Below are 144,179 nucleotides of genomic sequence, written 5' to 3'. Positions count from 1 at the left end.
TTTCCTAGTGGCATCAAAAGCCACTACATCTGCTATATCCCACTCAAGTAGAATCAAGACCCTAACCTGATTTATGATGATCTTGCCTTCCTCTGCAATGATTCTTTTGAATTCTTCCATCATCTCATTCTTGACTTCTTGATTTTCTTGGTCAGACCTTTCTGGCCTTTGGGCCTTTCTCTCAACACTCCTCCTTTGGTATTCCTCTATTTTCATTTTCCATATAAATTGCAATAAGGTCGGGCTTCTCACAAAAGCCTCATCCTCAAGAAATTTATCACATGCCTCATTTCTTGCATCTTTGAAGGCTCTACCTTGAATATCTAAAGGAGTGAGGTCCAATTCTAATGTTGGTGGCACAAGAGGAATACCAATCTACATATCTGTATTTGTTACTACAATGGTATCCTCCTTTGGTTGTTCTTCCATGTGTTGTTCCACTCTTTGTTCTTCAACCTGCCTTGGAGGTTAAAGAGGAACGTGTGATGGTGAGGTACGTTTGCTTGATTCTTCAAGATCAATGATGTTGACACCTTTAAAACGTTTTACTTGTACTTTTGGGGGGGGCTTTGTCTTCATTATTTTCTTTCCTTTTCTCCTCGCTAACTCTTCAGTGTCGCTTCTACTCTGCTCTTCACTACTTGTTTCTTCTCTTACCCTCTTTGGAGAAGGCTCATAACTAGGCCTACCTTTTTCTCGTCCATCTATTCTTTGAGGTGGAGGAGGTCATGGGCCTGGTGGTTTCATTCTCATTTGTTGAATCAAGGTTGCCTCTTCTAGTGTTATGGGTGTAGGCTATTGTACATTTCTTCTCTCAACCTGCTGACTGTGGACTTCCTCAAGTCTGGTTCTCTTTTCCTTTAATGAAAAAATTAATTGATCAAAATTATTCATCACACAATCAACTTTGGCATAAAATGGAGTGAAGTCTCTCAATGGATCATAGCTTGGATCCATTTTCTACACTATAACCCATAGCTTCCTAAAAGCTATCCATTTCTCCTTCCTCCAATTTTGAGTCATGAAATCAAACTCATTCCTTATTATATCTTCAGGGAAGTTATGCTCATGGGGCACTAGACCTCCTTTTATTCTTTCCTTGAACATATTATAAAACCCTTCAGGGTCACTATGTCTGGCTAAGTTGACCCCTAAATGATATGGTGCAAAAAGCTTGTCAAAATGCACATATCCCCCTTTAATAATTATAAAATATGGAATAACAGTATAATCAGGGAAAATAGTCCCTTTGCCTCTCCCTTTCAACTCCTTAACATGTATGCATCCTATTTGCCACATCACTTCACCAAAATCCAATCTTAAAGGAACATTAAAAGGTAATATATGTGGCTCACTAGGGAAGCCATAAACTCTAATTATTGTACTGACAGGATAAGGGATAATGTCCCCCAATTGTGCCCAATCCTCAAAAGTGGCAGCATGTCTTTAGGTCTTATAAATTCATGCAGTTGTGTGGGAATCCTTGGTGGATTCGCAGTTAATTTGTGCCTCAACCTAGAAGCAAAATTATTGTCAAACCTTACAAAACTGGCCTTCGGCCTTTCCTAAGGCATATCCATGCTCCAAAGCTTCACTGCCACCTCATTGTTGTCAATTGTTCTTCTGAGATTCATGGTGCCCTCAAATTAATCTGCATTTCTATATAAGAACATGTACATTAGCAATGAATACCAATAGAAATGAGTGCTAAATACACCATTCTTAATATCTTGCAACCCCTCGTGAATCTTCTCTTCAAGGTATGGGGCAAAGTCAAAAATCACTGTAAAATCTGGATGTTGAATTTGTATAACTATATACATAAAATCAGGTGGCATGATTGTAATAGGGTTGAATCCTAAAATATGACACAAAGAAAAGAAAGTGGCCTGAAAATATTTGGCAAAAGCACCAATAGGAAAAGGCTCCTCTGAACTAGGGCCAATATGGTAATTTGTATCTCTTGCTTTTGCCAAATGAGCTGGAAGGAGGCTAGCTCTAATGAAACCCTTCATCCTATAATATTTTGCCTTTAACTCATTCAAATCTATATGTACCCGGATAGAAAAAGGTTCATATAAATCAAAAATCTCTTGGAATTCCTCCCTCCTGATTGTCAATAAAATATCTCCCTCGTTTCTCCTTATAACCCTCGAAACAGGGTCATACCTATCTGTAACTAATTTAAGAAGGTCGACATCCATGAATACATTTGGCACTACCAACTTTCCCAAGTCATATTGCTAAGCACTTGAAACTGGGGATTGCAAATTTCTTTGTGCATAACACAATCTGAACATTTCTACCCCAGTCATTGGTACCCTAGCATCTGCGATGTGGTATGCTTTATCAGTTAACCCTTCTCCTAGGATTTTGCCCTAAATAAATCTTTGTCCTTGATATCTATCATTGGTTGAGGGCTTTAATTGATCGAGAAAATCATCAAAAAGGTTTTTCTTCAGATATTCTTTTTGTCCTGAGTGATTTCACAGGGGAGCCATCTTACTAGACTAGGGTTTTTTTATCAATTACTTATGGAGAGAAGAAGAAAACTAGGGCTTAACATGAGAATATCAATTAAAACATATAAATGTGCACATTCTTACTTCTTTATGCCAAATTCTAAACCCTAGAGCAATTTACAATCTTTTCCCTACAATATTCACACAATTCGAACTTCAACTGCTCTGAAAACATAGAAGAAAGATTTAGCAACTTACAGCTTTGTATGCACCAAACAAACCCTGATTTCGCGTTGCAAGAACTCATTACAATCTTCTCCAACTCAAGAATCGCCTTTTGATCACCTCTGAAATGCTTTGAGTCGAAAATGGCTCTAAAAATGTTTTTATTATCGTTCTAGAATGAAGAGTCACCGTATCGTCCGCCATTACTGCTCGTACGAGCAAAGAAATGACCCGAATTTGCATTTGAATTAAGTTTAAAACATGATCGTTGATCTTCTCCATGTTGGTGCATCGCACGATCTGCATTGGTCAATCCGATATTGGCTGTCATATGTGGCAAGTGGGCCTATCCAAGGTATGATGCAGCATCTCTAACTCACCATCCACTTCATCTCAATCAGCGTCCCCACCATCAGCTCACCTTGGCTCGCCTTGGACATGTGGCATCATCTCATGATGTCGTGGTCCTTATCCTTTGTGCATCTTCGACCATGGGGTTGCGAGGGCCATTGGATCTGCTCGAGCTTTATCTCCCTACCATGGTGACCGCCAATCTAACAAGTTAAATACTAAGCACCTTTTTTATTGTGATTAAAAGATCTTCGTCCATTACTCGCACGTGTAGATGAGAAAGCCTTTAGTAATTCGGACTTTACCACAAAGACACTGGCAGCAATAATAAAGTTTAGACTTAGGAAAATTTAATGCACCCATTGAAATATTAAAAAGGGACCCGCCTACGAGAAAAATTAAAACGCAGACTTAGGAAAAATTAATAGGGGCTCGACATAGAAACAACTTAATGCCTAGGAAAAGACATGGCCCCACCAACGGTATAAGACCCACAGACTTAAGTGGAAAAAGGTAACGCCAAATTAGAATAGGTTTAGGGGTTTTAATAAAGACTTAATTAAAAAATGAATAAAACCCTAACCCTGAGCATGAAACACAAGACAGAGAACAAAATTAATCCAAAATGACCAATATCTTGACCAAGACATGAAATTTTTTTGCACAGTCATTTTCAAGACTATCACATCACACACATAAATAAGTTGTAAAAGGGAGGGACACGTGTTGATGTGTGTTTTGACACGTCATAGGGCATCTAGATAGGAGATAAGGTCGACTCCACTTTATTGGGTGGTTTTACCCCATGGTTTTGTAATATTGTTTGATGGTTTCTTGTATTGTATCTCCTATATATGAGGTGTTTGAGATAGAGGTTGTGTGTAAGAGTCTTGTGGCTATTAAGTTACCCCTGAATCTCTGATTAGTGGTACTCCTATTAAGATATTTCTATACATGTATATTATATTTTTTTGTTGATTGATGAATAATATATTGGGCGGCTTTTGGAGTGTGGGGTTTTTCTCCCGAAAGGGTTTTCCCCATGTAAATCATTGTGTTGTCGTATGCATGTTGTTGTGTCTATTTCCTGTTAAGTTTATATAACTGTTGTAACTATTTGTAAAAACAATTCATTACCCTCCTCTCAAGGTTAGTGTAGGAAGTTGTTCCGCTACTTAAAATCCTTATAGAACTCACCAAGAAGGACCGTGAAAAGAGAGTGAAAAATGTCATTCAAGAATCCCTAGACAAGGCCAACCTAATTGAGGAAGAAAACTCTAAGGTTAGGTGATCCGAAAGATGATGTTTCCAAAACCACAAAGGCTTCTCAGGCAAAGCTTCCCTCCTTAAGCTCCCCAAAGAAAAAATTGAAATCAAAAGGAAAACTATTTTCCTGGAGTCCGAGGAAGAAGTTGAAGAAGATGAGAAATACCGGATACGTGTTCAAAAGTCCAAAGGAAAGAAGGTCAAGAAATCACTCAATACAGAAAGTATCTATAAATCCCTTTCTCAAGGTAGGAGTCCAAGGGAGGTGGGTAATTTGTTTCCTAATGCCAGTGTTGAAGATTAGAATGCCATAATTAAAGGTTTTATTATGTATTGTGTAAAATTTGAAGCTACAATTGAGGAATATAGAAACATAGTTCCAAACGAACTATATGAAGAGTTAATGAGGATAAGGAAAATTTCTAGAGAAGAGGAACAAGTTATTAAAGATCATATATTTGAATTAGTTGGCTCCACCCTCTCTCCGGAAAATAAGGCCACCTTATTGGAAGTATGTAAAACAGAGTTAAGAACAGAAAAGAACTTAGATTATCTCATTCTTGGTGTACCCAACACCAAAGAGAAGATTCAAAAAGAGATCATGGATACATTTGTGTCTATTGCCAAGAACCGTGGTCTTCTCTCTATTGATTTCAGTACCAGCACTGGTCTATCTGAGGATGTACAAATTATTGTCTCTGAAGACAACAATGATCCCTTAAGCAGTTCAATTAATAATCCTATGGATTTGAATGATGTGCTTGCCATGGAAATTCCCATAGACAATGTTATGGACAACAATGATACTCCTTGAACCTCTGAAGTCCCTCTGATCAATCCTAGATCTGACAAGAGCAAAGAAATTGAAGATTCTACTATCAAACAAGTCTCTGATAAGGAAGAGGAAAATGTTGAATGTAACATTCCATCAGAAGTAAAGGCAGATATTATGGCTAAGGAATATAATGTGCAGATATCCATAATTGGAACCAATCCCAGCTCCTCAAAAGATATATGGAAGAAGATATTCTATGTTCCATTGATACTCCCGCCAATCACATCTTCTATGCAATCTGTTGATTTCTCCAATATGGATCCAGAACAGAAGCTTGAGATTGGAAAAGTGTTCATTTCCTCTTCAAAGCAAGATTTTTGTAAAATCAATAAAATTGTTGAATATATCCTAACAACACTCCATGCTACTATTCCTGAATGACAGTTAGATCCAAAAATTCTGAGTGTTGAAAAGTGCAAAATACTGATCAAATCCTTGGATAGTCAAGTTGATACAATCATAAAGAAGTATGAGAAGGACTTAGCTAATGATAGAGAAAGGCTCTTGCAGGAAATCAAGTCCAAATGTGAATCAACTCATCGACATCTTTCACAGCTTATCACTAAATATCAGTCCTATTTGGAGAATGGAGATATATTATTTGCTTTTAGTTTGAAATGTTTGGATGCTACTCAAAGCATCAAAGATGAGATGAACATTATTGAAGACAAGATTCGATAGGATAAAGTAAACTTCAATCTTTCCAAAGACTTATCTAGCTCCGGAAGATCAAAGATTGAGGAACTGCATGATAGATACTATGAGTTGCAGCAGCAAAGAGACAACATCATCATTCCGCTAGGCAAGTTGAGAGATTTGAGCAATGAAAGTATCTCTTTTATGAACAGGGCTCTTTCTCGTGCTTCAGAGTTATCTTACTCTGATCTCAATTTCATTCCTAAAGCAAAGAAAATTCATGCGTCCCATCTAGCTCGAATAGAGTTTCTAACATAAGCACTCTCTCATTAGGACTCATAGAAGGACTCTTGGACCGCTCATACCTAGAACCTCAAACAGTCCTCTGAAAATCAGTAGTTGTTCCTATTAGTGGGAGTTCACTTGTTTTGATACTCTTCTTACCCTTTTTCATTGTTGTCAAAGGGGGAGTAGTAGGAGTAGTAGTGGTAGGATTAATTCTAGGAGTTAATTACTCTCCTTTCATTTCATGCAAAGACTATTGATACTTTATTTCCTGTTAGTATTTCAGCAAACTTACTCTGTATAACTTATATTGCTATCAATGACAAAGGAGGAGATTTTTGGCCTATTTGTCATTGTTGTCATTAATGTCATGGTTATTATTTTTATCTGGCATGTGTGTATGTGATCTGATCCGGAAAAGTTTGCTTTATCATGTTTTGCACAATTTTGAGGTCCAGTATTTCATGTTACCGAAAGTTGTTTTTTGAGTCCGATCCTATTCGGATATGTTTATTGCACACGTTTTGAGATTTGGTCCCATCTAGATATGCAATGATGCGCACTTCTCAAGTTTGTAGCTAAGAGCCGACACTGCATGAAGCCACCTGGATTTTTGTAGCGTGTGGTTAAGTTTGGTCTCCTCCACTCTGGCTAAGCCGACTTGAAAATCAAATGGTGTGGATATATCATCGATGATATCATTCGCTAAAGGCATGGTTGTTGAAAGACAACTATTTTAATGTACTATATGTGAAAGAATTGTTGTTATATTTTGCATGCAAGATCAGTACAACGAATAATTGTGACAGCTTATATACTTCAAGGGAGTTGTATTCCTTGCATATGTTAGATGCACTTGTAACAATTCAAATTTTGTATACTTTGTAAATTTGGCTATAAGCCCTCTTTTGTATTTTGGACAATAAGTCCTAACCGGCAGTGAGCCAAACCAGCAGTGAGTCACCCCTTTGTACTATGTAACCAACTACATACTACAATATTCTTGAGAGTATCATCTCTCTATGGTGTTTCCCATATTGGGTTTTCCACATACAAATCTGGTGTTATGTCTTAATTTCTGTTTACTCCACTTTGAATTATGTTATGTGATTGGTTAATAAGAATTTTAAATAAGATCAATGGTATACTGATTCACCCCTCCCCTCTTAGTATTCTGATTATTCAACAAGCTTCGCATATGTTCCCTGCACATAGAAAGAAAGGAAAAGATGTTGGGAATAGGGTTTTGCCTTAGATCAAAACTTGGTTTTGGAATTAATCATGAATGTAATAATGCAAATACTGAAATAAATGTTAAAGAGATATACCTCATATCTGCAATTGTTGATGATGATGCAATTCTCTTTGAACATAGTCATAAATGTTGAATGTAATGGCATGAAAAACACATAAACATGAACCCTAATCACACACACATACTTGCATGAACATTGATGTAACTTTGCTCCACAATGCTTGAATGATGAATATGTAGCCTTGAATTTATGAAGATGATTTATAATGAATTCTTTGTGGATGCATGAATACTATGGATGGAGTCTTAGATCTAAAATGAACTGATAGGATGTCTTTATATAGGGTTCCCTAGGTAAATTACCAACTAGGCCAACCTCCAATGGTCATGTGTATCCCCAGGGATCAAATTCTATCGAGGAGATATAGCACCTGCCCCATTTTAAATTAGGGCCCCTTTGAGAGGGACTAAGGCATTTTGGGGCACCTTGGTCCTTCTACAAAGAGGACTAAAACAAGCAGCCAAGGGGGAGGGCATCCCACGGGTGGACCCACCAAAGGGTGCACATGTCATCAAAGTTGGATAATTGGACTTGAATGGACCTAAAGAGGGGATGAGGATATGCCACACTAAAGTGGGAGCACAAACATGAGGTGTAAATTGGACTAGTGATAATTTATGATGCTACATCTAGCCCCAGGAGTATGAGCGTACACAAATACTCACGGTAAAGTAGAAAGATGAGAGAGAGGAGCAATTAGGAGTGAAATCACAAGAGGTAAGACATCACTAATTTTGAGGAACCCAACCCCAAATCTTAGGATCTTAACTCACATAATCTTATGCAAGGACACACAAGACAAGACAAGGACAAAAAGTCAAACAAAGATAAAATACACACAATACAAAAGCTAAAAAGAAAAACAAGACCTCAAGTCAATTAGCTGAAGAGACCTCAATAATCAAAATGTCTCAACCACTAATATCATTCTTGAAATGCCATCAAAAAGACACAAGTGATCACATGAAAATAGAAAGAGTATGCATCAAACTATGAACCACAAATAACAAAGCTATGAGCTCATGGGGAGAAGAAAGGGGGAAACATGGTTGTCATAGGATAATAAGTTGTGTTATGCTAGGTGATCCATTAAAGGAAGAGAAACGGAGGACATGGATACCACAAGCTAGTTTCCATGTTGGGGAGGAGAGTTGAAATAGTCTAGTTGTGTTTTGTTAGTTCCAGTCAACCTGTTGCATATGCAACTGTCTAGTTTCAGGAGTTAAGCATCTTGTATAAGACTTTGTTTTGCCTATTTTCGAGCATACAACAACCTATATAAGACATGAAATGAAAATACAAATGTGCTTGGTTTCGAGCATGAAGCATCTTATGTAAGACTTTTTTTTATCTGGTTTTGAGAATGAACACCCCATAAAAGATAAATATATGACTGGTTTTGAGAACATCTCATGTAAAATTTTGTTTTGTCTAGTTTCGAGAATGTGTAACCACATATAAGACATATATAAATGTTGCATTTGGTTTCAGGCATAAAGCATCTCATTCAAGACTTTGTTTTGTTTGGTTTCAAGAATGAACACCCTGTATAAGACATGCAAAAATATAGTACAATATAATACAAAGAGGGTGATATGATATGCCCCTCCCCCTTAAGATGTCAACATAGCCCTATGTTGATGTCTTAAGGAAGCTAGAAACAAGGATACACACCTTCAATACCAAGGAGATATCCTTTTAGGCAACAATGTTCTTAAATTAAAGCTAAAGAGGCATCACTCTTACAAGCAAGGATAAGATAGTTGAAAAAGAGATATCTTACAACAAGTGAAAAGGGAATCCTTGGAGTGTAAGAGATATTTTCTCATAAGACATCTACCTCCAAGAGGGGTTCTTGAACAAAAATAACATCGTCAGCCAAAAGTGAGGGAGGAGAACAAAAATGTATTCCTTCCCCTATTGCTAGATGAAAGGGATTCTTGATAAAGGATGACACACAATTGACCCAAAGTGAAAGATTTTTTTATAATAGATATACATTGCCAAGTGTAGAAGAGGTTGTAGTAAAGGATACAAACCTCTTGCATAAGAGAGAATCGTTGAGAAAAAAAACAACTTCACACAAGAAATAACATCGTACCTTAAGCAAACACCACTGGAAAAAGGAAAAGTGGATCCTTTAAAAGGGTAGGAAATATCAATGCCCCTTAAGCATAGGGATAATGATAAGGATTACACAACCTCTAAGGAGAGATTACACATAATAAAATGCACTACTTCAAGCAAAGAAAGGTCCTCAACAAGGAACACACATGGCATGAAGGAATATTCAATGCAAGAAAACAAATCTTGAGATATGCAAAATGAAACTCTAAAGAAGAGGTTATCTTCAAAGAGAAAGAGACAATTGAATATATATGTTGTCCTTGCCTCCCAAGTGAGGAAATAAGGAAGAAATATGTTGCTACCCCACAATGTTTGTTATTTAAATAGCATCACCACTCATGACAAAGAGCTCCAAATGAAGTTAACCACTAGTGTCATAGGGTGAGGAGCAACATGGGAGGGTGAATGGAGTGCTAAGGCACTAAGAAAAACAACAAGATCGGTCATAAGAGCTATGTGAGCTCGATTATATTGGTCTTGAACAAATATTTTAAATGATTTACAATTTCCAAGAGAATGAGAATAACTGTGATGAAAAATGCAATGTTCATCACCTTCCTTATGCTTATAATTGTGACTAAGTCTAATGAAAGGAAAAACAACAATATTATCATACTTCAATCTCCAAAAGATTCTAGTAACTAATTTCTATTGATCATCAATAGGAGTAGGTCTTGTCTCTTGAGATGTAGGACAAGGGTCACTAGAGGGAGGATGATTGTCTTCTATGATTTTGATGGTTCCATTATCAATGAGTCCTTGTATTCCCTTTTGAAAATTAGGACAATCATTGGGATTCATGGTTTTGATGATAGGAAGAAGAAGCACCTTTAGATGGATGATAACTTCTGTCTTACAAGATACTCCTTAAATATTTGAATTTTAAGAAGATCATCCATAGGTGAATGATGAGGATGTCCTAGACCTTCGATACTAGCTTTGGAAGGAGGGTTTATAGGGACTTTGATTCCTTGTTCATATTTTCCAAGTCATCGTCCACTATGATGTTATTTTGAGATTATGTTATAACCACTCATATAAGAGCTTTTTAAATATGCAAAATAAGGACCATTATCATTAATCTCTTTGAAATTTGTAGTTTAAGGGCACATGGAAGGATAAAAGGGATAATTAGATGAATAAGGAATATCCTTTGTAGGAAATTTCTCCTTTCTATCATCATTATTCATATCCTCTTTGATAGGTTGGGAGGGAAGATCCTTATCATCTAAGGCTTCATCTTTGCCTAATGTTATATGAAGAAATAGGTCATGAATAAAATGCATAATATAATCTTCCCTACAAATGTTTTTTATGACTAAGATAAGCTCTAAGAGAATAAGGAGTATCTAAAGGGATTGGTAAGCCAACATGTTCATCTTGGCCCCCTTAGACTAGAGTATGCCTATAAGAAGGATGGTGTCATGTTTCTCTTCAATGCTTTCTCTCCATTAGAGAGATCATTTATAGGAGTATTGACTTATTCCTCATTCACATTAGATACCCTGGGAGAGGTACAAGTGTTAACTTTATCAATGACATTTCTAGTATTATCATTGTCTACAAAAGCCTTTATGTGATCTACACATGTAATGCATGTACTTAAAAAGGTCATCATAAAACAACATATAGCATGGATAAAAGCTTTGAGATATCATTTGCAAGTAGGAAACATTTTATAAACCCTAAAAATGCAATATGTAAAAGTACTATGAATGAAAAGAAGTAATGTAAAATTATGATTTTGATAAAGGTAACTAAAAAGTAATGTAATCATCTGTGAAAAAGTGAACAAATTAGATTTAGTAATTTTTATTATGAGTGCCTAAAATCAGATCTAGAAATATAAGTGAAAAATTATGCAACCCACCAGCCAAAATTAGCAAAATAAATTAGGGTTGTTATGAGATTAACCAGTAAATTTATATAATTATGATCTATGAGAGAAAATTTTATTTTTCAAATGTCTACAAATCACATCTAATACCATAAATTATAAATGGGTTGGGTTCACCAAAATGTAATATGGTTAAAATGATGCAGGAGCATCTCTAGTTCTTGGCAATCTTGCATCAACCAAAAACATTTCTTTTTCAGTTTGTTTTCTATTTTGCAGTTTCAACATTTCTTTATGTATTTTCTTGCATTTGCTCACCGGATCTTGTGGAGCTGGATTTTATTTGTAAACACAGTTATCTTCCTTATTCCTAAACTGCGGGACGTTTGAATCATTTTTCAGCAAGTTATCGCTTCTGGATTCTAAGACATTTTTCTGGCTTAGAACACCAAAATTGTTTGGACCTATTTGCTTTTGTGAACCTCATGGATCCTTTCTATAGCTTACAGAGCTTCAGTTCATTGATCCCAATATTCCTTAGTGTGTGGTCGACCTTCCCTCTGATTCACACTTCTTCCTTTGGATTTTCTAGAGGATTTTCATTGGTGGAGGCTAACCTAGTGGTTTTACACGTTTGATCTTGTTCTTCGGCATTTGTCCCTCTTCGACCAATGCGGATCTCTCTTGAGCATATAAATCAATGTAATTAAGCATCATAATTCATTCCAAAGAATATAGAAGATATATATTAAGATTTAAAGGTTCGGAGTTAACCGATTCTATAATTGAGCATGTATGTAGCAGGCCAATGAGTTTAATCTTGAATTCTAAATGTTACCGGCCATTTGTAATCAGTTTTCATGATCTAATTCCTTCAGTTCAACATTGCTTCCATCAACTTGTCTTGCTTTCATTGTGTTTACTCTTGTTGCAGGGTCCGGATAGATCTCATTGAGGTCCCTCCTAGCCGTGACTGCACCAAGTGGTATCAGAGCGCGATTTTGTTTTGGATATTGCGTTGTCCTGAAGATTTTGTTATAGGGTGGTGGGTTGTGGATCTGACCTATAGTTGTAGAGGACTGGCATGAAGATGGCGCGAAGAGGAAATAGGAATGGTGGAGTGCGTGGGAATGCAAACCCCGTTGTGATGGAAATGTTGAGAGGAATTGCAGCCCGGTTGGAAGCTGTTGAGACAACCCAGAGAAGAGGTCGACAGATTGAAGATGTTAGTGAAGATGAAGAAGAAGAAGCATTGGCAAAAAACATAGAAAACCCACCGGCGATCGACCCAGATGAAGAGAGGTTCTTTAGGGTTTTGAGTAGAGAAAACACCAAACCGCATTTTACCCCACTGAAGTATGACGGTAAGTTGTATTCAGATGAATTAATGGATTGGATCTCAGAGATGGAGAAGTATTTTGATTTTAAGAACATCGCGGAGGAAAGAAAGGTGAAATATTCTTGTACCCGGTTGAAAGGTCATGCATCTCTTTGGTGGGAACATTTGCAGATTAATTGACAAAGAAGAGGCAAAGAGAAGATCAAATCATGGGAGCGGATGGTTGTCAAGTTGAAATCTGATTACCAAGTAAATATGTTCCGAAAGTTATAGAACTTGAAGCAGAAAGAATCAAGTGTGAAGGAGTATACCGAAGCATTCTAAAAGTTGAATATCATATCCAGACATGTAGACGATGAGGTTGAACAAGTTGCAAGACATTTGAACAGATTGTGGATGTCTATACAAGATGAACTCAGTTTGATTAAGTTGCAGAGTGTTGAAGAAGCTTACCAATATGCCTTGAAAGCAGAAGAGAAGTTGAACAAAAGACATGAGCAAAGACAAAGAGGTAGAGGTGGAAGGTTTTCTAGAGGAAGATTTCAAGGAGGCAAAGGATATTCTGGAGGAAGAGGATCCTGTACAGATCAGAACAAGGATAAAGAAGTAAGAAAAGACGGTAGTTCGTATTGAAAGGATGATAGAAATTTATACCGGAGAAGAGAACTTGATGGTTATTGGAATGAAGGTTTTGGAAAAGATGACAGGAGACAAGATAAGAGAGTGTTTAGAGGAACTTTCTTTAAGTATGGAGGAGAAGGACATCGTTCTTTTGAATATAAGAAGACAGAGAACACTGGAAGAACAACATTGGTAGAAGAAATCCCCACAGGATCAGCTAACAAACTGGAAGATGGAGAACTGTTGATGATGAGGAGAACCTTGTGTCATACTGAAGATGATGAAGAGCCTTTGCAAAGGAGAAATTTGTTCAAGACCAGGTGTAAGGTATCTGGTAAGTGTTGCAAAGTAATTATTGATAGAGGTAGTTCAAATAATCTTGTTTCAAAAGAAATGGTGAATAAATTGAAGTTAGAAAGATTGAAACACCTTGAGCCTTATCAGATAGCATGGATTTGGGATGATGATAATTTGTTAGTGAGTGAGGAATGCTTGGTGAAATTTAAAAACTGGAAATTATCATGATGAAGTTTTGTGTGACATTATGCCTATGGATATTTGTCACCTTTTGTTGGGTAGACCTTGGTAGTTTGATAGACAAGCAATACATGATGGAAGAAAGAACATATATACTATTGTAGCAAATGGGATGAAACAAACCTTGCTACCCTTGGAGGAACCCCTGAAGAGTGAAGTTTGTATGAATGCTAGAATCTATTTGTTGGATGGAATGAAACATGAGAACGTGTTTTTTTCCTTAGTTCCTAAGGAGACTGGGAACCCAGAGCATGAAGAAGAAGAACTAGAGGAGATAAAGAAGTTGTTGACAGAGTATGAAGAAATCATTTCAGATAATGTGCTTGATGGATTAACACTGGTGAGGAGCATCAATCATTGCATGGACCTAATTCCCAGAGCTAGTTTACCTAACAAAGTTGCACACTAGATGACACCAACAGAGAATGAAGAGATGAATAGACAAGTGCATGAATTGTTGAAGAAAGGTTTGATCAGAGAATGTTTGAGTCCCTATGCAGTACCAGTCGTGTTAGCACCTAAGAAGAACGGAGAATGGAGGATGTGTACCAATTCTAGAGCAATAAACAAGATCACAGTGAAGTATCAGTTTTCTTTACTTAGGATGGATGACATAATGGATTGTTTGAGTGGAGCTAAATACAACACAAAGATAGAATTGAACAGTGGATATCATTAGATAAGAATCAGAGAAGGAGATGAGTGGAAGACAACATTTAAGACAAATGAAGGATTGTATGAATGGTTGGTGATGCCTTTTGGATTGACTAATGCACCAAGTACTTTCATGAGATTGATGAATGAGGTATTGAAAAAAATATTGGGGAAGTTTGTTATTGTATATTTGGATGACATTTTGATTTTTCAGTAAGACAATTGAGGAGAATTTGTTGCATTTAAGACAAGTTCTGCAGAGGTTCAAAGAACAGAAGTTGTTGATAAATCTAAAGAAGTGTAGTTTCATGAAGGAAGAGTTAGTCTATTTGGGATTTGTGATATTTGCAGATGGATTGAAGATGGACCCTGAGAAGGTAAGAGCAATTATTGAATGGCCTACACCAGAAAGCATTTGAGAGGTTAGATCATTTCATGGATTGGCTAGTTTCTACCGGAAATTTATCAAGAATTTCAATTCAATTTGTAGCCCCATGACTGAGACAATGAGAGGAGATAGGAAAGAATTCAAGTGGACAACCAGAGCAAATAAGAGTTTTGAATTATTGAAGCAGAAGGTGATTGAACAACCTATGTTAGCTTTATCGGATTTCAACAAAGTATTTCAAGTAGACTGTGATGCAAGTGGGAACATAATTGGAGTAGTGTTAAGTCAGGAAGGAAGAGCAGTATCTTATTTCAGCAAAATTTTGAATGATGCCAGGAGGAGATATTCAGTGTATGATCAGGAATTTTATGCTATAGTTCAAGCCTTGAAGAAGTGGAGACATTACCTATTGCCTAAGGAATTTGTGTTGTAGAATGATCATCAAGCCTTGCAGTATTTGAACAGGTAGAGTAAGTTGAATTAGAGACATATGAGATGGGTCAAGTTTTTGAAGAGTTACACCTTTGTGTTGAAGCATAGGAGTGGAAAGTCAAACAAGGTTGCCGATGCATTAAGTAGAAGAAGGAATTTGTTGATAGAGATGAGAGTGACAGTATTAGGATTTGAAGAGTTGAAGACCTTGTATGATGAAGAACTGGATTTTGTAGAACCTTGGAAAACATTTAGAACACCGGTTATGGTAGATAGAAGTAAGTGGTTGGATTATTTCATCCAAGATGGGATATTATTCAAAGGAGTTTAGTTGTGTATACCTAAGAGTTCTATGAGGGAGAATCTGATAAAGGAAAAGCATAGTGTAGGATTAGCTGGACACTTTGGTGTTGACAAAATAGTAGCATTGGTGAGTGAACATTACTTTGGGCCTCAAATTCATAAGGATGTCAAGACATTTGTGCAGAGTTGTAGAGTTTGTCAGGTTGCAAAAGGTAGTAATCAAAATGTGGGATTGTATAAACCTTTGACAGTACCAAAGAGACCTTGGGAGGACATAACCATGGATTTCATACTTGGATTACCTAAGACACAGAGAGGGAATGATTCTATATTTGTGGTGGTGGATAGATTCTCAAAGATGACTCATTTCATACCTTGTAAGAAGACATCGGATGCAGTGCATGTAGCTGACTTATTTTTAAAGGAGGTAGTGAGATTGCATGGGTTACCTAAGAGCATAGTTTTAGACAAAGATACTAGGTTTGTTGGTTATTTTTGCAGAGCACTTTGAAAGAAGATGAAAACAGATTTGAAATTCAGTTCTACTTTTCACCCACAGACTGATGGACAGACAGAGGTAGTAAACAGGAGTTTGGGAAACTTGTTGAGATGCTTAGTTGGAGAGAAGACCGGAAGTTAGGATTTGATTCTTGCACAAGAAGAGTTTGCCTATAACACTTTAGTGAACAGGAGCACCAGAATAACACCTTTTGAAATTGTTACCGGAGCACACCCTAGAGGTATATCAGAATTGAGGGATATCAGTAATGAAGACAAGTGGAGTGCAGAAGCAGAAGAATTTGCAAATCACATGAAGGCCTTACATATTCAAGTTAAGCAACATTTGGAGGATATGAACATCAAATATAAGGACAAAGCAGATGAGAAGAGAAGACATAAGGAATTTGTAGTTGAAGATGAAGTGATGGTGTATCTAAGAAAAGAAAGATTTCCAGTTGGAACCTATAACAAGTTGCAGATCGAGAAGTTTGGACCTTGCAAGATCTTGAGGAAATTTAGTTCCGGAAATGCATATGAAGTGGAGCTACCATATAGTTTGAGTATTTCACCCATATTCAACATTGCAGATCTACATCAATATCATGAATCAGAATTTAGTGAAGACAGTATTGAAAACTTGGAGAAGCAGTTGCCCTAGAAGGAACTAGATCGGATTGAAGACATTTTGGACAGTAGGATTGGGTGTAGCACCCAGAGCAATCAGTACAAGGAGTATCTTGTGAAATAGAAGGACAAACCAGTTGAAGATTCATCCTGAATTTCTCAAGCAGAGGTGGATTGCCTTGGTTTTCCTCTGACCCCAGCTGGCAATCTTGCGTCAATTGAAAACATTTATTTTCAGTTTGTTTTCTGTTTTGCAGTTTAACCATTTCTTTTTGCATTTGCTCACTGGATCTTGCGGAGCTAGATTTTGTTTGTAAACATGATTATCTTCCTTATTCTTGAATAACGGGACATTTGGATCATTTTCCAACAAGTTATCACTTCTGAATTCCGAGATAGTTTTCTGGCTTAGAACACCAGAACTGCTTGGACCTATTTGTTATTGGTGAATCTTACGGATCCTTTTCATAGCTTGTAGAGCTTCAGTTCATTGATCCCAATGTTCCTTAGCGTGTGGCCGACCTCCCTTGATCCGCACTTCTGTCTTTGGATTTTTCGAAGGATTTTCATTGGCGGAGGCCGACCTGGTGGTTTTACACATTTGATCTTTTTCTTCGAGATTTGATCCCTCTTGGGCCGACGCAAATCTCTCTTGAGCATATAAATAAATGTAATTAAGCATCATAATTCATTCCATAGAATATAGAAGATATATCTAAAAATTTAGAGGTCCAAAGTTGATCGATTATGTAATTGAGCATGTATGTAGCAAGCTAGTGAGTCGAATCTTGAAGTCCGTATGTTACCGGCCATTTGTAATCAGTTTTCATGATCTAATTCCTTCAGTTCTGCATTGCCTCCATCAACTTGTTTTGCTTTCATTATGTTTTTATTCTTACTGCACAATCCAAATAGATCTCATTGAGGTCCCTCCTAGTCGTGACTGCACCATAAAATTAGGAATTAAGTTTCAACAAGTAAAACCACTAACTAGCTCAATTAACCAAATTAAATTGAAAGAAGGGGGTAAATCCAATAGATCTAGCCACAAATTGATTAGAAAGGGTTGAGAATGTTGATTGGATTTACCCAACTGTGTTTGGGGAGTCTCCTTCTTTCTAAGTTGAATTGTAATGTAATTTATGAAATTAAGGTAAACTGAGGGATTATTGACGTAATATAACATAAACAATAAGCTACAAATGTCCCACATAGCCACAAACTTGGATTTTAGGCAAAATGAGATGTAAAAAACTTGTCCTTTGAAGTTCGGCCTGATTTTTCAGGACTAGGTAGCATAGATTCGCCCTGGTCCTCCAAATTTTTCATCATCGAAAGCTTACTTGTTCCTCATTGTTGACTCTATCGGATTTCCCAAGTATAGCTCCACACCTATTTCCTACACACATAAAGAAAGGGAAACATGTTGGGAATAGGGGCTTTCCTTAGGTCAATCCCCACTTTTGGAATTAACTATGAATGAAATAATACAAATACTGAAATAAAACCTCATATCTGCAATTTTTGATGATGATGCAATGCTTTGAATGTAATAACAAATATTGAATGCAATGGAATTACAAATACATGAACATGAAAAACCCTAATCACACACATGCTTACATGAACATTGATGTAACTTTTCTCCATAATTATTGAATGATGAATATGCAACCTTGAATCTCTGAAGATGCTTGATAATGAATATTTCACGAATGCACAGATACTACATATGGAGTCTTAGATATAAAATGAATTGATAGGATGTCTTTATAGGGTTCCCTAGGTAAATTATTAATTAGGTCGACATCCAATGATCATGTTGTTGGCAATATGGATGAATTGATTATGTGTTGCATTGATGTTTTGTCATTGATGTCAACACTAGCTATTTTGATTGGTTACCGACAAACACGTTTTAGTTACCAATAGAAGATCTAGTGTTACCGGTAAGGGTTTAAGGTTTTACCGATAGAGCTTTCACTAAGAATCTTTGACAAGATGTGCAAGTGGTGTTGGTGCGGCTTCTAGATGGAATTCATGATGCAAAAGGTCATCCTTGATTGTGCCTCAATTGATTGGAGGCATCGCTTTGGCGTGGTGGACCCAAAATAGGTCTGGTACCTATCTAGGTTATGGACTGGTATCATGTTAACATGTTCTCTACACGTTACTGGGATGTTCTATGGATTGATTATTATTGTTTTGGTCTAAAGCCGACATGGCATATCATTGTAATATGGATGTATGTAATGATCTTATTATAATATCTTTTAGGTGGCTGACCTAATTGGTTTAGGCCTTATGGCTTGTATAAATTGATGTAAGATCTCATTGTAGATCATGTGACATGGTCGTGGAATGAAATATCATATGCGAAGGAGATTTGGTCGATCATAGGTGATCGAATTGGGTTTAAGTAAGAGGTCAAAGGCCTCTAGTATTGAGCTTAACCGAGACTATAATCAGGCATGGTAGATGCTATCTCTGGCAGTTCATTCTTCTAGATAGTTGTCAGTGAGACTCTTTGTAATGAGCAATACGCTCTAGGCAGTGTGCCTTCCTGCATGTGCAGGCCTCCTGATTGTATCACATACTTTCTACAGAAGTATCATCTAACTGTGGGTAGGCTTCCCACCATGGTTTTTCCCTTTACCAGGTTTTCCACGTACAAATCATGGTGTTATGTGGTATGGTTGCATTGTGTTAATTCTCTAAGTTTTATTACTTACCGGTATTTATTTCTGCTATTTTAGTATTCAATGTTTATGTGCTCTGGTTAAAGGTTATAAAGTGGTTTGATTAATATAATATGATGACAAATGATTCACCCCCCCTCCTCTCAGTTGTCCACCGGTTATCCTAACACATGTGTAGCCCTAGGGATCAAATTCTATCAAGGAGATATAGAACCTGCCCCATTTCAAGTTGGGGCCTCTTTGAGAGGGACCAAGAAATTCCACACCTTGATCCTTCTATAAAGAGGGCCAAAACAAGTTGTCGGGGAGAGGGAATACCATAGTGGGACCCACCAAAGGGTGTACATGGCATCAAAGTTTGATAATCGGACTTGAATTAACCTAAAGAGGGAATGAGGACTTGACACCCTAAAGTGGGAGCACAAACATGAGGTGCAAATTGGGCTGATGACAATTTACGATGATACAAAAGGTTACCAAAACATTACCTATTTCACTTCTTGAGTTTATATTTCACATACTACAATATCTTAACAAATGAATACATAGCCTTTCCATGAGCGGGTCTCCCATCATGCCACCATTTACTCATTAAGTCGTAGAGAGAAATATCTTGCAACTAGATCAGTTGAAACTTAAAAGAAAGATTTTTTGAAAATTTGAAAGAAACAACTAAGAATTTGATTGGCTAATGATTAGAACCTCTCCAATCCAAAATCTTTGAGTTGGTAGTCCACATGTCACTAATCTAGTAGCAAGAGACCATAAATCTATCAAACCTCACTAAAATAAAAAAAATTCCACTTCTTTTGTTGTTCCTAGTGAATATATCTTTTCTTGACTTCACATCAATTAAATTGAGGAAAACAATATTATCTCTAAGGAGGTCAATGGAAGGGTCAAGCATAACTATGCCCCCTCTTTTTTCCCTTGGGCTAGAAACAACATTAAAGTCACCAACCACAATCCAAGGAAGAAAGGGAGCTAGAGAACATACAAGTCTAATGTGAGCCTAAAGCTGTTATTTTCCCAAGAGGTCCATAGGAGCATAAACAGTAGTGAAAAGATAAATTTGACCAAAATCCAAACAATAGACAACCATTAAAATAGAAGAGCAACTCGATATCCACCAAAGAGGGACAACCTTCATTGGGTATCAAAACAAGTCACACCACTCGAACTACCAAGGGCCCCAAAAAATTGACACAATCTACAAGACTATATTCTAGGAGCTCTGCTTAACAAAGCATCCACTGATAATTTAGTTTTTTGAATAAAGATGATATCAAGAGCATGGGTATCAATCATTTCATGAATAGCATTTTGTTTAGGGATGTTTTTCACACCCCTCACATTCCATGATAAAACAACCATTTATAAGATTAGGTGAAATGGGAGTCAATGGTCTCCATTGACGCATATTTCACCAATGTGTCCCAAATTAACTTCACCTTCACCTAGTCTTTCTTTCGCCCCACCTTTAAAGGTTTCTTCGAGGCCACTTTTTAAGAGGATTTTGTTGCAAGCCCAAGGCATGAGAAGCTACTTTTTCCCATGCTTTGAGACAACCCTATTTATCTTAGCTATTGATCCTCAACTTTCAATACTATCCCCTCATTCAAATGCATCCCCAACCTATATATCCATCACTTAGTCATTTTTCACACATCTCACCTATTTATCACTTGAGCATTGCTATGTTCTTAGATTTCTATTGTGAGCATAAATTCAATTAAGCATCATGGGTAAAACCACACAACAAGAAGCCTATGATTATTTAATTTCATTAAATTATATGATTGTTTAACATTCTTGGTGCAGTCATGAGTGTTTATTTGGTTTGTGTTAGAATATTTAATCTTTACTTGGCTTAAGTTTATTTGCATTTAGTTTAGGATATTCCTTTGGAATCCCTATATGTAATTTGTCTTCTAGTACATGTGTGAGGACACGTCATTTCTTTTATTTTCCTTTATTAAAGAATATTAGATTTCCTCCTTAAGAGGATGTAGACACATGACACACACATTTTATGAATGGTGGCATTCATAGATTTGGGAGTTACTTTGTAACCCATCTCCTCATCTCTATTTAAGAGATGTCTCCTCTCTCATTTCTTCTTATTAACACAAGGGGTTTTTCATTGCTTTTTCCCTTTCAAAAGTTCTTGTGCCTCCTTCTTCATATTTGGGTGATTGCTCCAAGGTTTCTGTATTTCTCTTGGTAATATTTACTTCATCAATAAACTTACTTGGATTTTGTTTTTCTTTCCTTGCTCTTGTATGTCCTTTCATGGTATCAGAGCGGGTTTCTAATCTTTGTTTCAAGTTGAGATTGATGAAGGTTACCATTCTGTGGAGTTCACTTTCTTGGAGGCATTCTTGAGAGGAGAAGAAGTTCTTTCTCTAACATTTTCTATTGTGCAGGTTTTGGTTTCATTTTTAATTTTTTTTTCATGCATGCAGGTTTAATCTTCTTAGATTCTAGTTTTAAAAAAAAAAGCTTTGGAAGGCTTGCCGCCAAAGTTTCTTCTTTCTGGTTTAAAGTTGTGGCTTTGGAAGACTTGCCACCAAAGTCTTCTTTCTGGTTTGAGTTTTGTTTTGGGAGGCTTGCCACCAAAACATTCTCTATTTATTTGCAAGTTTGTTTTAAAAAAACATCTCAATTAGTTTTCTGATATTGTTGTTTTGCAAAAATCTCATAGTTTGTTCTGCAAGATAGATTTAATATTAAATAATTATTCTTATTTGAACAAATATAATTAATATTGACATCTATGTATTCTAATTTTCTCTGTTAATTTTGTTTTTGCTAATCTGATTTATTTATCACAGTTCTTCTATTTTCAGAACCAAAAAATAATAATTTTTCTTTACGTCTTTGCGTTCTGTTTCATTTTTGTTCATAACGCCTCTATTCTTATGTATTATTTATAACATACAAAACTCTGACTAAGATTACTAAGTTTGTTGAATTTCTGTCAGATTATAACGTATTTTATTTGTAGTTTATATCTATCATAATGCCTCTACAATAAATGTCTTTGTTGCTTTATTTCGTCTATCTCCAACTCTTAAAACGTCTCTCCTGCCATTCTTCTGTGTTTTTAATACCTCTGCCCTTTCATCTATGTCATAATGTTTCTTTTCTTACGTTTAATTTCATTTCTCTTAGGTATCGTTTATTGCAATTTTATAAAACTTTAATCTTCCTTTTCTTAATCTCATGTATAAAGTTAAGTTTTAAAAAAAACATATAAAGTTTTAAGTATATTTAAAAAGTTAATAAAGTTATACACTTTTTGATAGATAAAAAGCTTTAAATAGTTTATATTAAAAGTTTAAAAAGTTTATAACTTTTTTATTTAAAATAACAAATTTTATTAATATATATAAAGTTTTTTATAAAATTTTTTAATATTAATTATTTTATTAATAAAGATTTAAAGTTTTTTTTAATATAAAGTTTATTTAAATAAAATTAAAGTTAAAAAAAAATTCTATAAATTTGTTATTAAAGATTTAAAAGTTTGAAATTTTTAAATCAAAAAGGTTAATTTTTTGTTTTTTAATCAAAGGGGTAATTTTTGTTTTTGAATGTTGCTACTAATAAAACCTTCGAGCCTGCTTCAACTGCTTTTCAAGCCAACCAAGATAGATGGAAGGCTCAAAATGAGGAAGCACTTGGTTTAATTGGTAGTTCGATGGTTCCTGAATTGTATGTTCTTATTGGAAATTGTACAAAAACATATGAAGCATGGAAATTTTTTAAAACAACTTATGATAGCTCAAATGAATCCCGAAAAATTCAGCTTCAAGATCAACTCGAAGATCTTAGGTATACGGATTTTAAAACGATGGATGAATTCTTATTAAAGTTTGATTCTATTAATAGTCAATTAACTAGTTTAGGGGTTACTCTAGCTGATTTACGTTTAATTCATCTGATTCTTAAAAAATGTTTTCCTCATCAATTTCAGTAATTTATTACGAATATTCATGCTCAACTTGCTATTCTTAGTCTAGCTACTCAATTGACTTATGATATTTTTTATAATTTATTACATCAAGAGGAAGCTAAATTAATTCAATTTGGTACTCTTAAAAGTAGTGAACATGCTTTTATGTCTAAAAATCAAAATCATAATAATAATTTTAGATCTAATAATAATAATCATAATCATAATAATAATCACAAATCTTCTAATTACCAATCTCATTCTAAATCCTATCATAACAATTCTCATAATAATACATATAATAATCAAAGGAATAATTCTCAAACAAGACCCCATTGCACATATTGCGGGAAAGATGGACATATTACTAATAATTGTTTTAAGAAGCAAAATGGTAAAAAGCCCATGAACCAAAATAATCAAAATAATCAACAACATAAATCTCATTATAAGAAAGGTAATAATAATGGTAATTCATCTCGTCATGCATTTACATGTACTTATAATGTTTCTCAACCACTTGAGTGGATTATTGATTCTGGTGCATCTCAACATGTTACTTTTCATAAAGAATGTTTTGAATCTTTGCATCCTGATACTTCCAATATTCATGTTCAATTAGCTAATAATCGTAGTTGCAAAGTTGAAGCTGATGCCCTCCTAAATGGCACAAGGTTAGTGAATGATCAACAACACAAAAGGACACAAAACCGTTAGATTGTTAGCGTTAGTCAATCAAAAACTAATCTAAAAAGGCATACCAAGAGAGATACCAAAAACATGCTAATATATCTAACTAAAGAAGCAAAGATAATGAGGCATCTCCAAATGCCTCTTAGCATGGTTTTGGTTCCTTTCTCCCTTGTTCCTCTCCTCTCCAAGTTCCAAAATAGTGTAGCTCTCAGTAGCATTTTGCACTATGGATGCTTATGGAGGATTGAGATTGTAATATTGAACTTTGAATTTGAAATGAGAAGCTAATGCTATGCTATTTATGCTAAAATGATATATTTTAACCAAAATAACAAGGTATTAGATGATTATGCTAAAAATGCTCTCTAAAATGTCTATAGCTTAGATGCATACAAGTTTTTAGGATCTGGATTATGAAGAAATGGGCTCTATTTATAGGAAAAATGGAGCAATGGATGGTTGAGATTGAGTAATCTCAACAAGAGTCAGGATTGAATGATTTCAAATCCATGTGAGGGCTTTTAACCCAATCCCAAGATGATAAGTGTCAATGTGAGATAGGTTGAGAGGAGAGGGAATAAGCATTAAATGCCTGATATGACCTTGGGATTTTAGAGTCAAGGTTGGTTGAATGAATAAAATCTTTATTCAAAGAATAAAGCTTTTATCCAATGGATAAACTCTTGTGCAAATGTGAAATGGATGAATATGGTCAAAACAATAAATGTTTGGGGGGAAAAGTTTGAAATAACCATAAATGGTCATGTAAGAGCCATTAGTGGTTTTGGAAGACTTTGGGGGTTAATTTGTTGAACACACAAAGCATTAAATGCTTTTCAAAGACTTTGGAGTCTTTGAGAAGTGACTCCATTTTGCTTAGGAATGTGACAATAATTAGGGGATGGATTAGGCTAATTAGGAGGGGGTTAGAAGAATCTAGAAGGGGATTAGATTTTGCAAGTGGATTTGGTGGGTGAGGGAAAATAGGATTTTATTAAAATAAAAATTCATTTATTTCAATAAATGTGTGCAAGTTGCATTTGTAGGAAAATGCAAGTGGGGGGGGATAATGATTTAAATAAATGTTTTATTTAATTTATTTAAAAGAGGAAAAGAGGATTTTAATTAAATAAATAGATTTTATTTATTTAATTGATTTGAATTTGATTTAATGAATTAATTAAAATAAATTGAATAATTTATTTAATTAATAGAAGAATGTTTGGGGATGAATTAATTAAATATTAATTTAATTAATTGATGGCTAGTGGATTTTTAATCAAATAAATAGCGAATATTTATTTAATTAAGCTGGACAGATTTGTGTGACTACAGAAGCTATTGGCAATGTGAATGTCCCTAATGAGAAATTACATTATGTTCTTTATGTTCCTGAATTAAAATCAAATTTGCTTTCAATTCCTAAATTTTGTCAAGATTATAAGATTAACTTTTATAAGGGGATGTGTTATATCATTGATCCAAAAACTAATCATGTTATTGCTACTGCTAAAATGGACACTGATAACTTATTCTAGTTCTATGAATTTGCTCCTACAAAGTATTCCTTTCTTACTATTGTTGATTTTACTATATGGCATGAAAGACTTGGCCATCTCAATTCTGATTATATTTCATTTATGCAAAAAGAAAATATGGTGGATGGATTGCCTACTATTATTCCTTCTCAAATTGTTTGCAATGGTTGCATGAGTGGTAAGATCCATAGGGAACCTTTTCCTCATGGTCAATCTTGGAGGGTATATACTATATTGCATCTTGTTCATAGTGATCTCTTGGGTCCCATGGAGAATCCCTCCATCCAATGTTCAAGGTATGCTCTTACCTTTGTTGATGATTTTTCAAGGAGAACATGGATATATTTCCTTCATAGTAAGGATCAAGTGCTTGATGTGTTTATTGAATGTCATATGTTTGTAGAAAGACAATCTGGTTCTAAAATTAAGATTCTCCATACTGACAATGGGAGAGAATATGTCAATAATGCATTTAATGCTTATTTGAAATCTTTTGGAATTAAACACAAGCTTACCATTCCTTATACACCATAACAAAATGGTGTGGCAGAACGGAAGCATAGGACCATTGTTGAAATGGCTAGATGTTTATTGCATGCAAAAAATATGGATTACAAGTTTTGGGCTGAAGCTATGGCTTGTGCAGCTTATTTAATTAATAGAACACCTACCAAAGCCTTAAAAGATAAAACTCTTGAAGAAGCTTGGTTTGGTAGAAAGCCCAATTTGCAGAATTTAATAATTTTTGGTTCCACGGCTTATGTTCACAAACCTAAGGAGAAAAGACAAAAATTAGATGTTAAATCTTCTCTTTTTATTTTTGTTGGTTATGATGAAAATACTAAAGGTTATAGAGTTTACAATCCTATTACTAACAAGGTAAAAGTTGCAAGAGATGTTTATTGCAGAAAAAGGCATTCATGATTGTTCTAAAGTGGAGGATGATGAACTTGTTCAAAGCAAAGTTGTGCTTGTGGAGGACCAACCTCCTTCTCTTAACCCTACTCCTAATGCATCTCTTTCTATTCCTTCTAGTGATAGTGATGATGATAATAATAACTCTACTCCTCATGACTCTTCTTCGAGTGATGAATCCATTACTTCTAAAAGAAGACCTAAAAGGTTTAAATCTTTGATTCAAGATAGTGATGAATACTTAGCTAGAATGGATAGACTTCAATCTAGAAGAGTTAATTATTGTAATTATGTTTTAATGTCTACTATTATGAATTCTAATGATCCTAAAACATTTGATCAAGCTAAAAATCAACCACATTGGCAAAAAGCAATGAACGAAGAATATAATACTTTAATTTCTAACCAAACTTGGGATTTAGTTCCCTTGTCTCATGGTAAAAATCTTGTTTCTTGCAAGTGGCTTTATAAAACTAAATTGAATGCTAATAATCAAGTTGGTAAATTTAAAGCTAGATTAGTTGCTAGAGGTTTTTCTCAAATTGAAGGCTTAGATTATACTGAAACTTTTGCTCCTATTGCTAAAATGCCTACAGTTAAACTTATGCTTGCTTTAGCTTCTAGAATGAATTGGCCTATTCACCAAATGGATGTCAAAAGTGTTTTTCTTAATGGTGATTTACATGAGGAAATTTATATGTCTCAACCTCCTAGTTTTATTAAAGAAGGTAATGAACACTTAGTTTGTAAGTTAAGGAAATCAATTTATGGTTTGAAGCAATCTCCTAGGGAATGGTATTCTAAGATTAATGCATTCTTTCTTTCTCAAGGTTTCATTAGAAGTGAAAATGATCCAAATTTGTATATTAAACATAGTGAAGATGACATTGTGATTATTATTTTATATGTAGATGATTTGAATATTACCTCAAGTTCCAATACTTTGATTTCTGATATTAAGTAAATCAACTTATTAAAAAAATTCAAATAACTGATTTAGGTCTTTTACATTATTTCTTAGGAATTCAAATTTGGCAAACCTCTAAAGGAATTTTCTTATCTCAAAGTAAATATGCTCAATATCTCATAGATAAGTTTAAAATGAATGATGCTAGCCATGTTTCAATTCCTATTGAATTAGGCACTAAGTTAATGATTGATATGCAAACTCCACTTGTTGATCCTACTTTGTATAGACAATTAGTTGGAAGTTTGAATTATTTAACTCTTACTAGGCCAAATATTGCTTATAGTGTTGGTTTGGTTTCAAGATTCATGTCTAAACCTCAACAAACACACTTTAAAGTTGCTAACAGAATTTTAAGATATATTAAAGGAACTATTAATGGAGGTTTGTTTTATGATGCAAATTCTGATTTTACTTTAAAATGTTTTATTGATTTTGATCTGGGTGGAGATCCCAATGATGGGAAATCTACTTGTGGTTATTATTTTTTTGTTGGTTCAAGAGCAATTTCTTGGAATAGTAAAAAGCAACAATCTACCTCTCTTGGATCCACTGAAGCTGAGTACAAAGGATGCACTGATGCTTCCAAAGAAGCCTTGTGGCTTAGAAGACTACTTGAAGATTTGGGTCTACCTCAACACAAAACAACTCCATTGTATTGTGACAACCAAAGTGCCATTGTCTTGGCTAAAAATCCAGTTTTCCATGCACAGACAAAACACATTGCTCTCCAACACCACTTTATTAGAGAACTAATTGAAGACAAGCAAGTTTCACTCCTTTATTGCAAGAGGGAAGACCAAGTTGCAAATATTTTGACCAGGCCACTTTGTAAAGAAAAGTTCCAATTTCATTGTAAAAATCTTGGATTGCAACCCATTGAAGGGTTTGATGTAAACTCCCCAAGTAAAGCTTATGGGGGGTGTTAGAATATTTAATCTTTATTGGACTTAGGTTTATTTGTATTTAGTTTAGGATATTCCTTTGGAATCCCTGCATGTAATTTGTCCTCTAGTGCATGTGTGAGGACAAGTCATTTCTTTTATTTTCCTTTATTAAAGAATATTATATTTCCTCCTTAAGAGGATGTAGACACATCACACACACATTCTATGAATGGTGGTATTCATATATTTGGGAGTTACTTTGTAACTCCTCTCCTCATCTCTAATTAAGAGATGTCTCCTCTCTCATTTCTTCTTAATGACAATATTGTAAAGAGCTTCTTGTTCCCTCTCTCTCTCTCTCTCTCTCTCTCACACACACACACACACACACACACACACACACACACACACACACATTTTAGGCATTGCCTCATTCATAATAACACAAGGGGGTTTTGTTTGCTTTTCCCCTTTCAAAAGTTCTTTTGCCTCCTCCTTCTCATTTGGGTGATTGCTCCAAGGTTTCTACATTTCTCTTGGTAACATTTATTTCATCAATAAACTTACATGGATTTTGTTTTTCTTTCCTTGCTCTTGTATTTTCTTTCAGTTTGTGTATTGCTTGATTTTATGGAAATTTCATACATATTAAGAAATATACCTTATACACATTTCTAGAACATTGGCTAGTATTGACATTATGGGTTAAATTGATCAAATTTGCTTGTTTTAGCTTACAAATTGCAAGTACCTATGGTAAATATGATGTTTTATCAAGTGAATGAGTGACAATTAAAGCAAACCTATCATGTTCTCAAGTGAATGCATGAGTTATAAAACTTCTTTCAATTTTAGTCCATTTAGTCAAACTTCTTAGCATTTTAGTACTAATCCACTAAATTGGCTTACTTGTGACCACACTAACAATCTTCATGCAATTGAAGTTACTAGAATATTGATGGATTAGAAACTTCTAATAGTATCTCTTGTAGGTTTGTTTCCAAATGCATTTATTTTCTCACTAATTAGGCACGTTTCATTTTTTTAAAAGTGTCAATCAATATTTTTCCATGTTTGGGGTCCTTTGTTGATGAGCTTGGGTAATAGAAATTGTGGATTGAACTAAGTATTTTTTTGTTAGCCTATAACTAGTTATGCAGATGCTCTCTCCCTATACTTCTTGCAAGCCTAGACATAAAAACAATGCCTAGTGTTTCCTTCCCTTTAAGAGGCATGCTTGGGAACTGAATTAGAGTGAAAAGGGGAATACAATTTTGAACTCCAATAGGTGCCTTGTGTAATAAATGAAACTCCACCATATTTTAGGTCCTCATCTACCTCTCATCCATAACTATAATCCATCCACTCATTCATATCATTATCATCAACCCCTCCATCCATAACATTTCATCCCTTATTTTACATTTGGGGTAGGTGATTACCTCCCATTTTCAAATAAGTCTTGAAATGTGACACTTGGCTCACTTAGCAATTTCCATAATTATAAACGATTTTCATGCATTTCTTCACTATCCCATGAACACACTTTCATTCTCATCCCATTAATAATATTTTATGTCCCATAAACTTTATTCTATTTTTCAATATATAAAGCTCACATAGCAACATTTATTGTGCATTACACACTATACACTTGAATTTGAATTTTTTTGGTTTATTGTCGAAACAAGACCTAAACATCAACCTTTATAATACATAGTTGTGACATCATTTTCTAATTGTCCAACTTTCATATTCCACCTATCATTTACCTTTATGGGATGCAACCTTCCCCACATTAGCAATAATAATCATTTATTTATCTGCTTAGCACCTTGGTAAGAGGTTATATTTTTGTATGTTAGTTGACTTTGCATTATTTACTTCTTTGTTTTATCTTTGATTTATCATTAATATTTGATATTTTATTTACCTTTGACCTTTGATTTATCTTGTTCATCCTTTGATTCATCTTTTTGATCTTCTGATACATCTTTTTGACCCATACCGTGCCTACTTGCAATCGTCGTGATCATTATATATCATGTAGTCTTCTAAGCCCCACTCATGCTTTAAATAGTATAAATTGGGGCAATGGTTTATTTTTTTTATGCATCATGTATCTTTGATGTTTTCTCATAAGACACACCAAGGATAATCATCTTAATATGTGATCAAAACTCCTCTACATGTTTGATGATTATCTCCACACATACCAAACAAGGACATTGCATGTCTTGAGAGTTTTGAGGCATCCTATTGTTTACTATTGGCATGAGTGTCAACCCACACACTGAATAAATTGTCACCATGGTCTTCTATAGCTTGGTAGATAACATGCATTGCTATATCCAAATAAGGCTACTCTCCATATGCTACCCTAATATAGCATTTCAAATAAATATTTATCCTTTTTCTAATCATCCATTGTCTTTATTTCTTCTAATCATTCTCTTCTTTGATTTTATTGCATATGTCTTTTCATCATTCATCATTATATAACTCACTCATGCCACTTTTTGCATGATTTATCTCCAAAGGGGCATCATCATCTCATAATTTTCTCCACATGATTGGGGCATTTCATTGTTTTTTTAATATCTAATCCATTTCTTCTTTAATTTTTTCTTCCAACATGACTAGGGAATATCATCTTCTTTATTCATCACTTTCTTCATATCTCATTCATTTATTTATAATCATTTTTCATTTCCTTGAAACAATTATACTCTGAACACTGTCTCAAAGAAAGAAAAATGTAAAAATCTAAATAATGTTGTCTTCACCTTCATCATTCTATCCTAGCCAATCAAGTATTCATTATCATTTAATCAATCACCTCATCACCTAAATCATCACCTTATTACCTATGACCTCTTATCGTCTATTTATCACCTATGACTTTACTGCCCATTTATCACCCAGGACTCCTAATGCCTAACCATTTAATTAAATAAGTTTTAATCATTTAATAATATCAGACTAACATTATCCATTATTTGTTTATATAATTATTTGATAATTATCTATTTATTTTATCCATACTTTATTCATTAACAACATAATTTAATATTAATTTCCACCTCACGTGCACCAATAATCCAATTAATTAATTATTAAATTATCAAATTCCACCTCACCTAGTTGACTACCCTGTCTAACTAGTTTATAGAGAATTACTCCCAATTCCACTCAACAATTAAATCCACTTCACTCATTCATGCAATCAAATAAGTATTCCATGTAAATAGTCAACTCCCCTTGATTATTTCATGCACTTAGTTATCTCCTCCCTATATGAAGTTAAATCATCAATCAAGTTAGTTATCTCCCCAATCAAATTGAGTTAATATATAATAATCATTTTAACTAAAATTTGAAATAATTCTCAACTCTCCCATGCTTGACACATCTCATTATTAGTTACCTTAATCATGGATCATATGTGAAATTCACATTGAATCCTATCCATTTATTTGATACTCTTGAAAATATATAAATCAAACATATTTCTCATTATTTCATAAGCATCCAAATGTACAAAAAACAATGTTAGTTTAGTATCGAGAGAATGTTAAGATTATGTTGATGACTTGAGTGCCCATATTTCAAAATGAGCAAAGCTTCACATTGTGTTTAATCAAAGGTTTTCAAGATAGATCTTTGAGTGTTAATTGATTTGATATTTTCATTTATTTATTTTGCATGCATTTATATACACTTGGATATCCATACACTTGATAATTTGCTATACTTGAACTATTAAATCAACATAAGAATTTGACTAAGGTAGATCTTAGAAACAATGATAGGGCACCCCTTTTCCCATAATACTTATTATAATTTTTAGAGAAATGTCAGGCAAATTAGACACCATCATTTGCATTAAGTCACCAATGTCAAGTTAGGAGGTCACAATGTCCTAGAGTTCACCATTTCCCCTAGAAGGTCATCGTTGCATTTTGGAGGTCACTAGCATGAGAAGCAAGAAATGACCATGCATTTATTTCCCAAAAAGGATCTACACACTTCTTAGACCTCCTTTAACCAATTTCCCAGTCTTAGCAACCTCCTAAACAAAGTTATGTTGACATTTGGACACTATCCTCTACATCATATCAATAGTGAGGTCATCAACACCCCAGATGTTAACATTGCCCCCCTAAGGTCACCATCACATTCTAGAGGCCACTAATGTAAGAAACATGACACAACCATTTGCTAATTTTCTTACAAAGGCTCAACACACTTTCAAGACCTCCTCTGACTATATTTTAGTCTCTAACATCTTTAAGATCCATATTAGAACTAGAATAAACATCTGGAATCATTTTAGCAATTGTTTGGTATAGTTTAGTAACATATTGATATTGAGAACATGAAAATTTGATCTCTTTTAGCTTAGTGCCAAAGACTAAAGGGTATCTATTTTGCCAAAGTCATTAGGATCATGATCCCATCTTCATCCCTTTAAAACATCACATGCCTTTACATTTAACTAGACTCGATCCTTTTGTGAGCCATTTTGTGAACTAGGGAAAAAAACCTACTAGTCGACCACCCTAACTTTGCACACCCTAAGATCCTAAATGACATGTTGGATTTTAATGATATTTTATAGGTTTCTTCATATGTGACTAAAGAGTTGAAAGCTATTATTTTAGCTTCTGGGTAATTATGACAAACGCACGAGGATTCATTATGTACACAAAGGTAAAAAAATAGTCATTTAAAAGTGACTCTCAATACCTATTCATAGATGCCCCAATAACTATGTGCTAAAACCACCAATTTTGTTTGCACTACTCTAATATATATTCCTCTTATAAATGTTTCAACAAATACTTATGCACAAATGCCTCAATAATCATGAGGTGTTTTCACCAAAAAAGTTACACGAGTCCCCTAATTAAATATTCAATTTTAAACCACACATGCACAAGTGAACAATTATTAGTACATATAAAATATTTTAATGAGATTTTTAATTATCATGTATTGGTTATTTACTAAGATAGTAATAGTGTATTATATGTGTAAGAAATAAACCATTATCGATTCATGAGCAACTGATCCTTTCCCCTATTCAACTTCACTAATAACCTCCTCACAGTTTATCAATTAAAACAACACACTAAATCAAACTCTACTCTGTAACAATGAAAGTAAATCTAATCTCTAAATTAAAATTTGTCACCTTGAAACTTTTGTGAGCTAAAATACATGAACAAGAACAATGACGACTACTATGAAAGATTTTTGCCCTTTCCCTTTAAAGTACCATTTTTTAATAAAGGAATGGATAAATTTGTTATGAAGCACCTTATTAGAAGATTTGTAAATCAATTTGGAATGACATATATATCACATATACTAGATCAACTCAAGATTTTAGGTTTCCATATCGATGCAATTATAATTGTCTATACTCCTCATAAGACAATTTTTTATATTTAATAATTAAATTAAAAATTAAAATATAATAAATATAATGATGTATTTTGTTAATGATATCAATTTTCCATAATCCATAGTAAATTAATATAATGCTTTTGAATTTGATTGTTCTAGAAAGTTTTTATCATCAACGTTTTGGATCACACTCTCACTAATCATTACAATGCAAGAATTCAAAAAGATAAAATGATTATTATATTCTAATTTAAGCATAGAATATAACAAGTGCCACATAATGGCGAGTACTTGCCTTGTTAATTTGTAGTTGAAATAGTAATTTATTAATTGTCACTAATATATTGTTTAATTTAATTTAATTTATTTTATATTGTTTATCTTTATGACAATTGTGTTGTCTTAAATGTATAATTATAAAATATTTCATGAATAACATATTAATAACTATTAACTATATTTTAATTATGAGATATGAAGGTTTTATTGAGTTATAACTCTCATTAATATTTTTTTTATAGTTTAACATCTTTTATTATTTATTTTAAAGAAAAATATATATGAAGACATTTTTTATAATAATTTTAAACTAAAAAAAATCTTTTTAATTTTAATAATTTAATTATTATTTTTCTTTATTTTTTAATGTGATGAAGAGATGAATATAAATAATGTTATATATTAACAATAAGATGATAGGGAAAAATCTAGAATGATAAAGAAAGCCTTACAACATTTGATTACTAATCATTCATTCATTGGATAAATATTTAAAAAAAAATAATACTCTTCACAACCCAATATATTTTTTTTTAAAGTTAATTGACTTAAAATTATTTTTATTAAATATATATTTTAAATAAAAAGTATATTATTTATTAAAACATATGAAACTTAAGTGCAAATGTAAAAATACTAAAAATATCATTAGTTAAAGAGTTTGTCTTCCTATTATTTTGTGTATAACAATTCAATTGCATTTGGCCAATTAGTGTGGAGAAAAATATATTTTAGAATTTATAAAGTTAAAAAATATACATCTATATTTTATGAGAACAAAATATATTTTAAAAATAGAATAATAGTTGATTATAATTGATTAAAATCAGTTTTTTTAATAACTATTTAAGTCTTAGAAAAATAAAATCATTACAATAATATTACCTAACGACAAGTACTAATAATCATTTTCATTATACATTATCCAAATAAATTTAAGAGTGTCCCTATGAAATCTTGTTCGAGTCTAAACAAATATTTCATAGGTAATTCTTTTCCTATTTTATCCAGACTTTCCTTCTGGGTTTGAATGTTTTTATTCACCTTTTCTGTTTTCTTCATCATATTGTATGAATTAAATAGTTGAAGAGTGTTACAAAACCTAACTAAGCATTATATGCTTCTGTTGCTTCTACGGTCTAGAAAACAAAAACGGTCCGTAAACATCTATATGTTTGTTTTTCATTTTATGTGGTTATATATGTTCTTTAACAGCATACTGTACTTAAATCCTATACAATGGTGTTTTGAAATGTTCTTTTTGATCTCTATCAATAGGTTGATATCAACTGGGAAAAAATATTTGAAGAGAAGGATTTCGAGTTTTAGGGCAGTTTATTTACCTTATTTTGTTATTCACAGTATGATCATGCAATTCAAAGTGGGTGGAGGCATAAAGTCTGATTCAATGGCAGTTGTTCTTATGGTCTTATGAAATAATTTTGCAAAGAAGCGTACTAAGTTTTAGGGCACTGCATGTATTTATTTCATTTTTCTTGGCAGGGCAAAAATGTAATATAGAGTGGGGCAGAGGCATAGACCTGATTCAATGCTGTCTTGAAGTGTCCTTGGGTTCCGAGTGGCAGGAAACTTGAATAATTTGCAGCAACAGGGTTTTAAGATTTAGGGCACCATGGACGAACCCTCTACATCAGCAGGATTGGATCCTTCTACACCCGCAATCAGCCCAATGGACATAACTATACCTCCAGCAGCACCATTAATTTCCACAGAAGCAAATTCCCTAACTTCAGCACCAGTTGCTACTGTTTCTTCAGGTATTCCTCCTGCTGCAATTGTTCCTCCATTTATCCCTCCCAATGCTATAGCATCCACATCGATTATACCTCCTCCTCCTCCTCCTCCTGTTATGCCCCTTGCCCCTCTTCCTGCAGTGCCTGCTGTGGTTGCACCAAATTTTCCTTCATCTCCACTTGATAATAATTCATTTAGCTCATCTATATCTGTTTCCCCACAGGTTGGAGTTCCACCCGTTGCCCCTGCTCCAGTTATAATTCCCAGGCCCCCGTTTGTACCACCTGTTCCTCCGAGTTCCTCTCGGCCTGGAGCTCCTCCCTCCTTTGTGCTCCCTGCCCGCCCTTTAGACAGTAATGATGAGCAAGGACCAGATTCAGACAGCAAAGATGAAAGCCCTTCTTCAAGCCCCGAACATCCAGATGATTCATCTGCAGCAGACTATGAGATTACTGAGGAGATCAGAAAGGTTAGGGAGAGGCAGGATCAGTTGGTTCAGGAACTTTTGATGCGTAGGCGGGCTTATGCATTGGCTGTGCCTACAAATGACTCAGCTGTCCGTGCTCGTCTTCGGCGGTTGAATGAGCCTGTAACCCTGTTTGGTGAGAGGGAGATGGAAAGACGTGATCGGCTCAGAACGCTTATGGCAAAGCTTGATTCAGAAGGTCAACTTGAGAAGCTTATGAAGGTTCAAGAAGAAGAAGAGGCAGCTGCAAATGCTGCTGCTGAAGATGTTCAGGACATGGAAGGGCCTCAGTCTTATCCTTTCTATACGATAGGCTCCCAGGAGCTATTAAAAGCGCGAACTGAAATTATGAAATTTTCACTCCCTCGGGCAGCCTCGAGGATACAAAGAGCTAAAAGGAGGAGAGAGGACCCTGATGAAGATGAAGATGCGGAATTGAATTGTGTCTTAGAACAGGCATCCAGGATTATTATGGATTGTAGTGAAATTGGAGACGATCGACCTCTTTCAGGATGCGCATTTTCTTCGGATGCAACTATGCTTGCAACGAGGTACTATTTTTTATCTATAATTTTATTTTCTGCAATAATGTATGTGATGCCAAGAGAAACTCTATTCATTTCTCGGTTAGCTATATATTTCACAGACAGGGTGCATCTCCTAGATAGTGTGAGATATACAGGAGTTGTTTTGACAATGCAGGAGATGCCTCAAGCACACTGGGGATGTCTTTGGATATCTCCCAACAGTTCAATGGATATTTCTTAGTCTTGACATATCTCAACAGTTGAATGAATATTTTCTAGTCCAAAAGCATACAAAAATAGGAACACATCCCACTGCAACAATACCCCAAATTAAAGAAGAAAAAAAGCAAATGAAATGCCCTAAGCGCTAAAAGGTCAAGGTATCACTTCCAAGCCACTTCTCACTTAATCAAACAGAGAATCTAAGCATGTTGTTGAAGAAAAGAACGATGAGGTTAGGAGAGAATTGTAGGATTACACGACATAGACTTGCAAGCAAGATTATTTCACAATAGAAAATACTTGAGAGGAACAACTTCATTTGTATTTACTATTTATGATTCATGTGTAGAACTTTATGTTCTCCTTGTATAAGAAACAACATTACCGAGCCAAATGTGCAGCCCAACCTCTTCGTCTTGAGAGCATCTTCAAATTCATTTGATATTCACTCAAATGACTTAGATCTATGGGTGATTCTGCTTTGATCTGTGGGAGGTATCCATTTTTGGCATTTTGTTCCTCATAAGGGATAACCTTGTTGGGTTGTACTGGGTGTTGGGGTTGCTGGTTTGCCAAGGTCAGCTTGCTCTTCTAGTCTATTTGCATTTATTTGGACAGGTTAATATTTTTTATTACTCCTTAGGTGCCGTTTGTTGCATTCTTCTTGGGAAAGAGGTGCTCAATTGATCCATTATAGAGGACATTTGCCATTAGCATATCCAGGTCTCATGGACTTCGCCTCTGCATCCTCTTTGAACAAAGTTGTCTTTTTGAACGGTTCTTATGTGTTGTAGAAGGGGTCCATTTTTTGGCTCAACTATCTTCTAATCTATGTGCATTTATTTGAACAGGTTACCAACTTTTAGTTACTCCTTAGGCGCTCCTTGTCACATCTTATTGCGAAAGAGGTGCTCAATTGATCCATCATGGAGGACATTTGTGGTTAGCATATCCAAGTCATATGGACCTCTCCTCTGCACCATCTTAGACATAAGTCTGAAATGGTAATTGCATGAATTAATTATGAAGGCGAAAGGATACATATAAGCAATTACAAGGCGATGTTTCTAAACAAAACAATCGTGAATGAAAGACTGAAATAGAAACCAACTAAGACAACTAAATATTACATAATGACCATTAAATAAACATTAATTACTTTAATACCGTCCCTTAAGGGTCATCCTCCTCCAAATCACCATTGAGGAAGGCAGTCTTCACGTCCATTTGGTGGACTTTCAGGCCAGACCAGTTGGATGGTGCTCATCTTTGCCATAGGAGCACAGGTTTCCTCATAATCAACGTGTTCTTTCTGTGAGAAGCCTTTAGCCACCAACCAAGCTTTGTATTTATCAAGTGTTCCATCAGCTTTGTACTTCACTTTGTAGACCCCTTTGCAGCCAATGGGTTTCTTCTTTAGTGGAAGTTCCGATAGAATCTAAGTGTTATTCTTCAGAAGACTATGATGTTCAGCTTCCATATCCTTTTGTAATGTCCCCTTTTGGGATTGCCCTGAATCTCGCCTTTGTAAATATCAAAGTCTGCTAATTTTCACCCTTATTAAATATCAAAGTCTGTCTTCTTTGATCTTATGGATTGTTCCTCCAATTCCCCCTTCTCAATTGAATTAATCTCTTCTTTACATCTTCAATTGTGGGAAGTCACACCTCTTCATAAGAAATGAGTCATCACTCTTCATTGCTGCCCTTTGACAATAATAAATTATTCTTCAAATTGATCTCCCTTGGATGTCCTCCTCAAATGAGACTTTCTCCTTTTTATATCCTCCAATGTGAGGGAGAGGCCACACCTCTTCATCATGTAAGCTCCTTTGGCAAGAGACACACCCTTTCCACCATTCACACCCTTTGAAAGAGTGCAACTCTTCATTATTTCTGCCTTTTGAAAGGAACACAACCTTTCACATTCAGATCTGCACTTCTTATTGTTAAATTTAAGTGCTAAGATGTTAAACAAATTAATTAACCATAATCAGATTGTGAATAAACAGTAACAGTAATGAAACACAAGACACAAGACACCAATACCCTGGGAAAACCTCCCTCTTGGAGGTAAAAAACCCAGCCTTAAACTATAAGATGTTTTATATCAATGGTAGGCAGTTACAATATAACAAACTTATCTCTGATTGCTGTCCTAACAGCAAGTTGCCAAGATGATAGATGATGCAGCCCTAACCAGCAGTAGATGACCAAGGGAGCGGATCAGCAGAAGATGGCTTCAACAGGCTGAAGCAGAAACTTGACAACTTCGCTTAATAAGTCCTTGAGGTTCGCCAAAGTGCAGACCAGCAGATTCGCTAAGGATAGAAAAGTAGATTGCTAACATAGAAGAGCAGAGATAGGAAGAGCAGATCCCATTTTGCAAGTAATTGAATGTGTTTGACTTCATCTTGAAGTTGTTATATATATATCCTTCTTTTGGCGGTAGATCTCCTTAGGTCGGCTTGCAACATTATTAATTTATTGTTATATTGTCATTGATATTTACCACGTTGGGCATTTGGGTCTAGCCCAATGCCTTAGCACGTTACATTTTGGGCCCAGCCCTATCACACATTGAATTGCCTTTCCCACATCACATTTGGGTCTAGCCCAATAATAGGTACATTGAAATGATACATACATATATGATTGTCATATTCCGAACTTAGCTAATATTTTTCAATACTTATTTATATCAGATCTGCAGTTTTGATTCCCCAAATTATCCCCTCAAATGAGGTTCTCTTCTCCCTTTTATATCTCATGTTTGAGGGAGTCACAACTTTTCATTTCATGTCTTTGACCATTCATTAACTTGATTAAAATTTAATTATATTTAATTGTATTTTTTTATATTTTAATTTTAATTTTATTATTATCATTTATCATCGAATTGTATTTCAAAGTGGGGACGACATGATGTGTTTTTTATGCACATAACAATACAGAATAAATTACCAAAGTAATTTACCCTCTCTTGAACAAAATCACCTCAGATGCTAAGAATGAGATCAACTAAAATGATTCCAAGGTTTCTACATGTCAGGTCTTGACGAGTGGGTAAGTTCAGTGGTTGATGTGAATTGCTATGTTTCACTTGGGGACTTATGCAAATGTTTGGATTATCATGAATGATGCGGAATAGTTGTGCTAACAACTTAAGATTTATCAATATGGCTCTGGATTTACTTCTTAAAAAAGGGGGAAAAAGAATAGGGTTTAGTAAATCTATTCTAAAACTACGAATGTAGGAAATGATGATTGGATTTAGTGGAATCAAACCAGGCAAGGTCTCACAATCAGGTATTGACACAAGCTTACTGCAATCGTCTAAGGTATACTTGAAGATTTTCAGGCTATCACCATCAAATGTAGACACCATCCAAGTTGATGCTTGTCAACGAACGCGTAATAGTTGAAGTTATGCTTACTTAAATTCCAGTTGACCACACAAGGCGCACTCACCAGCGGCAAGAGGCTAGTGGTATGGACTAAGGATTCCACACAAATGAATTCAACAAATCTTCCACTCAATCTAACATACATGAAAATAAATTCTAATCTAAATTCTAATCTAACTTGGAGGAATTGAGAACCATGAATGCAAATACAACACTTGAAGAGCAAAATCACCAACAATTGAACAATGATTAGGATTCAAATAGCTCCAGCATATACCAACAATTCTACAAAAACTCTCCCTTACAAATGAGAGACAAAGGGGCATATATAGAGTCTCTTACAAAATGGATGGCCCAGATTGATCTAAGATCAGCGGTCGAGATCATGCCAACAAAACCCTAGAATTGCCCTAATTAGGGTTACATCAAAAATGGCGCCACCAACATATGGCCTAATGAAAAGATACCTAGTCATCATATAGGGAATCTTCTAGAAGATTCCTCCTTGCATCTCTCTCCTAGCATACTCCAAGAATTTAGCCAATACTGAATCTAACTCCTCCATGGAAATGCTAGGCAAGGTATCTTGCTGTAAATCAATCACGTCCAATGAATCCGAGCAAGCATTCAAAGTGTTCTCCCATTCTGGCACAAGCTTCTGCGAATTATGAACATGAATCAACAAAGAGACCAAGTCATCTATCTGACTCTTCTTCAAAGAGTCCAACTGACAAAAATACATAAATTTCATCTTGTCTCTTAATTCGGCTAAGTGTTAACCACTAGCATCACTAACATCAACACCCAATAATTCCTCAATCGAGGCAAGGATCTTCATCTGAATGTCCTGAATTAATCCTTCCATCTCCATACAACTCGATTGGGCGTTCTCATAAGCTGATTTCTTCAAGGCTAATGCACAATACCAGCCATGGAAATCATATATGTCTCCACTGTGCACAATGTTCTCGCTGACCAAGGTGGAATTAGGAACCTTCTTCAATGCCAGGAGGCGTGGAATAGTCTTGTCTTGAATAGGTCGGAATTCTTCCCAAACTCCTTCCAAATACTGGATTCTGAATACGAGCGTTGTTGTCTTATCATATGCATGGACAAACTGAGTAAGGAAATCATCTGCCTGCTTTCTTGTGCTTTCAATCCACTTTTCCACCTCTGAGTGTGTACCTCTCGCTACCTCGCAGTGTGAATGTATTCCATGGTCAACTGCAATAGGGGAAACAAGGGTGGGATCTCCACGCCTTGTCCCTGCAATATACTCTCTGAGTCTAATATTTTCTTCTCTGTACCTTCCATTCTGCGCAACCGCTCTGTCTAACCTTGCATTGATTGCCTAGAGGTTGTCACCAATCTCCTGGAATTCCTGCTTTGTGGATGTACGACCAAGGGTGATTGAAGTGATATGGAAATCCATAGGAGTAGCAATGTCCACTGTCACGCCTGCAATAGGAACAACAATCTGTGCAATCCGCATTCTTGTCTCATCTCTAGCTATGTGCGACAAAATCTCTGCTCTCTTGGGCTCCTCCTTCTTAGCATTCCTAGCTAGGTAGTCATCAATATCATCAATAGGCTGTACCTCTATCATTTGTTTACTTTTCTCCATACTTCTCCTCAGCCATTCAGGAATAGCGGCCATTTCCATACCATCATCAAGACATATTTCTCAATCAAGTCCTTTCAATGCCGAGATAACATCATCATTATCATCAGGATTACTCTTGGTCCAATCATATGCTTCATTTCCCAAGCTAACTTCTAATAGGATAGTAGGGGATTCCGACTGATCATTATTCTCATCAGGAGGTGCAGATGTCGCTGTGGCATGGAATTCCTGAATATTCTCTGTTAGTATTACTGTGTTGGAACACTGCTGAGTCTCCTTATTCTGTTCTGTTACTTCAATCACTTCGATTGATGAGACACTGGGAGGGGGTGAAGGAATGATAAGTGGAGTGATAGTCTTCTGTTTCTTCTTTTCCTCCTCAATCTTCTTCCCTCTGGCCTTGACTTCTCCAGGCATGTTCTTCTTTCTCTTGGGAGCTTGACTCTCTTCGTCTGCATGAATCTTGACATCACTGACAGTCCTTTGATCATCCTTGAAAGTAGACTCTTCCGGCTTCATCTTTTCATAAGTGAAGGGAACACCCATGTCAACTAATTTATTCATTTGTACATCCACTCATAGGCGGGAGAAATTCAAGACCTCTCTCATTAGTATATTCAGGTCAATCTCTTCTGTCTTTGACCAATTAGGCAATAGGATTGCCTTCTTCATTTCACTCTCATACTGTGGGTGTGTATGATCTCTATCATCTAATACCTGATTAGGAATGAGGAAAAGTCCACACTTCCTCATGAAATCCACTGACATTCTGGACCACATTCTTCTCTTTACTGCCTGCTCGTCCATCAGGTTAGCTCAATAATCTTCTATGTCAACCTTATGAGTGAACTTCTCTCCTTCGATCCTTTCGACCTTCTTGTCTGGATCGAATCTCTCTCTCTTCTTATATGTAGCAAATCGATAGAATGCAAGCTCCTCACTCGCAGTGCTGGCGGCTATGGCGGATTGGCAAACCTCTGACGTCTTCCCAACTGAAATAGGGAATGTCATTCCTGTCCTGTGCTTCTCTCTTTGGATAACATCGAACTCTAGAAGCTGTCTCACCACTTCCAACAATATCATTCTGTCGGTTGGATACCTAGGAAGTCTGTAGGGTTCAGATTGAAACCCATGAATTTTGAGGTATATGAAAGTGGGGCACTGTGTATACCACGATCCATATTTCTCTATTAACTCTGTTGCCTCCTTGGACAATCTTCTGTGGATTCCGCCTTGGAGCATCCGTGTGATGTACATAGTGAATGCATCATTCACTCTTTTATAGTCTTCAATTCTATGCATGCTCAGTTGGGGGTAGCATTCATAAGTCTTAAATTGTCCTTGCCCATTCTCGACTTCACCTTTGCATATTAATCCTCTATATGAAACAAATTGTGCAAGCAGGTACACTAGGTAGGAAGTCATGGCGAATGACTTGGATCGCTCTACATTCCTCAGCTGAAAATCCAGATTGTCACTAATAATCTTGGACCAATTCACTAGTGTTCCTCTAAGACAATCCTGGATGAAGTAGAACATCCATCCATGAAATATTGCTCCTTGCGGCATCCCCATCACTCTGTTGAGTAGGAATATCAAATCACTATATTCCTCCTTAAAATCTATGCACATAAGTGTCTTGGGAGCCTTGGAATGATGAGACCTAGGCTCAATCATCCACTCTTTGTTCATTAAATTCTTGCATACACCCATCTTCTTTGCGTATCTGTCTGCATAATCCTCCTTGGTCACATCCTTCATGTCTGTTCTGGGAGGAACTCCGAACACCTCAGCAAGGTAGGCGATGACAACGCCCTTAGGACTCTTGATCATTCTCGTTTGCGGATCGTAACATCGTGCATATTCTAGGATCAACTCACTGCACTGTATGGACTGTGGAAATCCAGCGGCATGGAAAATGCCACTCTTCATAATATTTGCATATGCTGGGGAAGGAACCTGATCTTTGACTCCGAACATCCGACGCTGCATCTGGTTGAAGTCCAGGAAATGCATGTTTGTATCAACGATCTCCTTCCATCTGGATGAAATCTTAAACTCTGGATAAAATCCAGTCTCTAGTGTCTTCAACAGTTCTTTTCTTTTCTTGTATCCTGACTTTGACATCGCACCTGTACGAAGCTCGAAGTTAGACTTAGGAAATATTTTTAATAAAATTCCTGACTTTCTAAAGATTTAGTTAATTCAGAGCATAGAGTCAGGAAAATAATCCATACACTTGGTAAATTTTAGCAATTAAGTTCAAAGTGTGACAACACTAAGGCAAGGAAGCCTTCCATAAAATTCATTTATACCTCCTTACGCTTAGAAAATATGCAAGCTAAAGTGCAAAGGAGTATACCGGATTGATGATGACTAAGGAAAGGTGTGAAAGGTTGTGTTTTCACACAATGAATGTCTGAAGACACCTTCCATAGTCAATAATGGAAGTCAAAATTCTGAAGACAACCTGAAAATCAGATTTTTAAAACATGTTGTAATCTTCAGAAATGTGCATAAAATTGATAAAAATCAGTTCTAATGATTAGAACAATCATTTTCTGGAATGTAAGTATGGCTGGTAAAATTTAGTTTTCTGAGGACAAGTCTGAAAATCGGATACTTCAGACTTACCAGCACCTTGCAAAGTGGTTTAAATCCTTGAAAATGATGAAAAATGGCTAAGGAAACAGCCCCAAGCAAATTCGCCAAAACTGGTTAGGTGGCTGGAAATGAAAATTTCTGAGGACAACTGCCAAACAATGGAGTTTCAGACCTGCAACAGTGATAAAATGGTCTAAAAAATGCACAGAAAACTCCATAAAACACCTCCAAATGCTAAATGTTTAAGTTGGAATTGGCTGGGCAATAAAAACTTAAGTCTGAAAATTAATGGCAGCCATAAATGGAGGTCAAAATTTGAAGCAAACCTCAGATCTGAAGCGAATCAGCAGGCTGGAAATGATGGCAGCCAAAAAGCATGCACAAAAATCACCAAAATATGGCACCAAATCACCTCCTTAGCAAAATCGAATTTTCCCAACTATGGCGCCAAACTGAAATCTGAAGATTGATGTCAATGGCAGCCTTGATTTGCAGTAGCAAGGATGGTAGCAATCTGAAAAATTGCCCAAGTTGGGGTTGGATACCTCAAACACAAAAAATTGCCTTCCTTAACAAAAATCAAAATTTTCAGAATTCTGAAAAATGTTGTTAATGGCAGCAATCTGCAGCAATGAAAGTCTGAACAACAAGCAAAAATGGTGGAGGAAAAATCGCCCAAGTCTCCAAACATGAAATTGCCAACTTTCACCAAAAAATGCTAAATTTGAAAAAATTCGCCAAACTTAGCAAAATCGAAAATCTAAAACTGGTCTTTAATGGCATTCAAGAGGAATAAATCAGCAAGTTGGAAAAAATGGAGGAAAATAAATCCTCAATCCCACACTTCACAAAAACGCCTTGCTAAAAATTCGCCCAACTTGGAGAAAAATTGCTTTCATGGAGACACCTGGCAGAAATAATAAAAAAATAATACTAAGTCTCCTCTCATATACTTGCTTTCACCTCTCCCTTTCAACACACAAGCAATGTGGGATAAAACACTTGTATAAATACTTGCTTGGTGAAAACCTAACTTGCTTCTAGAAGGTTCAAACATTTAATGATTATTGCAAGTTATTAAATTTTGCTTTTAAATTTTAAATAATCATTAATAATTATTTAAAAGCAATTAAATGGGGCTTTATTTATTAAAATATCACAAATTAAATCCAAAATAAGTCTCCAAGGGAAAATCGATATAGGTTGGGATTGAAAAATCCCTTCAAAAATCACTTAAGTGCCAAAATTTACCCCATAAGGGAAATTCGACCCATGCTTGGATAAAAATCCATGCTCAACTTCATCAAAATGTACACAAAAAACCTCCCAGGGGAAATTTGATGTGAGTTTGGACAAAAATCTAGACAAAATGCACTCTATTTGCAAAAAATACCCCCCAGGGGAAATTCGATATGTGTCTGGACAAAAATCCACACTCAAAACTCACTTAACTTGTAAAAATACCTCCCTGGTGGAAATTCGACCTCAGTCTGGATGAAATTCGGGACTCAAAACTCTTCATAATGTTTCCTGTGGAAAATCGATCCCTGTCTGGATGAAAATCCGGACAAAAATCCTTACAAATGCTCTTAGGGGAAAATCGACCTCTGTCTGGATAAAAATCCGGACAAAAATCCTGACTTAGTTGTCACAAAAATCCTGGTGGAAAATCAATCCAAGCATGGAATTATCCTTGCACTCCAGTCCGCACTCTAGTCTGCACTCCTGGTGGAAAATTGATGGCAGTCTGGATAAATCCTGACACTTAGCCAAATTTCAACACTTCCAGGGGAAATTCGACTTGGGTATGGATAAACAGTGGGGGAAATTAGTAGCCAGTATGGATTCCAGGGGAAACCCATGTGTAGTATGGATTTTGAGTGGGGGAATGGGTTGGGTAGTCTGGAATGTGAGGGGAAAAACACCTCTAGGATGGATTTTGACCCTTTAACCCTTGGAATATGAATTTCCCTTAGGATTTTATCATTTTAACCACTCAAAATCACTCAGTGACTTTAAATTTGACTGGACTTATACTAATTTTCCAAAAAAATATGAGCGAAACGCTAGGAAAATATTGGAATAAAGTGCGAAACCAATTTAATTAATACCTTAGGAGCGAGAAAACAACTCCAAAAGGTCTGTGAATATCTTGGCACTTTAAAATCACTGATGTGCGTGTTTAAAAACACGTTAACGTTCAAATGGCCAAACACTTAGCAAAACTTAGGATCATTAAAAATATCATCTTTTGCAACTTGATCCTAACACTTCAAAAACCCTAGACGACACTAGGCATGATCAAAACTCCGAGACTCGGGCACGGGAAACACAAAATTGCCCACTAAGCAGCCAAAACCCTAACCTAACAACGTAGAAAGCCGGCAAAGAGGGGTCCCCGTTAGCAATGGGGCGATGTGTGAAAAGGTCACAATAGGACATTACACCTTTTCCCATTTAGGTTTACCTTTTGCCTCTAAATAAGTTTGGGGCTAATAAACACTCTGAATGTTGGCCATAATAGCAAAGTTTGTAGAACACAGGTTTACTACTGAGAGGGGGGGTGAATCAGTAGTAAAAAATCTGTAAAGTCTTATCCAATTAATTCTTTTGAAAGACTTGTTCAAAGCTTATAAATTTAATTTTGAAATGAAAGCTTCAATTTGAAATCTAAGAGATACACACACATGAAGAAGCAATGCACAAGATTTACGTGGAAACCCAAGATGGGAAAAACCACGGTGAGAACGCTGCTAGGATCTACTGGCCTAATCCAGCCTCACAGTTAAAATCAATTACAATCTTTAAGGGCACCAACCCTAAGGAGTCACCAAACCCCTATCTTAAGAGCACCAACTCTAAGGAGACACCAAACCCCTATCTTAAGAGCACCAACTCTTTCAAATGTAAGCACCTTTTCAACAATCTGACCATCAACTCAATATTCTTGAAGTATCAACTGCGATTACAAGCTGAAAGTGACTTCTACCTCAGAAGCTTTACTTTTTACAAAATTAGATATTAGAGATGTATATAAGCAATAACAATCTGAACATTTACAACCCTTGAATATACTGTAAGCAACCTTCTGAAAACTGAATGTAATCAAATTGTAATAATAATCTGCAAGTCACACTGAGTACTTCCAACAATTGTATCGTTAGAAAACCCTTCTGACAGTCTGCAAAACAAAATGTTTGTAATCTGAAAGTAGTTTGTAGACTTCCACAATTCTGTTTGTAAAAAATCAGAACCAAACACATCAGTAAAAATTCAATATCATTCTTCACAATATCATACTCCTGTAAGCAAACGTTATTGAGAATTAACCTCAACCATTCCAAATGTTTAACTTGAAATAATCTCACCAGATCTTTTAATGATTGCAATGATACTTGTCAGGCTTCTATGATGAACATTATTCTCTTTTGAACTGCTGTAACATACTGGAAATCATGACTATCTTCTCATTTTAACAACCTTTATAATGTTCACAGTTCACACAGAATACGTAGCACCATATTTCTTTAAAATTTTTCTCTGTAAGTGTATCATCATCTTCCAGCCATGTCTTTCATCATATATAATAAAATCAATCAAAGAGAAATTATAACTTCTCACAAACTACTTCTTCTTCAGTTATAACTGTCTTCCAACTAATCCCAACCAAATATAACCACCCCACTTGTTACGTATCTCAGCAGCAGATATAAAAATATTACCACATTTTTCTATGTTGGGAGTATAGTTAGGAAGTAGTTGAAACCACCTTCAACTAACAACTACTTCAACTGACTTAACCAACTACTTCAACTAACTTAACCAACAACAACATTATATCATAACCTATGTTTGTTGTTCATCTGTGGAGATAATAAAGCATTTTGATGAAGGTTCACAATGCATCATTTGCAGCGATAATAATTGATTTAGAGTTCACAACGCATTGTCATCTGAAACACAATGATTCTCAAATTCTGTCCAACCATGAACAGTATTCAGGGTGATATCTGAACATTACTTTTGTGTGCATTCAAATGTAAACATTAGTAATCTGAAATTTATATTGTATAGTTATTCTTTGTGCACAATATTGTACTTTTTCAGGACCAACTTATTTACAGGTCATTCAAATATCTGAAGATTTGGGAACTTGACATCAATGACAAAAACAACCTTCTAACAAAGGTGACTGTGTTCTTCTTCTTGCTCTTGCCTCTAGAAGATCTACTCTCAACAAGCTATTCATCACGAACATCACCAATAAGATTTTCCCACCACTTAGGACAGAGAGCAGAACCATCTACTTCCAAATCAGGTGTATCAACATGAATTGGGCTGCTTGGAATAAAATCATCTGAATGCTGATCTAGGTTTTCCTGAGGGAACTTTGGTGGAACAATGTTATGCCTAGGAGATTCCACAACTTCAAGTTCAGAAACATGAGAATCCCTTGCTTCAGGTGGAGCTGATGGAAGCCTAACACCAATATCTTTTGTTTGTAGAGGCTGATCTTTAGGACACTGGATGGGAGAAGAAAGCCGAAAGGGCCCATCTTCTTCATCAAAAACCACATCTGTGTTACATGTGAGATGATCAATGTCCACATCAATGAGCCGATAGGCCTTATGATTGCCATTGTAGTTTGTAAGCATCAACTTCTGACTTTTGGAATCCAATTTTGCTCTCTTTGCATCTGGAATCCAAATATACGCTATCGAACCAAAAACCTTGAGGTGGCTGTTTTTTGGTTTCCTCCCAGACCAAGTTTCCTCCGGAGTCATCTTCTTAATGGCCTGTGTGGGAGATTGATTCAAAAGGTATACTGCAGTATACATTGCCTCAGCCCAAAACTTCTTAGGCACATTCTTGTTTTCTAGCATACATGAAGCCATCTTTATTATGGTTCGGTTCCTTGGCTCAACATCACCATTCTGCTGAGGGGTGTAGGGTGTGGTAAGTTGATGCTTGATGCCGTGTTTAGCATAGAAGTTCGTGAATTTAGTGGAACCGAATTCACCCCCATTATTTGACCTAAGTGTTATGATTTGATGTCTTGACTCTTTTTCAACTAATGCTTTAAATTTCTGAAATTCATTGAACACATTTGATTTTGCTTTGAGAAAAAACACCCACATTTTTCTACTAAAATCATGGACAAACGAAAGAAAATACCTGGCACCAGTGATCAATGCCGTATTCATTGGTCCACAAACATCCACATGAACTAGCTGCAATAACTTGGATGCTCTCAAAGCTTGTCCATCGGAGAATGGAATTCGATGTTGCTTCCTTGCTTGGCAAGCTTCGCACACACCATGTGTTTGCTGTTGAATCTTAGGTAAGCCTTCTATCAGATTCTCTCGAGCCAACTGAGAGAGATATGATAGGTTGAGATGCGAGATGTCCATATCGTTGATGCCAAAGAGTGCTTATGGAAGAACTCTTTGTAGCCATTGCAATCTCCTGAGACTCTCCAGTATCAACCAACTTGCATAATCTATGATCTTCGAGGCCAACTGCAATTGTCTTCTTGGACTCCTTATCAACAATGTGGCACTTGTGTGCATTGAAGACGACATCCAACTTCAGACAATGTTACATCATTTGACTTACAGAAAGCAGATTGAGCTCCATGCTCGAAACATAGTATACATTGAGAAATATGAGATTTCTCCCACCAAATGTAATCTTAACGTTGCCCTTGCCGACAACTGTATACTCTTTACCTCCTCCAAAGATCACAGAATTGGAGCAAGCCTTGTACTTTGTGAACCAATCTCTTTTGTGTGTAAAGTGGTGAGAAGCTCCAAAATCAATATAGCAGGCAGATGATTTGACATGGTTTGCTGGTCTTTTGGCCATAAATGAATAAAAGGAAGACTCCTTTTGCCTAGTATGCTCTAAAACATGGGCCTTCTGTAGAGACCCTCTTTGGTTGGATTTTTCATCAGCCAACCATATCTGCATTGTTTTTTCATGTGGCCAAGCTTTCCACAATAATGACATGTGATAACTTTCTTGGAGCTGTCCTCATGTTTGCTTTATCCTTTTGGCTGAAGGGACTTGCCTTTGTCTTTGCATTTTTCTCTGGCTTTGGTAGTAAATGCTTGTTTTGTAGTGGATGATTTGCTTCTACTCCCAAATTGTTGTTTCCATCTATCCTGTTGCAGAAGCTTGTTGCATAGGTCCACAAACTTCAGGTTAACATTCGTGGATGTAATGTTGGGCGTTTCAATGAAGTGTTTGTAGGATCGTGGTAAGCTTTTCAGTGTTTTAAGCACCATATCCTCTTCTTCCATCTTGCGACTAGTAGCCTTCAGTTGATCACAAATATCCTTGATCTTCATAAGATGCTCTTGTAGAGACATCTTCTCGTCCATTGTGTTTGAAAACAACATATTCTTCAGAAAGAATGCTCGGCTCTTGTTTGATGTTTCATGGAGATCCTTCAGATGCATTCAAATCTTCGTAGTTGTTTTGTCGGGCGGCACTTGTGTTTGCGTGTCGTCAGTGACTGACAACTTAATAAGCATAAGTGTTTCCCGATTGCGCTCATTGATCTTGTCTTTGTCTTTTCACGCCGTCGAGAGACGAGCAATTTTATCCAGAACAATTTGGTCTAGACATCAGTATTCAAAGATTGTGAGCATGTGTTGTTTCCACATGTTGTAATTTTGCCCTTGAAGCGTTGATTGCTTTCCAACATGATGTTGGTCAACGATGCCATCCCTCCCACTTTCCAATGCATGAAAAACGAGGTAAAAACTGCAACAGCTAAATCTAATTTTTTTGGTCGAAAATTAGTCAAAAAACCTAACATGTATTTTTGAGGCACAGATCTTGAGGCACTGCACATAAGGAAAATACCCCTTTTTTATATTAGAAATTAGTCAAAAACAATAGACCCAAAGTTTGAGGTCTCAGACTCACCACAAACTCGGCAGCCCAAAAATTGGACTCAGACTCGGACTCAGACTTGGCAAAAGAAAATACGATCGTTTTACAAACAAAAGAAGAAATTAATGCATTTAGAGAACACAAAAACCATAATTGAAACATTACACATCATATGATCTCTAAACACTCAATATTGGAAATTTCATCATTTATACTCATAGTTTTAAACTTTAAAATGTATGACAGCAGCATAAGTTTATAAATGTTTACAAAATTACATATAATGATATGTCCAAATGTGAAAAACAACAAACTAAAGAGAAGACTACATCTTCCTCTTTGCTCTCCTAATATAGCTCAATTTTTCAGGCCTTGAGCTAGTAGTAGTAGCAGTAGGTGTTGAGGTATCTAAATGGTGAGATGATTCTTCTTCAAAATCAAAGTCCTCATCTTCGTCCTCATCTTCATCCTCCTCCATTTCATCCAATTCTGCTGCTTCTGCTTCTAGTGCTGCTCCTTTCTCTATTTCTGCAAGATCTTCTTCGGTAAGGAGGACATCATCACCATCATTTGTCATGACCCCTCCTTGATCATTATATATATAAAACCTAAATGAAATAATTATTTTTAATGAAAGATTAATTGAAATTATTAAATACTTGCTTATTTACTAATTAATTAATATTCATTAATAATAATATTCTGAAAATATTCAAATCAGAATAAATCAATATTATATAAACATTACATATAGACTGTTGCTGCTTTGAATGAAGTCTTTACACATATAAACCGGCAACCTTCAAAAGGACTAATAACTCATTTTAGCAAACTCACAAAATTAGCAAACAAAACCATTTCTAAAGCCACAATGGATAGGCGCTAATCCCTCACGATTCACACAGCAAGAGTATCACCGATAATTGCAAAGGAATCAAGTGAATGGCAATGATAGAAAGTCAAAAGGTGTTGGTTATTATCGTAAACACAAATCAATAAATTATAAGCAATGGCGATTTATTAATGGAAAGGAACAGATAAATGAAAGAGCATGGGATCAGCGATTACTACAGGCAGCAATTAAACATCTACTTAGTCAATAATTTCGTGATGCTGCAATTTTTCGGGTAAAGAAACGATTATAAATAAGCAGAAGACATCGATTGAAGATCAACATTGATAATGAAGCCAATTATAACAGCAACTTGTATATGCAAATAATAATCGGATATATAATAGTGATCCATATATATATATATCGATGCAAACAATCTTAAGTGAGGACGATGCCTTCCTTAACGATCATTAAACATGAGGCGATAATGATAGGCGATTATTAGTTAAGAGCAGATAATAAATTAGGAAGGGTCACCACCTTGCAAATGTGATAAACGTTGAGGGGAACGACCTTTCACCTACATCGAAGGGTATTTATACCAGCAGATCAACCATTTCAAAGGAGAGGATAGGAGATATTAATAGTCAACAAGACTGTCCAGATCAGAAGAGGATATCATCTGCAATCTTTGAATAGATGGCAAATGATTATATATAGTCTGTGCCATCGATCAGATCAGAACTAAACTGTTATTAAGTTACAGGCAATAACACCATTGTTCTTGGGGTTATGCATAGGGAATGTGCTTAATACGTAGGCCTAATATATGAAGCCTGATAATGTCTGTATGCAGAAATTAATAGTAATATTATTATAGGCTGCAATACGTATGAATCATATTTCATTTTATATATAATGGTAGACCAAATCTGACGCATGTCAGATCTGTCTGCCTTACAATCACTATTATACTAACAACAAATGTTATTAGGCAGCCAGTAAGGATAGGAAAAGCTCAGTGACAGGTACACATGGAAAGGATTTCTGATTTTATGGAATATAACAGTCAATAATCTATATATCAAATCCTATATGAACTTAATTAAATTAGTGGCATTAATATGGTATAAAAGCTGAAGAAGCAATCAATATCTAATTATTCAAACAGCTTTATATATATATATATATATATATATATCAGTTAATGAATCAAAGGAAATCAAATTCAGTTTGCACAAATTGTTGTAATACTGTGAACTCATATCGTACTAATAATATAAGGAATACAAGTATAGTTAGATGCTCAGTAAGGGGAGGAATATTATCAAAGAAGTTCAAATTACACCATTGGCAGTCAACTACTGTTACTGCAGATCAGTAATTGGCTGTCAGCATCCTACAAGAGTAAATTCCCCTTCCCTCATTAGGATTAGCAAATAAGCTAAGATAGAACTTAACGTAATGAAGGCTAAATGGGTTATAATACTAATTCATGTAATAATCTAAGAAAATATGAATCGAAGCATAAGAATGTATAATAATATATGTTAATTATTAGTAATTGGCAGCCCTCCTATTAGGGGACATTACATCATTTTGTTCATTGATGGTCCAATGACCATATGGATCAATTTTTGAAGTCAATGGCCTCATGTGAAACACCCTCCACCTTTCTAGTGCGAAGGCGAAGGTTGTGCCAAACGAAGACAAGATCATTGAGGCGCTTCTGTGTCAACCTATTTCTCTTATTTGTGTGAATGCTCTTAAATAAACTCCAATTCCGTTCACACCCAGATGCACTACATGGCTAGGACAAAACACAAATGGCTATCTTTTGAAGATTAGGCGTGCCAACACCATAATTCTCCCACCATAAATCTACAAAAGAACATTTAGAAATATTAGAATTGAGAAAAAAATGTAACAATCAAGTTTCTAGTTTTTTTTCTTGTAGTATTGAACTAAATTTTTTACCTGGTTGTTGTTTTCTTCTCCTATCAATTGCTTGTGGTGAAGAGTAGAGTCTCCCCTCTACACCCTTGTAGATTTTGAACAATGAACATTTCCAAATTCATAAATAGATAGTCAAACTCAACAATGAATATTTCCAAATTCATAAATAAAGATATAGCAAATGTCAAATCTCACCTCCAACTCACCAAGAACCTTGTCTCTCAACTCAAGATATGGTGCCATCTTATCAATGCATGCAACAACACCTGCCATGACCTCCTCATCAGCCCTAAATGAATCAGAGAAGTAGAATTTCGGGTTCAAGAAGTAGGTGAAGGCATGTATCGGTTGGTGGAGTTGGTTTGTCCACCTACGATCAATGATGTGCCAAAGGATTTCACATTTTCTTGTATTTCCGCCAAGTAATGTGAAATGGCCTCTTTGGCCCTATCCATGGCCTCATAAATGAAACCCATTGGCATGCCCCCTCCATCCACCATATGAAGAACCTTTACCAATGGTTTTGTCACCTAAAAAAACGAAAACAAATTTTAAATTAGTACAAAATTAACCCCTATAAAAAACAGCAAATAGATTATCTTGTATAAAGTTTACGTTTGTGTTTGTTACTTACCCCAATCAACTCCTCTCCACTTTTGGTGAACCCTTCATCAAAAATAATGCTTACAATCTTCTCTGCTTCAGCTCTTTTGGAGTATGCAGACTCCAACCAAGCATCAAACACAAACATTTTCTTAAGATGAGGAATGGCACGAAGAATGCTCTACAAAGTGAGAAAGTGACTAACAAATCGTGTCACTCCAGGTCACACAAGGTCCTTGCCATTTGTGTGTTTTCTCATCAAAGCAAGGACCCAACTATGGTTGTAGATGAATTTGGTGACATTTTTTGCATCTTCAACCACCCTTTTCACCCATTCAATCTTCCCAATGTCCTCTAACAACAAGTCCAAGCAATGTGCAGCACAAGGACTCCATGTAATCGTAGGATGCCTCTCCATAAGCATTCTACCTGCAGCTACATATGCAATTGTGTTGTCCGTGATAATTTGGACAACATTCTCAACTCCAACTTCTAGGATCACCCCATCCAATAGATTACACAAAGTTTATGTATTTTTAATTTCATTTGAGGCATCAACAGACTTTAGGAATACCATTGCACCATTTGAAGCCACCAAGAAGTTGAGGAAAGTCTTATTCTGTCCATCTGTCCGTCCATCCGATAAAATGCTGTATCCTTTTCTCCTCCAAAATCTTTTTTGATCATCAACCGCAACTTGTGTATTTTTGACGGCTTTCTCTAGCAATGGCCCACTGAGGTCTCTACCTGTTGGGGCCTTAAACCCCATGCCTGTAATTGTAAATGCATTAACCAAACTTTTCCAATACGCGTTGTCTGTTGCATTGGAAGGTAAGTTATTGTAATACCAAAAGTTTGCTGCTGCTATGCTTGCTTGCTCATGTTTCTCTCTATTCCATCCTATACCTTCAAGTGAAGGTTGTGCGCCTGGAACATTGTGTGGAACAAAGTAATTGGTGTCTGATCTAAGAGGAGTCTCACTAGCCTCACCCTCATTGTCACCAAAGATGAAAGTGGTTGATGTAAACTTGGGCTTCCGCGACCAGGGGAACCGGAAGTGGACAGTGTGGGACTCATTGCACATGCTATGGCTTCTTTCTTTTTTTTCCTTTCTTCCTTTTGCATATCATACTCAACAAGAAGGGCCTTCATCTCTCTTATAATCTCGGGAGTTGTTTTGTCACTTTTCTCCGGAGAGATGAAGGCCCTAAACAGCAGAGTATCACTAATCTGATTTATATAATAATGACGTATATGAGCTATCATATCAGCAGTATATGTTTAATCATGAATATGCAGAAATTGATATATAAATTTGGTTACAACACTGTTGACGTGTTTTTTGTACACAGCCAAACACAGAATAAAATACCTAAAGGTACCTTATCCTCTCTTGAATAAAGTCTCTGAATGCTGAAGATATCGCGAAAAGGATCAATCAGGATGACTTCAAGGTTCTTCGTTGTAGGATCTCTATGTGTGGATAAACTCTCTGTGGTATGATGTGATTTGCTGGAATCACAAGGGGACTTACACTCAATGACTTGAACGTCTGATTTGCTGGAATCACAAGTCCTACTAACTAACTGGAAGACAAACAAATGGCAAAAGATGCAAGGTTCAGGAAGTCTACTCTACTACCTAGAATGCGAGAAGATGGATGAATGACTAGGTGGAGTCCTATTGGGCTGGGTCTCACCATCAGGCTAAACAATTCAACACCAACTCAGTGCGATCTTCTAAGGGATGCTTCCAATATGTTTAAATCTTACACCATCTGACAATGATCACCATTCAAGAAAATGCATGAAACAATAGACGTGTAACGACTTATGATTAAGCTCATTTCATTCCAGTTGACCACACAAGGCGTCCTTACAATCAGTAAGAGGCTAGTGGTATGGATTAAACGGATTCCACACAGGTGCATTCAACAATTTCCTTCATTCCATCTAATCATCTACCATCTAGAATTGAAGATTCAACAAGAAACCATGCATATTGCAAGAAACGACACACTTCACCATTACTTCAATGAAAATGGAGTTTGTTTACAATCAATGGCAACAATTTCTTGCCTTGTCCTCCTATTCTACTCTAATTGCTATTCTATCAACTGACTACTCACCTTCTAACTACTCTCTATCTATCTTCTATTGTCTATTCTCTTAGCCTTTGCAAATGAAGAGCCGGGGCTTATATAGTGCCCACAATACAATTCGATGGCTAAGATCTATTTGAGATCAATGGCCAAGATTCAATAATGAAAACCCTAATTAGGGTTTGCTACAACCTTTACATAGCATTTAATGCTCGACCAATGATAAAATTACATTTTTAGGACACATGTCTTCTCCGAAAAATTCGACCAATAGATAGCTGGGGTAGGTACATAGAAGTTTGTGCCACCTCCCATGAGTTAGGTACATTGAATCTGGACATGTTGAGGTGGACCTATCCGACTGGAGGAGTGATGACTGGGATGCCACCTCGTCTGACACTTGTAGCTTGGTAGATATTCAATTTGATGATGCTGAGATGCTATCTTTAATTAACTCTTCTGAAACTATCTGCTTCTTCAACGAACCCTTGCTCTGACTTATTCTGTCTTTGATGTGTAGGATGATTGATGTACCTCGCCTTGGAATGCTGGATTGGAGAAGTCATTCCTGATGATGCTTGACCGAAGAAGGCCATCCTTATCCTTACTTGATCTTCTTTGATGATACTGAGCTGGAAGAGATCATCTTTGTCCTGGACCGGATCTTCTTTGATGAGAGCCTGCCGACCTGTAGATCTTCAGCCTTAGGAGTCGCCATCTTGATACCTACACAACATTTCAAAATTAGTAATATCTTGAAGTCTAGAAATTAAACTTAAAAGGAAGATTTAAGATTTTAATCAGGAAACTTCATGATAAATCTTGAGTTATCATTTCCTAATTAACCATGTAATGCTTAGATTTTCCAAAACAAATGTCCCAAAATCAAACCTTAAACAAGGGTGTCAAGATGATTTAGCCATACCTCCTTGAGTATTAAACTCTAAGAAATCATGTAAAAATAGATGAATTTCGCTAGGCAGAGTGTAGATCAAAGCCTTCTCTTGAACAAATTGCACCTCCTTTAGCTTGGAAAAGAATAAACTCCACCTTCCACTAGCTTCTTCAAAATCTGGAAATTTGCCTTCAATCCTCTGGATTCGCTCCTCCAATTAGCTCTCCAATTTCGCACTTAAGGAAGTGATTGAATGATTTCAAATGTGAAACAAAACCTCTCCAATATATAGAGCACTCACCCCTTGCTTCCTCTAGGCCGACTTGGCTAATAAAAGGAGGTAAAAGATAAATAAAATTCCAAAAAGGGGGCCGACTTGGCAAAATTAACGCAAAATAGTGCCCTGAGCGCTTTATTTTTAATTTTAATTCAATAAAAATTAATTTTAAATGCCTCCAAAGCAAAATTTCGATTTTCACAAGGCTTAAAATTAATTTATTAAATGCCAAAATGCTTTTAATTTAATGCCAATTTAATGTTAATTTCCCAAAGGCCTCAACATTAGCAATTTTGGCGATCTAATGCAATTTGGAGAATATCAATTTTCAAAACAAGGCTTGATTAAACTCCATGATGATTTCGCCCTGGACCCTCTCTGAGGGTCAGGAGCGATTTTCTAATTTTAGCCTTGAATACTTCGCATCTTGACTTGAAAATCTCCTGGAGGGTAAATTGATATCCAGCTAACATGTTGCACTTCAAATTTTGACACTTTTCATAAGGAAAATAGGTGGAATTGTCAATTTCGCCCTGGACCCTCAGCAAGGGTCAGGAGCAATTTTTCATTTTCTAGCTGGAATCCACCTTAACTTGTTTGTTGAACTCACAGTGTCACTTCCAAGATCCATTCCCTTACACTACCAAGTTAATTCATCAACAATTCTGGAGGAAATAATGTCCTTAAAGGCAATTTCGCTCTGGGCCTTCAGCAAGGGTCAGGAGCGATTTTTCATTTCTTGCTCAAATTTAGCATTTTTCAACCTCCAAAATCTCTTCAAGACATTTCAACTAGGCTTCCTCACTAACTTGCAAACTTAGCTCTATCAAATTTTGGAGAAAAGGTGTGATTCTGGTGTTTTTCGCTCTGGGCCCTCCCTGAGGGTCAGGAGCGATTTTTTGATTTTGAGCTTGATTATCCACCATTTTTCATTGAAACTTCATTCATCACTTGGCAATGTTCTTCCTTCATCCACTCCAACCAAATTCGCTTTATTGTTGGAAGGTAAAATGAGGATTTTCAACAATATCGCTCTGGGCCCTCTCTGAGGGTCAGGAGCGATTTTTCGGTGTGGGCCCTCTCTGAGGGTCAAGAGCGATTTTTCATTTTCTGACCAAAATCATCAAGTTTCAAAGGCAAAACAATATTCATCATGTTTTTGGAGGTCTCTTCTCCTTATCCTAACCTTGCCTTAGCACCATTTTGAAGAAAACATGCATTTTTTGAAAATCTCGCTCTGAACCTTCAGTGAGGGTCAGGAGCGACTTTTTGGTTTTAGGCAAATTCCTTTATCTTTTACTCTTCAAATCACCTCCAAGGCATAACACATCACGTTCTCCTCCTGTCCAAGCAAGATTTTATCTCAATTCTTCAAACCAAGGAGACAATCCTGGAAAATCACTATGGGCTCTCTCTGAGGGTCCGGAGCGATTTTTGTAATTGCCTTCAAAATTTTGATTCTCAACGATTTCTTTTCACTTCAAGGCTTTTCAAACATCGTTTCAAACCCATGCCTAACCTTAGCTTTCCTCAAACTTGGATGAAAATTTCCCATATTAGGTTTCTCGCTGTGGGCCCTCTCTGAGGGTCAGGAGCGATTTTTTGATTTTGGGTTGATTTCCTCTTTTGTTGATCATCCAAATTATATTCAATGGGTAGAACATGCTTTCCCTCATCCCTTCCAATCATAAAATCATTTTGATTTTGCAAGAATAGTGCACTTTTGAAAATCTCGCTCCGAGCCTTCACTGAGGGTCAGGAGCGATTTTTCGCTCTGGGCCTTCACTGAGAGTCAGGAGCGATTTTCGCTCTGGGCCTTCACTGAGGGTCAGGAGCGATTTTTTGACCCTTTGAACTCTTCGTCAGGATAATTTTATGGAATATAACATTCAAGTATAAGTGACATTTCCCTAAGTGATGTTTGAGAGTGGTTTCAGACCTCCAGGAGTTATATTGCAAAATCTAGTTTTTGGAGGTTTTTCAGTATCCAGACTTAGTCAAATTTCAGGATCAGGGCATTCCAGACTTAGCCAAATTTCAGGATCAGGACTTTCCAGACTTAGCCAAATTTCAGGATCAGGACATCACTCCAGCAGGACCTGCCATCCAGGTGATCCCCTTGGCGACACTCAAAATGCAAAGGCTAACAGACAAAACCCTAAAAGACCTAGAAAACAAACCCTAGAAAGCAAAAAGTAGGGGTCCCCATTTGCAATGGGGCGATGTGTGAAAACGTCACAACAAGCACTTATTATGTTTGCACAGACCATTCATACCAAACTGCAGACAGACTGCCTGAGTATTAATATCTTAAGGAATGTTAGATCTGAATCCTTTTGTCCTTCTGAACTGCTGGTCCTTGACCATATATATCCTTGCATCAGTAGGGTGCATCTCTTCCATTCTTGTGTCCCTTGGGGCGGGGTATGCCCCCTTTGTAAATAGCATACCCTCTCTTAGATTAATCGCTGTCTAGTTTATCTTCTTTAGTAATCGCATGTATTAGGGGGTTGTCATCTTAATCTTGATCAGGGCAAATTCGATCAAGACAATTTAGTGAATGTGCTGTCATCGAACTCGATCAAGGCAGACTAATGAATAAGCTGTCATCTCATTCTCCACGATCTGCTAAGCAACTGTGAACCAAATTAACATGGAAGTCTAGGGAGAGAAATTGTGAAGTCTTACAATAGTAAGACAATTTTTCACTATGTTTTATCATTTGCCCAGGATTTGTCAATGTCATGCGGCTGTAGACTAATAGTGTTTGCTGCTTCCCTGGGGTTGAGATCGCAGCATTAACCAATAATGAGGTCGATGTTCTAGTTGATAATGAGATCATTCGTCATGTATATGCCTTGATTGTTGTGCATGTATCATTCTTTGCATTGATGTAGGGTCAGACTGATGCTTGGGTTCGATTTTGAGTTTTCAGAAAATTGTGAAGTCGTGGAACAAGACAATTTTCTCTTATTAGGGATGGTACAAGTCTGGTTGTCATGGCAGGGACATGACAAAGATCTTGCCAAAACAAGCTGATAAACCTGCTGTCCCTGTCACTTACAACGTTCTTTGGAACCCATGTAGTCTAAAAATTTGTCTATAAAACAGTTAAGCAACTTGTGGGGCCTTGTATTTTGAAGAAGTTGCATGGAGATGAGCATATTTAGTGAGCTTATCAACCACCACATATATACAATCCTTACCTTTCACCTTTGACCATCCAGTAATATAAACAAGATCCATATGTAATGTTCTTTCAGACAAACAAGGTGGAAAACCTTAAAGATTACAATGTAATGTCCTTTCTAGGATTATCGGCTAGCAAGAGACGGTTATTATAGATTATAATATCAGATTGGGATTATTAATTATATAATCAATAGTATGGACACAAATATATATATAGAGGTTGATATTTTATATGCCACTTATTCTACGTAATGTATGCATGCCAAGTGAATAATATGTCCTTTAACTTCCCATTTCACCAATGCTCATGATTGCATAGAAAGCTGCCTCTAATCTGACCTCTGAAGTATATACTGTTTGTAATATTCCAATCTGCAACTCGATCCAATTACTCTCTCAAATATGTGATAGAATTATGCAATGAATCCATTGTTCCTGCTATGTCTGATATACTCGATGAGATATACAGGACTGAGGGTATTGCTAGCAGCGATACATTTGCTATATCTGATATGACAATGTAGTCATGCAAATTATGGTGTTATCGCTTATTATATGTTACTCTTTCAGATAGAATTTATGTGTCTGCAACTTAAGGGGCTGTCTCTAATTTGGAATCGATCTGGTTGTGCATCCGATATTGTGCCTATGGTATTTGCTTCATAAGAGCAATCCAAACTGGATAAGCAATAAGTTATAAACTCCATGATATTCTCCGTCTCTCCTCTGCTGCTTTCTCAAAATGACTTGCAATGCCCTTTATACCCATCATGCGCCCTTTTGTAAAGTCGCGACTCTTTAATGGTTGCATCGCTTCATTAATTAATTCGTTCTTATCTGTTTGCGTGTGTTATCTGATTGCACTGACACTTCATCAGTGGTTGGTCATCTTCATCACGTTGACTACTCACTGTTGACTGTGCTCCACGTAGCCACTGTCTGGAACACCTTTACCGACGTAGCTTCTCAATATCGTCCAAGGTTAGGCCAAGCAATGATCAGGATTATGATTGTAATTGATATTGATAGTTATAACCACGATCAATAGATCTTCGACTAAACTCAGATCATGACGACTGTCGCCATATGTCTCCCTTCCATTGGAATGTAATGTGGTGTGTAAGATGGTTTGCGATGATCCCCCTTATGCCATGATCACATGTCCTGCCCCTAGTCAATATTCTTTGTATCTTATGACAATCTCCTTCTACAATGTTTGTATTAATATTGCTGCCTTATAATATTACTCTTGCTGACTTCTGTAACACCACTTCATAGTTTCAGATGTTCTTCTACAGTGACGGTTACGTTCTTATAAGGATTGCTTCATAATGTCTTGGATAGGATGTTCATGCTAATGATGGTTTGGATCTCTGATATCTTCCTGATCCAATTCTTCTTCTGTGAAGGTGGTCTTCTTAGTCGATTTCTCATTGCTGGCTGTTCTTATACGATCCTTGATCAAGTTCTCTACTAGTCACATATCACAGCAGTGATACTTTAATAAATGCTTATGATCACTTAATGATCGATATTTTCTAATCTCCTAAGCTGCGATGATAATTGTTGTAGGTAAGTTGGTTAATTAGCAAGGCCATTATTATGACAACATAGGCTTGGATGCTTGTAAGTCTTTATGACTTTGGTCTTATTGATCAGGATCATATATCCAAACTCACATCATTTATAAAGATAATACAAGGAGCTTTCTCACGGTGTACTGTTTGTTTGTTTGATTTTTATGGATTGGATGGGGACATCACATACGATACCTATGCACATGATATAATCATTTTTAAAAGTATGGCAAGTTATACCACATGGACACTTAATTCTCAACTGAGAATACATCATATGCTACTGCTTCCTCTTAATAAGAAAGAACTAGAATGTGAAATTCTTGATGGTTTCCATGCTGTTTCTCATTCAAATCCTTTATACTCCAGTTTTCTTGTCTGTATTTGGATCAAACACACATGCGTGTGCACTGATGGCTTCTCGAGAACTGAATCCAACCATGTTCTTGCTTCTCTGCAATCCTCCTGTATAAGGGATATCACATGTTGGAACCTGTAGGGGGTTTAGGGTTGTACACCTTACCTTTATAGGTTGCTCTGGCAAATGTAAACAAACATTGACTCTGGGTACAGCATGCCCCAAAGTTTGCGCTATAGTATTCCTTACATAAAATAAAAAGAGCACTTATTTGAATGTCCGAGTAAAAGACAGATAGCATCCAGTTTGGTTTAACCATAACAGGCATGCCTGTGGCTTCTTTAAATATGTTTTTGAATCCTTTGGAATTGCATTATGCCCATCTTCACTGTCAAATTTGTGTTCTTCTACATTTGAATTAAGATTCTTTTTCTGAAAGTTTCAGTGTCCAGAATACAGTATGTACAGCTTGGTATGATGAATATAGACTGAAGTAAAAGAGTTTGCTTCACCAATATTTGTGAATTAAACCATAAACTCTGATGTGGGAATCAGTAACAACCATAAACTCTTGATTTGTTAGCATCATCTTCAGGCATTGAATGTTTTGGGTGCTGGCATCACAGAGCACTAGCACTGGTTTGGTACGCTGGAGCAGATACTTGGTTCTGAAACATGCTTATGAATTGCTTGATACATTACATGCCGACGCTGGCTGTAGGATGTGAGCTAGTACCTGATCAACTTAGATATTATGTTTTTATGCCCACTTGACACAAGTGAGGATGCATTTATTTTTGGTTTGAAATGTGTCTAATATTAAGTTGTAAATTAAATCATTGGTAATATTAAGCTAATTCAAATTGAATAAGTTTCAAGTGGCTGTGCTGGTATTATAGTAATGGCTCTTTTGGTTTCCTCTCTCCCTAGCATGTTGGGAATTTACAATTTTATGTCATAGAGGAGATTCACTTTTCACTTGTTTCATTTTTTTTGTTATTTTCTAAAATTTCATTTTAGTTTGCTTTGGAGTAGTGCATATAGATTTGCATTTCTACTTTTCAACTCATACGACATAGTTTCTTGATATTACAATATGGGTCGTGTAATTGTTTTTGGAAAGATAATAGTTGTTAGGTTAAAGTTTAAACTTTGTAGATATCATTTTGTTGACTTCATTTTTATTTAATACTTGAAGTGCTTGGAGTGGAGTCACAAAATTATGGAGAGTGCCGGAAATAAAAAAGGTTGTAGCTTTAAAGGGGCACACTGAACGGGTAACGGATGTCGCCTTTTCTCCCAGAAACAACCATTTAGCAACATCCTCTGCTGATCGTACTGCAATACTTTGGAATCCTGAAGGAGGTATTCTAAAAACATTTGAAGGCCATTTAGACCGTCTTGCTCGTGTAGCATTTCATCCATCTGGGTTGTATTTGGGCACCACTAGCTTTGACAAGACATGGAGATTATGGGACCTTAACACAGGAATTGAATTGCTACTGCAAGAAGGGCATAGCCGCAGTGTTTATGGGATTGCTTTTCATTGTGATGGTTCATTAGTAGCAACTTGTGGGTTGGATGCATTGGCACGTGTTTGGGACCTTCGTACAGGAAGAAGCATCCTTGCTTTGGAAGGCCATGTGAAACCAGTGAGTTGCTACAGTTCTTCTCTGCAATTATCTTAGACTAGAGTTCTTTTGCTTTTGTTACCATTTCTTCATTATCCCATGTTCTTTGTATAGTACAATCTTGATGATGATGATTTGGAAAATAGTTTTACACATTGTATGAACAAGAAATGCCAGAATTCTTATATTGTAATTGATTTTTCATGCTGTAATGATGTTGAGATGATGCCATTTAGCTAACCAAGCACTATGATTTTCTTAACTTTGTTTTCCGTTCGTTATTCAATCGTAGGTCCTTGGCATAGATTTCTCACCAAATGGGTATCACTTAGCAACAGGTGGTGAAGATCATACCTGTCGCATTTGGGACATAAGGAAGAGACGATCAATATATGTCATACCAGCTCATTCTCACCTCATATCACAAGTCAAGTTTGAACCTCAGGAGGGATATTTCTTGGTAACTGCTTCATATGATAATACTGCAAAGGTATGCCTGCATTTTTTTAGAAAATTTCTACTCCAATTTAAAGGTCTGAATAGCATTTTATTATTATTCTAAGGATTGGTACATGTTTTTGAATGGAATTGGTATAAAGAAAGAAAGGACACAGATGTTAACTGAAGAAAGGAAGGAAAACAGAAAGTAGGGGTTTGGCAGAACAAGAGTCTTGATATTTGAAAGATGCCAACTGAGAATTTGACCCAGTCTGAAGTTTTTTTGTTTGCTTTCAAATCTTTGACCAGCGAATTGTTTTATTGGTTTGAGGTGAATTTTGATGTTTTTTTAAGTTTTTTGGGGTTTTGCTTGCTTGTGCCAATGAACATGTGCCAAAAGAATGCAATACATAAAAGAAACAATTGAGTGAAATAAAATTTCAGAACTCAGATTTTATTGTAGCAAATTATAAATTCACTGTAACGCCCTGCCTGGATGAGCTTATTTTGATGCTGAAGGCGGTGCACAAAGCAATACATGAGCCTCCAGGTGCTGCAAATTGTTCCAATGTGTTTTATTATTCTTATATATAATTATCAAAAACAATTTAAAGAAGAAATAGCAGATCAGGTGCTTATTCCAAATCTTGTCAGGAGAAACCTCCAGAATTGACCCTTTATCTCCACTAAAATGCTGATGTAGCCCAAAGGTGTTAAAATTTCCCTGAAAGAAGCCTGGGAATGGTATGGCCAACATTAAAAGCACAATAACTGCTAGAAAATGTTCCCCAATCTGTGTTCCAATCTGCTCAAATGTGCTGTAGATGATCTATTCTTGCTGAAAGTATGAATTTTCCTCCAGATATTGGCCCCAAATGACTTGAAAGAGGATTCCTTCAATGCAAAGGTGAATGGGTTTTCGTGCACACACTGAATAAGGGTGAGATTTTTCGTTCTCAATCTGAAACTCCAATCAAGCTTGCTGCTGTAGTGCTCTCCAGGGAAGAAATTGTCAAATATCCAATTAATAATGAATAAAATGCTGCCCCCAATGTCTTCTAAACATTCCTCAAACCCTAATTCGAATTTGGGGTTAGGGTTGGACTTTTGACATCATAAAACATGTTAAAATGTTTATTTTTATTAAAAAAATACTTCCCCTAAGTGGTTTGACCCATTGAGGGTCTAATTCCTCATTAAAAGTGGCCATATTATTAAGTTATAACTTCTAGGGAATTGTGCCAAGGGGCCATTTTATAATTCATCACTAACTTTTATTAATCTCTTTTTTAATAAAGTTACTTTATAATGAAGTATTATAAAGTCTATGTAACTTAAGCTCACCAATGCCAAAAAGTGAATAAGTATATATTCTTCTTGGTAAATCCAATCATCCCCTAGCCTCTGTAATTGCCTGCGGAGATGGCTAACAAGCAAAACTATGCAATTGAGTGATCACAGGAAAAATGGGGACATTACAATATTTCAATTTTTTATTGCTGATGCAAAAATGGCTATTAAACTATCACTATGCAAGCAATGTCTATTGTGTCATAAATATGAAGTTCTTATATGACCAAAACATTTTATCAGTTTAAGTGTTAAGTAAACACAAACAGTTAACATTTAGTATGTTCATATATGTTCAGCTGCTATGAGCTTAAATAACGGTTCTGTTAGTGTGCAAAACTAATGTTTGAGATAGCCAGCTTGATATTAATTCCAAAGAGTACTAATTGTAAAGTTATTAATATTCTTGCTTAAAAATAGAAATAATAGCCAGTATTCATGAGGAATACTGATTAGTGGGGTCTGGCAGAGCAGCAGTCTTGATACTTCAATGTTTCATTGACTATGCTAAAATGGTTATTAAACTACTGACATGCAAGCAATACTGATTGCAAGATAAATGTGCTGGTTTTCTCACATGACTACATCATTTAAGCGTCTAAGCAAATATGGATTCTTAATGTGATATATTCAATATTCATGCAGTGCGAACTGAACTATCAGCTCTGCTAGTGTGCAGAAGTGACATTTTAGATAGCTTGGACTTGTTTAATGCAAACTGTAATTTTAATGCTTGAGATTGTAAAGTTATTTTTCTGCCAAAATATACTTAAGGCTTTCAGCTTCACTGAATCTCATCACAAAATACATACACACATGTGGGTGCTTAGTCTTCCACTATAATGGAATCCTTTTCAGCTTATAAAATCCAACTCTAATTTGACGCTTGACCTGATTGGCCTTGAATGAGTATATAGAGAAAGAAGTGTGCTTGACTTAGAATTTTTATAGCATAAGACAAATAATATGCATTCTGGAGTGAAGAAACCAATAGGAATTATTTCATGGAAAAGAAGATATAGTTAAGAAATTACATGGCCATAAGTTGATGCTATTGGTTTGCAATGATTGAATTATGAATGATTTTATTTGGCATTTATATTTTTAGGAAACCAACCATACAAGTGATATTTTCTATTATGTGGGGGCACATGCATGCACTCATGGATTTATACGCCTGCCATTATTAGGATGCTGATTACAGTACCCCTATTTTTTCTTGGATTTTTTTTGTATTATGGTAAGTCAATAAAATGTACAATTTTTTAATCTGTTTCTAGTTCTTGGAGAGCTACATTGGCCATTATCAGAAAACCTCAATAATACTACAGATAAATCGGTTAAGAGATTTGTAACTGCAGATAACAAAATATGTCAACTGATGATGAAACATATACTGTAATGTCCTTACCCTCAAAAAATCAGAAATATAATTCAGATCTGGAAATTATATTTATAACATCAAACCAAACTATGTCTTCACACATCAAACTATGCCAAACAATGCTACCAATTTACTCCAAACTTCTCCAACTGTAATAGTTTTTTCATCAACTGAAAATAACAATAAACAGGACTGATTACAGACCCAATAATAGCAGCATACTGCTGTAACATGTTCATAAACTCACAACAAAAAATCACAAACTCTGCTTCAAAAGCACTCCAAACAACACCAGCATTAAACTTGGAAACTAGAGAAGAAGCAACAACAATCCACCAAATTTCCTTCAGCCCAAATACAATCTCAGAGTGAGAATGCCCTCTATGAACAAGGGTTTTCGTCCTTTGCTCATACAATGCTCATGGGTTTCCATCCACAAGCTCTCTCCTTCAACGGGGTCCCGTCCACTGAAGAAGCTCCTTGCAAATCTGCAAATGTAGAGAATAAAATGATAATCCACAACTACTCCAAATTCCCAAAATCTCAATATTTGTATCCATCATGTATGCAAGATTTGGGCGCCTGAATTCAAACTCTCTCCTTTGGAATTCTTGCTAATTTAATTATCATAGTTGCCAAAAGTTGTCATTCAATTATCAAAGATTCTCCTCCACTTGTAATGTCAGAAACTTTCTAAAATTCATCCTCCAGCAACTTTCCCAAAATGGCACAATTTCAAATTCAAATTCCCTCCTTTGGAACTCCTACTAATTTAATTATGACAATTGCCAAAACTTGTCATTGAGTTATCAAATATTCTTCTCCACTCATAATGACAGAAAGTTTCTAAAATTCATTCTGCAACAACTTTCCCAAAATGACACAAATTCCAACATCCCACTAAGTCTTTCTAATTTAATATTTAAATGTCCTTTTGATATTAAGAACATTTGGACATTTCTAAATATTAAATTAATCATTCTCTCTAAGCTTGTCCAATTAACCCAGGTATCTGAAGTTCCCCCAACTACGGTGACCTAGGTCTCCGAAGTTTCCCCAACTTTGGTGACCCAGGTCTCCGAAGTTCCTAGGTCGTCTCTTCCTCAACTCTGGAACTCCGGAACCTCGAAGTTCCCAGGTTCCCAAGTCTTCCCAACTTTGGTGACCCAGGTCTCCGAAGTTCCCCCAACTACGGTGACCCAGGTCTTCGAAGTTTCCCCAACTACGGTGACCTAGGTCTTCGAAGTTTCCCCAACTTCGGTGACCTAGGTCTCTGAAGTTTCTTGGTCTTCTCTTCCTCAACCCCGAAACTCCGGAACCCCGAAGTTCCCAGGTTCCCAAGTCTTCCCAACTTCGGTGACCCAGGTCTCCAAAGTTCCCCCAACTACGGTGACCTAGGTTTCCGAAGTTTCCCCCAACTTCGGTGACCCAGGTCTCCAAAGTTCCTAGGTCTTCTCTTCCTCAACCCCGAAGCTCCGGAACCTCGAAGTTCCCAGGTTCCCAAGTTTTCCCAACTTCGGTGACCTAGGTCTCCAAAGTTTTCCAAACTTCTTTTTGGCTGGCAAGACTTCCGGATGGCGTGATCAACACTCAAGGCTTTAAATGCTCCGACAACTTTTGTGACTATGCACCTTCTTTTGTGGAGCCACAAGCATGCATTTAATGTTTTTGGCAGGATTTCCATCAGGAGAGGTACGGGGCCATGCTTGTTGTGGTGACTTATGTCATGTCTGCATGCTCTGACTTTGGAAGGTCAGTCAATCCACCCTTCTCAAGGTTGCCTTTTCAGGGTATGGCTAGGTTGCTTGCATGTACAAAAGTCAAGTGCATGCACTTCCCTGCACTCCCAGACTGACATATAGGGTCATGGTCACTCTTGTAACCAATTTTCTATATAAAGGCCGTTTTGCCTCGTTGTAAAGGGTTCTCTCCTTGCTGGCTTGAGCTATCCCATGCTCTCCCACTTCTCTTGTATTTATCTTGCATTTATGCAACTGTAAGTTTGGCCATTGGCCTTATAATTAATTGAAAATCACCATTCTTGCCTTCTTTCAACCTATGCATGCTGTGTATGTTTTCTTACCTTCATCATAGGTGTATGTCTTGTGGCTTTTCTCTTCATATATGCTGTGTTAACTTGTTTTCTGAGTGACTTGTGGGAATCCTTCTCTCCTCTTGACACTCAACGAATTCTAACCTCCATATATGCATTGGAGTCACTCGTGCAACTGAAGCTTGTGCATCTCCTGGATGTTTCAGTTAATTCTTTGTGTCATTTCGGTGGGGAGAGAAACAATCTCTTCTTGGTGCATCACCTCCTTTTGTTTCAAAGAATTCTCTCTTTCCTTTACCTTTGCAAAATTTGTTAGGATAGGCCTAGGAGTTAGTTTTGAAGTGTTGAGTTGGTTCAACACTTGCACCTAGAGTGAGAAGGAAGTTGGCCTTCTCCGGAGATTCAACCCCCTTGCGCAAGGTTCCACACTTCGGGGTTGTTTCCATGTTTCACAAGGTTGCTGAGTTGATAGCTCAGCAAGGGTGCGAGGTTTTGTGATAACAGTTCTACTTCTCAATTTATTTTCACGTTGATTAGATTGAATGGAAGAAGTTGTTGAATGTATTCATGTGGAATCCGCTTAGTCCATACCACTAGCCTCTTACTGATTGTGAGCATGCCTTGCACGGTCAATTGGAATAACATGAGCTTAACCTCGAATCGTCCTACACTCATTGTTTATGCATTAACTTGAATGGTGATCAATGTTTGGCGGTATTGGTTCGAATATCCTTGAAACGTCCTTAGAAGATTGCACTGAGCTTGTGTCAAATTGTTCTATTTGATGGTGGGACCTTGCCCAGTAGGATTCCATAAAGTCATTCATTCATCTTCTTACATTCTAGGTCTTAGCATAGATTTTTCAAACCCTACCTCTTTTGCTATTTTTTTATCTTTCAATTGAGTAGATAGGACCTAAATTCTAGCAAATCAAGCATTCGAATGTAAGTCCCCTTGTGATTCCAGCATGATCACATCAAACCAATGAGCTTATCCACACGTAGAGACCCTACATTCATGAACCTTGGAGTCTTTCTTGGATGAACCTTAAGCAAACGTTTAGCATCCAAAAGATTTTGTTCAAGAGAGGATAAGATACTTTGGTATTTTATTCTGTGTTCACATGTGCGTAAAAAACACATCAACAAGTTGGTGCTCACAAACTAAGTTAGGGGTTGGTGCCTACAAACATTGTAAAAGAACAATCATATAAAAGCAATAATTTGATGTTGTTTTCTCCCATTTGGGTTTCCACGTAAAAACCATTGCGTTATTGTGTTCTTACTATGTGCATGATTGTTGAAGTATAATGAATAATTCTATTACGAATAATAAAGTTTAAATTGGTAAAAACATAACCCAAAAACCCTAGGTGGTAAAAACATAAATCCGTCGTTGAAGACACAAGGTGGTGGTTTCAATGCTTAAAAAACACGACATAGAGCTGTCAAATGGATCGCATGGGTTCTGCAAATAGCCGCGGTCACGGAACTTAGAAAATTCTCTAGACATGGGCCGTCGAACAAAGAGAATGGCGCTCGAATAGATAAAGAACAACACACAAAAATGCGGAAATATAGGCCATTGTGTGGGCAAACGAAGAATGGACGCTGTGAGCAAAGGGAGAAGACGCACCTGAAAAAGTGGCGCGGAAAAGAGCCGTCGGAGGCTGAAAAACTGATTGTCACCATTGAAGAAAACGACGTTGCTGGTTAAAACAAAGACCCTTTGCGATGTAAGCCATGCACGGGAAAGCAAGAAAGGCCTCAAAAAAACAAAGATGCGGGCTGAATGACAAACGCGTCTATGTCTAAATGCACCGGCTTAGAAATCGAGAACAAAAAAAAAGTCGATTCACAAACGCGTGCCCCCAAAAAATTCACAAAATGTCACATGAAAACTTTTCACGAATTACAAACTTTTAAAATTTGTCCAAGATTTAGATTACTGCTGTGATACCATATGAAAAATTGTTAATTGCATAATTTATTAAAGGAGTGAAATGTACATATATGGGCAATTACATTGTCAAAGTTTCCTAAAGAAACATTTGATAAGGAAAGACTAAATTAGAAAGAATCTAATCTACCTTTAATATATTATTGACCATTTAATAAGATTAGCAAATGTTAATCTAATAGATCCATATGACAACATAAGGAAGATCAATGGTAGCAGGCACAAACATAGGCCTCATATAGACGACTAATGGATGAATGCCAAGTATGACTTTGATATTAGAAGGAAGATGTTCTCTAGGCTGCAAATAGAGATCATCAAGATGTGTAGAGTATTCGCCATCCTCGATCAAGTGCAGGATGATGGAAGGCGTCTCCCACATGCTTATGAGCAAGAAAAGGATAAAGAGATACAAGTTGATTGGGTTGTCATTGAGATCAATGAGTTAGAAGAGCTAATGAGGCCTATCATGGCCAACACGTGAAGATGGGTATGAAAAATAAATTGAATGAATGATTCAATAATCAGATGATTACATTGAACGATATACACACATATATATAGAGGTTACAAGACGATGTTCTATAATTAGAACATAATGTTAAAGTAAAAGATTAAAGAGCTAAACGCTAAATTAAGCGTGAAAGCTAAATTAAGCTTAAAAGCTAAATAAAGCTTAAAAGCTATATAAAGCTTAAAAGCTAAATAAAGCTTAAAAGCTAATTAACTAGAAAGCTAAATACATAAAAAAAGTAAATGACCATAAACCAAGGAACTAAAAATAGGTGACTAACATAGAATGAAATATTCTAATACCCTCCCTTAATGGTTATGCTAGCTATCACACCAAGCTGCCCTTTAAATTTGAGAAACTTTGCCGGGCTCAAGGACTTGGTGAGGATATCTGCAGTCTGATCTTCTGTAGGAATGTACTGCAGTATCGCTGATCCATATTCAACATGCTGGCGGATGAAATGACAATGAAGCTCCACATGCTTTGTCCGCTTATGCAAGGCTGGATTTTTGGCTAATTTTAGAACCCCTTGATTATCACAAAACAAGAGAGTAGGTCCTGGTTGAGACATTTGCATGTCTGCAAGCATCCTATGTAGCCAAATTGCCTCACATGCTACCTTAACAGTTCCTCGATACTTTGCTTCGGTCGAGGAAAGAGCTATTGCCTATTGCTTCTTGCTGGTCCATGTGACTGCACCTGTACCCAAGCTGAAAACATACCCAGAAGTTGACTTTCTGTCATCAACACAACTTGCCCAATCTGAGTCTGTGAAACCAACCAGCCTAGGATCTTTGCTTCTGCTGTACAGAATGCCAAAATCAGGAGTACACTTCACATATCTAAGCACACGCTTCGCTGCAACCCAATGTTCAACTTTTGAGGCTGACATGAAGCGAGAAATATAGCTCACAACATAACTGATGTTAGGTCTAGTGGCGGTGAGATAGATGAGGCTGCCCACTAGTTGCCTGAATGAAGACTCATCCACTACAGGTGAATCTGATTTGGCTGATAATTTGAGCCCTATCTCCATAGGTGTAGATGCAAGTTTACAATCTTGCATTCGAAACTTATCTAGTAGGCTCTTGGCATACTTTGACTGAGAAATGAATATGTGGCTATCAGTTTGCCAAACCTCTACACCGAGACAATAATGGAGAAGTCCCAAATTTGTCATATCAAAATGCTGACACATTCTGTTTGACATGCATGATCAGATGTGCTGCATTGCTAGTAATGATGAGATCATCAACGTAAACTATTAGGAATAGAATATCATCACTAGTATGTTTGACATACAAATTGGGATCTGAAGGACTCCTCCTAAAGCCTTGATCAATCAAGTACTTATCAATTTTGTACCATGCACGAGGAGCTTGTTTGAGGCCATAGAGTGCTTTGACTAGTCTACATACCTGGCGTTCCTTACCGGCAACCTTGAAACCTGGAGACTGCGTCATGTAGACTTCTTCTTGCAAATCACCATTGAGAAAGGCACTCTTGATGTCCATTTGATGGACTTTCCATCCAAATTGAGCTGAGAGAGCGAGGACAAGCCTAATGGTACTCATCTTGGCTGTGGGAGCAAATGTCTCCTCATAGTCGATGCCCTCCTTGTGTGAAAACCCTTTTGCCACCAATCGAGCCTTGTACTTATCAAGTCTCCCATCAACTTTATACTTGACTTTAAACACCCATTTGCAGCCAATGGGCTTCTTTCCTGGAGGAAGACCGGACAATACCCAAGTGTTGTTTTCCAAAAGACTATGTTGCTCTGCTTCCATAGCCTTTTCCCATTCAGGTACACCTTTAGCCTTTGTATATGTTTGCGGCACATACATACTGTGAATGTTGGCCATAAGAGAAAAATTAACTGTGTGTTGCTTGCTCTTACCTCTAACTGATCTACCCTCAATGAGCTCATCATCATGAAGATCACCAATGGTCTTGGTCCACCACTTAGGCCGGAGAGTAGAAGTACCAACATCTGCTGCAGGATGAAGAGTGCCTGGAATATTTGGAACAAGCTCCTCTGGATGTGGATCGAGAAGATCCTGAGGAAAGTTAGGGGGTGCAATGTCATTCCCGGGAGACCCCACAACTTCAAAGTCAACTAAATCCCTCCCATCAGGTGGAGCTAACGGAAGACGAACAACCATACTTACAGCCTTTGGAGGGTGATCCGCAGTGCTCATATCAGGAGAGGAAGGTTGAAAAGGCCCTCTTTCTTCATCAAATACTACATCTCGACTGAATATGAGGTGATTAGTGTCTATATCAACCAGCCGATATGCCTTGTGGTTGTCACTGTAGCCGATGAACATGAATTTCTAACACTTTGGATCCAGTTTGGTGTGGGTGGCATCTGGAATTCAAACATACGCTATAGAGCCAAAACCTTTCAAATGACCGATTTTGGGCTTTCTACCAGACCAAGCTTCCTCTGGAATCATCTTCTTAACGGCCTTTTTGGGAGATCGGTTCAGAAGGTAGAATGCAGTGATGACCGCTTCCGCCCAAAAGTGTTTTGGAACATTTCTATGCTCCAACATAGACCGAGCCATCTCAATGACTGTACAGTTCCTGCGCTCAACAACACCGTTTTGTTGTGGGGTGTAAGGTGTGGTAAGCTGATGGTTAATGCCATGTGATGCACAAAAGTTGGTGAGCTCTGTAGAACAAAATTCCCCTCCATTGTCGGACCGAAGAGTGACTATCTGACAACTAGACTCTTTTCCACTAAGGCCTTAAATGTCTGAAACATGGTGAACACTTCTGATTTCTGTTGAAGAAAATAAACCCACATGCGTCTGCTGAAATCATCAACAAATAATTGAAAATACCCGCTTCCAGTGACTGATGGAGTGTTCATGGGACCACAGATGTCCGCATGAAGGAGCTGCAAGACCTTGGATGCTCTCCAAGCGTCTCCATCTGAAAACGGAGTCCTATGCTGCTTTCCAGCTTGACACACTCCGCAAACTCCATGATTCTGAGTTTGAATCTCAGGTAATCCTATGACTAGATCGTCTCGAACCAACTGAGAGAGATAGTGGACATTGAGATGCCCGTATCGCTGATGCCAAAGAGTGTTGATGGAAGTACTCCTAGCTCCCATGGCGAGCTCCTGAGAACCAGTAGAATCCACTAGTCTATAAAGACCATGATCCTCAATACCAATTGCAACTGTAGTGCGAGTCTCCCTGTCAACAATGTTGCACTTGTGCAACCCGAAGACGACATCCAACTGTGGTGAATGCTGCATAATCTGACTGACTGACAGTAGATTGAGCTTCATACCAGGTGCAAAGTATACATTGAGGAATATTAAATCCCTCCCACCAGATGAAATCTGAACGTTGCCCTTGCCGACAAGAGTATACTCTGCGCCTCCACCAAAGATCACTAAATCAGTGAAAGGCATGTACTCTGTAAACCAATCCCGACGATGTGTGAAATGCCGAGAGGCTCCAGAGTCAATGTACCAGGCTGATGATTGAACATCATCAGAGGAGGTTTGGGCCATGAACGCATAGAAGGCAGATTTCTTTTGATCAGGATGCGTGGCAAAATTGGCTTTTCGCTTGGACCCTCCTTGTTTGGATTGTTGGGATGCTATCAATTTCCAGCAATCTTTCACCAAATGGCCATATATATGACAATAGGAACACTATAAGCTCTTCTTTTTGGAAGATTGCTGAGGTTGACCTTGACCTTTCTGCTGGAAGGACGGAGCTTTCCCCTTGTACTTATGCGAAGTTGAGGCTGTGAAAGCCTGTTCAGTGGATGAACTAGCACTGCTTCCAAACTGTTGCTTCCATCGATCCTGTTGTAGCAGCTTGTTGCAGAGATTAGGAAACTTCAAATCAACACTAGTAGAGGAGATATTGAGCATATCAATGAAATGCTCGTAGGATTTGGGAAGGCTTTTCAGCATGATCACTACCATATCCTCTTCCACCATGGTTCGGCTTATAGCTTCCAACTGATCACGGATGTCCTTGATCTTCGTAAGATGTGCCTGGATAGATGACTTCTCATCCATCATGATAGAAAACAGTATATTCTTCAAAAAGAAAGCTTGGCTCTTGTCGGACGTTTCATTAAGATCCTTCAAAAGATCCCAGATCTCTTTTGTTGTTTTACCTGAAGGCATTTGTGGGAGTTGATCATCTGTGACGGAGAGTTTGATAAGCATGACAGCCTGTCGATTCTTCAGATTATGTTTGTCTTGATCATCACCTGTTGTTGTAGGACAAGATTCCTTGCCCTAAACAAGCTGATCAAGGCAACGATACTCAAAGATGGTAAGCATACGTTGTTTGCAGGTGTTGTAGTTGCGGCCGTTGAACTTCTGACTGTGTTCCAACATGATGTTGGTTAATGATGCCATCACGGAAATCGAGGTTGATTGAGGTCAACTAAGTGAAAGCAAGAGACAAAATAATCTGATTTTAAAAAAACCAGAATAGAAGCAGCTTCTAAAAAAACCGAAACGCTATAGGAGAATTTTGGCACGAATTCCAAGGCACGAATTTCAAGGTTTGGAAATAGCAAAAATTGTGAACTGTTTTTAAATTCGAAAGCAAATTTGTTGGCACAAAATTCGAGGTTTGGAAAACGAAGCACCCAGAAAAATTTGAGACCAACCCTAAAAAGCTTTCAAAAAACCCACCAAGAATGTGAAATTAGAATGTAGATCCGACGGCTCAAAAATCGAGGCACGAAAAACGATGCACCCAAAAAATTATGATGATGACCCAGTCGAGGTCTCGAAAAACCCACCAAGAATCTGCAACCAGAAGAAAATTTCGACTTGAATTGAAGGGTCAAAAGGCTAGTCGAAAATTGGAGAAACCCTAGGAAAATTTTGAACCTGCAAAAAAAAAAAAGTTTGTCGAGGAAGAGAAAAATAATCTTCTCATTTAAAAATAAAAAACAGCTTTAAGAAAAACTTCGAAAATTTTTAATAACAAAAATTCTTGAAATTTTTAATTTCCACGCTTTGATACCATGAAATATAAATTGAATGAATGATTCAATAATCGGATGATTACATTGAACGATATACACACGTATATATAGAGGTTACAAGACGATGTTATATAATTAGAACATAACGTTAAAGTGAAAGATTAAAGAGCGTGAAAGCTAAATTAAGCGTGAAAGCTAAATAAAGCTTAAAAGCTAATTAACTAAAAAGCTAAATACATAAAAAAAGTAAATGACCATTAACCAAGGAACTAAAAACAGGTGACTAACATAGAATTAAATATTCTGATAGGGTAGATGTCGAAACCAACAATTTGAAGAATCAAAATGTACAATTGACATATTATATGATGGGAGATTCAGTTTCATTCGATGAAGAAACTGAGAGCATAAGCATGATTGAGAATGCTACTCAGTCATCCCAACCTAAGTGTTCCAAGAGGAAAGGAAGCCACAAAGAATGATCAAGACAAAAGAAGCACAAGACAAATTCAAATCATCCTTCTACTAGCACCTCATCCATACAGTAGGTCACAATGAATCAAGTATCCACCAATGAAGGTCAATCACTCAAGAGAAGCATGAATCAAGGCATGAATGAGTCCTTGGAATCTACAATACAGGACAATCGAGGTGAGAGGACAGATAAGGGAAAGCAGCCTCAAGTACAGGATCCTCTAGCAATGCAAGAACAAGCTACAAACAACATGGCCACAAAGAATGAATATGTGGAGATAATGGATGAAGATGATAATGAGGAAACTACTTCTCCACCCTGGGTAGATCAACAATTCAAGGAATTACAAGTAGAGAGGGAGCGATTCACTATCCCGCCCTTTCATAAGGAAAGAATGACTAAGGAAGTGATAGTAGCAGAAGAAGAGGCAACACATGATTTGGATAGCTTCTTGGAGAGGATTGGTAAGACAGTTGAGAAGAAGAAAGCTACTATGCTCTTTAAGATCACAAGAGATAATATAGGGTCTTGATTTATGCAGATAACTACCCCTAGAGTGGACAAGGCAAAAGATCAGATCACTGTCGATGACTATGACTTGACAACAATTGAATGGGTCCTGATATCGTTGAATAGGAGATGGAAGAGTTTAATGATTTGGTGAAAATAGTCCGGGATAGATTAAAGATGGTTCCAAAAGATAAAAAGAAGCTGGAAAAGGAATTGAATGCCTTAAGGAATTATCTTCAGCAACTCAGGAATCCGATAAGGCAAGCTGACCCTTCATGCATTCCTCCATCATTGCTTCCACCAGATTCAGTTGAGGATTTGGAAGAGATGAGAACTACCTCTTACATAGTGAAGAGTTGGATTGATAATTCCTTCACCAAGGCAAATGAGTTTGTGGGAGAGTTAGCACACATATTTGAGGGAGTTTCGACTATCCTTGACAGTTCTTAGGTGCTCACTGCTTCCTATGATGTCTTCGCTTACACTAAGGAGATTACTATTCTGAGGCTGCAAGTATTGATGGATATCCCCAAACAAACCTTGGTGACTGCTGGAGTGGTGAAGGATGGACAATCATGTGACTTCTATAGATGGTATTGCAGACTTAGAATGAGAAGGGATATGTATGAAGGTATCAACAGTGGCTGCACTTGAGTTGAAGAGATGACCAAGGTGATAAATGACAAGATCGTAGCAGCAGCTGAAACAATACTTGGGAAAGAGATGAAAGAAGAGGTAGACATAGCTGTTGACATATTGACTGAAAGAGTAAGGTATATCTTCTTTGGGCCAGCTGGATCACTTTCGGAGAAGCAGCTGGAAGACATTCAGTCATTCATGACACTTGTGAGCAACATTAGCGACTTGAGGGCTGAGTGGGAGAAGATTTTCATCTCATCCTTAGCTGAGTTGGATTACATGGAGAATCAATTGAAGATCATGCTTGCATCATGTCCAGATTCATTGAATTTGCTTGTAGAGAAAGAGATAAGGGGAACAAACTTCTAGAAGGGGAACAAACTTCTAGATGAAAGCTTGTTATGATCCGGTGTGGCATTGAATTTTCTCATTGGAGGATTCATCCTCATAGTTTGGGCCAGAAAGTTGTTACTTTCTCATTGGCTAATATTTGATGATATGCAATAATTAGGTATTTTGTTGTAACAAACCCTAATTAGGGTTTAGGTGTCCTAATCTTGGCCCTTGATTTTAGATTGATCTTTACCATTCATTTGTATTGAGAGCTCTATATAAGCTCAACTCGTTTCATTTGTACTTCATTAGCATAAGAGAGGTTTTGAAGAATTGTTGCTTTGATGCTGCCGGAGTTAATAAAATCATTGAAGTGTTGCTGACTTAATGTGTTTGGAGTATTTGCATGTTTCTTCATCCTTTCAAATCAGAAAATTAAAAAAAAAAAGATAGAATAGATTTGCTTCAAGTATTTTAGATGAATAAAAGATCATTGTTGATGATTAATGGTGAAATTCATATGTTCATACTACTAGTATTTTGCTGATTGCCAAATACTTTGCATGGTCAACTGAACTCTTTACACAAGCTTAACTTCGATTGCTACTCACCCATTGATATGCATCACATTGATGGTGTCCATGTTGTTGGTGGTGATTTGAACATCATTAGCTTACCTTAGAAGATTGCACTAGCTTTGTGGAGTTGTTCTTTGCATGTCAAAGCAAAGCCTAGTAGAGTTTCACCAAGTCATTCACTACATCTTGCATTCCTAGGTTTAGTTTAGCATTCCTCAACCCTTAATCCTTTTGCACTTTTCTATCAAGCATTCATTAGTAGTAATAAGTAAAGAGCCTCATTGCATATCATTCGAAAGCATAAATTAGACTCATAGAGCATTCCTTGCGTTTGAAAGATTCATCTCCTAAGAACAACTATGTAAGTCCCCTTGGATTACCAACAATCATATCAACCTTTGAGCTTATCCACATGTCAAGAACTGACATTTGGAACCTTGGACTCACCTCAAGTGATCACCTAGTTCAACATTTGAGGAGATTTTGTTTAAGAGAGGATAAGATACCTTTGTATTTTATTCTGTGTATGAAGTGCATAAAAACACATCAACAAAATTGGTGCTAGAAGGAGGGCCCTTCAAGGAGAAGCATTCTCAAGGAGAATCATCAATCCAAGGACATTAACAGCTACAATCCCTCATCATGAGTCAAAATGGTTTTTCTGCATGAGAACATATTTCCAGTACTTCAACCAAATCTAGGGTGGCAAATCGAACAAGAAGATATCAATTCACAGTTGAACACTCTTGTGTGGAATAGTAGAAGAAGTGCGGCTGAATATATGCGAGTACAATCTGTTTTGGAAGAAGAAGAAGAAGTAGCACAGCGACCTCAAGTTTTTCTCCAAAGAGCAGTTGAGCCGTTTCCTCGAGTCATCATCCAAAGGAATCAGCCACATCCTGCACGTCCTCAATAGAAAGTGAGCAACATTAGATCGTATCAATTCATTTTCACCAGAGAGGTTCCAAAGAATTCTAAGATCTACTCTAAGAGAAAAAGAACACCGAGAACTAAAATTCACTCCTAAGCCTAGGCGTGGAAAGAGAGAAGCTTCATCTAGTCAAGAGATACGAGGTGTAGAAGATATTTTCGGTTTATTCCAGACTCCACCATCTCAAGCTCAAGTCCAAGGAATTGCCCAAGTCCAAGGAACTACCCAAGCAGGAAATCAACAATGTTCAAGCCAAGTGGCTTCTCAACCAATCAGTTTAGCAATGGCTCACAATTTTCCACTCCCTCCTCCACCTTCCCCAAATAGTGCAATATGGTTGGTTACCAATCCATCTCCGATTATCTTTCAGGCTTATCATGACTTCCCAAAGAATCCAGATAAGTTTTGTTCCAAATTCCAAGTGAATGATCCAAATCAAACAGCCGAGGAGCATATTAGGATCTTTGAGGATGCATTGCGTAATAGACGGATTGAATATGTTGATGTAGCATGTAGGCTTTTCCCTTATTCTTTGGGGAAGAAGTGTTCTATTGGTTAATTCATTTGCCTGCATCCTCTATCGACTCATGGGAAAAGTTGAAAGCAGCCTTTATGGGAAAGTTTGGTATCCCAATTACGCCTTCAGAATTGTATAGACAGTTTGTGGACGTCAGGAGATAAGAACATGAGCCCATTAGTTCCTTCAACAACTGATTTCATAGGGCTAACACAGGGTTGCAACATCCTTATATTGTTAGTGATGAGTCCGCTAGAGAAGTTTACTACTCAGCATTGGATCACCTTACCTCCATGCTCGTGAGGCACTCCCATCTTGCTCCTGCCGATCTGTCAGCAGCTTATGGAAAGCCCATGGAAGTAAGTAAAGGGTTGGGTCAGAATGTAGCTGGACCCTTGGTCCATATGGGATCACCCGCAGAAGCAAATCAGATTCATGGCATCAGTCAAGCTTTGATTCACCATATACCAGTCATGAATCTAGTTCCTCAATCGATGTATCCAACCACACAGCCATCTAATCAGTTGGTGCTTTACCCAGGAGTTCCAATTTCACAAGCTTCCCAAATACATCCAGTTTACCTACAAAATGCAACAACATCTACAAGGACACATGAAGAGAAAGAGGAGATGAAGGAGCTGATTGAACAAGTAAAGAAATTGTCCACTGAAGTGACACATTTAAGAAATCAGAACAATCAACATCAAAGTATGCAAAGAAATTACCAAGCACACCAAAGTAACTACCAAGGCTATCAAGGAAATAGCTAGAACTTCCAATGAAACAATCAAAGTTATCAAGGAAACAATCAGGGATTCCGTGGTAATAATCAAGGATTTCAAAAGAGGACATGGTAATAATCTAGGTGGTAATAATCAAGTATGTGTTGGAGCTGATGTATGAGCTGCTAGTTCAGTTTGAGATCATCCGAGTGTGTATTGTTTGTGAACTTGGAGACTTGTTGGGGCGTTATCGCTTGCTGCCCTCACTGATACATTGTGTCCTTGATTCATTTCAGACCTGTGTGATCATAAAATTCAGTTTGCATAAGAATATGAGGGTGATTTGAGGTTGTTCATTATTTGGCTAATGGGAAGCGAGTTTGGGTGCTGTATACTCAAATTTCAGTCAGAGATGACCTGAAATATTCAGTTACAGACTTGTAACCTTGTTGGACAGAGTTATATTGCTTGGTGCAGAGAAATAGAGGCATTATGTGGGCTGCATCAGCCCATTAACTGCGTTTTTGTTGGTTTCATTGTGTGCTGGGTTGTTATTGATATGTTTGGAGGCTTTAAGAGGCATTAATAGCATGTTTTGTAGGAGTTCCAGAGGTATTCTTATGCTGTTTCAGACCTGCAACAGAGATATGTCAGCCTCGCAACTTTTTGATACAGGTTTCCAGCCATGCTATGCTCAGTCCAATCATCAAATGATGAGGTATTTTCACATGGGATTCAAATGTAATACTTATTTTATGTATTGGTGTCTTTTGGGGATGTTGTTGTCAAATAGTTTATGAACAATAGTGAATAAATGTTATCCACTTATCTCAATCTTTGTATCAGCAGTGAGTTTCATTAATGCAAGTTATTATTGTCGACTCTTATTGCAAAAAGTCCCCCAAAAATGGGGGGAACATTGCTACAGTTGGAGGGAAAAAGAGGAATTAAAAATTCAAAATAAACCATTTTTCTGTCAAAGGCGTTTTTTTGCAATTTAACATTAACATGTCCAAGTCTCCATTTCCCCTAGGCATCAACTTGGGCGGACCACTTCACTTTATTAAATCAATACACTAAAGTAAATATTTTAAATAATCCAAACCACTTTGCGGAAAGCACTGCCAAGGCACCAAAAACTGACACTGAACACGTCAAGAAGGAATCGATGCTGAAGAATGATGCCGGTGCCAAAATGGACACTTACTAAAAGTAGCAGTGCCCTTCAAGAATTGTGGAGAGCAACCTAGAAGGCCCAAAACACTACAAAGAGCGTTGCCGCAATCCTAGCCAACTGAACTTTAAACCATCAACGGATGCCAAGAAAATCCAAAATTGAGCTCTCCAAGAACGTTGGAATTCTCCTCGCTCACTTGGATACTTGGAAAACCTCTAACACCAGCCAACACTCACAGAATAGTATTGTGTAAAAATTGGGACATTGCACCAAACTGCTGTAATAATGCAAGACATAAGGCAGCAAAATTCTCTTTTGGTTCATTTGTCTGACATTATAAGTGAGCATAAAGAGCTGACCAAATCTAGAATGTTTTTCCAGTGCAGTTTATCATAGATGGCAAGAGTGAATTAAATATCACAATTGTAAGAGACACTGGTAATTGCAATTTGTTTTTGTTTAACTAGCCTCAAAGACTTTTATTAATTTTATCTGCTAAAGCCTTGTTTAATACAAAAATCAGACAAAAACAAAAGGTAACAAGGTTTGCAAATATCCTGATCCTGAGAAATAGAGTAGAGAATGTATCCTTTATGAGTAATGCATCCTACTTATATCAATAATATAAATTATTTTAACTGTTTGACGTTTCTTATTTAACTATTGAATTTCTAATCTACAGTATGGAGAACTGTGAACTTGATGAGCTATGGGGCATTGATAAGTTGATCTCTCATTTTCCATTCCTTGTTCTGATTTTAGTGAATTTCCTTTTCTCCTCTTCAGGTGTGTGACAACATAGAAGCTTTTCCTTTCTTATATATTATTTGAATTTTAATACATAGATATATAAATGTGAAACAAGCAAAGAATGAAAACCAGGTATCAACAATATTGTAGTTACCATATACAAGTATAAAACTAGTTTTCTTATAAGTTCATAGAAATGTATTGTTAGTATCTTGTAAGATTTGGTCCTGGTTTTTGGTCAGGCATTTTAATCCATGTAGTCAATCTTCTGATGGTTTTTTGGACATTGCCATCAATTCTCTTGCTTTTGTTTTATTTTGGGGTGAAATAGTTATTCACTACAGAAATTTTTGTCCAAGGAATGTTCAGGAAAATGAACTGGTAAAAATATTTTCTATTTATTAACCGAGAGAATATTACAATATATAGAAATGACAAAACACTGTAGCATTTAATTAAACTAACTAACTGCTACTATAGACATTTAAGATGCCTAACACACTAATTTGACCATTAACAGTACATAGAATTATTATTCTAACACCCCCCCTTAATGGTCACCAAGTGTTTGAACACCAAGTTGCCCCCTGAATTTTACAAACTTATCCGGGCTCAGAGACTTGCTGAGAATATCCGCAGTCGGAACATACTGCAACGGAACTGATTCGTCTTCTACCAGCTTGCGGATGTAATGACAATGAAACTCAACATGCTTGGTACGTTCATGGAAGACTGAATTTTTGGCCAGTTTGAGCACCCCTTGATTATCGGTATACAAGGGAGAAGGACCTACTTGCGGCATATGCATGTCAGAAAGCATCCTCCAGAGCCAAACTGTCTCACATGTGGCCTTGATTGTTCCCCGATATTCAGCTTCAGTCGAGGAAAGAGCCACGACTTGTTGCTTCTTGCTGCTCCAAGTGACGACACCAATACCTAAACTGAATACGTACCCAGAAGTGGATTTTCTATCATTCACTGATCCTGCCCAATCTGAGTTAGTATAACCAATCAGCTTTGGATCGTTGCACCTGCCATACAGAATGCCATAGTCTGAAGTGCCTTTCACATATTGCAGCACTCGCTTCGCTGCAATCCAATGATCAACTTTTGGGGTTGTCATGAAGTGAGAGATGTAGCTGACAATAAAACAGATGTCAGGTCTAGTGGTAGTGAGGTAGATGAGGCTGCCTACTAGTTGCTTGAATCCGGTCTCATCTACTGTATGTGAATCAGACTTGGCTGATAACTTAAGCCCTTTCTCCATAGGTGTTGAAGTAGGTTTACAATCCTGCATTCGAAACTTGTCAAGCAAACTACGAACATACTTGGACTGTGAAATAAAGATACTGTCATCAGTCTGTCACACTTTGACACCTAAGCAATAATGGAGAAGCCCCAAATCTGTCATATCAAAAGCTTGCCACAAGTCTTGTTTGATGCCTGTGATCAAATGTGCTGAATTGCCCGTAAGGATCAAGTCATCCACGTAGACAACAAGAAAAAGGATATCATCACCAGAGAGTTTGACATATAAATTAGTGTCAGAGGGACTGCGTTGGAAACCATGTTCAACCAAATATTGATCAATCTTAAAGTACCAAGCCTGAGGGGCTTGCTTTAGGCCATAGAGGCCTTTTACCAATCTGCAAACCTGATGTTCCTTACCAGGAACTTTGAAGCCAGGAGGTTAAGTCATATAAACTTCTTCTTGCAACTCACCGTTGAGGAATGCACTCTTAACATCCATCTGGTGAAGTTTCCATCCAAACTGAGCTGCAATGGCGAGAAGAAGACGAATAGTGCTCATCTTGGTAGTAGGAGCAAAAGTCGCCTCATAGTCAATGCCCTCTCGCTGTGTAAAACCCCGAGCAACCAATCTGGCCTTGTACTTATCCAAAGTACCATTTGCATGATACTTGACTTTGTAAACCCATTTACAACTGATAGGTTTCTTCCCAGGAGGCAAATCAGAAAGAACCCAAGTGTTATTCTTCAGAATACTATCGTATTTTGTCTCCATAGCCTTTTCCCACTCAGGAATGCCTTTAGCCTCAAAATATGTCTGGGGCTCATGGATATTGTATTTTGCTACTTTCTTTTGCGGCGAACTGATCTTTCCTCAAGAAGCTCATCAGCACAAAGATCTCCTATTGTCGTGGCCCACCATTTAGGCCTGAGGGTAGAAGTACCAACATCTGGCATTGGAGGAACAACATCCCCTAGAGTTTCTAGAACAAAGTCATCTGGATGCAAATCCTGTGAAAAATCAGGTGGTGCTGGATCTGTAGATTCCTCATCTTTAGAGTTAGAATGCTTGGAAGCCCTCCCATCATGGGAACCAAGAGGAAGACGAACACCAACATTAGAAGTCTTCACACATGGAGTCGTAGGACTAGGAGTAGGAGAAGGCAGAAATGGACTAGTAGTCTCATCAACCACAACATTACGACTGAAAATGAGATGATCTGTCTCCACATCAATCAACCTGTAGGCCTTGTGGTTGTCGCTGTAACCAGTAAACATAAGTGTTTGGCTCTTTGAATCCATCTTAGCATGTTTGGCATCTAGAATCCATACATGAGCAGTAGAACTGAAGACTTTCAAATGGCCCACTTTAGGATTGCGTCCTGACTAGGCTTCTTTAGGAGTCATCTTCTTAACGACATGTGTAGGTGACTGATTCAGGAGATAGACTGCAGTGTAAACTGCTTCGACCCAATATTTCTTAGGAACATTTCTATGGTCTATCACAGAACGAGCCATTTCAGTCATGGTGCGATTTCTACGTTCAACGACACCATTCTGCCGAGGGGTGTATGGTGTGGTGAGTTGGCGTTTAATGCCATGTGTAGTACAAAATGTAGAGAAGTCATTGGAACAAAACTCCCCCCCATTATTTGACCTTAGAGTGACAATCTGAGAACTAGATTCTTTTTCAACTAAGGCCTTAAACTGTTGAAATGTACTGAACACATTTGATTTATTTTTCAGAAAATACACCCACATTTTACGACTGAAATCGTCAACAAATAACAAGAAGTACCTGCAACTAGTGATAGATGGAATGTTCATTGGTCCACATACATTAGTGTGAACCAATTGAAGGACCTTGGAGGCTCGCCAAGAATCACCATTCGAGAATGGTGTCCGATGCTGCTTCCCAGCTTGACAAGCTACACAAAGTCCATGATTTTGAAGTTGGATCTCAGGTAGTCCAGCAACCAAACCCTCCTGATATAATTGAGGAGAGATAGTGCACGTTTAAGTGCCCATAACGCTGATGCCAAAGTGTTCTGATGGATGTACTCCTAGCAACCAGAGTGTGCTCCTGAGAATCACCGGAATCAACAAGTCTATACAAACCATGATCCTCAAGTCCCATAGCGATTGTAGTATGAGTCTCCCTATCAACAATGTTGCAGATGGACGAATTGAAGACAACATCTAATTGAGGAGAATGCCTCATGATCTGACTGACAAAGAAGAGATTATGTTCCATGCCTGGAACATAGTAGACATGAAGAAAAATTAAATTTCTACCTCTTGAGTGAATTTGGACACTGCCCTTACCAACAATTGTGTACTCTTCTCCTCCGAAGATGACTGAATCTGAGAATGGTTCAAATTTCGTGAACCAATCCCGACGATGAGTAAAATGCCGCGAAGCCCCTGAATCAATATACTAGGCAAAAGAGTGTACTGGATCTGGTGTTCTCTTGGCCATAGAAGCATAGAAAGCAGATTCTTTTTGCTCAGAGTGTTTGACGACATTTGCTTTCTGTTGAGACCCTCCCTGCTTCTTTTGTTCAGAAGCCAATTGAATTCGACACTCGGCCTTCATGTGACCAAACTCATGACAATAATTGCACTGAACGTTCTTCTTCTTCTTGCTGTCCTGAGAAGAGCCAGAGCTTTTCGACTAAGAAGATGGAGCCTTCCCTTTGTTCCTAGAAGATTTGGCAGAGAATGCTTGCTCGGTGGAGGTGGAATTGATACTACTTCCAAACTGCTGGAGCCATCGATCTTCCTGTAAAAGCATGTTACAAAGATCGAAAAACTTCAAATCGACGTTAGTGGAAGTGATATTGAGTGTTTCGATGAAATGCTCATAAGATTTGGGCAAACTTTTTAGGGTGATGATGACCATGTCCTCTTCCTCAATTGTGCGACCAATCGCCTAAGTTGGTCATGGATGTCCTTGATCTTGGTCAAGTGATCCCGCAGAGGTGTCTTTTCGTCCATCATAATCGAAAAAAGCATGTTCTTCAGAAAGAATGCTCTGCTCTTGTCAGAGGTTTCATGGATACTCTTCAAATGGTCCCATATCTCCTTCGCTGTTTTGCTGGACGATACTTGAGGTAGGTTCTCATCGGTGATAGAGAGTTTAATGAGCATGACAGCTTCACGGTTGTGCTCATCCCATTTGTCCTGATCTTTGCCGACAGTGGTTGGACGTTGAGACGTGCCTAAAACAACTGCATCAAGACATCAGTGTTAAAAAAGGGTCAGCATACGTTGCTTCTAAGTGTTGTAGTTGCGGCCGTTGAACTTCTGGCTGCTTTCGAGCATTATATTCGTCAGAGATGCCATCATGTACCCCGAGGTTGAACTGGTGAAGGCACGAAAACCAACAGATGAAAATAGAGGGTTTTTTTTTCAAAAAAATTTTGTAAGTCGGATTCTAAGGCAGAAATTGAAACCCTAGCACAGTTTTTGAGGTAAAATTTCCAGTTGACCCAGAAAAATCCGACAAAGACCCAAAAGAGCTCTCGAAAAACCCATAATGATTCTACAATTGAAAAAAAATTTCGACTTGAAATGAAGGGTGAAACCCTAGCCAAAAATGCAGAACCCATGAAATTTTTTTTGTAGACCCAAAAAATGAAACCCTAGGTGGCAAAAAAAAATTGCGATTTGCAGACACAAAGCACTCTGAAAAGCGGCAAACCCTAGGCACGAAATACAGAGCCGCCACCACTGCGAAATGCAAAGCCACCGCCCTAAAAACCCTAGTCGTCGAAAAAACTGAATTCGCGTGAAAAAAAGATGAAATCGCGAGTCGAAAACTAAAAAGCCGCAACAAAAAATTTCCGTCGGGGGTGGTAGACAAACACCAAAAAAATCGCGATTTCGCGCAGTTTTTTTTATGAGCTGAAACCCAGAAAAAAAGTCGCAAAAAAATTGCGTTGGAAGGTAAAAGATTCGTGCACCAACATTAGAATCACAGGCCGCGGACAGAACAGAGATCACACCCGTGATTAAGCGCGAAAAATCGCGAAATACAGGTCGCTGGCCGAGAAAATACAAATTCGATTTTGACAGAAAAAAATTCCTGCCAAACCCTTCCATGAATGCAAAGAGAAAACGGACGTAGGTAGGAGAAAATACTCCCAAGGTAGACCCACAAAAAAACAAACACGAGAGCCATGCACAAAAAAAACCTTGGACGGGTTTTTGAAAAATTTCGAATATATTATACTGGACAGGATTTCCGAAAAATTTCTTTACCTATGCTCTGATAGCATGTTCAGGAAAATGAACTGGTAAAAATCTTTTCTATTTATTAATTGAGAGAATATTACAATATATAGAAATGACAAAACATTGTAGCCATTAATTAAACTAATTGCCTAATACTAATTTGACCATTAACAGTACATAGAATTATTATTCTAACAAGGAATAATTGAAATAAATACTGCTATAGCACCTATTAATTTAATAAATTGTAAGAATTTAGTTATGACTGGCCCTTGTAGCATATGTGAAGTTGATCTATCGATATCTTTATGTGGAAATCTTGTATGCAAAATCAATGACTATTGTGATGAAGGGCCTTTGTATAGAACCCATGGAATCATTTTTTTTTTTGCTAGAGGTTAGATCAAGGTACTGTAATGTATACTTGGTATTTATTATCTACTGGTCCATTTGTGTATTTTTCTTTTAGCATTTTTTCTATTTGACATGTGGAATTCCCCGTGTATCTTTCTGAAGGATAAAGTGTTCATCTTTTGTAACATTTCATTATTGCCATCACATTGTTTCTTTTTAGCAGTTTGTCAAAAGGAAACATGTTAGTTGCTTGTTGTTTTTTATTTTTGTTCCTTTCAGTTTTAGTGTATGTGCCTTATATTTCAGGTGTGGTCCGCACGAGACTTCAAGGCCATCAAGACATTGTCGGGACATGAGGCAAAGGTTACAAGTGTGGATGTAACTGCAGGTAAGAAGCAGGATATGTTTTTTCACATCGTTGATCATTGTCTAGTGGCTTTTCTGTTGTTCTAATCATATTTTTTGTTGAGCAGACTCAATTGTAAGTTGAATTGCCCGAAATTTTTTAGTTCCATAAGTTTCAAGGAAAAAGCTCATCGTATTTAGAAATAATTTAGTTCCTAGAAAATTGATTAATTTCTAAGGGGGGATTTTTTTTCTATGGAATGATGTCTGTTACTAGTAGTATAGCATAGTGGTGCAGGAGCACCTAGTTTTATTGATGCATTTTTCAAAATTTTGGAGTGATTGATCATGTTTGGGGTCAATGAGTGAATAAAGGACTATTGAAAAGTCCAAGTGTGTGGTTTTGGAAAATAAATTGAATGAAAGATTCAATAATCGGATGATTACATTGAACGATATACACACGTATATATAGAGGTTACAAGACGATGTTCTATAATTAGAACATAACGTTAAAGTAAAAGATTAAAGAGCTAAAAGCTAAATTAAGCTTAAAAGCTAATTAACTAAAAAGAAAAAGCTAAATGCTAAATAATAAATAAAGCTTAAAAGCTAATTAATTAAAAAGAAAAAGCTAAATGCTAAATAAAGCTTAAAAGCTAATTAACTAAAAAGCTAAATGACCATTAAACAAAGAACTAAATATAGGTGACTAAAATATAATTAAATATTCTAATACCCTCCCTTAATGGTCATGCTATCTATTACACCAAGCTGCCCTCTAAATTTGAGAAACTTTGCCGGGCTCAAGGACTTGGTGAGGATATCTGCAGTCTGATCTTATGTAGGAATGTACTGCAGTATCACTGATCCATCTTCAACATGCTGGCGGATGAAATGACAATGAAGCTCCACATGCTTTGTCTGCTCATAGAAGATTGGATTTTTGGCTAATTTTAGAACCCCTTGATTATCACAAAACAAGGGAGTAGGTCCTGGTTGAGACATTTGCATGTCTGCAAGCATTCTACGTAGCCAAATTGCCTTACATGCTGCCTTAACAGTTCCCTGATACTCTGCTTCGGTCGAGGAAAGAGCTATTGCTTGTTGCTTCATTCTGGTCCATGTGACTGCACCTGTACCCAAGCTGAAAACATACCCAGAAGTTGACTTTCTGTCATCAACACAACCTGCCCAATTTGAGTCTGTAAAACCAACCAGCCTAGGATCTTTGCTTCTGTTGTACAGAATGCCAAAATCAGGAGTGCCCTTCACATATCTAAGCACACGCTTCGCTGCAACCCAATGTTCAACTTTTGGGGCTGACATGAAGCGAGAAATATAGCTCACAGCATAACTGATGTTAGGTCTACTGGCGGTGAGATAGGTGAGGCTGCCCACTAGTTGCTTGAATGAAGACTCATCCACTACAGGTGAATCTGATTTGGCTGATAATTTGAGCCCTATCTCCATAGGTGTAGATGCAAGTTTACAATCTTGCATTCGAAACTTATCCAGTAGGCTCTTGGCATACTTTGACTGAGAAATGAATATGTGGCTATTAGTCTGCCAAACCTCTACACCGAGACAATAATGGAGAAGTCCCAAATCTGTCATATCAAAATGCTGACACATTCTGTTTGACCTGCATGATCAGATGTGCTGCATTGCCAATAATGATGAGATCATCAACATAGACTACTAGAAATAGAATATCATCACTAGTATGTTTGACATACAATTTGGGATCTGAAGGACTCCTCTGAAAGCCTTGGTCAATCAAGTACTTATCAATTTTGATGTACCATGCACGAGGAGCCTGTTTGGGGCCATAGAGTGCTTTGACTAGTCTACATGCCTGGTGTTCCTTACCGGCAACCTTGAAACCTGGAGGCTACGTCATGTAGACTTCTTCCTGCAAATCACCATTGAGAAAGGCACTCTTGACGTCCATTTGATGGACTTTCCATCCAAATTGAGCTGAGAGAGCGAGGACAAGCCTAATGGTACTCATCTTGGTTGTGGGAGCAAATGACTCTTCATAGTCGATGCCCTCCTTCTGTGAAAACCCTTTTGCCACCAACCGAGCCTTGTACTTATCAAGACTTCCATCAGCTTTATACTTGACTTTAAATACCCATTTGCAGCCGATGGGCTTCTTTCCTACAGGAAGATCAGACAATACCCAAGTGTTGTTTTTCAGAAGACTATGTTGCTCCGTTGCCATAGCCTTTTCCCATTCAGGTATACCTTTAGCCTTTGTATATGTTTGAGGCTCATAAATACTGTGAATGTTGGCCATAAGAGCAAAATTAACTGTGTGTTATTGGCTCTTACCTCTAACGAATCTACCCTCAATGAGCTCATCATCATGAAGATCACCAATGGTCTGGGCCCACCACTTAGGCCGGAGAGTAGAAGTACCAACATCTGCTGCAGGATGAAGAGTGCCTGGAATATCAAGAGTAAGCTCCTCTGGATGTGGATCGAGAAGATCTTGAGGAAAGTCAGGGGGTACAATGTCATGCTTGGGAGACCCCACAACTTCAGAGTCAACTAAATCCCTCCCATCAAGTGGAGCTAAGGGAAGACGAACACCCATACTTACAGCCTTTGGAGGGTGATCCACAGTGCTCAAATTAGGAGAGGAAGGCTGAAAAGGCCCTCTTTCTTCATCAAATACTACATCTCGACTGAATATGAGGTGATTAGTGTCTATATCAACCAACCAATATGCCTTGTGGTTGTCACTGTAGCCGATGAACATCAATTTCTGACTCTTTGGATCCAGTTTGGTGCGCGTGGCATCTGGAATCCAAACATAAGCTGTAGAGCCAAAAACTTTCAAATGACTGATTTTGGGCTTCTTGCCAGACCAAGCTTCCTCTGGAGTCATCTTCTTAACGACCTTTGTGGGAGACCGGTTCAAAAGGTAGACTGCAGTGAAGACCGCTTCCGCCCAAAAGTGTTTTGGAACATTTCTATGCTCCAACATAGACCGAGCCATCTCAGTGACTGTACGGTTCCTGCGCTCAACAACACCGTTTTGCTGTGGGGTGTAAGGTGTGGTAAGCTGATGCTTAATGCCATGTGATGCACAAAAGTTGGTGAACTCTGTAGAACAAAATTCCCCTCCATTGTCGGACCGAAGAGTGACTATCTGATAGCTAGACTCTTTTTCCACTAAGGCCTTAAACGTTTGAAACATGGTGAACACCTCTGATTTCTGCTTAAGAAAATAAACCCACATGCGTTTGTTGAAATCATCAACAAATAATAGAAAATACTTGCATCCAGTGACTGATGGAGTGTTCATGGAACCACAAATGTCAGCATGAACGAGTTGCAAGACCTTGGGTGCTCTCCTAGTGTCTTCATCTGAAAGCGGAGTCCTATGCTGCTTTCCAGCTTGAGACGCTCCGCAAACTCCATGATTCTGAGTTTGAATCTCAGGTAATCCTATGACTAGATCCTCTCAAACCAACTGAGAGAGATAGTGAACATTGAGATGCCCATATCTCTGATGCCAAAGAGTGCTGATGGAAGTACTCCTAGCTGCCATGGCGAGCTCTTGAGAACGAGTAGAATCAACAAGTCTATAAAGACCATGATCCTCAATACCAACTGCAACTGTAGTGCGAGTCTCCTTGTCAACAATGCTGCACTTGTGCAACTCGAAGACGACATCCAGCTGTGGTGAATGCTGCATAATTTGACTGACTGACAGTAGATTGAGCTTCATACTAGGTACAAAGTATACATCGAGGAATATTAAATCCCTCCCACCAGATGAAATCTAAACGTTGCCCTTGCCGACAACAGTATACTCTTCAACTCTACCAAAGATCACTGAATCAGTGAAAGGCATGTACTCTGTAAACCAATCTTGACGATGTGTGAAATGTCGAGAGGCTCCAGAGTCAATGTACCAGGCTGATGATTGAACACCATCAAATGAGGTTTGGGCCATGAACGCATAGAAGGCAGATTCCTTCGGATCGGGATGCATGGCAGAATTGGCTTTCTGCTTGGACCCTCCTTGTTTGGATTGCTGGGATGCTATCAATTTCCGGCAATCTGTCACCAAATGGCCATACATATGACAGTAGGAACACTGTAAGCTCTTCTTTTTGGAGGACTGCTGAGGTTGACCTTGACCTTGTCCTTTTTGTTGGAAGGAGAAAGCTTTACCCTTGTACTTATGCGAAGCTGAGGCTGTGAAAGCCTGTTTCGTGGATGAACTAGCGCTGCTTCCAAACTGCTGCTTCCATCGATCCTGTTGTAGCAGCTTTTTGCAAAGATCAGGAAACTTCAAATCAACACTAGTAGAGGAGATATTGAGCGTATCAATGAAATGCTCGTAGGATCTGGGAAGGCTTTTCAACGTGATCACTACCATATCCTCTTCCACCATGGTTCGGCCTATAGCTTCTAACTGATCACGAATGTCCTTGATCTTCGTAAGATGTGCCTAGATAGATGACTTCTCATCCATCACGATAGAAAACAACATATTCTTTAGAAAGAAAGCTCGGCTCTTGTCGAACGTTACATGAAGATCCTTCAAAAGATCCCAGATCTCTTTTGCTGTTTTACTTGAAGGCACCTGTGGGAGTTGATCATCTGTGACGGAGAGTTTGATAAGCATGACAACCTCTCGATTCTTCACATCATGTTTGTCTTGATCATCACCTGCTGTTGTAGGACGAGATTCCTTGCCCAAAACAAGCTTATCAAGGCAACGATACTCAAAGATGGTAAGCATACGTTGTTTGTAGGTGTTGTAGTTGCGGCCGTTGAACTTCTGACTGTGTTCCAACATGATGTTGGTTAATGATGCCATCACGGAAATCAAGGTTGATCGAGGTCAACTAAGTGAAAGCAAGAGATAGAAGAATCTGATTTTAAAAAAAAATCAGAATATAAACAGCTGTTGAAAAAACTGAAACCCTATAGGAGAATTCTGGTAGGAATTCCAAGGCACGAATTTCGAGGTTTGGAAGAAACCCCAAAATTAAAATTTTCTGCACACTTAAAACAGCATAAATTGTGCCAAAAAAACAACGAAAATCCCAACGTCCACAAAAATAGCAGAAATTGTGAACTGTTTTTAATTCTAAGGCAAATTTGCTGGCACAAAAATCGAGGCATGGAAAACGAGGCACCCAGAAAAATTTGAGACCAATCTAGAAAAGCTCTCGAAAAACCCACCAAGAATCTGAAAACAAAATGCAGATCCAACGGCTCAAAAATCGAGGCACGGAAAATGATGCACCTACAAAAAATCTGACGACGACCCAGTTGAGCACTCGAAAAACCCATCAAGAATCTACAACCAAAATAAAATTTTGACTTGAACTGAAGCGTCAAAACCCTAGTTGAAAATTGCAGAAACCTTAGGAAAATTTTCAACCTGCAAAATAAACTGCCCAAGAAGAGAAAAAAATCTGTTTTTCTAAAAAAATCTCTTCAATAAAAACTTCAAAAAATTTTAATAACAAAAATTTTCGAAATTTTTAATTTCAATACTTTGATACCATGAAAAATAAATTGAATGAACGATTCAATAATCAGATGATTACATTGAACGATATACACACGTATATATAGAGGTTACAAGATGATGTTCTATAATTAGAACATAATGTTAAAGTAAAAGATTAAAGAGCTAAAAGCTAAATAAAGCTTAAAAGCTAATTAACTAAAAAGAAAAAGCTAAATGCTAAATAAAGCTTAAAAGCTAATTAATTAAAAAGAAAAAGCTAAATGCTAAATAAAGCTTAAAAGCTAATTAACTAAAAAGCTAAATGACCATTAAACAAAGAACTAAATATAGGTGACTAAAATATAATTAAATATTCTAATAGGTTTAAGGTTATTTGTAGTTTTGTTGTCTCTTGTTTTAGCTTATTTGCTTAGTTTTGGCCAAATTGCCTTTGTAAGCCAAAAATGGCATCACTTTGCAAATTAGTGTAGAACTCTTTGTATGGCCTCATAAGGCTTTTGGACATGTTAGTTTGATGTTAGGGAACCATCCTAGGGAGTTTAGAGTGAGTAAAGATGCATAAGTTTCAAAAATGCAAAGTGGAGCAAAAGTTGTCATTGTTGCTTGACAACTTTTTGCAACTTTTGGAGCAACTTTTCAAAAATTGATCAAGTCGGTGGTTAAGAAACCGATGGGTGGTTGGTTATGAGCAAGGAGGCATATATAATGCTTTTGAAATCATTGTAAACAGGTTGGAAGATCCAAGGGCAAATTTTGAATAACACTTGAAGGCAATTTTCAGATTTTTACATAAAAACTTGTAATTTTGGCTATAGCAGTCCATACTAGATGGATTGATCCTGTTACTGTTCTTTCATGGTGGTTTAGGTTTCATTGTTGTGGTGCTTTGAAAGTGTTTGTATCTCTTCATAGTGTAGGTTTAGTGCTTTGTTTGTAAATTGTTTTGAACTGCACTGCTCTCGGTCGGAGCAAGGGATTAATACCCTAGCAATGGCTCCAACTTGAAATCCCATTGTGTTTTCTCAATGGCCCCTGGGATTCAAGTTATGGAGCTTGTGTACAGTGTGTATATCCATTTTGGTGCCTTGGAGATTGTTTTGAAACAATTTGCTATCAAGTCCTAGGCGAGCTCTGTCATAGCCCAGCTAGGGAACTTGATTGTTGTGTGCACTTTTGCTTGCAGGGATGATCAAATATGGTTGTGCCAAGTGTTTGGCATGGAAGAAGGAAGCCTAACAGAGCCTCAGTAGAAGCATGGAGGTGTGACCGAGTGGGGGAATCAACAAACCCTATTGGAGAAGGCTCTTAACCCTTAAACCCTCAAAAAGAGCCATTTTGGGGTCCGTACCTGTACGGACGTATCAGACAGCCTAACCTCTTGAATCTATAAGATTGTCCAAAAGGGTATTCGGATCACCAAAGCTCTTAGGAGGTCTTGTGGATGTTTTCTGAGCAATTGAACAAAAACCGTGAAGGTAGGGCTAATAGGAGCTCTTAGGGCTACTAGGCCTAGAAAGTAGGAACTTGTGAAAGCGATGGAGAAATGGAGTGAAACAAGTCACAAAACCACATGATGGGAGTTGTTACACCATCTCATCATCCTCCTAGTCCCCTGCAAGTGAAGGTTAAAGATTTTGTTATTTGGATGGTTGAACTTACTCTAGTGAATTCTAGCCTGGATCTTGAGTAATTGAGCAAACAAGTTGATAGAGAGTTTCCCAAAAGAGTTTAGGGGTTGGAATTGGTTCATGAATGAAGAGAAGGGTGTAAACAAGCAAGGGAGCCCACTATGACACCTCTTTCTAACCTACAAACTGAAATTGCTACTCTTTTGTGAGAGCCTCCCTATCACATAGGTGCACATAAATCTTGTCAAGACATACTTAATTTGTGAGTGATTTTTATGGATTAATTGATTGGGGGAGTTCCCCCGCTGTTGCAGAAATATAGTAAAAAACGCAAGTATTACAAATGAAACAACTGTAACAGTTGTATGAGAGGGAACACGGTGCAGCTTAAAACCAGCATAACTGATGAACATAACTGCTGCAAACAAATAAAAAACCAAAACCAAGACATACTCCAAGACTCTCAGCAGACAACCCAGAGATTCATGCCAGAGTTACCTTCACCTCCCCAATTCACCACCTCTTCCACCTGGATAGCACTTTGTCTTTTGCCAACCTCCTGTTGCACCTGTGCAGCCACATCAAGAGATGGGAACCTAACACGATGGTTCAATTCCCTACTGCGGTCTACTCTGTGTATGCTGTGCCTGTAGAAAATTGGAATAGTGTAGCTGTTGGAGAACTCTAGGTGACTCTTATTATGGGTAACCATAAGGCTCTCCAAAATATTTTCCACATCCCCACAACACACTCTGGGCAAGCATAGGTCCCCTTGCACTATTAACAAGTCCATTGTCTCCTCTCCTTTCTCTGTTGTGCAAAATTGCACATTAGGATTCTGTTGCCTTTCTCTTGGCCTCATGATAATTCACACTTGCACCAACATTCTCTGTCACCATCGCCTTATTGCCAAAATTTTCTGGTAGGAACCAATGCAACAACCAAAGTTGCTGCCCTGCATTGGGTACCTCCTCAGCTAATTTCAAAATGATATCTTTTTGAATTTAAGCTTTATATTTTGGCTCTCTAGTGAGATCCAGACTGTGTTAACCATATTACTGTAATAAAAAATGCTTTTCAACCTCTGGTCTGCCACACAACCCTTCCATCAAGGATCACTACCTGTGTTGGAGCTTTTCTTATGAGGAATAACTATAGTAGACAAATATAGAGCCCACAAACTCAATGCTAGAGCAATTTCCACGTGCTTGAATTCCAAGAGGCACTGAAGCCAAAGAGCAATGACAGTCCTCCATCACTTGCCTTGAAAAACACCTCATCCCATGCTCAAACACCTGCTTAGCCGTGATGACAATAAAATTACATGAACCTCTATTGCACTTTGTGAGCACTTCACAAATGTTTCGCATATAAGCTCTTCCAGATTTCTAAACTTGGACCTCTAAATGAGTCCCTCTAAAAAGAAAAACTTTTTGGGGGAGATGTTTTAAAATCTTCCCAAGTTCACCCTAAGAAAAAGGGCAACAACTGTATAATGTAAATAATAGGTTCTTAATCAATGCCACAATTGGCTAGATAATATGCTGCAGAATTAGCAATTCTTCTACAATGAGAATAAATTGCCTCTTTGAAACTTGATCAATCAAGTGTGCCACCTCAAGATTTGTTTCAAACTTCTAGTTAGGACAACTACCCTTATTTAGAGCATCGGTAACAAGAAACAAATCTCCTTCAACGATTAGATCCTGCACTCCACTTGACAAAGCTAGCTCCATCCCAGCCACCACACCTTCCATTTTGCTTCATTATTTGTCTTGTGTGCAAGATAAAGTGAACCTCCTTGAAGAAAGTTGTCATCTTGTCTAAGGACAATTCCAGCTCCAACCGATACAGGATTGGCATGTGAAGCCCCATCAAAATTAAGCTTTACAAAGCCTTGGTGAAGGGGGCTGCCAAGCCTTATTTTTATTCCTTTCTGGATTTAGGATTGATGTGTTTGCCCATTTGTGAGTTATTAAACATTTACCCATTTGTGAATCATCCCTAACCTAATATGAAACATTTACTTGATGTCACATCCTTAGTTTTGATCTGTTACATCTTCTTTATGCATATTCTGATATAACATCTGTTTCTTCTTTGTTCCAATTTCCTTCTTGAACACATTCATGCAAACCCAATGGCTTGACCATTAGTATGGTTTTGCAACCTACTTGAGCACTAAGCTATGCATTGATCTACCTTTGCTTTTTAATAATTTATGGAGGGATTTTTTTGACCCTAACCCATGCAATATAAAAAATTTATATACAGATAGTACCAAAATTAGGAATTAAAACCTTATGAAAAATAGAGAAACTGAAGCCAAGACAGAATAGACCACAAGACTAGATCAAACAAAAACAAATAAGAGGCCAAAATACGAGCCATAAGAAAACATAAAACCAAAGAGAGAATTACATTGGAGTAACACCCCACTTTTCAACACCACCACACCAACCTAGAGAAGATCATTATTGTGAGAACTACGCCACCAATATGTTCTTTCTTTTTGATGCTAGGGAGCCTAGATTTGTCAATTAGAGGAAGTTAATCCCATGAATCACCTCTTGTGGCCGAGTGGAGTGAAGAAGAGCACCATTAACAAATTGTTGTAGTGCGTGACCAAAAGATTCTGCACTATAGATTGCATGTTCAGGCAAAAAGATTGCAGGTCTTGGAGATGGTGTTGTCCTGCTTGCAATTGTTTGTTCAAGATTGGAGTCTGCCCCTTAGAAATTGTTTCCAAAAAGGTACCACCCATGGAGGAGTAAACCATATTGACAGAAAGGGCAGAGACAAAATCATAGAAAGGGGAAAGTTGTGGACCCAATTCTTAATGTCTCCATTCAACACCTTACCCTTCAAACATGAGAAACTCCTCATGAATGAAGGATCTGCTACAAAATTTCCTAGGGCCACCAGTCCTCTCCAACCCAAAATACAATACCATGGATGAGGCTATCATGGGACTTTGATCCCTTCCCATTTTGGGTCATGGGAGAAGGGGCACAAAAGAATCTTTTGTCAAACAAACACAATCACAAAACTTGACACAGAGACAGAATATATCCCAAAACGCAAACAATAATGGAGAACTGTGCTGGCTAGTAAAGCCACTTCCCATGAGCTACCAAACAAGTCCAATGGCATCGCTTGTCTCAGCAAACATTGTACTTGATGCGAGCTCCAACTTAATAATTCATGAGTACTTGGGAAATGTGAGAAGAGATCTCATACAATCACTTGGACACCTAATAAAATCTGGGGGTGGTTTGACAGCTAGGATCCACCAAACATTCAAGCCAAGGAGAAAAGTATAATTATAGGGACATCAAATAAAATAATCTTGTATAATCCATCACATACCTCCATGCTATCCACCACCAAACTTGGAAAGGGATCAAGGCTCACCCAATAATTGGCTATTGCTTTTTTACATTCTCAATAACAATAAGAGATGAATAACTCCTCCAAATCATTACACATGGATAAAGCTTCTTCCAACAACAACTTTGCTTTCTGATTGGAATAGACTCCTTTAGACAAACCTTTAGATTACCATTACGGAGTCACCTTTTTTGATTAAATTTTTACAATCATGCACATGGGTAAAGATTGAGACCTTCCATAGTAGCATTCTATTATGCCACATTCTTGGAGCATACCACCAAGTAGCTGTTAGACACAATGCACCACTGAGAGGGGGGGTGAATCAGTGGTTCTCAAACTTTTCCCTTAAACTATCTTGTGTGAGCATACCGTTTATTAGATCTAACTCAAAACAGACTTACAGGTTAGTGGGGAGACCAACTCAAATGCAAACACTCACAAAAGGGACAACACATAACACCAGTATGTACGAGGAAAACCCAAGATGGGAAAAACCTCGGTGAGCAATGCTGCTGGAGTCTACTGCTCCAATCCACCCTCACAATGAATCTCTGTTACAATGTTTAGGGCACCAACCCAAGGAGTACCAACCCCTGACTTATTTATGGGCTACAACCCAAAGGAGTAACAACCCCTGCACTGAGCTACAACTCAGTGTTCACAAAGATAACTTCAAATACAAAATTAATACTACTGTTACAAGTGAATCTTGTAACCATCTCATATACCTCTCTCTGCCAGTGAGACACCTTCTCAGCTATACTGGCTCATTCTTCTGCTGCTCTCATCTGTTGCTTCCTTGCTGGTAAACTCTATTGGTTCACCTCTCCTCTGTTGTGCTCTACTGGATCTCCTCCTCACTGCTCTTCTCTTTACTGGTACAATACTCTGCCGGTTCTATATCTGCCTACTCTGCAGCTTCCTTCACCTCTGCTCTGCCGGTATGAACACTACCGGTTCTGCACTGCTACCGGTTGAACACTTCAACCTGGTTCTCCCTCACTCTCAGTCTCTTCTTAGATATTCGTTGAGCACTTGACTGATTTGCTCTCACATGCAGAAGTAACACTTAGCCACTTCGCAACAACACTATCTTCTTCTATTCAACAGCCCTACTCTCTAATCTAGCGGCAACCATCTCTGATTTTGGCTTGCATATTTATAGACTGGTTTACCCACCAAAAACCAATTCAAACTTAGGGCGATTAGGGTTTCCTCATCAACCTCGAGGTAAACCAAATCTAATCAGATCCTATCTGATCTGATCGCCCAAACAACTGTTCCCTCACCACTGCCATTGTCGTGCCTTCTTTATCACGCCTTCTATCTTTGATAATTTGCTTTTTACCTTGTTAGCTGATTTCTTGGTCAAACACCAAGATTGATCTTGCAGTTTCCTTCATCTGTCTCGATCTCCTCACTCACTCAGAGCTGTCTCTCAGTTGTCCTCCAGACCTCGAGCCGCAAACCTCTGCAATGGCTCTCCAACATATCCCATGATTTACGGGATCCACCATTAATGTCGACCAACTCTGCACCTACCTCATCGGTGCACATTCCATCTACCACTGCATGCAAGTCCGTGTTGACGTGTATTTTGTACACTATCAAACACAGAATAAAATACCTAAAGGTACCTTATCCTCTCTTGAATAAAGTCTCTGAATGCTGAAGATATCGCGAAAAGGATCAATCAGGATGACTTCAAGGTTCTTCGTTGTAGGATCTCTACGTGTGGATAAGCTCTTTGTGGTATGATGTGATTTGCTGGAATCACAAGGGGACTTACACTTGATGACTGAACTTCTGATTTGCTTTGAATATTGCTGGAACACAGGATTTTACTGCCTTAGATTTGAAAAAAAAGGAAAAAAGACGAGGGCGAGGAAAGGATCTAATCCTAACACTAAGAATGTAAGAGCAATGAATGATCTTTGATGAAATTCTAACTAAGTCTTGTTTTGACATCCCAGGACCATCTCCACAAGGTTAGTGCGATCTTCGAAGGAAAGCTTTATGATGTTCAAATCATCACTGCAGGCATAGACACCATCAGGCTAATGCATATCAATGAAGAAGCGACAATTGAAGTTAAGCTTAAGCTGAATGATTCCAGTTGACTACACAAGGCAAGTCTGCAACCAACAAACTGCTAGTAGTATGGATATACGAATTTCACCATCAATCAAGCACATTTTTTCCACTCATCTAATAACACGAAATCAAATATGAGAAGTATAGAGACCATGCAAATTGTCAAATCGACCCATAAATTTCACCATTTCTTCAATGAAGTTACAAGTCTCCTACAACAACATCTTGGCAACAATCTTTGCCTTCTCTCTCTACTCTACTCTAATTGCTATTCTATCAACTGCTAATCACCTTCTAACTACTCTCTATTCACTAACTCTATTCTATTGCTTTCTATTTACTATCTTTACAAAATGAAGAGTCGGGGCTTATATAGTGCCCATAATACAATTCGATGGCTGAGATCAATTTGAGATCAATGGCCAAGATTCAATAATGAAAACCCTAATTAGGGTTTGTTACAACCATTACATAACATTTAATGCTCGACCAATGAAATAATTGTATTAATTGGACACATGTCCTCTCTGGAAAATTCCACCAATAGATAGCTGGGGTAGGTACATCGAAGTTTGTACCATCTCCCATGAGTTAGGTATATTGAATCTTGACATGCTGAGGTGGACCTATCCGACTGCAGAAGTGATGACTGGGATGCCACCTCATCTGACACTTGGTTGGTGCCAATTTGATGTTGCTGAGAAGCTAGCTTTAATTAACTCTTCTGGAACTATCTGCTTCTTCAACGAACCCTTTGCTCTGACTTCTTGTGTCTTTGATGTGCAGGATGATGATGTACCTCGCCTTGGAATACTGGACTGGAAGAGGTTGCCCTTATCCTGATGATGCTGGATCGAAGAAGGTCGTCCTTGTCGATGCTAGATTGGAGGAGGTCGTCCTTGATCTGGCTTGATTTTCCAACTCCAGGATCTCCATTTGATGCCTACACAAAATATTAAAGTTAGTCTTTTGAGCATCAAACCTTAAAGCATGAAATTTAAGACCTTTCAAAGGTAAAACTTAAGATATTAATTTGAAAAAAAGTCATGATAAATCAAGAATTATACATTTTCAAATTAATAATGAATGGAATTTGGATCTTCAAGACTTAGACTTTACAAAATTGCAATGGGATCATAATAAGTCTTGAATGAGATCTTCAAAAAAGTAATTCTTCATACCTTCCCTTGAGTATTAAACTCTAAGAAATGATGCAAAAGTAGATGAATTTCGCTAGGCAAAGTGTAGATCATAGCCTCCTCTTGGATGAATCACGCCTCCTCTAGCTTCAAAAGAATTTCACCTTCCACTAGCTTCTTCAAAATCTGGAAATTCGCCTTCAAATGCCTTCAAAAGTCTGGAAATTATCCTCCAATCTAGCAAGAAGTTCGCCTCTCCAATAGCCTTCAAAAGTCTGGAAATTATCCTCCTTAGTCTCCACACTTTCGCACTTTAGAAGGGATGAATGAATGATTTGAACTTGAAACAATGCCCCCCTATTATATAGAGCGCTTTACCTTGATTCTTGTTGAGGCCGACCTAGCAAATAAGCTTTAAAATAAAATAAAAGCCCACTAAGAAGAAGGCCGACTTGTCAAAATAAGTAAAAATAAGGGCTTGTGCGCTCCACATTTAATTTTAATTTAATAAAAAATTAATTTTAAATGCCTTCACAATAAAAGTTCGATTTTTTAAGGCCTAAAATCAATTTATTAAATGCCAAAATGTCTTTATTTAATGCCAATTTAATTTTAATTTTTTCAAATATTTCGAAGTTAGCAATTTTGGCATCCAATGCATTTTTAGAGGATATCAACGTTGAAATAAGGTAAAAATAAAGAATGCCAATAACTTCGCCCTGGACCCTTGGAGAGGGATAGGAGCGAACTTGCAATTTAAGCCTTGCAGTCTTCATTTTTAATTGCCAAAACTTCATCTAGGCATCTAAAATGGCATTCTTTGATTGGAGTTTTGAGTTTAATTTCACTTTATCTCTAGAAGGGAAGTGCATTTAGGACTTTTCGCCCTGGACCCTTGGAGAGGGACAGGAGTGATTTTTCACTTTTGCTCTTAATCCTTCATCCTTTAATTGCCAACTTTCGTTGTGGGGTAAACAATGATCCCCTTGATCCGTTCTATGCATGCTCCATTTGCTTTCGCAAGGCAAAATAGGTGTTGTTAAAGATTTTTGCCCTGGTCCTTCAGTGAAGGACAGGAGCGACTTTTGCATTTTAGCCTAGGATTATCAAGTTTTGTAGTCAAATCTTTGTTCACTATGCTTTAGAAGACCTTTTCCATCCTTGCACAACCTTGCCTTAGTGCAATCTTGGAGGGAAGTTATTGGTTTTGTAAAAATCGCCATGGTCCTTCAGTGAGGGACAGGAGCGCTTTTGAGTCCTTTGCACAAATTCTCGATCACTTCAACCTTCAAATTACCCCCAAGGCGTAGAACATCATTCTCCACTTCCTTTTGAGTCTTGGAAACAAAAAGTTATCTCGAAATGCAAGGAAAGTGGACACACTTAGAAATTTCGCCTTGGACCCTTGGAGAGGGACAGGAGCGAATTTGCAAATTGTCATCAAAATTTGTAATCCTTGCATCTCAATTCCACTTCAAGGCATTTTAAACATCATTTCAAACTTGCGCCCTGGCTTAGATTTGTCCAAACTTGGCGAGAAGGACTGGATATTAGGTTTTTCGCCCTGGTCCCCCAGAGAGGGACAGGAGCGATTTTTCACTTTCAAGCTTATCCGCCCTTTGCTAGCCTTCCAAATTATCTTCAACGGGCCAAACATGCCTTCCTCCATTCGTTTCAATCACAAAACTTGTTTTGTCCTTGCAAGAAAATTGCACTTTAGAAAATCGCTCTGGACCTTCAGTGAGGGATGGGCGAAATTATCTTTGTTGCCCAAAATTCAACAATTTTCAAACTTTCAAACTTTCAAACGCATCCAGTAACGTCCAATCTTCTCTCCGGGAAACCCTGCACAAAACAAGTTAGCCAAAATTAGCGAGAAATAAACTTGAACAACATTTTCGCCCTGGACCTTCAGCAAGGGATAGGAGCGAAATTTGTTCTGGACCTCCTGAGAGGGTCTGGAGTGAAATTCGCTCTGGATCCTCAGCAAGGGTCAGGAGCGAAATTTGACTTTTTAAACTCTCCGTCAGGATAATTTTATGGAATATAACATTTTCCTTCTATCCTTCTTCTTTCTTATACTTTAAGTTATATTCCATATATACTTTTAGGATGTTTGAGAGTGGTTTCAGACCTCCAAGAGTTATATTGCAAAATCTAGTTTTTGGAGGTTTTTCAGTTTCCAGACTTAGTCAAATTTTAGGATCAGGACATTCCAGACTTAGCCAATTTTCAAGATCAGGACTTTCATACTTAGCCAAAATTTCAGGATCAGGACATTAGACAAGCCGGACTTGCTATCCATGTGATCCCCTTGGCGACACTCAAAATGCAAAGGCTAAGGGACAAAACCCTAAAAGACCTAGAAAACAAACCCTAAAAAACAAAAAGCAGGGGTCCCCATTTGCAATGGGGCGATGTGTGAAATGGTCACAACAGTCCGCCACCTTGACTTCCAAATGGCATTCATGTCGACCAACTGCCAGCTTGGATCTTCATGTCGGTCCAGATAGGATCACCGACTAAACATTCTACCGGTTCCTCTTTTCTGCCGGTTTACTAACCTTGCAGGTATCTTACACTGTACCGGTTAACTCCTGATGTCTGTACTATGTTGAACTGCTGGTGGAACTCCTTAACCGGTCATCAAACATGTCTATCCAAAGCATGCTCATTCTCATCAGGTGGGAAGTCTTTTGCATCTGCACCTTGTCCATATTGCCAGTGGACTTACATATCGGTACGCACTCTTGATGTCACCTATTTTTAGTTCCTTGGTTAATGGTCATTTACTTTTTTTATGTAGTTAGCTTTTAAGCCTAATTTAGCTTTCACGCTTAATTTAGCGTTTAGCTCTTTAGTCTTTTACTTTAATGTTATGTTCTAATTATAGAACATCGTCTTGTAACCTCTATATATACGTGTGTATATCATTCAATGTAATTATCCGATTATTGAATCATTCATTCAATTTATTTTTCATGGTATTAGAGCATGGAAATTAAAAATTTCAAAAGTTTTTGTTATTAAAATTTTTCGAAGTTTTTATTGAAGAATTTTTTTTTAAAACTGTTTTTTTAATTTTTTAAAAATAAAATGAAAAAAAGCAAGTTCTTTTTCTCTTCCTGGGCAGATTTTTTTTTTTTTTTTTGCAGTAAAATTTTCCTAGGGTTTTTGCAATTTTTGACTAGGGTTTTGCCCTTCAGTTCAAGTTGAAATTTTATTATGGTTGCAGATTCTTGGTGGGTTTTTCGAGACCTCAACTGGGTCGTCGTCAGATTTTTTTGGGTGCATTGTTTTCCGAGCCTCAATTTTTGAACCATCGAATTTGCATTCTGTTTTCAGATTCTTGGTGGGTTTTTTGAGAGATTTTCTGTGTTGGTCTCAAATTTTTCTTGGTGCCTCATTTTCCGTGCCTCAAATTTTGTGCTAGTGAATTTGCCTTGGAATTTAAGAGTAGTTCGCAATTTTTGCTAAATCTGTGGATGTCGAGAATTTTGCTGTCTTCTGGGCATCGTTTATGCTGTTTTAAGTTTGCAGAAAATTTAATTTCTAGGTATCTTCCAAACCTCGAAATTCGTGCCTTGGAATTCGTGCCAGAATTCTCCTATAGGGTTTCATTTTTTTTCAGCAGCTGCTTCTATTCTGATTTTAAAAAAAATCAGATTCTTCTATCTCTTGCTTTCACTCAGTTGACCTTTATCAACCTTGTTTTCCGTGATGGCATCATTAACCAACATCATGTTGGAACACAGTCAGAAGTTCAACGACCGCAACTACAACATCTGGAAATAGCGTATGCTTACCATCTTTGAGTATCGTTCTTGATCAGCTTATTTTGGGCAAGGAATCTTGTCCTACAACAACAGGTGATGATCAAGACAAATATGATGTGAAGAATCGAGAGGCTGCCATGCTTATCAAACTCTCCGTCACAGATGATCAACTCCCACAGGTGCCTTCAGGTAAAACAACAAAAGAGATCTGGGATCTTTTGAAGGATCTTCATGAAACGTCCAACAAGAGCCGAGCTTTCTTTCTGAAGAATATGCTGTTTTCTATCATGATGGATGAGAAGTCATCTATCTAGGCACATCTTACGAAGATCAAGGACATCCGTGATCAGTTGGAAGCTATAGGCCGAACCATGGTGGAAGAGGATATGGTAGTGATCATGCTGAAAAGCCTTCCCAGATCCTATGAGCATTTCATTGATAGGCTCAATATCTCCTCTACTAGTGTTGATTTGAAGTTTCCTGATCTCTGCAACAAGCTGCTACAACAGGATCGATGGAAGCAACAGTTTGGAAGCAGTGCTAGTTCATCCACTGAACAGGCTTTCACAGCCTCAACTTCGCATAAGTACAAGGGTAAAGCTCCGTCCTTCCAGCAAAAAGGTTAAGGTCAACCTCAGCAGTCTTCCAAAAAGAAGAGCTTATAGTGTTCCACCTGTCATATATATGGCCATTTGGTGAAAGATTGCCGGAATTTGATAGCATCCCAGCAATCCAAACAAGGAGGGTCCAAGCAGAAAGACAATTTTGCCACGCATCCCGATTAGAGAGAATCTGCCTTCTATGCCTTCATGGCCCAAACCTCCTCTGATGATGTTCAATCATCAGCCTGGTACATTGACTCTGGAGCCTCTCGGCATTTCACACATCGTCGGGATTGGTTTACAGAGTACATGCCTTTCACTGATTTAGTGATCTTTGGTGGAGGCGCAGAGTATACTGTTGTCGGCAAGGGCAATGTTTAGATTTCATCTGGTGGGAGGGATTTAATACTTTGTACCTAGTATGAAGCTCAATCTACTGCCAGTCAGTCAGATTATGCAGCATTCACCACAACTGGATGTCGTCTTCGGGTTGCACAAGTGCAACATTGTTGACAGGGAGACTCGCACTACAGTTGCAATTGGTATTGAGGATCATGGTCTTTATAGACTTGTTGATTCTACTGGTTCTTAGGAGCTCGCCATGGGAGCTTGGAGTACTTCCATCAACACTCTTTGGCATTAGCGATATGGGCATCTCAATGTCCACTATCTCTCTCGGTTGGTTCGAGAGGATCTAGTCGTAGGATTACCTGAGATTCAAACTCAGAATCATGGAGTTTGCAGAGCGTGTCAAGCTGGAAAGCAACATAGGACTCCGTTTTCAGATGGAGATGCTTGGAGAGCATCCAAGGTCTTGTAGCTGCTTCATGCGGACATCTGTGGTCCCATGAACACTCCATCAGTCACTGGATGTAGGTATTTTCAATTATTTGTTGATGATTTCAGCAGACGCATGTGGGTTTATTTTCTTCAGCAGAAATCAGAGGTGTTCACCATGTATCAAACGTTTAAGGCCTTAGTGGAAAAAGAGTCTAATTGTCAGATAGTCACTCTTCGGTCCGACAATGGAGGGGAATTTTGTTCTACAAAGCTCACCAACTTTTGTGCATCGCATGGCATTAAGCATCAGGTTACCACACCTTACACCCCACAACAGAACGATGTTGTTGAGTGCAGGAACCGTACAGTCACTGAGATGGCTCGGTCTATGTTGGAGCATAGAAATGTTCCAAAACACTTTTGGGCAGAAGCGGTCATCACTGCATTCTACCTTCAGAACCGATCTCCCAAAAAGGCCGTTAAGAAGATGATTCCAGAGGAAGCTTGGTCTGGCAAAAAGCCCAAAATCAGTCATTTGAAAGTTTTTGGCTCTACAACTTATGTTTGGATTCCAGATGCCAAGCACACCAAACAAGATCCAAAGAGTCAGAAATTGATGTTCACCGGCTACAATGACAACCACAAGGCATATCGACTGATTGATATAGACACTAATCACCTCATGTTCAGTCGAGATGTAGTATTTGATGAAGAAAGAGGGCCTTTTCAGCCTTCCTCTCCTAATTTGAGCACCGAGGATCACCCTCCAAAGGCTGCAAGTATGGGTGTTCGTCTTCCCTTAGCTCCACCTGATGGGAGGGATTCAGTTGACTCTAAAGTTGTGGGGTCTCCCAGGCATGACATTGCACCCCCTGACTTTCCTCAGGATCTTCTAGATCCACATCCAGAGGAGCTTGCTCCAGATATTCAATTCGAAACCTTTGAAGGCCACTCAACTGAAGAAGTTACAATAGGAGACAATTCTTCCTATCTAGTGAAAGGAATTGGGACCTGCTCAATTCAATTAAGAACAGGAGTTACCCTACAATTGAAAGATGTTCTTTTTGTACCAGGTATCAAAAGGAATTTGGTCTTCATTTCAAGACTAGCTGATCAAAGATATCGTGTTACCTTCCATGAAGATAAAGTCCTACTCTGGCCTAAAAATTCTAACATAAAGAATGCTATTACTATAGGATCTAGAGATGGTAGTTTATACAAATTATGCAATATTAAAAAACAAGCACTAAATCTTGAAGTATCAAACATTAAATGAAATTTGGCATAGAAGATTAGGACATCTTCGATTTATTGCCCTACCTTCTATAGGAAAGATAACCACAGGATTACCAAATCTAAAATCCGATCATGTTGGAACTTGTAAAGGATGTGCTCTAGGGAAGAACTCAAAAGGGTCCTTTCCCTCAAGTGAGCACAAGTCAAAAGTTGTACTCGAACTTGTCCACACTGATTTGTGTGGTCCAATGTCATTACCATCACTAGGAGGTTTCTTGTATTACGTGATATTTGTTGATGACTACTCTAGAAAAACTTGGATTTATTTCATAAAACTCAAGGAATCAAATGAAGTGTTATCAAAATCCAAAGAATTTAAAGCCTTAGTGGAAAATCAAACTGGGAAGAAAATAAAGACTCTAAGATTAGATAATGGGGGTGAATACATCTCTGAAAATTTTAAAGAATTCTGCATTTCTGTTGGGATTAAGTGGGAGTGTACTGCACCTTATAATCCTCAACAAAATGAAGTCGCAGAAAGAAAAAACAGAACCATCATCGAAGCCGCTAAAGCAATGATGCATGATCAAAATCTGCATATCTCATTTTGGGCTGAAGCCTCAAACACTGCTGTATATATTCAAAACAGATGCCCTCATTCAATCCTAGAGAATATAACACCTGAAGAAGCCTTTACAGGAAATAAATCTGATTTAAGCCATCTAAGAATCTTTGGTTGTCACGTGTATATTCACATTCCTAAAGAAAAGAGAACCAAACTAGAACCCTCCGGGAAGAAAGGCATATTTGTTGGCTACAGTGAAACCACCAAAGGATATAGAGTTTATATTCCGGGACGAAGATCTATTGAAATCAGCAAAGATGTCAAATTTGAAGAAGATGCTGCTTATAAATTATCTCTAAGTGCAGAAGATGATCTAATCATAGAATTAGACGAAAATTCTACAATTGAAAATTAGAGGGAGAATAGCATAGAAAATCATGAACTTCAATCACCTAATTTCGAGAATGCTGGAAATCCTAACAACAAGAAAAGACCACTATGGGCAAGGAAGATGATTGAAGAAAATAATGTGGAACTCGATAAAATCTTCAAAGAGAATAAGAAAACAAGAAGTCAATCATGCAATGTTGCACTCATGACTGAACTCACAAAATCTGAACCATCAAATGTTGAAGAAGCCTTAACCTGTCAAGCTTGGAAAGATGCAATGATTGAGGAATACCAATCTATCTTAAAAAATGATGTTTGGGACATTGTACCTAGACCAAGAGACAAATCAATTGTCTCATCAAGGTGGTTATTCAAAATCAAATATGCACCAGATGGTAGTATTGAAAAACACAAAGCCAGATTCGTTGCTAGGGGGTTCTCTCAAAAGGCTGGAATTGATTACGAAGAGACTTTTGCTCCAGTTGCCCGATATACTTTTGTAAGAACCATCATTGCCATTGCAGCTTCCAAAGGGTGGAAGATACACCAAATGGACGTGAAGACCGCTTTTTTGAATGGAGTTCTTGAGGAAGAAGTTCATATAGAACAACCTGACGGCTTTGCTACACATGATAGAAATCTCTGTGTGTGTAGACTAAAAAAGGCTCTCTACGGCCTTAAACAAGCTCCCGGGGCATGGTACAAAAGGATAGATAGTTATCTATCCAAACTAGGATATTCCAAAAATGAAGCAGACTCCAACCTATACTTCAAAATATCAGATTGTGATATGTTAATACTTGTTCTTTATGTTGATGACTTATTGATAACAGGAGAAGATCACCTCATTGCAAAATGCAAATAAGATCTTGTGGCTGAATTCAATATGAAGGATCTAGGTCTACTACACTATTTTTTGGGCCTAGAAGTATGGCAAAAAGAGAACTACATTTTCCTAAATCAAGGAAAATACACCACTGATATCCTGACCAAATTTGGTATGATAGATTGTAAGCCTCTATCCATCCCAATGGAAACAAATCTTCATAAGCTCAAAAGTGAAGCACTAGACTAAGAACCTACAGATCCTACATACTATAGGCAAATTATTGGATCTCTTAAGTACCTGGTAAATACTCGCCCTGATATTTGTTACGCTACCAATGTGTTGAGTCAATTCATGTGCAAACCTAAGAAAATTCCCCTAATGGCTGCTAAACATATTCTGAGATACTTGCGTGGCACTATTGGACTTGGCCTGAAGTATAAAAATGTTGAGCTACAACTCCAAGGGTATTCAGATTCCGACTAGGTAGGAAGTTCTATTGATCGTAAAAGTACAATAGGGTGTTGCTTTAGTCTTGGATCAGCTATGGTATCCTGGTTTAGCAGAAAACAGTCAGCAGTTGCTCAAAGTTCCACCGAAGCCGAATATATAGCTGCCTCCATGGGAGCATGTGAGGCAGTATTTTTTAGGAAATTACTAGTTGGACTATTTGGGAAACCCCTAAAACCCACTGTGATTCACTGTGATAATGAAAGCTGCATCAAACTTTTTGTAAATCCAGTTTTTCACAATCGATCCAAGCATATAGAAATCCCATACCATTACATAAGAGATATGGTAGACAGAGATGTCATCAAATTGACCTACATTAGCATTGAAGAGCAAAGTGTCGACATATTCACCAAACCTCTTGCAAAATTGAAAGTGGAATGCCTTAGAGGTAAACTTGGTATGACTAAATTATAATGGAAATTTCTAATATTAATGTTGTTTATATATTCATGAATATCTTGGATGCAATATTGCATGTATGTGTTGTGTCACGAAAGGTGACGATCTTTCATGTGACTGTAAGATCACTATTGTAAGGTGACGACTTTAACAATAGCCTAATCTGTTATCAAGATTGACTACATTAAGTTGATGTCCCAGAATGTGCCGGAAATCTTGACACTAAATTCCCTATGATGAGTTACTGAGTTGTTATCATTAAATGTTGTTCCAAAATATGTTGGAAATTATGATAACAACTATATCATGATTGACTACATTAATTTGCTGTCCCGGAATGTGCCGGATATCATGATACTAAAATTGTTTCACCTATGATAATAACATGTTATAATTGTCAAGGTAGTGATCTGATAAGACTTCAACAGTTGTTGTCCCAGAGTGCTGGATATCAGTTGACCTATATATCTCTGAGATATGAAGTATTTCACTAGTAAATATTCTGAATGAATGATCATGTCAATTAAATCTATGTATCTAAAAACTCAATTATGAAATTCAATCCTCTTTTGCTAAGAGGGAGTGTTAAGTGAATAGCTTCCATCGGACTGAATAAAATCAACACACACACACACACACACACACACACACACACACACACACACACACACACACATATATACATTGACATATATAATAATGTGTATATTTAATAAAACATAGATGTCAATATAACATGGTCGACATAATCTCGATACCTATCGGGTTGCATTAGTTAGTCAATCGATGCATTGGAAGGGAGACGAGAGTCATGTCCCCGTAGGGTCATGACTCTACGTGGCATAAAGCCACGTAGAAGTCATGCCCCTACGTGGGTATGGCTCTTCGTCTCAATATACATATTCAAGGATATCGACAGTATGGGATGTTGATAAATTACCGTGGAAATCAAACAGCTTAGAAACTGTCGATATTAACAGAGATTTAATATTACAGATTTATATTTAGATATAAATAAAGAAGAACATTATTCATTGTAGTAATTTCAGTTGAAGTCTATCCCTGTTAAAATATAGTAAGTTTGTTATTTTCTCTACCTCTGATTTAATTCCTTAACAGTTTGGATTGCCGATCCTACCTTGGGACGAGCATATCAAGAATAGAGCTTTGAGTGCTTACCTTGCAGCCGATGATTTTAGAAGAGTACAAGAACAAGGCATTGCTACACCACCCGAGTACACTACAACTTCATCACACAAGGAAGAATCACAAGAAGATAATGCAAGTAAGCCGATTGAGATAAAAGCAGTAATAGGCAATGATAAGTCTGGCAGTCAAGGAAGGAAATGATTCACATCCATTGCAAAAGGTAGAGTTCCTTGACGATTTATCACTCTCGCTACAAAAGGAGATTATTGAGAATGAAATGCAAGAAGTTTCAAGTAGCAGCCGTGAAGGAGAGAACAATCATATGGAGATATTGAACGAAGAACTACAGGTTATCACAAGTGAGCCCAATTATGAAGAACAATTCGAGGGGGTGTTGGAAGATCTTAGGGAAAAAATACAAGTCATTGCCAATATTGTTCTAGGACAAGCAAGTTGCTGCAAATGGCATGATTCATCACCAACTTCGACCTCTCGAGGTATTGTTGAATGGGTTGCAAGGAGGTACTATGGATGAGCTAATTAATTAGGACATTACAGTTGAGGATAACCTTGTGTCCAAGGAAGTTGAGGAAGCAATAGAAGAGGTTAAACTAAGGAAGGTTCTAGCAAATGAAAATCAATGTGCGGAGGCACTAAGGCATGAAGTTCTACAAAACATGGATATTTGTGAAGATCATCAAGAGATCTCAAACATTATTGAGATGGAGCTAGAAAATGATGAACGGTTCGATGGGGCGCTATCACTTGAGGTTGTATATCAAAAGCAAATTGAGGAAATTTTTGAAGATCAACTTATCAAGGAGACTTTCATTTTTAAAGAAATGCTTATGGAGTTTCTGAAGAGCACACGGTTATATTGAGAGGGGAAGGGGTGAATCAGTATAACAACAAATTTCACCAACTTAAACTTTTTCAACTTCAATTACATGTATATAACTACTATGAACAAAATAGAACACAAGATATATAATCAATGCTTTTTATTAATTTCTTCTTTTACAATATTTGTAGGCACCAACCTACTAGAGGCACCAACCCCTAACTCTACTTGTGAGCACCAACCCACTGGAAGCACCAACTTCCACTTCTGATTTTGTGAGCACCAACCCACTGGAAGCACCAACTACCACTTCTGAATTCTGTGAGCACCAACCCACTTCTCATAAATCTGAAATTCCACCTTGACAATGTTGCTATAACAACGGATGATGGATTCTATTCTTCTCAAATTTCCTTCTTCAAACTGCTACAATCTCCTCCTAATAATTTTGATAAACTCATCACACTTACTCAAAAATCCTTCATAAATCAGCACACACAGTCCTTCATAAATTTGCACACACAGTCCTCCATAAATCTGCCATAAAAACTATCTTCTTAATCTGCTATTAATTCCTCATATCCGTCCTATCAAATACAATTTATCTGCTCATGCAAAGCCTTCACAAATCTGAAATGATCTTCTATATATTCTTATTCAGCCTGATCATGTTCCTTTTGTATATCTGAATATATTTTCTTTATGTTTGCATATATACTCTTTATACCATTCACACATCAGATTACTTTCTAAAATCTTTTCATTCTGTGCACACCACAGACAGCGAACATCCCTTCTCTTCTCTGATTTATATTCTCAATGTTAACTGTTACTCACTCTTATATCACTTCATGAATCTGATCTAACACATTCTATAAATCTGCCCCAACACTCTTTACAAATCTGATCTAACACTGCTTTATGGCTGCTCAATGACTGATCCAAAACCTGCTACAAATAGGGCACAAAATCTTCTCCAAAATCTGATCCAATTTTTTTTCTTCAATCAGACATAAAGTCTGCTCCAAATCTGATCCAAACTTTTGTACAAGATCTGCTCGTAAGGTCTTCATAAAATCTTCATAAATCTGATATAAAGTTCTTCTCATGTACTGCACACACGTAAATCTCAAGGATCTTTTTATTCCATATTCACACATTCACACATTCACACGTATGTGCTATATTCCTTTCAGTATTAATCGCATACTCCACACACCCGACTCTTCCATCATTCAACATATATATCCTTATCTAAAAGATAGGTCTTTTCTCAAATGAGGAGTCACACATCTTCAAAATACTTTAACACAATTAAGTTAAATGTATCTCTATTATATTCTTCATCTCACCCTTTCAAAGTTTATCAAGAATGTAAGTTTAAGTCTATGTCTTTTGTGTATGAATCATATCGCTGTTTTTAATTGAACATCTCATCTTAAAATATTCGTACCTTTCTCATTTGTATTCTTGACATTATCATTTGCTTTATGTAAAGAATATATGATTAGTGTTAAAATATTAGGCAAGTGCTACCATCATCAAACATATATATCCTCATAAAATCTTCATAAATCTTCATAAATATTAGGCAAGGTCTTCATAAAATCTTCATAAATCTGATATAAAGTTCTTCTCATGTACTGCACACACGTAAATCTCAAGGATCTTTTTATTCCATATTCACACATTCACACGTATGTGCTATATTCCTTTCAGTATTAATCGCATACTCCACACACCCGACTCTTCCATCATTCAACATATATATCCTTATCTAAAAGACAGGTCTTTTCACAAATGAGGAGTCACACATCTTCAAAATACTTTAACACAATTAAGTTAAATGTATCTCTATTATATTCTTCATCACACCCTTTCAAAGTTTATCAAGAATGTAACTTTAAGTCTATGTCTTTTGTGTATGAATCATATCGCTGTTTTTAATTGAACATCTCATCTTAAAATATTCGTACCTTTCTCATTTGTATTCTTGACATTATCATTTGTTTTATGTAAAGAATATATGATTAGTGTTAAAATATTAGGCAAGTGCTACCATCATCAAACAAAACCTACTATTTTAGGGGTGACCCAGTGTCTTATACTGAATCCCTATGTTATTGGGTATTACTGTTTTAGCTTGGGTATCACCACCGGTACAATACGAGTATGGGTACACCTCCAGTACACCTAGGGTATTGCTTGGGTGCTAGGTTTGTTGTGGGTCTTGTTGTGACCTTTTTCACACATCGCCCCCTTACAAATGGGGACCCCCTGTTTTTTCTTTTGCCTTGGCATCGCAACTACTAATCACCAGTCTTTTTACAATGAGGAGTTATAATTTTCAAGGAGTCATCCAAGTCAAATAGGGAAGTCATGCTCGGAACAGTGTCTGGACACCATCAAAGCCCTTAGAAGGCCCAAAGGACGAAAAACGCAATTGCTTAGTGTCAATTCTGACACCTTCCTATTTTGTGGAATCTTGTTTTTTTGCTTTTTTTTATTTTTTGGCACTTCGGGACCAATTCGGGAAGCCAACTTTTTCGCCTTCTTTTTTTGCTTTTTTGCTTTTTTTCCTTTTCAGCTTTTTTGAAAGTTGACCTAGGATTGGGTCCCTCAGGTCATGGCAACAATGTTTCTATCTTCGAAATCAAAAATTTGTGTCTCCAAGTGTAAAAAGCAAGGGAAAATCTCTAGACAGGATGTTGTCCCAGATGTTCCAGGCAAACATGAATTATTGGGCAAGAAAATCATCTAAGTGTCCATGGTAGAGAAAAGTTTCAAAAAGGTAGGAGTTTCCAACGTCCAAGCTATCATGAAGTCCGCTCAAGGTAGGAGTTTCCAACGTCCAAGCCATCATGAAGTCCGCTAAGGAAAAATTCAGAAAAATTGGCTAAGTGTTGATACTTTGGAGAATAAAATTTCAAAATTTGGCTAAGTGTCAAGGAAATTCCCTAAGCAAGAAGCAAGTCCGCCCAAGGGGAGTTGGCCATGTCCAAGCCATGTCAAGGTCTGCCCCCCCGAAAGGAATAGCCTATGCCATGTAAAGTCCGCCCATGATGGCATGAAACATTCAAACTCCGCCATGCTATAAATTCAAAATGTCCAAACAATAATGAGCTTTGCCTTGACACTTGGTAAAATGTCTAAAGATCATTCAAACAAAAGATTCAAATTTTGACTAAGTGTTGGAAAGAAAGCAAGAAGAATGAAGAAGAATAAAGAGGAAAAGTAAAGAGGAAATGAATAAAATCCTTGTCCAAAGGATGGAGTCTACCTTACTTAGCACAAGCAAAGTTCATTAGAGCATAGAGATGGCCAAAATATTGGCTGTGTTGAGAGGTCCACATGAAGGTGTTACAAAATGAAATTGAATAGCCAAAATTTGGCTAAGTATGAGAAATACTTCACAGAGAAAGTTCCAATTTCCTCCATTGTGGTGAAGGCACAGGGGAGTTTTTCTCCAAATTCAAGGCACTTGAAAGAATTTCAAGGCATCAAGAAAGAAAAGTCCTCAGACTTGGTGAAAATATAGAAAAAAATTTCAAATTTCTTGAAGGATTTCATCTCCTGAAGAATTAAAGACAAGCTCCCAATCAGAATTAGATGGTGACAAGAGGAGTATTCCAAACAAATTTCCATACTTAGGCAGTTTCTTGACACAAATTGGGGAATTCAGAGGAATAACATTAGTCCAGTTTAAGCAGGAGGAATTTCAAAGCAATCAGGAAAGAAAATTTTAATAACTTCAAGTACAGACATCTGCTCCAATGGGAAACTTCCAAACCTCAAAGATTCAAATGCAAGTGAGAAGAAGAGATCAAAATATCGAAAAGAATCCAAGATCGAAGCTAGGAAGAAGCAAGTGCAAATGATAAAGTCGTCGGCAAGGAAAGATATTCTAAGGCAAGCACGTGGGAGAAAAACAAATTGCTCAAGGAAGACATCTAAACACATTGAGGTGGCACCACATCATTTTCGAACCAATCAGATTTTTCCAAGTCAGCATGTCTAGGTTCAATGAACTTGACTTATCTACATAGGCTTCTAGAAGGCACACTCCACAATGCAACAACTTTCTATTTTATTATTGGTTTATATTTAGCAGAAGGACAAGTGTCCCCAAGTGTAATTTTCTCGTTGGTCGAGAGCCTATAAATTGAGGTCGCCCCTCATTTGTAAAACATGGGAGCATGTTGCAAAACATGTTAAGATAAGCAAATTGTTGTTTATGACTGCCAAAGTAATAAGTAATGCATTATTCAAATTGATGGTGATTACTTTTATTATTTTGGTGTTTGCATGGTTCTTATCCCTCATCATAGTTTAGATTTTATTTCACGTATGTTAGACGAATGCAAGATCTGATAAGTATTGATTTATGGTGAATCTTATGCTCATACTTTTGATGAACAGATGATTTTTGTTCATTGTGTAAAGTTAGTCAGCCTACTTTGTGGATGCTTAACTTCTGTCTGGATGAATATTGTTCGATTTGGTGGTAATTATTCATGACGTGAAAATCATAAGCACACCCCCTTGAAGATTGCACCCACTTTGTGTAGTTGTCCTAGCGTGGCGAGGCAAAGTGTGGTTGTTGGTTTCACCTAGTCAATATCGTCTCTCGAATTCTTAGGAATAGATTAGAACTTCTAAACCTTTATCTCTTTTTCAGTTTTCTTGAAGTCCAAAACCCAAACGATAGAGCTTAATTGTTTAGACCTTCATTGTGAATTGAACGAGCCAAGTGTAAGTCCCCCCTGTATTTCAGCATACATAACCAAGGAAGCTATCCCACATAAAGTCGCTTGTTCGCACATATAAACCTTGGAGTCGTCGTGTGGTATTTCTTTGTAATTTTGGCACATGTAGTGATTTGGTTCAAGAGGGGGTAGAGTGTCCTTGACATTTTATTCTAATGTTCGGTGAATGATAAAGCGTACACCAATAGGTCCTTCTGTGAAGGTCTCACAGTGAACTCGGGTTCTAGGGCGTACCTGGGGTGAACCCAAGTGTACCTAGGCATTGTGATCTAGCATTTCATTGATTATCACTTAACCTCTAAAGATTTTCACTTACTACCAAAATTCTTACTGCCAGTTTTCAAACATGTGCTTCCTAACTCTAGAATTTTTGAAAAGTTATCCTATTCTACGAAGCTTGTGCTTTCTTCGCTACTAACATTGTTGATTTGTAGTAACAAAAGTTCAATAGATCTACAAGGAATTGAAATACCCATGAGGCATTGTAGATAAGATAGCAAGACGTTATTAGGATTCTGGAATACTTAATGAGTTGAAAAATAATGACAACATTGTAAACAACCATCCTAATATGCTTAGGAAAAAAGGATCTATATGGATAATGAAAATGGTAATAGAACATGTACAGATATGAAATTTTGTGAAGAGAAAAATGGATCCAAAATCTATACAAAGAATAAAAAGTAAAAGCTTCCAAGATGGTATTGTGCAGGAGAGTATTGTTGCCAAGATAGTGTCCCCCAATTGTGTAAATCGGAAATTGAAATGAACAGATGTTTCATCTCCCAACACACAAGGAACTTTTATAGGGCCTAGAAGAGCATTCCAGCATCCACAGTTATATAAAAGGTGGTGGAAAGCATGCAATTAGAACATGGGAGGGTAAGCAAAGTTGTACCATAACCAAGCAAAGGAAGGAAGATTTAACTGTTCATATATTATGCCCTTAGTATACATCTTCCTAAGGGTAGTAAGGTTGAGCATTGCTACTTTATAATTTATTGGCAATTACGAGCATCATTGTTCCACTTATAATTAAATTTGTGGTTTTGATATATATATATGTAGTCACATAAATCTGTCCACTTAATTAAATGAATATTTAGTATTTATTTGATTATTTAACCATCAATCAATAATTAATTAAATTAATTCATCTTAACCCTCTTCTTCTATTAATTAAATAAATTATTCAATTTATTTGATTTAATTCACTTAACCAAATTCAAACCATTAATTAAATAAATAAATCATATTTGTTTAATTAAATCTTCTCTCACATTTAAATCCCCCAAAATCCCATCTCTCACATTTAAATAAATTAACATTTATTCAAATCACCTTTATCCTCCACCCACTTGCATTTTCCTACAAATGCAAGTTGCACAACTATTTTAAATAAATAAATAATTTATTTAAAACCCTATTTATCCCCACCCACTTGAAACCTTTAATGGTTTCCCTAAAGTCTTCAAACTTAATGGCTTCCTTCTAGAGTCTTTTCAAACCTTTAATGGTTTCCCTTAAAGTCTTCAAACTTAATGGCTTCCTTCTAGAGTCTTCTTAAGCCTTTAATGGTTTCCCTTAAAGTCTTTAAACTTAATGGCTTCCTTCTAGAGTCTTCTCAAGCCTTTAATGGTTTTCCTGAAAGTCTTCAAGCATTTAATGTTTTATCTTCCTTTTTCTCATGTAAATAAATTAAGATTTATTTAAATAAAATCCAAAATTCACATTCACATTTAAATAAATTAATATTTATTTAAATATCTATCCAAATGCAAATTACACCATTTAATTGAAATAAATGATTTTATTTCAATTGAAAATCCAAAAATTCCTCCCACTTGCATTCTCCTACAAAATCCACTTGCATGCCTAAATCCCTTCTAGATTCTTCTAACTCTTTCTAATTAGCCTAATCCTATCCTAATCATTGTCACCTTCCTAAATAAAAGGAAGTCACTTCTCAAAAACCTCCAAAGTCTTCAATAACTATTAAAGGCTTTATGTCTTCAAATGGTTAACCTCTAAAGTCTTCCAAACCATTAAAGACTCTTACATAACCATTTATGGTTAACTCACCTTTTACCTTTGGTTAGAGACTTTCCTCTAACTTAACCATCCTTTTGACTCATGGGTCTCTTCAAAGCATTTATTTCTTTGACTAAGGTAACCATTTAACCCTTGCACATTTATTAATCCTTTGCATAAAAAGAATACCCATTAACCTAACCCTAACCCAACCCCCTAGGGTAACCATCATGTCCCCTCAAGCATTTAATGCTCCTTATCTCTCCTCTCAAGCCTCCTCATGGTGACACTTGTCAACATGGGATTGGGTTGAAAGTCTCACATGGATTGAATATCTTTCAACCCTAATCCTTGTTAAGATTGCTCAATCTTAACCCTTCATTTCCCCATTTCTTCTATAAATAGAACCCTTCTCCTCAAGCAAAAAAGGCAGCATTAGAGTATTGTTGTTATACTGGTATTAGCATAGAGTTTTTTCATAGCATCACTATCTACACTTGCATAGGATTTGTTTATCATTTTCAACCATCTTGAATCTCCATATGATATCCATGGCTAGTGCTATAAGCTGAGAGCTACACTCATGTGGAACTTGAAGAGGAGAGGAACAAGGGAGGAGCAACTATGAGCATCTTGATTAGCATTTGGAGGAGTATAGTTTATCTATTCTATGTTTGTGTGCTTTCTATTTCATGCTTATTATCTCTCTTGATATGCCTATTTAGGATAATCTTTTGTTGCTAACAATAACGTTTGTTTCTTGTGCTCTTGTGTGTGTTGTCATCAAACAGATTTTCTAATCCTTTTTGTAGAGCATCAATATATATATATATATATATATATATATATAAATTGCGTTCTGGGACTTGTACCCACACCCGTTCCTGAACTGGCAACCTAGCCAAACTGTAATGATGATCTACCAATCAAAGGAAAACCTTCACTAGTGTTTAAAACATTAACTAAAACATAATTTATTTAAGCTTGAAAATTTAGAATCCCTAGCTTTAACCTTAATTAAATTTTTTCCGTCCTTCCCATGATTTTATTTTTCTTCTCCTAAGTGCCAAAATGAGCCGGAAAAAGGAGAAAGGTGTACACTAAAAAAAATTCAGAGCCACTTTTTGAAAAGCTAAAAAAAATTGGGGAATGAGGTGTGACGTGAATAATAGGGATTAATTGCGAATTTTGGTTAAGGTACTTAAAATTTTGAACCATCCAAAACATCTTTTTCTTAATGTGAATTAGTCTGTACCTTTTCTGTACTAATTTCTCTCTTATTTTGTGGCTTGGCAGATGGGCAATACATTGCAACGGTATCTCATGATCGAACAATAAAACTATGGTCCAGCAACAATAGTGGCAACGGTAATGACATGACTATAGGCTGACATTGTGAAGGGCATAGCTGCATGTCTTTGTCTGGGATATGTGAGCCAGATAAACTAGGAGCATACTCAAAAACATTTGATCATCTGTGCCATGCTCACCTCTGGGGACATATCCATGCTGAATATCTAATGTATGGCATGGGAATCCATTTTAGGCTTCAGTTCCACTCTTGCTTAATCTATTCAAGAAATTCATATAAATGAACAAAGAATATGAAGGCTGCCTGCTGATATTCTTAATTAAATTATGAATGGGAAGCAAAGGCATATTTACTTAAGTGTTCAATCCAATTTCTCTTTGGTGTATTTACTATAATACTGAGATCACTTGTGATTTTGGTTGGCATGTTGTTTACATTTAGCACTTATTAGGTGAAATGGTATTGACTTTTGATATGTTGAGATAAACAAAGATTTTGGCCACAGAACAGAAGTATGTTGTAAAGATTAATTTGCCAGATTCTTCTGATGTTTATATGAGTCATCTATATTTTTTTTGGTTAGGGGTATACAACTCTTAGGTCCTCACATTTAAGATAGTTATCAGTTTTTTCCTATATAACACAATTCTTTAACTGAGAGGGGCGGGGGAGCGGGGCTGAATCAGTAGAAGATATAAATTTGATCCTCAATCAATTTAAAATTTGATAATGGTAAAGTATAAAAACTGAAATGTAAAGTGAGCAATCACACAAAGAAACCTCAACACATGAAGTATGTGGAAAACCCAGGATGGGTGAAAAACCATGGTGAGAAAAGCTGCTAGGATCTACTGTCCTAATCCAGCCTCACGAATAAAATGTGTACAATGCTTTAAGGGCATCAACCCTAAGGAATCACCAAATTCCTTGCTTGAGAGCACCAACTCCAACTGAAGCACCAACTTCTTAGACTGAGCACCAACTGAGCATCCTTTAGACACCAACCTTCTGGATATTACAAAAATATTTGCTTTTTCTGACCTCTCTAATTTGCAGATGTAATACAAAACATTTCTCTCAACTTTATGACTGATAGAAGTCAGACAGAATAGAGTCACCTTCAGACTTTACAAAGACATTTTCAGATTTTGCAATATCATTCATTGATTCTCAGTTTTACAAAATCAACAGACTATATATGATAAGATACTACTAACTTTGTTTACATCTGCAATCATACAACTTGCTTTTGCATCAAACTAGATATTTCTTATCAATGATTTTCACACAATAATGGCTCTCTAACTTTCACCGATCCCTTGCATCCTTTAAATAGAGTCTCTCTTTCCCATCGGATGAGTAGACTTAAGACAGTTAGAAAGTGTTTAGAGATAGTTGCAGTTGCCTTCGTTTGTAATTGAAAAGGTAGTTGGCTGGCAGTTCCAACCGAACCTTTAACAAGAAGAATTAATCTCCAAGCTTTGATCGCTAAAAAGGAATGCATTTGCATTGCTTTCTGACCAAACTTAAAACAACAACAGAAATTAAGTTCGCTGTTAAGAAACAACTACAATTGAATGCAGTTATAACCGAAGTGTTTAAGCCAAAACCTTAACATTCCTTTGTACAAGACTTTATTAATAAGTTCGCTGACATAGCAAGTTTTCTGAGAACAACAAATGGTTCCAACCAAAGCAATAGACTTGATATACGGACATATATCTGACTGTAAACATGTTCAAAAACATTGTTTCAATCTCCATGATGCATTCACAGACATGCAATATCACAATACAGAAAGGCACACTCTGAAATCAGAACACATAATACACAGATTCCTGTCATCTGAAAATTCATCGATGCAAGTATATTAAAGATCAAAGGTCTGTGTTTGTCCTTTATTGCCAATTTTATCTGCATTTATCAGACAAGGGTTTCTGCAGAGTTAATGCAATTTATCAGATTTGCTAATGCATCTAAACATCAATGACAAATTTGCTAACATTTTCTTATAAATATAGGTACTTCATAAATGACATCTAGTGACTTTTGGAGATGCTATTTCCTTTGTTTTTGATTAAAATAAATGTTTATGACCAGAGTTATGAACTGGAACAAGGGTTTTGAAAGGACCCCAACCTTGTATAGAGCATGGAAGAGATGAGATAAAAAGCCAAAATGCAACAAAAAACCATCCACACGGAGCCAACATCAAAGATGCAACAAAACAGGAATAAACCAGCAATATCCCTCTATCAGAAATGTTGAAAACCGAGAAGTCCCAAATCAGCTTTAGAATTCACTGTTCAAGGTGGGTCGAAACCAAATTTTATTTGTTGAAAACAGTGAGGAAATGATACATTTTGCTGATATAAATGTAATCTTATGTAAGACTTGGTCGCTAGATCAGCAGCAATGATAACCATCCTCTAAATCTAAGTCACCAGGTTCGAATTCGAATTTGAAGTTCGACAACTTTGAAATTTGAATGAAGTTCGACAAGGAAAAAATTTGAAATGTATAAAATTCAAATTAAATTCGACATTGAATTCGGCTTATATGATTTTTTATAAATAAATAATATATCCAATAAACTATTAAATTAGTTTAACTATTATTTTTTAAAGAAGAAAGAAGCTAAATTCAATAAAATATTATTTTTTTATAAAAATTTAACATAAATAATATTATTGACATCTGAGTTTTATTAAATTAAAAATAGTAGTAGTGAGAACATATCTTTTAAATGTTAATAGAATTAATACAACAGAAGAAAAAAGTAAAGGAAAAAGTACTTTAAATGAACATAAAAACCTAAATAAAAACTTAAACAATGAAATTCTATTCACATGACTTGCGACGACATCGAACTTGCTGGGTCATGCCAAGCTTGAAGGGCGTTGGGTTTTTTTGCTTCGGAATTGTAGGGTATTGGGTTTTTAGCGTCGAACTTGTAGGGCATTGCTTGGTCATGTTGGGCGTTGAACTTGTAGGGTGTCACCTCCGTTCAGATTTGTAGGACGTTGCTTGGTCATGTTGGACACCTTTGTTTGTGCCTGTAGCTTCTCCAACACTGGACGCTTGTGAATAAATAGACCCGTGAAGGAAGCTTACGGTTTTTAAAATACATATTTTATTAAAAACCCTAACCCATCTACCGTACGAATTTAAGACGAGCTTAAACAATTTTGTTAGGGTTTGTTAAAGTTTGTTGAGTTTCGAATCTCATGGATCAAATTCGCTGAATGTGGTGACTTAGCTCTAAATCAAATCTTGGTCTATTAATAAGGGTATAACAAATGTCATTTCTAATAATATCATTAAGTACAAGATGGGCATATTTAAAAAACAAAACAAAACAAAAAAAAACGGCCAGTTTATAAATCTAAATTGAAAAATCATGTGAACTAGGGAAAGGATCCAATAGTTGAGTGTCATGCCCATATACCTAATTTTTGCCCTAAAACAATTGAGAAATGCAATACATTTACAAATATAACTTTATAATAAAATTGTCAATTGTAATGCCTTTTATAATATAATCTTTGGATTAGGTCCTGCAAACAATATTATTTACAAGAAATTGATATAAAAAACACAAGTGTTAAGATATCCATGATAGCACTTAAATCCATATAAGCATCATTCATATCTAAATTAATACATTCTAATACCATTAATATTTCGCTCAAGGCATATTCCTGTAGTCAACCATATTAGGAATTAATTGGAAATGCTTGCAAACAACAATCTCAAGGACGATTGTCCTTGTATTTCGAGAGCATGAAAGGTTTTTTGGTCCATTCCATTCCTCAATCCACCCTAGAGGCTAGCCATTCTCAATAAAGTCCAAGATCAAAAAAATGATTTCTCATCCACTCGGCCTCCCAATCCAAGAGCATAGTAGGCTTTTTGGTCCATCTATCTCGGGGTGGCGTACTTGATAAGATGCATGAAGGTCGTCCTTCTCTATCAAGCCCTAGAGCATGAAATGGATTTCTAGTCCATTCGGCCTCTTGGCCCATAAGCATGGCAGGATTCTTGGTTCATCCATCTTGTGGTGGCATACTTGATATGAAGATTTCTGGGTCTTCCATATGTCATGAACTTGGAAGGCTAGCCATCTTTCCTATTTGCTAGACATTTATATAATTTCAAAATAGATTGATAAAGGAATTTGCTATAGATTTACTTACAAGTGACAACCACACACACGCACGTGCGCACACACACACGCACACCATAAATAGTATATATTTACTTGCAAGTGACAACCACACACACAACCACACACACATGCACACACAAACGCGCGCGCGCGCGCACGCCATAAAGAGTATATATTTCCAATAGATATCTGATGTCTTAACTTCACTTGATGCCTTTCCCAAATGATTTCTCTCCCTTTTATATCTTTAACGATGGAGGAAAATTCACGTCTTCTCGTTAACATCACAACCTTGGCAAGGTATACATCTCTTCATAATTAGTGGTTACCCCTAATTGTTAATTTATTTACATGCTAGTCAGCTACCCCTTTAAATAAAATGCTTATAACTAAAATTTAAATTAAGAGAAAAAATTATCATGAATCTTGAGAAATTTCTCTCTTGGCATCACTTATATTTGAAAAAGGATCGATTTGGTTGACCCAACAATGAATATCTTTGAGTCAAATAAAGGTCGAGCTTTCCAACATTAAGATGTGGATTAGAAGCATGACACAAATCTACGACCTTAAATGTGATGCTCTCCTCTAAATAATTTAATATCCTTTTAGCCCCTTGCTTTTATATAGATGATCTTACTGATTGTTGTTCTAAACCCTATTGTGATATTTTGACATTATGGGTTTGATTGAGTTGTATATCAGTCACATTTTCTTTGGTAATAGGAGGATGTTAGAGAACTTTGATAATTGATTGGATAAAATATTGTGAAGTTCTTGATGACGTCTTAATAAAATACGTCGAAGGCCATTATAGCCATTTTCAAAGGATTATATTGCTATCCAAACCAATGGACATAGATGATGCATTTACCTATGATCATCATCTTGAGGTAGATAGTCCTCCATACTTTGAAGGATAAGTGGAGCTAAAGTGAAGACAAAGAAGGGTAAAATTCCACAATTATGAAGAAATTTGTGTATTGTGATCGTTGTGGCAAAAATGGTCCTTAGAAATTATCTTTTTAGAAGTTACATCTTAAAAAAATCCTCATAATCGAGGTAAGAAGTGTTGGCATTATTGTCATTGATGTCAACAAGTGCTGTAGGGATGCCTTGAGGATGCAGAGAAGAAGTGTTGCAGGTCACAAAAGAGATCGAAATAATACCGATGATCATTTTGATCTTCCAAGTTTAGTCTGTGATTGTATCGGGATAAATCGGCCAATGAGCAGCTAGGGATAACAGATTGGAATAACTAGGCTGATACCGAGTTGTGTGGAGGAAGTTGCTATCGACCTAAGTCAAGCCAATGTCGGATCGTGTGCAGTTTGTGTCATGCTGTGTCATATCGGGATAGCAATGCCGACCAAGAGACCGAGGATGTGCATCAGAGTAGCTATTGAAGGCGAAATGACTACTTCCCACTATACCGATAGACACAACTATCTTGACATCCTCCTATTGGGATACTCTATGCCGATGCAGACACCATAGGATCACATACAAGATCAAGACAACTATTTCGACAGAGGTAAATGAAGAGAAGACCCCTTGGTAAGTTTATCGGAATAACATATGCCGATATGTTGAAGGACTGTGGGTGTGTGATTTTGGAGTAACTATGCTGATGCATGTTTAGGTTGAGTCATCGGAACAAGGGTATACATACCGTATAACATCCAAAAGTTAATCTGACAGTGTTGGTTGTTCCGATGGGTTTGCATTCGAGGTAACCTATGCTGATGAAGTTTGTCACCGAGGAGTTTGATTTTCGAAATACCTATGCTGATAAAGGTGAGTTGACAATGTGTCATTGGTATAACTTGTTCGGTCATTCTAACATGTTTTTCTTATGCCAATAGTTATGGTTATTCCGATATGTGGTCGTTTGGCTTGGAGATTCTTCGTTCGGGATAACCTATGGCGATAAGGTAAACCAAAGGTGAAGTTCTCATCAGAGTAACTCATGTTAATGAAAGGGAACAACAACATCACAAGGTCATCGAGATAGGTCATGAAGGCGGAGTAAGTGCTAGAAGTCTGCCCAACAGTGATTGTTATGCCGATGAAGGGACAACGTGTTACATCGGTATAACTATGGCGATGAATATGAGGAAAGAAAAATCCACTTGACAAAATAGATCGACATAAGCATTTATTGTAAACCTGATACGTGCAACATGTCTGCATAACACGAAGGTTAGTGCCAGCACGATGTTCAACTGGTCTTGGCAGCCTGATAGTCCACAAGGATTCTGATTAGGATTAACAGAGTGACTTGGACGAAGAACATGAAAACATGTGGCTCCTTGGTGGATAGAACAAATCGGATTTGCAGAGTTAGTGCATCCGATGGAGGTAGTTGTCGATCTTGTCTGGGTAGGTCAACAAAGGATGAAGAAGACATTAATGGCAAACCTGTTGTAGCTGGTTGTTGGGCTCGAGGTGATCAAACATAAGCTGAATCCAATCTGTGAGACAGATTGAGTTTGCCAAATATAGCAAACTAGGTACAACGAACATCCAGGAAACCAGAGAAGATTCATTTAATGCAAGTGGTTGATTCAAGAGATCAAAGCCAATCTGCTAGTGACTAGATCTTAGATAGACATAATGAATCATTTTTAAATGCTGATTTGGAGGGAAAAACATTCTCTGATGCAGAATTGATAGAGCCGAGCAGTAAATGCGATTGGAATGAGGTAGTTTTTTTTTTGAGACAGAGATAGATGTGAAGGACTGAAGAGAGATGAAATTGTTGCATGAAGTTGCTGCTGATTAGAGAAAGTGGTGTTGCTGCCAAGAAAACAATAGAAAAATAGAGAATGGTGTAGAGTGCTGTAGAAGTGAAGGAGAGAGAGAAGAAAGAGAGAGAGAGAGAGCTGTGAGCAGTTGCAGAAAGCCGAGACAACTAGAGGCATCAAGAAGTTGAGCAAAGGCAGAAAGAGCAGCAAAAGGAGAGCAGAGTAGAACAAGGTGCAGAGAGCAGAGAGAAGAAAGACAAAAGGGTAATCAGTAAGGTGTTATAAAACTTCATTTGTAGCAGGGTGTCTGATTTGTAATTGAATCTATATTCATTGTAATCTCTGAGTGAGTGCTCAAAGCAGGGGTAGGGGATCCTTTGGGTTGTGGCCCATAAAACTAGGGGTTGGTGCCCTAAACATATTGTAATTAGTGATTTCTTGTGAGGCTGGATTAGAGCAGTAGACTCCAACAACTATTCTCATCAAGGTTTTTTCCCACATTGGGTTTTTCCTCGTATATCTGGTGTTATGTGATGTGCTCTTGTGTGTGTGTGTGTGTTTATGTTTTCATTACATCCTTCAAATCTGCACACTGAACTTAAAGTTTTTGAAATACACTGATTCACCCCCTCCCTCTCTGTGTCCATTTGTGTTCTTCAAGAAGGGTAGGAGAAATTAAGAGAAAGTTTTTGAGGTAGATTTTTTACTATCTTTCACTACTAGGAAAACTAGTTTTTAAGGTCAAGAAGCTCTGTTTAACATCAAAATCCAAGTTAAAGGTGTTAAGATTTGATGCTCTTTTGATTCTTGTTCTCTTGCTAAATTATCTTCCAAGATTGGGTGGAGACAATTGGCTTACAAACTTATCAACACTCCAAGACTTATGATTTGGCTTTGAATGAAGGATGGTGCTAATTTGTTTGTGAATAGACAATGTAGGATAAAATTTGCTGATGGTCCCAAGTTTGTTGATGAAGAGATTGCAGATGTTGCTCCTTTGATTCTACATGGTGTTGTTTTTGGCAGCTCTACATGCATGACTAGTAGGTGGTGTATTATTAAAAAATAAACGTCACATCATCAAGGGTGGAAAGAGCTTCTTGATATTTGCTGACATTAGCAAAGGAAGAGCAACCCAAAAAAAAATCTAAATCTACATGGGAGAATGTTGAATGGAACAAGTATCACTTCCTGGGAGAAAACCAATGGCAATCAAGTTCCACCATGTTCAAGAACTCTAACTTTGTCACATAATATGACCAATTGAAGACAAAGGTGAACTTTTGGTTAATCTTTCTTCTATCGTGCAAGGCAAAGTGGCAGTCATGTCATCAGTTGAGGGTACATCCTCCCTCTCTTGTTGATTATTTGTAGCTTTTGTGGACCAAAAGCTTTAGTATTGGGAAGTGTGATACAAAAATGAATTTGATTTATCTCCATGACAAAGTAATTACAACTTAGAGGACACATGTGTAGGTCCAAAAACATATCTTTGGTGGCACCCAAGTGTATACACCTAAAAATTGGCTATGAGCAATTAAATAAATATTTTATATTTATTTAATATTTATTCTTCTATTAAAAAGTTAATTCGAAAAGATTAATTAATTTAATTCATTTTCATATCTTTCGATTAATTAATATTTAATTAATTAATTAATTATCCTATTCTTCCGAATCAATTAAATATCTAATATTTAATTATCTTATTCCTCTAATTAATTAAATATCTAATATTTAGTTATCTTATTCCTCTAATTAATTAAATATCTAATATTAAATTATTCCTCTAATCAAGTTAATTAAATATCTAATATTTAATTATCTCCCCCAAGCAATTAAATATCTAGTATTTAATAGTTATTCTTCTATCCTATAGCCTCAAATATTAAATAATTCATAAATTATTTAATCCCTTTTCCAACTCACCCTCCATCTCCAATCTCCACTTCATCTTCCCTTTGCCAACTCATCCAACATGTGGCTAAGGAAATTAATATTTCTTAATATTAATTCATGATTTATCTTCAACTTCCAAACTTAATGAAATTGTGTACGTACACACATTTCATAAACCATTTCCTATATTCTCTCCAACACCCCCTACATCTTGGGAAGGACTTGAGTCCACTTGTCCTACCATGCCTAAATTTCCTCCAACCATCCCTAGATTCCCTCAGTCAGCAACCCAGTCAAGGTGAGATGAGTGACACTTGTTTTCTCTCAACCTTCACCTTTGCTCATAGCCATTCAAATCTGCAGATCTGATCATGACCCTTGATCTGAGCCACATCATCTTATCCTCTCAAAGTCTATAAAACCAAGAGTTTTAGTTGAGAGGAAGAGAGTCTTCAAAAAATAGTCTTCAACCCAATCTTATGCATTCGTGAGTTTTTGAAGCAAGTAGCAAATATCATTTTAGCAATATAATCATATAGTATTATCATTTTAGCATAATCATGTGCTTTGCATATCATACTATCAGTTAACTACAAGTTATTAGTCCATTCTTCATATGCCATCTTGGAAGCCAATAGTGCATTGTCTGAAAGCACACCATCTGCAACTAGGAACAGTGGAGTTAGGACACAATGAGACATAAGTCATGAAGGTAAAATAATATTTTATTTTAATATGTATTTCATGTAGTTTGATTGGTGGATTTTGGATTTCCTGTATGCATTTCCATTGTATTTTGTGAAACTAACTTATTGCAGGAACATTCTAAGCATGAAATTCAAGCTCACACATTTTGGCGCCCACCGTGGGGCTGGACCTCGCATATATCTTTAAAAATCTCGCAAAAATAAAATTAACATATTTGTAATGCAGATTCACGCATGTGTGAATTTTGACAACGCTTTTGCATCATAGGTTAGCGCTTTTGCATAATTGGTTAGCGCATATGTCATGTAGGTTAGCGCTTTTGTCTAAAAATCAACGCTTTTGCATAATTGGTTAGCACATATGTCATGTAGGTTAGCGCGTTTATCTGAAAATCAGCGCTTTTGCATAATTGGTTAGCGCTTTTGCATCGTATGTTAGCGCATTTGACAGAAAAGTTTGTAACCATGATTTGAAATTAGGCTTGTAGAAGCCCACCTAAGGTTTTTCACTAACTTTTTACTATTTTGCAGGTTTTTAACAATTTCTTGCAGATTTGGAGGAGTTAAGTTAGGATTTAGTGATTTATTTTCTACCTTTTTTGAAGTTGGTTAAAAATAACTCATATTTCCTTTTGGGTAAAAAGAACTTCATTTTTCAAATTTGGTGTTCTAAAAAGTACCTCACTTGTTTTTGGGCTATAAAAATAATCACATTTGCAAGGTAAAAAGAACAACAAATCAAACATTTACTTTCTTGCAAAGTTAGGATTCACATCTCAAATTTTGGGCTCTAAAAAGAACAACAATCTTTTATTTTCTTACAAAGGTAAAAAGCACAATCAATCTTATATTTTGCAAGTTAAAAAGAACAATCAGCTTGTCTGTTCTTATGAAGCAAGTTACTTTTTTGCAACAATTTTCATTTTGTTGACCAGGATTTTCAAATCCTAGTTTAGAAAATCATTTGCTATATGGGGCTAAAATAAACACCATGCTTGTTGGAGCAAAATCTCCAAGTAGAGGATAGATCACATTGCTATGGAAAGTTAAAAAGAACACTTGTATTCCGTGTCTCGAAAGTGGTAGGTATATGCTCTCCCCTTCATTGGGTGACCAAAAAGCCAAACCCACTCTTTTACGTTTTCTTTACTTTCAAGCAATTAATCCTTTAGAGGGCCTGCCTTCCCGAGCTGCCTTGAGGGGGCCAATGAGAGGGGAACGACCTAAAGTAGAAACGGGCTAATACCCAGTCCTTCCAATCCATTATAAATAAATCGTGTTTGTGACGAAAGTCCCAAACAACATGTGCTAATAATTTCATACTGACACTATGTTTCCCCATAAACCCTATGGAGCGTAACCTCTATAGGTTGGGAACCTTCTGTATTTACAGAGCTGAAAGTGCCGCATGTATGGCCACATGACCAGAAGCTGTTACTAAAAACCACTTGTACTAGTTGCCAAAAACCTTCTAGTTGTTGGCGCAGGAGGTCGGACCTCTGAAGTGGCTCACACACATATGGTTCCTAGTAGAGATATAAAGTTTGCCATGGGGAGTTTTCATGGAAATTGGTGCTTGGCTGCCCCGAAGAAGTGAGTGCCGAGGGTGGAGCCAGTGGGGTCAAACATATAAATATCCGCTTTGAATAGTGTAGCCTCAGGGGAAACTCCATGTGAGATTCAACAACTATTGTCTCAGCTTGCCATAGGGATTTGTACTTGCTTGTGCTTTTCATTTATTAAATATTGCGTCTTCTATGTCTGTAACATGTTCCAAATGGTCAAAAATTGAAGAAAATTATCATCTACAAAAGATCAAAAGTCAACAAATTTCTGAAAAGTGTGATCAAAAGGATAAAACAAAAAGCATTCCAACACTTGAAACACCAACTCAAAATCAAAGTATCAAAACATCAAAATATCAAAATAATTCTTGAAGTAGGTTTGTCTCTAAACCATCACATATTTTCCAAATAGCTCAAACAACTAGGTTGCTAATCCTATAGGCTATTCCCAAAAGGTTCTATAAACATCAACATTCAACAAGCTATTTAAGTGCAAAAAAATTAACATCCTTGTCAAGTCTCTCATCGGGATAATCAAATCCTCTATCATGAAGCTTAATCAATCTATACTAGGTTCCTAATCTTGGATATATCTTTCCTATTTTGAACTTAGGTTACATCAAAACCAAAATTGCACCAACTTTGGAATCAATCAAACTTGTAAACTGTCAAATGCTTATATGACTTTTAAGTATCACCTTAAGAAAAGAAAACCCAGTTACAAAGCTACTCAGAAGAGAATAAGATTCTTGTATATCAATCACAAGATCTTACTGCAACATAGAACATTCCTACATCATTTTCGTCACTACTTACGTGGCTAGGGTACAAAATTTGACGGTGAAACTCTACAAAGACGTTCTTTTCAACAAAGAGACGCTTTATCCCAACGAACAAACAATAGTGGTAAGATCAACAAAGCATATCTTCCTAAACCAATAATCACCTATTGACCTTGTCCTTGGGAACTTTTGACAACTTTGAAATAATCACATGCCAGTTTGGACTAGAGCCCAATACGAACAACTTAGAAAACAACAACAAATGGAGGAAGAAGATACCACTTTTGGATTTACCGCTGTTGACGAAGAAGCTGTCAATAGCACCATTAGAGACCTGGAACAAGATTTCAAATTTGATAGGCTAATGGAAAAATTGTTGGCAAAACAAAAAGAGAAATATCTCTTGATGTTGGCAAAATCTGGAGCTAAATTACCACAAGACTTTAACATAGAAAGCTTAAAACAAGACGCGGAGACAAGTAACACCCAAAACACAAATGAGCAAAATAACGAAGATATGAACAACGAAGAAACAAGGAAAGAAAGGGATGATAAAAGAAAAGAGCATAGTGACAAAAAGACTCATAACGAAACAAGGAGAGACTATGCAGATAATCCCTTATCAAACCTTACTCAACAAATACAAGCTCTACAACAACAAATACAAGACATGCAAAATGGGACAAGCTCCAAGAAATATTCGTTACAAGATATATGCCCATATCATTTTGATAAAAAAATGAATATGATGCCATTTCCGCAACATTGCGAGATCCCTAAATATGACAAATACGATGGAAAATCTGATCCTCAAGATCACGTTAGGGAGTTTTGTACTATGAGCATGGAATTTGCTCATGAGGAAACTTACCTTATGCGTCTTTTTCCTAGGAGTTTAAATGGACAATCAATGGAGTGGTTTTCAAGATTACCATCTGGAATCAAATCCTTTGAAGAACTTGTGAATATGTTTATTTCACAATATTCCTACAATATAAGGAATGAAATAACAATGCTAGATCTTTGCAATGTTAAACAAAATAATGGTGAATCCTTTATGATCTTTTTACAACAATGGAAACGCATGTTTAATAGGTATCCCCAGGATGTACCTGATCAAGAAAAAATGGACATATTCATTGATAATCTTATTAGTGAAATGAGTTATCGACTAAGGATGCAATGTCCTCCCTCCTTTGCCAAAATGATCGAAAATGGTCTGAAAATAGAGAACGCAATGGTAAAGAAAGGAGAACTAAAACTTTACAATAATTCATACAACAACAACAACAACAACAACAACAACAACAACAATGACAAATCCAAGTTTTGGTCAAAGAATAGGAATGTCAGCAATGAAGGAAATGATGATAACAATACTGCAAAACAACAACAACCAATTTTCAATCTATCGAGTCAAATCCCAAGCAACAACAATCTGGAAAACAATAAAGTCAAGTCCTTTTTCTCTAATCCTCAGAGAAAATTCACAAATATTGGAGAATCTTTGGAATCAGCTCTAAAAACTTTGCTTGCTAACAAATTGGTTGTTTTACCATAAGCAAGAATTTATGAACCACTAGTTAAGCCAAATTGGTGGAATGACAATCACTTTTGCAATTATCATCGAAATAAAGGACACCTAACAAATGATTGTCAAAGATTAAAACACATTGTCCAAGATCTAATTGATATGGAACCATCACGGTGGATAGCCATAAGACAAATGAATCACACTTGGCTTTTAAAACTCTGCTTCCAAACTATGATAAAGGTGAATCATCTCGATTAGAAAATGACAAAGGGAAAACCAAAGTGAATTACGCTTATACATATGATGATGTAGTAAATGTGATAATTGTTAACGAAAATCCATCTTCAGAACCAATCAACGTTATCACAAGAGTCAAAGCAAAGGTAACCTTTCCAGGTATAGCAAAAGACCCAACGTCTACATCACAACAATACAATTTAGTAGAGCAATTACAACGAATACCCACTCAAATATCAATTCTAGAACTTCTCAAAATTTCACCTATGCATAAAGAAATTTTGGAGAAAGCATTAGTGGAAACAATGGTTTCAAATGATTTGGATGTAGATCAGTTCCAAACATGGTAGGACATCTTATAGCTCCTCATTGCTTATCATTTTCTGAAAATGATGATGCATCCTTACAACATCCTCACAATGCTCCTTTACGTGTTGAAGTCTCCATTAATAAATCTCGTGTCAAATGTGTACTCATAGATGGAGGAGTTGGTTTAAATATTTGTGCATTAAGTTTGATAAAAGCTTTGGGATATTCAGAGAATGCAGTAGACCCAAAAAATAAAATAACCATCAAGGCTTACGATGAAGCAGAACGTTCTTCTAAAGGATCTGTTATGCTACCAATAAGGATAGGACCTGTGGAAAAAGATACATTGTGTCAAGTTTTAGATTTGAATCTCTCCTACAACATTCTTCTAGGAAGACCATGGATTGACAAGATGCAAGCAGTTCCTTCTACATACCATCAATGTGTAAAATTTCCTCATGAAGGAAAATAAATCACTATAATTGCAGACTCTAGTCAATATTGTAATAATTTGAAGCCAACACAAGATACAAGAGCTCCACATAACAGAGAATCAGTATGTCCTACCAAAGAAATTGAAGAAAAGTTATGGGAAACCTTTGAGAAAATATCAAATTAAATGACAAAGGAATGGGAAAATATTCTTTGCATAATTTTCCACTTTCCCCTAAGTCATATGGAAAGCCTACAGATATGGTAGATAGGCATCTGGAGGATCTTCTTGCCCACAGCCATAGAGACGGACATATTCAGGTGGTATTGGTATAGGACAACTATGACTTGATTTGGAGCATTTGTATTGTTTATTTGATATCATTATATACTTGGACTTTTATTGTTTTATGATGATCTATATGCAGACATGGATTCTATATGATGCGAGAAGATCCTCCAGATGCCTGTCTACCATGCTCACCACTCCTCTGAGGAGGTCCCATTACCCCACCACTGCTAGCGTCCATCAACATGGTGGTCTGATAACTACCTGCTCTCTGGCTCTCTGCAACAGCCTCCTCATATCGTCATTGCCAGTAGGAAGTCTACTTCCCGACCTGAAATAATGCTCTAATAGTGTCCGCTGAGAGAGTACCTGATCCAATCTGCTAAATATGATCTAGAAGATCCTGAGTATCTTGCTGTCTCCTAACAGCTGTGTCTCTCTCAATCATAATAGTTTGTATTTGTGCTTGAAGTTGATCAATCTGTGCTCTCAGACTGTCAATAGTATCATGCCCTGGCACATCATGCTCTGATATAACTACATCTGGCATATCTTGCACTGGTGCAACCTGCTCTAGTAGATTCTGCTGTGGTGCATGAATCCCAATCCCCTCACCACCAACCTATCCAACTGCTGGAATCTCAGTCCGAGTAACTCTCTGAACCTGTCGTCTAATCAAGGGAACATGATCCTCAGGATTCTCATCATCACCACCATGAGCTGCAATAACTCTAGGATCTGGCTGAATCAGTCCAAAATCAATACCTCTCCCGCAACCCCCATCCAATCCAATCACCCTGCCCTCTCTCAATGGTAATCCTCTAGGTGATCTCATCCCTACCCTACCAGTATCCCTCCCAATCTGTCCACCATCTCTCCCACCCATAGGATGAGGTCTATCAATCCTGCCAGCCAGTCCAAATGGTCCTCTGCGGACTCTCAATCGACGTCCTCTTCGTCTAGGTCCACCACCACCACCACCTCCATCCCCACCATCATCTCCACCTCTCCCAACCTCATGCGCAACTCTAAGCTCTCGTCTACGTCTCCGTCTCCTGCTAACAGGATCATCTGAATCATCATCGTCATCTCCTGAGCTAGGAGGAGGATCTGCTGGATCCATAATCTGAGGAAATGGATGAGCTAATAAATACTGAGCATACTTTGCAGTAACCCTAGGATCAAGAATGTGTAATCTCATATCGTAAGCCACTCTCAGAGTAGCAACAAACTCTGCACGAGCAATCTCAAATGACAATGATGGTCCCCAATCTCGCCTATCTCTATATCGCCAAGAATAAATCATCACACCAGTAGGCATAGGCTGAATGATACCAAACTGTCTCAAAATCTGACCAATCAACTGTCGCTCAACAATGAAGGGGGTACGACCAATGAGATATCTACTCTGCATGATAAATGGTAATGTCTGTACATCATCCATCCATGGCTCACAATCAACATATGGTCTCCAAATAATACTATCTAAAGAATCAAGAACCCAACGCCAATACTCCATCTTACCCAGCTTGGGTTGAGTAACGATACCTGCACAAAAATAAACATATGGCTGCCTCTCTCCATGAACTCTGTGATGGATAGGCCGAGTAACAACAATGTGCTTCCAGTACCAGATCTGTAATAAAGTACATCCTGTCGATAAACTAGCACTCTCATCATACACAACCTTGTTAGGGTTCCCACAGATACTGAGAGGGGGGGGTGAATCAATATCTAACCGGTAATAAGAATTTCTTAAGTTGAAACATGCAGAACATAATATAACAGTGTACCGGTATGCAAGAAACAATGCAATAAATAGAATCAAGAATATCCACATGAAAAGTACACCATAACATAAGATGTTTAACGAGGAAACCCGGTGTGGGAAAAACCTCAGTGGGATTTGTGACCCACAATATTCACTCACTGGCCAATAAGAGAATATTACTTATGTAGCGTCCTAAAATTGCGACACTTGCAATTTCGACTGCATTTCGGTCTTCACGATGGCGACGCAACACGCAACCTGAATGGAGACCCCGAAACTTGCTCACGACACCAAAAACTGCATTTTTCAAGCACCCTGGCCTGAACCTCCTTGCACCCTGCTGTCCCGGGAGGTGGGACCAGAGCGCCCAGCGCCCTGGTCCCTGGGTCCTATTTTGGGCCCAGTCTCCTAAGGGGTCTCGGGTCTTTTTGTTTGCAAATTCGAAATAAACTTTCCTGGTCGGCCTAAGGTCGGGAAAATCAGTCTATCAGCCCTAAATGACAAGTATATAAACTACATTTTTCTCTCTCATTTGGCATGAGGAGGATATGTGTACAAAGGCGTGGAAACTATACTCAAGCATTCAAGCATTCATTCCAAGTCTCCATTCAAGGCTAAGTGTTGCATTCAAGACAAGGATTCAACCATTGAAGAGGAGATCACATACTACATGCTACATACAACATCTAAACCTTCGCACATAAGGATACAAACATCCTTAGAACAAGGTATTAGTACTCGTTTTACAGTCATTTACATTTACAGCTCTTGCTCATTTCTTGGTTAATTCCAAAACCGGGGTTTGACCTAAAGGCAAACCCCTAATCCCTAACCCCCCAATTGTCTTCGCTTTTCTATGTGTAGGTTGCAGGTACGCGGCTGAAATTGAAGATCTGGAATCCTTGTGCAGAGACGAACAGATCCCCCTTCGTTTCGCGGATTTTTCGGAGGACCGTGGCGTCGGGCGCCATCGTCCCGACAACTTTTGCTCAAATTTGCAGGACAACACCGTATCGACATTTTACTGCTAATTCCAGGTCCGCAGCTTCATCCTATATCCCTATCTCAGTTTATAAGCGAATCTTTGTCACTTTCTATGCATTCCTAGCTCAATTCTTCTATGCACATTCTTTACAAAAGAGGGTAGCCTTGCTGTCTTAACCCCTTGAAACACATTTAGCATCCAATCTTGCCTTGTGTGGGATTGGATCTTGTGAGTTTCAACCCCTCTTTTGAATGTAAAGTCTCTCCCTTAAGTGAAAACCATCAACCCTAGAGTGAATCTCCCTTCTCTCTCCTTGGAGTTGGAAGAGGGGAGAGCAACTAGGGTTCGATCGTAATTTTCCGCTTTACATTTTGGTGAACCCGACGTGAACATCCTTTCTGATTATTCATGGTTAGATCTGAAAATTGGATTCCTTGATTACATTTCCATATTGATCTCTTGCAAAATTTTAGAGGTTAATTGCATAAAAACCCTAAAATTTCTTTTTAGTAATTAAGCTTGTGAAATGTCTAAATGTTAATGCTTGTTTCAGATCTTCCCTTCTATTAAAAATTATCAATTCATATCTATGCTTTAATTTTGGAAATTAAGTGGTTAAGTGTCAAAACCCTAATTTTTGAAACCCTCTTGATTCAACCTTTGTCCGACAATTTCACTGATCAAAACATCTCCAAATCAGCTGTAACTTTGGATTCCGCAATAAAATCACAATATCTTTCATCCCTGAAAATTTGGAAAAAAGTTGCGAGGACCGTGTGCACTCCGAGCGCCATCGTCCCCGACATTTTTTTCGAAATTTCGGGAGCGAGATCTTACTGTATTTTCCTGCTAAAATCCAGAATTTTGGCTGATTTTATCAATTTTAACACCTTCAAAATTACAGTCAAAGTTGGTCTAGGGATTGCTTGGATTAACGCTTCTAAACATTCAAAAATCATTGAAACTGAAATTTTGTGTCAAAATTGTGTTCTTACTGTCCTAAATCTGAAAAGTGTGTTAACATTCATTAAAAATTTCAGTGCTTTATTTAAATTCTTGCAATATGTGACTTTTGAAATTAAGTGCTTAATTACAACAACTTTGATTTCCGCTTTCAAAATTGAATTTTGCGTGAAATTGAGTCAATTTTTAAATTTCAAAACTTGCATTGCTTTTGACATTCCCTCTAAAATCATAAAATTCAAAATTTTAGTTTCCCTCTCTTTTTCAAAATTCAAATTTTGCATTTTTCGACAATCTTGGTAGGGTTCAATTTTGAGATTGCAACTTTAATTTGGCCTATCTACAGATCATAAAATCACTCAATTTTTTCAGATTAGCTCTAAAATCATCACACCTTTCATCCCTGCAAATTTCGAAAAAAGTTGCAAGGACCGTGTTGCACTCCGAGCGCCACGGTCCCGGACATTTTTTCCGAAATTTCGGGAGACTGTCGTGATTGCATTTAACAGCTTAAATCCAGAAGATTGGCTGATTTTACTGAAAATTGCTACCTCTAAAATCAAAATTTCCTCTTCCTCTCTAGTGCATGAGTTTTACAACAATAAGCCCTACTTACACTATTCCCGTTAGACGAAGCCGTAGAATTAAGTCTTTCCGAGGTTTAATTACCGAGGAGATGGAACCTAATTTGAATAGCCTTTTTAACGAGGACATGGGTAATTCCTCTAATCCTCCTAATGATGAAGAAGCTCTCCATGAGGTTTCTGTAGAACAACTTTCAAAATTGGATAACCAATTTGACGATTTTTGACAATGGATGTCTCAAGAATACCCCGATAGTCAAGCTCTTCCTTTAATTGAGGGTCTAAAACGTATGCTTCAAAGTGATAAGAATGGAATTGATATTTTGCGTGGTATTGCACACATTGTGGATTCGAATGTGATGCCTATGAAGAGTTGTGCTGAAAATTTGGGTTATACACAACCTCCTACTCAAGTCAATCATTCTATTCCTTTGATGACTTCTATTGCCAGCATACCTACCTTTACATCAAACATAATGGCTACTTCTACACAAGACATTCCTCCTATGATCACCAGTCATGGGGGCAATCCTTCTTCTTCAATTAACCCTCTTCCTTCATTTAATCCGACTTCTTCATTCATTCCTTCAATGAGTGTCCCTATTATATCTTCACAAATGAATATGACGCAAGGGGGCAATTCATTCAATCATTCCATTCCTCCTTGTAGTGTTCCTCCTGTCCAATCATCTCCTATGACTAATTATCATAGGGTCCCACCACCTTACTCTTTACCTTCTTTCAATAACATAACACCTCCATCTCAATCTAACACATCTAATATGAACTCTTCGACTGAAGCGACCATTAACAATCTTGCACAAACTGTCTCTTCTTTACAGCAACAAATTGCCTCTATGAATCAATCTAAGTTTAGTGTGCCCACATTTGATGTTGCGAGCCCACTTTCTCTTGACATTGTTCGAGCTATCCCTCCTAAACATGTTGAAATCCTGCATTTGAAACTTTATAATGGTAAAGGTGATCCTCTAACACATGTTAAGACTTTTCAAACAATTTGTACCGATTTTGCTTATGACCAAAGGTTGCTTGCGAAACTGTTTACTAGAACATTAAGAGACAAAGCCCTACAATGGTATTGCTCGTTGCCTTCTTATTCTATTACTTCTTTCGAACAACTTGCAAATGCTTTCATTCAACAATTTCAAAACAATATAAGTCCTAAAGTTACTTTGATTGATTTAATGCATTGTAAACAAGGTGTTAAAGAAAAAGTGACTGATTTCATTGGTAGATATAAGCATTTGTATGCTCAAATTTCTTTTCCAGTGCCTGACAATGATATTCAAAGAATCTTTATTTCTAATTTACAAAAAGATATTCGAGACAAACTTCTGTTTTCTGAGTTTACTTCTTTCCAACAGTTGTGTGCCACTCTTCACAATTATCAACTGACTGTGAGTCAAATGGAACAATCACATCCTATGGCTCTGAGTGATAAGGGTGATAGCAGTCAACAACCATTTGGGAAGTTTAAACCGAACAGAGATTCTATCAAATTTAATGAAAACATCATCAACAACAATGTGAATGCAGCATCAGGTGTACCTCTTATTTCTAAGTTTTTCAAGAAAGAAAGAAAGTATACTCCTTTGAATGAATCATTGCATAGTATTATGAATAAGTTATTGGAACAAAATGTGCTTACTCTTCCTCCTATAAGGCAAATTGACCCTGCAAAGATTACTTCACCTTATTTTGATAATAAAGCTTTTTGTCACTTTCATCGTCAGC

The 144,179-nt window shown here is 37.2% G+C and overlaps 1 protein-coding gene across 4 annotated transcripts; it reads left to right on the top strand.

Annotated features, from left to right (window-relative positions):
- The first annotated feature begins 35,051 nt into the window (after positions 1–35,051).
- LOC131027070 (U4/U6 small nuclear ribonucleoprotein PRP4-like protein) lies at positions 35,052–123,809 on the top strand. Of its 4 annotated transcripts, none has more exons than XM_057957040.2 (6): positions 35,052–35,073; positions 35,591–36,859; positions 64,584–65,037; positions 65,309–65,506; positions 90,468–90,549; positions 123,437–123,809. In XM_057957040.2, exons 2-6 carry the CDS (start codon positions 35,721–35,723, stop codon positions 123,529–123,531), a joined length of 1,968 nt encoding a protein of 655 aa, XP_057813023.2. In that variant the 5' UTR covers positions 35,052–35,073; positions 35,591–35,720; the 3' UTR covers positions 123,532–123,809. The 4 variants fall into 4 exon arrangements, with proteins under 4 accessions (XP_057813023.2, XP_057813021.2, XP_057813022.2 ...); XM_057957038.2 differs by lacking the exon at positions 35,052–35,073 and adding an exon at positions 35,102–35,242 and having other exon boundaries at positions 35,366–36,859; XM_057957039.2 differs by lacking the exon at positions 35,052–35,073 and adding an exon at positions 35,115–35,242.
- The last annotated feature ends 20,370 nt before the right edge of the window (positions 123,810–144,179 follow it).

This window comes from Cryptomeria japonica, chromosome 7, assembly GCF_030272615.1.
Source record: "Cryptomeria japonica chromosome 7, Sugi_1.0, whole genome shotgun sequence".
NCBI lineage: Eukaryota > Viridiplantae > Streptophyta > Pinopsida > Cupressales > Cupressaceae > Cryptomeria > Cryptomeria japonica.
This window is presented reverse-complemented; position numbering and strand designations above follow the sequence as displayed.

Bases quoted from the DNA above. Each gene is read 5' to 3' on its own strand.
- LOC131027070 (XM_057957040.2), top strand. From the start codon at position 35,721: ATGGACGAACCCTCTACATCAGCAGGATTGGATCCTTCTACACCCGCA. The intron at 65,038-65,308 runs GTGAGTTGCTAC...ATTCAATCGTAG, and splicing joins TGGAAGGCCATGTGAAACCA to GTCCTTGGCATAGATTTCTC. The intron at 90,550-123,436 runs GTAAGAAGCAGG...GTGGCTTGGCAG, and splicing joins AAGTGTGGATGTAACTGCAG to ATGGGCAATACATTGCAACG.